Source organism: Camelus dromedarius, chromosome 10 (assembly GCF_036321535.1).
Source record: "Camelus dromedarius isolate mCamDro1 chromosome 10, mCamDro1.pat, whole genome shotgun sequence".
Classification (NCBI taxonomy): Eukaryota; Metazoa; Chordata; class Mammalia; order Artiodactyla; family Camelidae; genus Camelus; species Camelus dromedarius.
The window spans coordinates 54,636,593-54,739,888 of NC_087445.1; the positions used below are offsets into that span (position 1 = coordinate 54,636,593).

Here is a 103,296-nt window from a genome sequence, read left to right on the forward strand (position 1 = left end):
TGATTCTCTATAGCCTATGTTAAATCTAGAGTTTTGATTAAATGCAGCTTCAATTTTTAGGTATGAGTCCTTCACAGGTGGTGCTGTGTGCTTTCTGTTGCATCACATCTGGAAGGGCATAATGTCTGTTTGCCTCAACTTAATGGTAAGGTTGACCAGTGGGTACAGGGGGTGATAGCTTAATCTGTCTGTTAAACAAGTTCCTCATCAACATTTCATCTTAATTTTAGCCTCTATTGATGAGTTTTGTCCTTTGTATTATTTCATTAGGAGTAGCAATGATTGTTCTATCACTCATTCTTCGTTTATTAGCTGGAATTCTCATTAGCATTTTGGTTACACTAAAATCCTGTTCAAATCAGAAAGGCAGGATAAATGATTTTTTATCAAGTTTCAGGATAGTGAGTTGATGCCCTGGAAACCTTCAATCATGACTAATAAGTTTCATTTTTAAGGAATCATTATGAAGTCAAGAATTTTTAATGTATTTGATGTTTCAATCAATAGCAGTTACTCATTTTGATGCCAATTTACCATCTTCAGTCCCTCAGATTAGCACCTATGTCCAGTGATCCCATTAATCTTTGGTACTTCTTCCTCTGGGTGCTGCCAATTTCTAAATTAATCTACTAATTACCAATTCTAAGTAATAAAACTGAGTCTCTTAAAACTGAGTTCCTCTGTGGAGTTTGTGATTAACCTCTCTATTCAAAACCTTATTCCCTTTCTTGTTCTGCACCTGTTCCTCCTCAGGATTGAGAAGTATCAAAGAGGGGACTGTAACCAAGCAGGACCCTATGGGACCTTTCTGGGACAAACTTCCACCCACCCCGTGTTCTCCACGTGCCTCTTGTTTGTAGAAAAGCTTTAGTCTCCCAGGCCTCCCCTGAGTCTCAAAAGGCTAGCTCGAGTTAATGATTAGGAAATGTGAAAAGGTAGAAGCAAAGAACAGCTGTTCGACTGGGGAAATTGATAACAATCTAGACTATAAACCAGCCACATAGAGTCACTGAACTCTCAGTTCCCTGAAAGATAGAAAGATCTGACTCGCATTCCTAAGTTACCTTAACAGGAAGCAGACCCCCACCAGATGAAAACTGACCACATTACATAGACCGCACACTGGTTGAAACCAGAAGACTAGTGATGCTGGAAATTTCACCTTGATGCCAACCAATCTGAGAACTCTGTATGAGCTGATCATGCACCCAGCAGCCCCCTCCCTCAGACCTTTGTCTCCTAACCGGCAACGTGGAGATGGTCTTAGGACATTAGTCCACCATCTTCCCAGGTTGCTGGCTTCCTGAATAAATTAACTTTTCTTTTTCCATCAACACTTGTCTTTTCCAGTGGCAAGTAGCAAAACTTGGGTTCAAAACCAGCCTTGTCCAGTTACATTCAGAATAAGCTTGTATGTACACAGAAAACTTCCGGAAGAGAAAAACAAGAAACTGATAAGGATCCTAAGCCCTGGGAAATGAGAAAGAAAAAACTTCATTTTATACTTTTCCAGAAAATAAAGTTTAGAAAATAACTCAAGTATATGAGGGGAGGATTTTCAGTTTTCACTATGGGCTGGTAATAGTAATTTTTGTAGAAAAAAATTTAAAATTACAGTAATTTGTTTAGTGTTTTATACTTTTCAAAATCATGTCAAAATTGATTCATATCTGATCCTTAACAATAAACACTTGGATTATACAGGTAAACGTTAAAAGACCCAGGTACAGAATTGAATGTGTGTATATTTCTAGACCTAAACAGGAGTATGACAGTCCACTAGAGCTTGAATGTCCCTCAGGCATCTCAACCTCAAAAGCAACACTGGACGCAGCTAAATATTTTCCACCCTATCCCCTGCCTTACCTGCTGGTACCCAAACCAGGATTCAGGGATTTATTCTGCATCCCTCTGCAGAGCACACACACACTAAAAAATTATTCGTTGTTTCTCTGAAATTCATATTTAACTGGCATCCTACATTTATCTAGAAACTCACACGCTCTGGGAAATAGCTCAGAGGCTGCCTCTCCAATCTTTGAACCACTTCCCCAAATTTCAGGCCTTCTCAGTGCGCTGCTGTAGTTGTGACCCAGTCAAGAGATAAAAGGGATTTAGCTAAATTGCTAGATCCCAAAAGTTAGGAAATCGCCAGGGCTCAGTAAACTTCGGCCCGTGAGGAGACAGCAGGAGTCGTAAATCACCCGAAGCCACTAACCCGACCGTGGGAACGTTTCCGACACCAGCCAGACCAGGACGCTCGGCTCTGTGCTTGACGGCCCCTTTTGCAGCGCTTGCCGTGCGTGCCGTAAAGCACAGATGCCGGCGCTGTTGGGTGAGGTAAGTTGTGGGAAGCTTTGCTTGGCCGCCGGGGGGACAGGCGGGCATTTCCAGGCAGGTGTCGCCGGTGGCTCGGGTGCCCTCACTGGGCATCCCCCAGCCTTCTGGGCACGTGCCGTGCCCCCGGCGGCCCAGCCGGGCCACAGGTCGAGCGCGCTCCGGGCGGAGGGTACTCAGTGGGGCGGCCCACGAGCACCTCGTGCCAGACGTGCACTCGCGCGTCCGTTCCACGCTCCTGGGCCTGTCAGCTAGAAAAGTCCTCATCCCGGGACAGGTCTGGTTTTGGAGGACGGCTGAGACCGCTGTAGGACCCGGTTGGGGTAGTGACGTTTGAGCAGGATTGTGAGAACCACTGCAGGACTTGTGAGAGGATAGAGGGGCCTTTGCAGGTATGGGACCAAAATGTGCAAAGGTATAGAAGCATGAAAGGGACTACCAGGTTTTGGCAGCACTGCGTATCAGTGTCACGTCTGGAGGGGTGGGTGCGGAGAAGGGAAGGCCAGGACTGTAGCAGAAGCTAACACTCGGTGTCAGCTGGGAAGGGCCTGATGCCCCATGAAGGAGTGTGGAGTTTTTCCATGGGCGGCGGGGCAGCTACGGCAGCTTTCTAGAGAGGAGGTAATTAGTTTACCATCTCTTTCTCTTCTTATGCTTTCCCCCTGGGTTCAACTTTTAGTTTAATTGGAGGATTATTTACTAAAGAGTCCCTTCTGTGTGCTTAGTAACGGGGTGGACACTGCTAGCCATGCTAAGTAAAGTTTCGTATGGCTTTGACATCTGCCTTTTGTTTGCATTATCAACTGGGGGATGTCGGGAAAGACTGAAGCTTTGGATAGGAATCTGGGCAACTGAGTTCAGATTTCATCACCATTACCAGTTTCTCAAGCAATGTGAGGCTAGTCACTTCTCTCTGGGCCTCAGTTTTCACAGATGTAAAAAGAGGACCTAGATGATATCAGGTTCTTTCTACTTTTGAAGATAGCAGGCCTCCAAAAAAATAAACTGCAGCCCATGAACAAATATCAAAGTGAGCGATGGATCAGTGCATTAGGAATTAGGAAAAACAGAAAAGGCTGGGGCTGAGCTATACTTTGAGAAGGGATAGGTTTTGGTTCAGGAACCATTTCTTTTGAGCACCATAGATAAAGGTAGAGAAGGAAGGAATAGGCATTTAAAGTCTATTTGTGGAGGTAGATTTTGAGAGGATAGAGGATTTGGGAAGGATGCCACTAGATGCTGAAGGAGTGGAAAGAAAGTGCATTATGTTCTGAAAAGGAAGGAAAAAGGAATGAGAGAAATGTCCACAGTATATAGGACTTGATTTCTTGGATCTATGAGTTGGATGTTTTGAACCTGTGTTTCTAAAAAGTGAGTTTAAGTGCTGTTGTCAAAAATGAGAATTCTGTCAGAATCCAGCAAATAATGTGTTGGGAGTAAGATGATTCAGATTGTATCTCTGGTGTTGCCAAATAACTAGCCCCTGGGGCTGTCATTTAATTCTTCTATATCCTATTCTCTGTTAAACGATTTGTTAGACTCTGTGGTCTCTTTTCTCTAAAACCTGTAAAACATGAGTCTGTGAGGATGGAGAACTACTTCTGAAGGTGAGAGGGAGAGAGTTGATAGAAAATAAAATTGTTAAATTTGAGGTGTAGAAAATAGAGTTGAATATATAACCACGTGGAGTTTATAGACTGGAACTTAAGTATTAAGTTTTCCCTCAGAGGTTACAGTTAAAATCTTGGAAATGATTTTGTTGTGAGAGAGAGATTGTAAAGAGAGTAACTAAAGGGTGTGCCCATGGATAGGAGACTATAGAGAAATGACTGAAGGAGAAATGGAGATCTCAGAGCGATAAGCAAGGACTCCTTTTCAAAAAGGGTTACATATAGTCATAGTAGATTCTTGGGGTGACATTTTTATTACAATAATTTAACAGTATTTACAATAAACGTTAAGCAACCATTTCTGGGAACTCTGACAGAAAATAAATATTTCAAATAGATATAACCTCCGCTGTCATTCTGATTGTCTATTCAGAAGTAATGTTGTTTACTTATTTATTTATTCAACAGATACATGTTTCAGGCACTGCTGGGTGCTAGGGATGTACAGTGAAGAAGGCAGATGTCCCTGTCGTCCCTGCACGTAAAGGCCTTAGCGTCTGCATCAGTGCTTTTCACATATTAATATGCACGTGTGAATCGCCTGAGGATCTTGTTAAAATGTGGATTCTGAATCACTAGATCTGCAGTAGGGCCTGAAAATCTGCATTTTGACAAGCTTCAACATGATGCTAACATTGCTGGTCTGAGGACTGTATTTTAAGTAGCAAAGTTATAGATTTGTCTAGCAGGCATTAAGCCACTACTACTTATCATCTGTTTTTATGAGTAATTTTATTGTCTATGAAAATAATGTATGCTCATTATAAAAATATTGGGACAATATAGAAAGGCATAAAGAACAATATAAAAATGACCCCAATTTCCCCTACCTGGAAATGGCCATTATCAATATTTTGGTGAACATCCATCCAGATTTTATGTTTGTCCATATATTCACACTTTATATGTTGTACTAAGTACTTAATACACGTTGAACCCTGTGTTTCATTCTATTAGCTTTATAGTTTTACTAAGATCAATATCCAAATATCCTCACACAGGCTGTTAAGTACTTGTATTCTTGAGGGGAAGACTTTATACAGTTAATGAAAACTTGGTTTAACACTATTCTGTTACTCCAAAAATTAAAAGATACTAAGATAATTAAGGCTTGTACTGTGTGTGGGCTGTAGTACCTGTTAATTAAGCCATAGAGTGAGATTTTTTTTTAAGTTTTTTTGAAAACTTAGTCTTTTTTTCCCTTATTACAAAATCAATTGGTATTCACATGGGATTAAAAAAAAAAGACAAAAGCACCTACAGTCCTCCCAACCCAAGACAACCACTGTTCTTACTCTCGTATGTACGCTCACTAAGGTATCTCTTAAATGACCCATGAAATAATGTATGTAAAGAATGTTTGGGTCAAAAGAAATCCTTGACTCCTCAAATTTCTGCTGCCTTTGAAATAACCATAATCTATTGTTTATACTGCAGTGTCTTGTGATAGGGAGCAGCTAGCAGCTTGCCTGGCGTCTGTAGGATGTACTTAGGGCTCAGTAATATTTGGGAACTTAATGGAAAAATGAATGAATGGAGTGACAGACCAAACTGACCTGTGTGACATGAACTCTGGCTGTCACTTGTCACCTGCAGCTGCTCACATTTACCACTGACCTTGAATACTCTACTAGGGCAACAGAAGTCCATCATAAATCTTAAAAATCAATGTCTATGCTTAGTCTCTACTGTGGAAGAAGACAGACTATGGAATACTGGGGAATATGGAAGCATATGATGACCTCCTGTCTCAGAGAACTGAAATTAATAAAGACTGAGTGCAAAAAGAGTACGGATATACAGTGCTGTTGGGAATAGGAAACAGGGGAACTTTTCTTGTCTGAGAGCAGAGGGATTTGCTAGTAGGCCTTTAAGGTGACAGTTATTAATTATTGTTAGTATTTATTGTGTACTTACCATGTTTAGCTACTATTCGGTGCTTTACATGTATTAATCTGTTCAGCCCTGTGAGTCAAGTAAAATTTCTAGATCCATTTTAAAGATGGGGGCATAGAGAGATTAAGTAACCTGTATAATAGGGACATACATATAGGCTGCAAGTGGCAGAGCAGGATTTGAACACGACAGTCTGTCTTCGGAGCTATGCTCTTAATACTCAAAAGACAGTGAGAGGGGCCAGGTGTGGCGGGAGAAAGCATTATAGATAGAAGAAAGAGCATAGGCAAATGCACCGAGTTGAGAGAGCACTGTATCAGTGGGGTCATTTAGGGGAATGGTGCTAAATAAACACCTTAAAGCAAGGGAAATTCTTAAAGTGGTACTGTATAAATGACTGGACTTTAGTCCCTAAGATGGGTATTTTGAGGAAAGCCTGGTAGTAGAGTACAGATTTTTCCTCAATTTGATAAACCCCTCATAAGTGGAAAATATCGTAAGTTGAAAATGCATTCAGTACACCTGACCTACCGCACATTATAGCTTAGCTTAGCCTACCTTGAACATCCTCTGAACGCTTACATTAGCCTACAGTTGGGCAGAGTCATCTAACCCAAAGTCTGTCATAAGAAAGCATTGGCTATCTCATAATTTATTGAATGCTGAAAGCGAAAAGCAGAATGGTTGTATGTGTTGGTTATTTATTGTGATCATGTGCTTGGCTGGGAGCCGTGACTTGTCGCTGTGCCCAGCATCTTGAGGGACTACGTAGTACTTACTGCTCACCTGGGAAAAGATCACAATTCAGGTGTGGTTTCTACTGAATCACTCTTGCAGCATTGTAAAGTCAAAAAACCATAAATCGAACCATTGTAAGTCAGGGACTATCTGTATTCAGGTAGGAGGCTTCCTATCTAGGCAGAGGTAATAAGGTCTTTAAATTAGGCTCACTGTACTGGAAATGGGAAAGAAATGACAGCTTTTAGAGGCACTGAGAAGAATGTACAGTTTGTTGACTCATTAGATGTGGAGTTAGAACCACAGAAGCTATTTTGTTTTGAACATAAATAATTAAGAAAATAGGGATGCCATTAACAGAACAGAAGAGCAAGTCATGAAAGAAATCTGGTTTGACAGTGGACAGTGATTAATTTTAGGTCCCAGTGGAACGTTCAAGAGGACATACCCAGCAGTCTGGTGAAATATTTATAAGTGGTAAATTAGTCAATAGATACGAAAGTATATCTAATAAATTGATTAGGAGCCAGAGAATGTAAAGAGAGCATCCATCCAGATTTTATATCAAACACAGAGTAGTAGACATATTAGGCAATAGCACTTCCTTCACCCTTGTACTTTGACCCTGTGATACCCTCCTCCTGCCTTCACTTCCTTTCTTATCTAGCCTTTCTTATCTCGGTGTATCATTTCAGACACTCTCTTTCCAAAACTTCACTACTCCATAGTCATTTCTAGAAGGGTCATTATGTATTTATGATTTTTCTAGAGCACCAAATGGAGAGACTAATTTGTTAATCTTCAAGCATCAGCATGTTTAGAGAAGTTATATTGCAAAGGGTTAAGAAGCGAATGAGTGGTAAGCAGATAAAGAGACTTCTTAAACTCTTACAGTCTAGCCTTTACTTCCAGGCTACTGAAACTTTTGCAAAGTTAGCAATGAAAGGAAAGAAAATGAACAGCATGGAGGGCCAGCAGTATTTAGGGACGATGGATAGCATCTGTCACTATTGGGCTTTTTTTGGCCTGGAGCAGCTGAAAATGTTGATTTTTTTTCATCTTAACTCTGAATCTCTGAAAACATCTTCAGAAGCATTTTCTCTGTTTTCCAATCTTCTATGTCATCTTTAAACATGCCTTTGCCTATTTGCACCGCCCTCTTTCTTCTCTGTAGTTTAGCCTCCTGTTTTATTTTGTAGTGCAGGACATATTTGAATCTCAGTTCTGTCTGATTCATACCACCTGTGCCTCCCTCTCACTCCCTAGTGTCCCTGAATAAATTGAATCTATTAGCACTGAAGGGACCAGGCTAGCACACATCATCTTATGAACCCAAGTTCAGCATCAGGGCTGGTTATTTCTTGTTTGAGGGCCTCTGATGTCAAGAGAGCTGATGTAGAAGGCAGTAGTGGGGAGAAGTGGGATTGAAAAGTCAGGCAGTTAGACATATCTTTCAAACAGACCCCCACGCAGAGATTCTCAGTAGAGTAGTAGTGGTAGTGGGGGGATGTCAGGTTAAGCCAGGTGCCAAACTCTTTCATACTGTTACCACCGGATAACACATGATAATGCAAAAGGGAAATGGGAAGCTGGAAGAAGCTGTAGCAAGAGCCTGAGAACTATCTTGAACTTCCCATCCTGTACATTTTTCCTTCAAATTTGTGTGTGACTTTCATCTACCACCAGTTTTTTTTCCAGCCCTTCTCATACCTTGACACAAAGTGGAACTGATAATAAAGGATGAAAGAAAGGATAAAAGAATTTGTCTGTCCTTGGCTGGAGGTGACAGTCTTCGGCTGTAGCTCCCCCAGGCTCCAAGACTGAGAGGACTGAGAACTGTGACATCTGTAACCCGTTAAAGTTTCAGTTGGGAAGCATATCTGCCCACTCCTTTCTTCTTCATTGCCAGATCCCAGTTCATGCACTAGTTAGAGCCTGCCTCCAGGTCATCTGAGGTTAATTCTGTGCTGTAATATGCCATACTTATATTAACCTTCTCATAGTTGCATTAGAACTTGGTACTTGGTTATTTAAACCTCATAACTCCCCTAAAGTGTCCCCATTACATCTTTTTTCCCTGAAAACATTTGCTATATTTTTTTCTTTTTTTCTCCCCTCATTTAAATTCATGATCTCTGCAGTATTCTTTCTTCTTTTCCGTTAGACTTGATATACTGTTTTCTTTAGGAAGCTTTCCCTAAGTATAAGTAAGAAAATACATTACATCCTCAGCATTTTTATTGTGATAGCTAAAAAGTCACACATGAAAAGAAACGGAAACAAATATTTTTATCTTGGTTCTATGTCGTATTTCTCCATATGTTACTTGAGCTGGAACCAAGCATAGGCTTTAAACTCTAAAAAAATTTGCTTTTTCATATTTCATATTCTGTTTTATTATAAAAGTTCCTGTAGGACAGAGAACTTTAAAAAAAAAACTTTAAAAATAGCTTTTTGTGTTCTCTTGAGCATTGTGCAGTGTACTTGAGCATACTTAGTATACTCATTATTTCTTGGTATTAATTCAACCTGTTTTAGGCTGGTAGGGGAGATGACTCATGCATTCTAATGACTATAATCCAAAATAGAAAGTAGTAAAAGCCTTAGGGCTAGTTGCCTCGCTTGTGCTGCATAGTAACCTGTACTTATTCCTGCATGACCATTACACTCTTGTTATTGCTCCTGTATTTATCTCTGATAGAGTGTCACACGCCAGAGTAGTGGTTCTTAACAGATGTGAAGGTGGTAAGGATGGCACTTGTGCGTTTTGGAAAATAACTTCGCATGCTGTTCTTTAGGACATCACACCCTCTATCGCCATCACCGTTCTTCTTTTGAAAACTCTTATATACTCATCTCTAAACTCTTAGAAAATAGGGAACTGTATTTTATCATTTTCTCTCCAGTGCTTAGCATTTTATTGGCATCTGTGCCTCTTAAGGTAGACAGTAAATGTTTACTCCCTGCAAGAAGGTAAAACTAGGAGTTTGGAGCTAGGAGAGAGCACTTCTGACTTGGAAGAGCATGAGAGACTTCATAAAAGAAAGGTCACTTGAGAGAAGCTATGAAAAAGAGGCCTAGAACTGGTTCTGTGGAAATGGATGAGAACATTTCGGACAAGAGGGAATGATCAAAGCAAAGAGGCAGGAAAGTGTGGTATGTATTCCAGGACCACCTGAGCAAAAACCATAAAACGTGTAAAGTGGGAGAAAGCCTGGAAATTTTGCTTGTGTTCAGTCAGATTGTGAACCCTTGAATGTTCTGTTGACACTTGGGCAACACGGAGGTTAGAGGGGCCAGCCTTCTGAAATAAAGACACACAACGTGAGAGCTGTGAGTTTTGCTTTTATTTGGGACTTACTGAGAACTGTAGCCTGAGAGACAGCCTCTCAGATAGCTCTGAGGATCTGCTCTGAAGAGGTGGGGGGTGGTCAGTAGGTATGTGATTTTGGCAGAGAAGTTCATTCACTCGGGACACCTCTCAGTAGAGGTTGCTGCTAGTCATGAGGAACAGATCTCAGTGAATGATTTTAGTGCTTTTGTCAGGATGGAAAGATGCAAGAGGCCAGGTTCATAAAACATTTCTCCTGGAATATTTCTAACCACCTAAAGACCTGTTTTGCCAGGGCACAGAGTGCCTCATCCTGGTCTTCACCCTGAATTCCCTTCAGGTTTATTGCAGGTCAGTGACTGCAGTGGCTAATGACTTGATTCCTGTACAAGGCTGGTAGGCACCATTCTTTATTTTACACCTCCCTGCAGTTGAAAATGCACATGTAACTTACAGTCAGCCCTCCGTATCTGCAGCTCTATACCCAGTTCAGTCAAAAACAGATTGTGTAGTACTGTATTATTTATTATTGAAAAAAAAAATCCATGTGTAAGTGGATTCCACAGTCTTGCAAGTAATTGACCTACGTGGAGTTTTGTTATTTAAAGACAAATAATAAGAAGAAAAGAGAGAAGAAGCAGGGAAGGACAAGTAACAAAGAAGCCACGAGAACCACGAGAAAACTGTATTGGCCTAACAAATTTAATGAAACAATCACTTCTTTAAAATAATAGAGAAGGTTAATTAGCTAAAAAGAAATAGTAAGACAACAGTAAATAGTAAATCATAATCTGGCAGGGCACAAGAAAGAAGAAAGAAAAATAAAATCAGAAATAATATGGCACATTGGAAGCAAAAGAGAGAATTCACATTGCTGAAAACTCAGGGACATGACAAGCTTTTGAAAGTTGAGCAAAGTGAAAGGGGAATGAAAGGAGATAGAACAAATGTTTAATTGTAGTTCTGGAAATAGAGAATTCAACATTAGATCAGAAAAGTATTCAAGCATATAACTTAAAAGACTTGCCACAAAGAAAAGAAATCTTGATTCTACAGATTGAAAGGGTACATAATGAAGAAAAACTAATATACAGCCATCAACATCATTACATAACCTAGCTTTTTTTTTTTTTTAATGGATTTGAAAGATAAAGAGTGCGTTCTTTGCTCATCCAATTAAAAAGATCAACTTACCTATAGGGGAGTGTCAGGGGAAGGATCACATGTTGTCAAGGAAGTGTTTGTGGCAAATCCTGTAAGTCATCGGGGGAAAAAAGTGTGTCCTCAAAGCCAAACTGTTAGTTGACGACTGTTTTTAAATAATGCAAGAACTGAAGGTAAATTGTGCCCATAAGTTCTAAGGAGAAGATGAGAATCAGCCATCCAGTAGATGAACAGAGATGATACAGCAAAGAGATTGGCAGGGAACACAGCAGGAATAAGACTTTTAGTTACAGAATACAATAGAACTGTAACAAGGTAGAAATAGCTAATAAAAGTCAGGATTGAAAGAGGAGAGGCAGAAGGTAATATAAATTTGCTGATTCCTCTTATTTTTTAGCTAGAAAACTATAGATACACAAAGTTTAGGCATCAAGTAATAGAGGTGTTAGTATATTTAAAGGAATAAGGATAAACATTTGAAGCACTAAATATATTTGACCAAAATCAAACAGTGGAGAGGAGGTAAGAAGTAGAACTATATTAAATTTCTTGTTCTAAAGAAATAATCAGATGAGACCAAAGATGAAAGAACAAAAATTTTTATCATGGCTTTCTTTATACTTGCAAAAAAACTGAACACCTACATGGGATTTTATAAAAACTGACCACATCCTACATCAGAAAAAACAACCGAGAGCATATACAGTTGATGTTCCTTGACCAAAAACTTTCTCTGTTTTTTGTCTGCGGAAATATGTTCAGTGGCATCAGCATCGCCTGGGAACTCGTCAGAAATGCAACTTCCGGGGCCTCACCCTAGATCTACTGAATCAGAAATTCTGGGGGAGAAGCCCCCCAATCTCTGTTGTCAGTTTTTATGGATATCCCATTTATGGTTTTCTGTTATTTGCAATTATAAATAATGCCATGATAAACATTTTTGTTCTTTGGTCGGGTTTGGTCTCATACCTGATTATTTCTTTAGGATAGGAAATTACCAAGTCAAAGAATTTTTTGTTGACCTTTAGATCGCTTTTTCTTGGTTAATAAAGATAAAAAATCAAAAAGAAGTTTTTGTCTCTTTAGAAATAAATGTCTTTCTGTTCACAGAAAACAAGATTATCTTCTTATCCAAAAAGATGAAACCAACGGGGTTACTATCAAAAGGCAACCAAGTGAGCACCACAGACTAATGTGTAGAATCAATAAGAACGTGATTTTGGCGCTTTTAACTTTGACAAGTTCTGCATTTCTGCTGTTTCAGTTGTACTACTACAAGCACTATTTATCAGCAAAGGTAATTTTTTTTCCTTCCTCATCCTTTGACTTCATTTTAGCTGTGTATTTTCTTAACATACTTCCCTCTTACAGTATATAAAATAAATCACAGTTTTTCAAATCCTTGCAGAAATACTACTTTGAGATTTTCATCTTTGTGGGTGTGGCAAGCGATTCAAAATTGCGGTTAAAAGTCAAAGGTACCAAAGTTTCAGTAATGTTGACATTTTCTGATATAGTTATGTGAAAATTGTTCTTCTTCCAACAAATCATTCCTCATTTAAGAGAATTCAATGATAAATTATTTTGATAAAATATTAGAATTAGTTTATTTTTGTACAAAGTATATTTTAATTTAGTACCCAACAGGGAATTGTAGTTCTATAACTTTACTATAAACCTATAGGCATAAAGATGTAGAGGCAATGATTTGGAAACTGGTAACCTCTGCAGATCATACAGAATATATGTTTGCAGTCCAGATAAGAAATTCCAGAGTTGAGAAGGTAGTGCTGATTGTGAAAAGTTGCCAAACACTCTGCCTGGTGTTAATTATAGTAATAACTACCATTATTGAGAGCTGTGCTAGATACCTCCCATGCTTGATTTAACCCTGAAAACAACCCTGAGGGGAAAATACGTTTTTGGTTTTGATTTTTTTATCCTCATTTGATAGTTAGAACTATTCTTCAGAACTTCTCTCTCCCTCCCAATGGGGAGGATACTTCCCTGCCCCAGTTAAGCCTGACCATGAGATGTACTTTGGCTGGTGGAATGTTAGACACACTAAGTACCAAGCACTATGCTAGGGACTGGTGATATAAAGATGGATAGGAGGTGGTCCCTGCACTCAAGTTTGCAGTTCAGTGGGGAAGGGAGTCTCCTGTTTAGGAACTTGGAGCACATTTGATTCTTAGGGTGAGGGTATTTTTATTGTTCTTCAAAATCCTCCCATCTGTCTTACAAAGAACACATTCAAGGCATAAGAAATGTCTTTGGGCCTTCTTTGAGCTTGAAATACTCTTCCTCTTATCTCTAAACCATCAGACATTCTTTTTCCTCTGGCTTTCAAAGTGTCTTAGGGCTTAACAGATGAAAACTGATAATGCTTTTTCCCTTCTGATTCTCTATACCTGAATTTTTTTTTAAATACTCTTTAAAAACTAACTCAAATTTGAAAGTATGATGTATGTTAGGGAAAGTGTGGGCATTGAAGCTCTTGGGAAAACAGAAATAATAATGCCTACTTTGCAGGATAGATGAGAATACATAATTCATATATGTATCAAACAGTACACTTAGGAGCTGCTCAATAATTATTACTATACTTTCTTACACTTTGCCAAGATGTACAAACACTAACTCAGTGTGTAGAGGTAAGTTAAAGTTAGGGATGTGGAGCTAAATGGATAAACACTAATTCCAAAGAGATGGCAAAGAGTTTACTGTTAATTGATGGAAATTAATTGATTCAGAGCTCTTGATCATATATGCCTGTTTAATAACTTTATTAATTTAACAGCAGTCCATCAATGTTTTCTGTCTTGGTTAGTTGTATTACATAATTGTAGAGTTCTTAGCTCATGACTGTATTAAAATAGGTATTTGGATAATGCTTTTTTTTATACATTTTTTATTGAGTTATAGTCATTTTACAATGTTGTGTCAAATTCCAGTGTAGAGCACAATTTTTCAGTTATACATGAACATACATATATTCATTGTCACATTTTTTTTCACTGTGAGCTACCACAAGATCTTGTTTATATTTCCCTGTGATACAGTATAATCTTGTTTGTCTATTCTACATATGCCTGTCAGTATCTACAAATTTTGAACTCTGAGTCTATCCCTTCCCATCCCCCTCCCCGTTGGCAACCACAAGTTTGTATTCTATGTCTGAGTCTGTTTCTGTTTTGTATTTATGTTCTTTTTTTTTTTTTTTTTTTTAGATTTTACCACATATGAGTGATCTCATATGGTATTTTGCTTTCTCTTTCTGGATTACTTCGCTTAGAATGACATTCTCCAGGCACATCCATGTTGCTGCAAATGGTGTTATGTTGTCATTTTTATGGCTGAATAGTATTCCATTGTATAAATATACCACATCTTCTTTATCCAGTCATCTGTTGATGGACATTTAGGTTGTTTCCATGTCTTGGCTATTGTAAATAGTGCTGCTATGAACATTGGGGTGCAGGTGTCTTTTTGAAGTAGGGTTCCTTCTGGATATATGCCCAGGAGCAGGGTGTCTCGGTCATATGGTAAATCTATTCCTAGTCATTTTATTTTTTTAACATTTTTTATTGATTTATAATCATTTTACAATGTTGTGTCAAATTCCAGTGTTCAGCACAATTTTTCAGTTATTCATGGACATATACACACTCATTGTCACATTTTTTTCTCTGTGAGTTATCATAACATTTTGTGTATATTTCCCTGTGCTATACAGTGTAGTCTATTCTACAATTTTGAAATCCCAGTCTATCCCTTCCCACCCTCCACCCCCTGGGGTAACCACAAGTCTGTATTCTCTGTCTGTGAGTCTATTTCTTTCCTTTATTTACGCTTTGTTTTTGTTTGTTTGTTTTTGTTTTTGTTTTTTAGATTCCACATATGAGCGATCTCATATGGTATTTTTCTTTCTCTTTCTGGCTTACTTCACTTAGAATGACATTCTCCAGGAGCATCCATGTTGCTGCAAATGGCATTATGTTGTCGGTTTTTATGGCTGAGTAGTATTCCATTGTATAAATACCTCTTCTTTATCCAGTCACCTGTTGATGGACATTTAGGCTGTTTCCATGTTTTGGCTGTTGTAAATAGTGCTGCTATGAACATTGGGGTGCAGGTGTCATCCTGAAGTAGATTTCCTTCTGGATACAAGCCCAGGAGTGGGATTCCTGGGTCATATGGTAAGTCTATTCCTAGTCTTTTGAGGAATCTCCACACTGTTTTCCATAGTGGCTGCACCAAACTGCATTCCCACCAGCAGTGTAGGAGGGTTCCCCTTTCTCCACAGCCTCTCCAGCATTTGTCATTTGTGGATTTTTGAATGACAGCCATTCTGACTGGTGTGAGGTGATACCTCATTGTAGTTTTGATTTGCATTTCTCTGATAATTAGTGATATTGAGCATTTTTTCATGTGCTTTTTGATCATTTGTATGTCTTCCTTGGAGAATTGCTTGTTTAGGTCTTCTGCCCATTTTTGGATTGGGTTGTTTATTTTTTTCTTATTGAGTCATATGAGCTGCTTATATATTCTGGAGATCAAGCCTTTGTCGGTTTCACTTGCAAAAATTTTCTCCCATTCCGTAGGTTTTCTTCTTGTTTTATTTCTGGTTTCCTTTGCTGTGCAGAAGCTTGTAACTTTCATTAGGTCCCATTTGTTTATTCTTGCTTTTATTTCTTCTAGGAGAAAATTTTTGAGATGTATGTCAGATAATGTTTTGCCTATGTTTTCCTCTAGGAGGTTTATTGTATCTTGTCTTATGTTTAAGTCTTTAATCCATTTTGAGTTGATTTTTATATATGGTGTAAGTGAGTGTTCTAGCTTCATTGTTTTCCATGCTGCTGTCCAGTTTTCCCAACACCATTTGCTGAAGAGACTGTCTTTATTCCAATGTATATTCTTGCCTCCTTTGTCGAAGATGAGTTGACCAAAAGTTTGTGGGTTCATTTCTGGGCTCTCTATTCTGTTCCATTGGTCTATATGTCTGTTTTGGTACCAATACCATGCTGTCTTGATGACTGTAGCTCTATAGTATTGTCTGAAGTCTGGGAGAGTTATTCCTCCAGCCTCTTTCTTTCTCTTCAGTAATGCTTTGGCAATTCTAGGTCTTTGATGGTTCCATATGAATTTTATTATGATTTTTTCTAGTTCTGTGAAATATGTCCTGGGTAATTGGATAGGGATTGCATTAAATCTGTAGATTGCCTTGGGCAGTGTGACCATTTTGACAATATTGATTCTTCCAATCCAAGAGCATGGAATATCTTTCCATTTTTTAAAGTGTTCTTTAATTTCCTTCCTCAATGGTTTATAGTTTTCTGTGTATAATTCTTTCACCTCCTTGGTTAGATTTATTCCCAGATATTTTATTACTTTGGGTGCTATTTTAAAGGGGATTGTTTCTTTACTTTCTTCTTCTGTTGACTTATCGTTAGTGTAAAGAAATGCAACTGATTTTTGAACATTAATTTTGTAACCTGCTACCTTGCTGAATTCTTCAATCAGCTCTAGTAGCTTTTGTGTGGACCTTTTAGGGTTTTCTATATATAGTAACATGTCATCAGCATATAATGACACTTTTACCTCTTCTTTTCCAATTTGGATCCCTTTTATTTCTTTCTCTTGCCTGACTGCTGTGGCTAGGACTTCCAGGACTATGTTGAATAGGAGTGGTGATAGTGGGCATCCTTGTCTTGTCCCAGATTTTAGTGGGAAGCTTTTGAGTTTTTCACCGTTGAGTACTATGCTGGCTGTAGGTTTGTCATATATAGCTTTTATTATGTTGAGATATGTTCCCTCTATACCCACTTTGGCGAGAGTTTTTATCATAAATGGGTGTTGAATTTTATCAAATGCTTTTTCTGCATCGATTGAGATGATCATGTGGTTTTTGTCCTTTCTCTTGTTGATGTGATGTATTACACTGATTGATTTGCATATGTTGAACCAGCCTTGTGTCCCTGGGATGAACCCCACTTGGTCATGATGTATAATCTTTTTTATGTGTTGTTGGATTCTATTTGCTAAAATTTTGGTGAGGATTTTGGCATCTATGTTCATCAGTGATATTGGCCTATAATTCTCTGTTTTTGTAGTGTCTTTGCCTGGTTTTGGTATCAGGGTGATGGTGGCTTCATAGAATGAGTTTGGGAGTATTCCCTCCTTTTCAATCATCTGGAAGAGTTTGAGAAGGACTGGTATGAGTTCTTCTCTGTATGTTTGGTAGAATTCCCCGGTGAAGCCGTCCGGTCCTGGACTTTTATTTGTAGGGAGGTTTTTAATTGCTATTTCTACTTCCTTTCTAGTGATCGGATTGTTCAAGTGTTCAGATTCTTCTTGATTCAGTTTTGGTGGACAGTATGTTTCCAGAAACTTGTCCATCTCCTCTAGGTTATCCAGTTTGGTTCCATATAGTTTTTCATAATATTCTCGTATGATATTCTGTATTTCTATTTTGTTTGTTGTAATTTCTCCATTTTCCTTTCTTATTTTGCTAATTTGTGCTCTCTCTTTTTTCTTCTTTGTGAGTTTGGCCAGAGGTTTGTCGATTTTATTTACTTTTTCAAAAAACCAGCTTTTGGTTTGGTTGATTTTTTCTATGGTCTTGTTAATCTCTATTGTATTTAATTCCTCTCTGATCTTTATTATTTCCTTCCTTCTGCTGCTTTTTGGGGCTTTTTGTTCTTCTTTTTCTAATTCATTCAGGTGGTGGGTTAAATTGTTTATTTGAGATTGTTCTTCTTTTTTGAGGAAGGCCTGTATCGCTTTAAACTTCCCTCTTAGCACTGCCTTTGCTGTGTCCCATAGGTTTTGAGTGGTTGTGCTTTCATTATCATTTGTCTCAAGGTATTTTTTAATTTCAGCTTTGATTTCCTTATTGACCCATTGTTTTTTCAATAACATATTGTTTAATCTCCATGCTTTCCTTTTTTTCTCCTTTGTTTCTCTGTTGTTGATTTCCAGTTTCATGGCATTGTGGTCAGTAAAGATGCTTGAGATAATTTCTATCTTCTTAAAATTGTTGAGGTTTCTTTTGTGCCCAAGTACATGATCGATCCTGGAAAATGTTCCATGTGCACTTGAAAAGAATGTATATCCTATTTTTTGGGGGTGTAATGTTCTGAAAATATCCACCAAATCTAGTTTTTCTATTGTAGTATTTAATTTCTCTGTTGCCTTGTTTATTTTCTGTCTGGAAGATCTGTCTAGTGATGTTAATGCAGTGTTAAAATCTCCAACTATGATTGTATTCCCATCAATATCCCCCTTTATTTCTGTTAGTAATTCTTGTATGTACTTAGGTGCTCCTATATTGGGTGCATATATATTAACGAGTGTAATATCCTCATCTTGTATCACTCCTTTAATCATTATAAAATGTCCTTTATCTTTCTTTATGGCCTTTGTTTTAAAGTCTATTTTGTCTGAAATCAGTACTGCAACACCTGCTTTTTTGGCTTTTCCATTTGCATGGAATATCCTTTTCCATCCTTTCACTCTCAATCTATATGTGTCCTTCTCCCTAAAGTGGGTCTCTTGTATGCAGCATATTGAAGGTTCTTGCTTTATTATCCAGTCTGCCACTCTATGTCTTTTGACTGGAGCATTTAGTCCATTAACATTTACAGTAATTAATGATAGATGTGTGTTTATTGCCATTTTGAACTTATCTTTGCAGTTGAATTGGTATATCCTCTTTGTTCCTTTCTTCTTCCTTTTGTGGTTTGGTAATTTTCCTTTGTATTATCATGGATTTTATTTAATTTTTGTGACTCCTTTGTAAATTTTTGGCTTGTGGTTACCCTTTTTTGTAAATCTGTCAACCCATTACTATAACTGTTTTTATTAAACTGATAGTAACATGCTCTCAAACCCATCCTACTGTTAAAAAAATTTTAAGAAGAAAGAAAAAAATATTCTATATTTCCCTGCCTCCCTCTCCCACTCTCAGTGATTTGTATGTCTTCTTTTATAATTTCATTTTTACTTTATTTGTAATTCATGAGTTATCACCTTTCCAGTTGTGTGTTTCTCATTTCTGTAGCATCCTGCTGTGTTTCTATTTAGAATAGCCCTTTCAATATTTCTTTTAGCATGGGTTTAGTGTTGCTAAACTCCTGCAGCTTTTTTTTTGTCTGTGAAACTCTTTATTTCTCCTTCTATCCTCAAGGATAGCCTTGCTGGATAAAGGATCCTAGGCTGCATCTTTTTTTCATTCAGGGCTTTCAATATATCTTGCCACTCCCTTCTGGCCTGTAGTGTTTGTGTAGAGAAATCAGCTGAGAGCCTTATGGGGGTTCCCTTGTAACTTACTCTTTGCTTTTCTCTTGCTGCCTTTAGAATCATTTCTTTATCCTTGACTCTGGCCATCTTGATTATGATATGTCTTGGTGTGGGTCTATTTGGGTTCTTCCTGTTTGGGACCCTCTGAGCTTCCTGTACTTGGATATCTGATTCCTTCTTTAAGTTTGGGAAGTTTTCAGTCATGATTTCTTCAAAAACCTTTTCAATCCCCTTTGATCTTTCTTCTCCTTCTGGGACCCCTATTATGCAAAGATTGGGACGCTTTATATTATCCCATAGGTCCCTTATGCTATTTTCATTATTTTTTATTTGCTTATCTTGTAGTTCTTCTGAATGGGTGCTTTCTATTGCCCTGTCTTCTAGATCACTAATTCGTTCCTCTGCATTATCTAGTGGGCTTTGCACAGCTATTAGATCATTCCTCATCTCTGTCAATGAGTTTACCCATTCTACTTGGCTCTTCTTTATAGCTTCAATTTCATTTTTGATATATTTTATATCTCTAAACACTATCTCTTTTAATTCCTTCAGCAATTCGATCACTCCTTTTTTGAAATCTTGATCTAGTAGGCTATTGATGTCTATTTCGTTGATCTTTCTTTCAGAGGATTTCTCTTGTTCTTTTAATTGGGAAAGGTTTTTCTGCTTCTTCATCTTGCTCATACCTCTTTGGCACTGTGGTTTATGGAGTATCAGTTGTTTATTTTGGTCCTTAAGGATTTTATCTATCTGATGCCTATTTAGGAATAGAACTTAGGAAAAAAAGAAAAAAAAATAAGAGAGAGAGAGAAAGAATTTTAAAAGAAGGGAGAAAGAGGGTTTGAAAACAGTGTATAATGAATAATAGAAGAGTGAGTTGAAGCAGAGTATTAATCGGGTTGAGACGTCCTTTTGAAACCTTTACAAAAAAGGGGGGGGGGAGATGAATAGATGTATTTGAAACCTGTGTCTAATCAATAGCAGGACATCAAAACCCAAGAGAAATAGAAATGAATTAAGAAGTAAAGATTAAGAGAGTAATAGAAAATAGAACAGGTAAAAACAGATTTTTAAAAAAAGGGGGGGGGGTTGTCGGTGTTCTCCTGGAGTCTGTGTGCTTTTAATGTGAAGTCTTTCTGTCTTCGTCCTGTTTTGGAAGCTCAGCTTGCTGTTTTCAGAGGCCCTCCGTTGGCGCCCTCTTCTGTGCTGCTCCCAGCACCTGTCGGCAAGCCGATCGCGCCTCCTCCTAACACTGGGTCAGGTGCAGCTCTCCTCTGCTGTGGGCGGGCGGGTCACTGCCCCTCCGGATGCCGCAGTCAGATGTTGCAGACTGGCCGGGTAGGAGGGCGGGTCGTGCCCCCTCCCAGCACCTCCGTCGGGGGCTGTGTTCCTGCCCGAAAGGCGGGGGTCCGCTCTCGCTCTACCTGCGCCGCCGGCGATAGCTCCGCTGCTCTGTGCGGCTGTGCGCTCCGCCCTGGTCGGCGCTCCGCCCTTCGGCGCTCCGCGGGTGGGCTCGGGGAAGACCGAGGGACAGTCCTGTCCCTGCTCCGAGCCAAAACCCAGCTCCTTGTTCGTCTTTGTGGAGCAAGTTCTCTGAGGGACCAGGATGGAAGGATCCTATCTGCCCCGGGCTGCAGGCCAGTCTCAGTCTGGCCTTTGAGGCTGCTAAGCCCTTCGGTGCGGATGCAGGTTTCGCCCCCGCTCCGCCTGAGTGCTCAGCGCAGAGGATATGGCGGCTGTGCCTGAGCCCCGCCTCTCTTCCCCCGAAAACTTTCCGCGGGTTTTCAGAGATGGGGGTGTGCACCCTTCCCCCGAGAGCACATCAACCTTGCTGTTTTATGGAGGGCCCAGGTTGTTCTGCCCTGTGCACCCACAGCCAGGGCGCGCAGCCCCTTGCGTTCCCCCGGGGCTGCCTCCGTGCAGCCACTTCCGTCCTCCGCCAGGCTTGTGCAGCCTGGCCCTGCCCTCGGCTGCCGGCCCGCGTCTCAGGCTGGGTGTCGGGGGGATGCTCTGTGCCCGTTTAACTTAGTTCTGTTAGTCAAGGGCTGCTCTGTACAGATCCGAGCCTCGGAGGCTCCCTCTCCGTCCCGCTGGCCTCTCAGTTGGAGAGGGGAGACCCAGCGAGCGAGCGCCAGTCCTCCTTTGCCGCTCCCTCCCTGCGGGACCCGTCCCGCGCTGCTTTGCCTTTTGTTCTTTCTTTTTTCCTTTTCTCCTACCAGATTTTTGGCGTCTTTATCTTTTGAAGAGGGTGATGTTCTGTCAGAGTTCCACAGGTGCTCTGGTTGGCTGAGTGGGTCTGTAGATGTGAGTCTTGGTGTATTTGTGGGAGAGGGTGACCTGCGAGCGTCCTTCTACTCCACCATCTTCTCCGTCTCTCCTATTCCTAGTCTTTTGAGGAAGATACTGTTTTCCACAGTGGCTGCACCAAACTGCATTCCCACCAGCAGTATAGGAGGGTTCCGTTTTCTCCACAGCCTCTTCAGCAGGATAATGCTCTGTAATGATTATGAGCCAATTATATAGGTTGGATCTCATACATAACCTAAATGTAATGTTGAATGCTGGGCTTTGAATTTACCAAAAAAAATTTTTTTTATCTTCCTAGAATGGAGCTGGTTTGTCAAAATCCAAAGGAAGCCGAATTGGATTTGATGGCACACAATGGGTATGTGTAATAATCAAGAAATTCCTCAATTGCCATGTTCATTTAGTTCGTTCATTTGTGTACTTAGTAAGTATTTGTTGAATGATGACAATGATAGTAGCTAGCTCAGTGGGAGGTGGGAGTAGGTGATAGAGGTGAAGGAGCAGACCCTGTGCCAAGAGCTTTACCTGCAGTATGTCATTTAGTCCTTATGGAAACTTTAAAGAGTCAGTACACATGTTTATCCTCAATTAACTTAGAAGGATTAAGGTTAGTTGGCTAATAAGTGACTGAGTCCAGGTTCTAACTGCTTGCTTCCAAAATCCTTATTCACTAAGCTATAGTGCTTCCCCAAATGAATCAGAATTGACCCAAGAATAAGGGTAAATAATGATTAGGAATAAAAATCTCTTCAACATATTCCTTTTTAAGATAAGGAAGACTAGCAAGATGTACAATAAATCTGTTTTGGAGCCTGTACATTTATAAAACATATTTCTTACTTTTTTTCTAATCAAATTTAGGTTGAAAAACAATACTAAAAAATTACATTTATCCTCTTAGCCTGTGCTTTGGATATGAATAGATATTTCTTGTGGATGCATTTCAATCTTTGGCTTCTCTTTAACCAGAGTCATGGAAGGCTTTATGTTAGGTGTGGGTTTTCAAATCACCAAGCACCTGTAAAGTAGTGATAATTTTAGGTCATTGCTGATACCAGTTGGATTTGAGCTACTTTTTAAAAGATAAAGCCTGGGTAAAAAGGTAAAATCCTGTATCAGGCTCCTCAACTATCAAGTCTAGAAGTATCAATGTGAACTTTTAATTTATTGAAAGTAGGAGGTGTTTTGCTCTGTGTAGTCTGAGGGGAAAGGGTAGCTTACTGTTCTGTACTTTATAATATGTTACATACATTTCTACTTTAACATTTTACCTTATAAATATTTGTTTATCTTCCTCAGTAGACTGTGTACTTCTTGAGAAGAGGGATAGTGTATTATTCATTTGTGTGTGTTTTTTAGCCAAATAATATACATGGTTTCTGTGAAGCACTCTGTATATTTTTATAAAATTAATGAATAAAAAAAAGTAAGATAGATTGTTGTATTAGTTTAGAAGAATTAAGGGGATTCTTTTCCTCTCAAACAGCGTGCAGTTAAAAAATTTGTTATGCTAACATCGAGTCAAAATATTCCTGTGTTCCTTATTGATCCTTTGATTCTGGAATTGATTAATAAAAACTTAGAACAAGTCAAGAATACTTCTCATGGCTCCACTTCAGAATGCAGGTTTTTCTGTGTTCCAAGAGACTTTACTGCATTTGCACTACAGTACCATCTATGGAAGAATGAGGTGAGATGATTTGCTTTCAGGTAATGGAATGTGTTTTTTACGAAATGGTATGGCATTAAACTAGTTTAAACTGTAAAATACTTAAAATTTTTCAAAAAGATTTTTATAAGTGGTATCAGGAATATTTTCAGCTATAAGTAGCAAAACAATTAATAATGGTAATTAATAATAATTAATAAATAGAGGATTTATTTTTCTTGTATAACAAAAGGTTAAAAGGTTGGTGGACATTGGTATTAGCTCAGCTGATGTTAGCATTTGCATCACTGAGATTCTTTCTTCATTTCTCTCCTCGTCACATAGCTGTAGAGCTCTGAGGCCCCATAGCTATGTTCCAGGCAGGGAGATGACTGGAAGGGATGGTGAGTCTGTCCATCCTTTGAAGGAAAAAAATGTTCTCCGAAACTTCTTGGAAACTGCTTATAGCTCACTGTCCAGAAGTATGTTCACATATCTGCTTGTTGTGAAGGAGGCTAAAAAACCAGGTATTTAGCATTTCCATCAGTGTATGCAGGTAGGTGGGAAGGGATCTGGTGGTGAATTTTCACCATCTGCTACATAAGATATACAAGAGGTAGTATCCTTTGTCTGTAGCACTATTCTTTCCATGTTGTAAGTGCACAGGGCTTGTTTGATACTTGAGTTAGTGCTTCTTAGGAGTATCCAAAAATTCACATTTATACTTCCATCCTGCTTTAAGATTACAAGGCAAAAGTCAGACAGTAGTCAAAAAAAAAAAAAGTTCAACCAAACATGCCAAAAATTTGCTTATTTCTTTATTCGGATTACCTCTAACTTTCTAGTTTCACTGTTTTTCATTAAGGAGTTACTCAAGAAAGAGTAAGGAAATTAGCACGAGACTAAATGAACTCATCTGTTTAGTCCACCATCCGTGGTAGATGTGCACTGGCGCTGCAGGGGATCTGTTTCAGTTGTGTTGGCCCCGATAGGAGGGGCTCATGCTCCAGGGTGACAGTGTGGTCTGGCAAAGCACTGTAAGCTGCACGCTTCCACGTGATTTTTGTTTGCTTATCTTTCTTTACTCCCAAATTTATATTTTGAAAATATTTAAACTTATGGAAAAGTTAAGACATGGCATTTTTTAATTTTTACTTTTAATCAAAATATTATTAGTGCTAAGTCTAAAAAGTCAAGAACTAGTGCAGAGCTCAAAGTGAAAAAAATCAGTACCTGACTTTCTCTCCCTCTTCCCCTTATTCCCACTTAGAGCCAGCCACTTTCAGCTCTCTCTAGCTTGTTTATCTTCTTATTTGTAAATGAAATGTTTATGCTTCTGTTTTTAAATATTTCATATTTAGATTATGAATTATGAGAATTTGTCTTTGTATCTATTTTGTCTCAGGCAGACACACCCCCACACAAACACTTTTTTCCCATTGTCATCAAAAATGAGTGAATTCAGGGGAGGGTATAGGTCAGTGGTAGAGTGCATGCTTAGCATGCACGAAGACCTGGGTTCAATCCCCAGTACCTCCATTTAAAAAAAAAAAAAAAGACTGAATCACATTTTGTAGTTAAAGCACTAGTCACTGTTTATCTTATTAATCATATGATTATTTTCCTTTTCTCATATGACTTTTTTTCTCCCTTTTCGTTTGCTTGTTTTCTATATATTTATCAATAATCCATGTATGAACACAGCAATAGAAATGTAAAGCTCACAGTAGGATCTAACACATCAGGTAATCTCTCAGTTCATTATTTTCCCCTTGGGGATGTCCCTCCTAGAGCTATGGTCTTTCTGCCCTAGTACAGTCTGGTCTACTCCGCAGGTGGTGGTCTTAACTCCTCTTCACAACATTTTGGGAATTCTCTTCTGAGAAGGGGGAATGGGAGGTTGAAACCTTTCATATCTTAAAATGTTTCTTTTTACCTAAACATTTGATTTCTAATTTGGCTTATGGAGCAGTTAGCTTCTGCCATGTAACAGATGCCCCCAAATTTAGTGGCTTAAATAGCAACCAAGTATGTAGCTAATGATGCTGTAACTTAGCCATTTGGGTGTGATTCAGCAGGGCTATTCTTCTAGCCTCAGCTAAGCTCGCTTATGCAGCTGCCAATCAGCTGGGCAGCTCTGCTTCTCAGGATGGCTGGCTGTCAGGTGGGGCAGTGGAAGTGCCTGAGCCATGTGTCCTTCATTCTCTGGGCTAGTCTAGGCTTAGAGAAAGCAAAAGCATGTGAGGTCTCTTTACATTGTTAAAACACTAAGATTTCTTATCCATGAACATGAAATATATCACCTTTAATTCAAGTGCCCTTTGGTGTTCTGTAATAGAATATCCTAAGTTTTCTTACTTTGTGCATCTTTGTAAGATTTATGTCTTGCTATTTTAGTTTTGTATGTGGACCGAAAAGGGGCCTTGTGGTGGGTGTTAATGTAGATACTTTTCCGCTTCTTTTTCCAATTCATTATTATAGGTGAATTTGAATGCTGTTGTCTTTTGTATTTTTATCTTGTTTCCCAGCAACTGTACTAAATACTGAACTCTATACATAAACTCCAATAGCTTTTCTCTCCTCCTTCATTCCCCCACCTTTTTTTCTCCTTCTCTTTCATTTTCTTTCTTTCTTTAAATGTAGATCATTGTATTCTCTGCACAAAAAGACAGTTTGTTCTCTTTCTTTCCAACTCTTATGTTTAATTTCTTTTTCTTGTCTTATTGGTTTAGGTAGGACCCCCAAGATACAATTGAATAGAAGTGTTCTTTCTTTCTGAACTTTTTACTGCTTGAATGTAAGGCTTCCAAAATCGATCCTTTCGTTTTCTTATCTTTGCTCTGTGATTTTTCATCTTTTTCTAACTGTTCTACTTTTAAACAAAATCTTTAACAATGTCATTGATTTTTTTTTTAATTTTCATACTTTTGTTTTCTAAAAGCTCTGTGTATGCTGATTGTTTCTTATAATAGCATACTTGTTTTTCATGGGTGCAGTTTTGTTATTTTTGCTCTGCAGATTTGAAAGGTTTGGTGTTTTTAAAAAGTCTTTTGCTCTCTGCTGCATTTTGTTTTATTTTATTTGTCTGTTTTTCATGATACAGGTTTTCTACAATGTTTGTTGACCTTTGTCTGTTCATATTTAAGAATGAGGCACTGAAAACCAGTTGGAAGCTTCTTGTTATGGTCAGGCCTCATGAACTGGTGGACTTCACTATAGGGTAGTAAGAGTATGCCAGCTTTTTCACTGGAGGGACTCTTAAATGTCAGTATTTGTAGGTCATTTCTATGGGACTCTTGAGTTCCTCAGAGAAAAAGCCTACAAGGCTTATAAATCTTTTTTACAATGAGTATTTTATAATGTTCCTTTATTTTCCCAAAATAAAATGTATAGCAATTATAACTTACCTACATACATAATCTCTCAAATCAATGTAATGTCTCACCTACAATATAAAGTGGAAATAAAAGGAAACGTGTATTTCAGTGTGTAAATGCTCAGGCCTGACTACACTGGAAGACATAATGAAGTAATTCAGATGCTTTCACTTATCGGTAGGATCACTGAATGTGATAGCTTCAAATATAGACTCTATTATGAATGACACTGTCGTTAGTAATCAGCTTTCCAAAATAGTAGACAAGTGTCTAACAACAAAACAGTGAAACTGCCTCTCCTTTAACATGGCTGTTGTGTTCCTGGGAAATGGAGGCTCATGTAATTATGAAAAAGTTTTTCATTACATGATTATCTGATAGAACATTTGAAGTTATACAAGACTCAGGATAGATTTTCATATTTTGGATTGTAGCATGTCCAGTGTCCCTGGCCTAACCTCTCGATGCCAATTGTGTCCTCCCTAATCATTATAATAACCAAAAACATCTCCATAAGTTTCTAAATTGTCTCTTGGATACAGTACCACTTGCCTTGAGAACCGGTCCTGTAGAAGAAAGAGCATATGCCACAATTGGCAAACCCAAAAAAACCAGTCAGTGGAAGAAACCAAAGGTCAGCAGTATTCAGATAAGCACAGGGGTTCATGGTTATCATTTTATACGTAGGACATCATACAGACCCTTTGGATAGTCCTCCCTAAACCTTCTCCCAAGGTAGAGCTAATTAATTAGATCACCAGTCTAGTTACTATAGACTTAATTTACGTGTGACTTTTCTTTGTTAATACCATTACCAAACGGCAAAGCATTGCCAAGGCAACTGGGAGTGGATTTGTGCAGTAGTCTTGACCTAGGCCTTTGCTCTGTTTGATCAGAGCAACTGCTTTGTTCTTGACTGTGCTCTGTCACGATTATAAGAAGGCAAGCCACTTTGTGGTTCTGCCTGTTCTGTCTGTCAGTCTTTCCTCCCACAGCCCAAGGGCTGATTTCTCCTCAAATTCTGCCTGGCCTTTTCAATTTTTTCCAAATTTACCAACTTACAATGCTTTTCTTTCATCCTGTACAGTAGATTCCTTCTCTTACTTGGCCATTCTCACCCTCAATCAGTGCATTCCACCTCATAGGTGTACCAGGAAAGAAAAGGAAAAAGAGGAACCTACAGTTGATAATCCTAATAGAAGGAGCATCAGGGTGAAATTGTATTAGCCAGGGTAAGTTATGTTAGTTGCTACTAAAAACAACCCTAAAATCGTATTGGCTTAGTGCAAAAAAAGGAGTAATTGTCTTTAGTTAGAATCTAGTGTGGATATTGTTGGTCAGGGATATTCCTGGATGACTTTGTTATAAGCGGTAACTTAGGGATGCAGGCTGTTTCATTCGTGTGACCTTCCTATCTGGGAGTTCTTTGCTTCTCTGCACACAGATAGAAGAGGGAGAGCAGGGGAGATCTTATGAGATGTTGTAAGGCCAGGCCTGGAATTGGTATCTGATACTTCCATCCACATTCCTCTGACCAAAGCACAATTTAGCTCTATATCCAGAAAACAGAAGACCATTTTTATTGGCACTAGTTAGCATTCTCTACCAGAATGATCACTTTCTCTTGTTTAACAGTGTAAACAACAACAACAACAACAACAAATATCTATTGAGCACCTGCTGGGTACTAGCCACTCTGTTGACTCCCGTGGTTGAGAAACTTGTAGTCTATTAAAGGAGTTTAACCAAATAAAAAAGCACAATCAGTTCTGTGATAAAGGTTTGTGTGTGTTACAAGAGCATAGATGAGCAGACAGCTAATCCAAATGACAGCACTCAGAGGCGGTGAGTGATGTGAATCAACTACTCTTGAAAAATGTTTGTGAATGCTGTGCCTCATAAGACAAGCTTTCAGACACAGTTCCATCCTGTAATAACTTGAATGTCTGGTATTAACCACTTAGAAGTCTATTCTCCTTAAATGTAGACTAGGCATAGTAACATCTTCCTTGCTGACCTCACATGGTTTCCGTGGACATCAGATGAGATAACGAGCATAAATGAGCTTTGTATGCATTACATAAGTGTGGACTAGAGAGGCAGTGTTGTGGAGTGGGGAGGATCTTGTGTTTGGTTAGTAAGGCCTAACTGCTGGTAGTGGCTTTGCCTCTTACTCATTTTGTTTCGTTCGACTTCTGTGAGTCTCTTTCCTTACCTGTAATATCTGTGCTACTTACTCTCTAGGATAGATGTCGTATGTAAACGCAATAATGTCTATAAAAGTTCCTTGGAAACTACATTTCTATTCAAATGTAGTGTTCTTAATAAACAATACTGTTTAATCATCTGTAGAACTGGTTGTTGAGGTTAGGATTAAAAATCTACCATGTAGATTAATCCTTTTACATGAGGTTTATACAATAACTAACGCTGTTGGAAAACGCACTTTGTTTTGTAGTATATCTCAGTCTGTTTTCTAAGGATTTGCATTATGATGGACTTCTGCTTTAGTAGCAGTTCAAGGTGTTGGGATATAACTGTAAGATGAAAACACTGCTTTCTGAAGCACCTTTGAAGATTACTAGAAGTTAGATTGAGAATACAGGTTTAGTTTTAAGTACTATCCTTATATTAACATTTACTTTGTAGATACTAACCAGTGAACACTACAATGAGTGAGCATTCTCATTCCAAGGAAGAAATTTGTATTAATTTTCATAAAGAGAGTGTTTAAACATGTCTCCACGCTGTGTGGTTTCTCTTTTTGGTCCCTTCCTTTGCTGTCCCACCACGACCTTCCCCTCACCCCTTCATTTTTTAATCTTCAGGCAAAGAGCAGATTAGCACAAAAATACGTGTGACTTAATACAGTGTAAGAATCACTTTAGTTTTGCTCCTGGTATTTAGTTTTAAAGAGTCGAGCTTGATGTTTCTTTGGTTTTAGGAAGGCTGGTTTCGGATAGCTGAAAATATGGGATTTCAATGTCTGAAGATCGAGAGCAAAGACCCCCGGCTCGATGGGATAGATTCACTTTCTGGAACTGAAATCCCCCTGCACTACATCTGCAGGTTGGCCAGTCATGCCATCCACGTGGTGGTTTTTCATGAGAGGAGTGGCAACTACCTCTGGCATGGCCATCTGCGGCTCAAAGGACACATTGACAGGAAATTTGTCCCTTTTCGAAAGTTATCATTTGGTCGTTATGCTGGAGCTTTTGACAGGTAAATTCCGGGGTCTCAAGAGGAGATGTGAAACCTATATTGTTCAGTCATGAATTCTCACTCTTTCTTTTACATTTAGATATTAAATCTAAAGTGTAATTCACATAAATCCATTTTGAAATGTAAATATTCAACAGTAGGAAACTCCTGCACATGTGCCCCAGGAAATATGTATCAGATTGTTCATAGCAACACTGTTCTTAATGCCCCAGACAAAATGCCGTTTATTCACACATTGAAGAATCATACGGCAGGGAAACTCTGAACTTGTGCTCTGTGTAACGACAGAGACAAGTACTACAATGTTGAGGGACACAAATGAGGCATAAAATAATAACTAGTCTTATGATTATATTTATAATATAAACACAGGATAAAATATGTTCATGGATTATACTTAAAAGTGGTTAAAAGTTACAAATGTCCAGTAGGTATAAGATAAAAAGTTCTTGGGAGGTAGTGTACAGCATGATGACTACAATTAATACTGCTGTATTGTGTATTTGATAGTTACTGAGAGAGTAGGTCTTAAAAAATAATGTCTAAGGTAGTTGAAGGAAATATGCTTAAAGTTTAGCTATTTGGCTTATGTTGTATGTTTTGAAGAGGCTGCCAGTATTCTGGGTTAAGTCCTGGTAATAAATCTTAACTTTTGTTTTCAGGCCAGAGTTACAACAAATTACTATTGATGGATTAGAAGTTCTCATTCCAAAGGAACCAGTGCACTTTCTAGAAGAAATACCACACTCTAGATTTATTGAGTGTAGGTATAAAGAAGCTCGAGCATTCTTTCAGGTTCGAGATAAGCAAATGTTGTACTTCTTAAATTGAAGTGTGTTTATTTGTAATATTTCTGGGGGGGGAATGAAGGGACTTACGGAAAACAGGTAAGAAAACATCTTTTCAGATTTGCCTGTTCTGGATTTTTTTTACATGGATTAAACATTAACCTTAAGAAACAATTTCTTCCCTAGTTGAATGGTCTGCTATTTATGGAGACGTTGTTTTATTTGAATAGACTTCGGGTAGCCCATAAACTTTTTAAAGGTGATGCATGCTGTTCTTCAAGCAGTCCAACTAGGATGAAGCCACGTAGAAGATGGACCGTGTGGATTTAGAAAAGACTTCATGCAAAATACAGTTTTTCTCAGAAGATTGGCACTGAATATGAATTTTTGTGTGTTTATGAAGGTTTTTTGAAGATAAATGCTACATAAAAACCAAGTGCTTCTGAACTTTACTTTATTCTGCTGCTCTCGCTTTCAATTCAATAAACATTTATTAAAAGCCAGCTTCCCAGGAACTCTCCTGACCCTGGGGATATAAAGATGAATTTAAAGGACATGAAAGTTCAGCTCTGAGAAGTAACATGAAACAGAGATACAGTGAAAACAGTCAGACTTACGTGTTGTTTTGGTGCCCTTAATCCTTCTACTTGCCCTTTATTTTCTGAGGTTCCCTTCCAAGAAAGCTGTGAACACAAAAGGACAGGAGTGAAATGGGAAGATGAAGTACCAGCTGCATCATCACAGGCCCAATGCCCAAGCTGTAAATGCAAGGTTTTGTCTAGTAGGCTGTGTTGGCTCCCAGGACCCAGACCTGATAGGCCAGGTGGGCCTTCCTACTCCTGTTCCCTTAAATCCATAGTTGCACGACTGGGGAACATACCAGTCAGCCTCATGGATGAAATGCTGGAAAACTGTGTGTGTGGCTGGGCCAACTCTAGTCGGCAAGGGCTGCGCTGCCCATGATATCCCCATCACAGAGTAACAGGAAGCAGAGATGCATTCTGGTGCTGAACTTGACCATGCACTGTTCCTGCCTTCAGGGGTTTTGTTCTGGTTGCCACCTCTGTCATAGCAATTACCGCAGTTAATTGTGAACGTCTCTCTTGTCCCTCTGTGAGATTATGTGAACTTACTGGCATTTTATTCACCTCTGTAGCAAGTACCTGGCACAAAGGAAAGATCCTGTAATGATGGGGATGTGCATGGAGAATAAGGTGCTCATCTGAATCAAGTGATTTTTTTCAGGACACTTACCAGGGCTACTCCATTACCTCACAAGCAATTGCCCAGGCTTATTTTGTTGATCTTTGTGAGGAGGCAGTGTAAAATGTACAATGTTCCAGAATATTGAGAAATCATGAGGGTAATTTTTAATCATATTTTCAAATTCCATATTTTCATGTTTGCTTTTGAAGATTTAAGGGCAAGCATTCAGTCAGCGTTTGAGTAAAGAATATGGATGACAGATGCTTGGAGGGCTTATCAGCTCATCATAGCCTCGTTCTTTCGGTGTGTGACGTATCATCACATGGTGAGGTTGTAATGCTATCTGGAGGTTTATATTCATGACAAGGTCAAGTGGAACTTTGTATTCGATCTTCATCGCGTTGTCTCTCTACTCGCAGCAAGATAGACTCGTGATCACTAATTTGTTTTTCTCCTCTGATAATGTATTATTATCACAAATGTAAAGTGTCTAATGGGATTGGTAACTTTTTTTATCCTCATCCTCGTAAATGTTTCATTCTTCATCCTTTCTTATGTTAGACTCACGACTGAAAAATACCGGGAGGGTCCGTTTTCAAATTAAAGCGAACATACATAACTTTGAACACTTGATGGCGCCAAACAGTCTTAAATACAATTCCTGGTGTAAAACAAGCAATGAATTAATCTAATAGATCCCGTAAAGCAGCCTCCTAACTTCCTTTTTTTAAATAACAATTTTTTGGAAGCATTTTTAAACTTTCAGAATAATTACCAAATACTATACAAATAATTTTTTTCCCTGAACCATTTGGAAGTAAGTTGTCGACCATATGCGACAAAACCTCAAATAATTTAGCATTTCTTAAAAACAAGAACATTTTCCTACGTGTCTTGATACAAAAATCAGGAATTTAACACATCGATCATTACCATTTAATATCCATTCAAGTTTTGCTTAACTACTTCAGTAATGACCTTTATTATAAAAGGTTTCAGTTCAGAATCACATGATGTATTTAATTTTTCTGTCTCTTTAGTCTCCTTCACTCTGGAACATTTTTACAATCCTTTTTTAACTTTTATGACTTTGATATTTTTGAAGATTACAGGTGTGATATTTTTAAAATTGTCCCTTGTTTGGGGTTTGTCTGGTTTTTACTCATGTTAGGTTCATCTTTAGTAGAAATAACACAGAAGTGATCCTGGGCTCTTCTCATGACATCCTGTCAGGCGCTACATGATTTCAGTTTGTCCCATTACTGTTGGCGTTCCCTTTGATTGCTTAGTTAAAGTGCTGTCTGCTGGCTTCACCCTGGCGACATTTCTGGTTTTCCCTTTGTAATGAGTAGGTACTTGGCATGAAGGTATTTAAAACTATCATCATCAAACTCTCAGTTAATTTATTTGTTTACATCAGTATGAACTCATGATTTCCCATTTCCTTCAGTGACTTATAGGCCACTATTTTCATTATTTTGACCCTCAAATTGTTCTTCCATATTTGGCCAGTGGGAACCCTTCATGTAGCTTCTGTGTCCTTTTTGACATGTCTCCATCATTTCTGGGCACTTTCTTGCTTTTGGGCACAAGACATCTTAGGTTAATCTTGTAATTTCTCTCCTACAACCCTGGAATCAGCCATTTCTCTGACTCCTGGTTCCTTTTAGAAGCCGAGCCTGGATGTCAGGTGTGCTCATTGCTATTTGGGTTTTGCTGCCCGCAGACCCTCTCAGTGGCAGGAGTGGTATATGTATGTGTGTATTTCTATATCTATCAAGATCTAAGAATTCACACTGATATCTTCAGTCTAATTAACTTACATTTCAGTTAAACAGCATAGGGTTCATTTCCATATTTGTGACTCCCTTCTCAAACAATAAGAAACCCGACTCCTATTATCCTTTATATATTTACTTATTTGTTCAATCTTTCATCTTTTCCGCTGCTGCATTTGGATGCTATTCTCATCCTGCTTGGATATTCCTGTCCCCAACCAGGCTGCCCCCATATATAGACACACTGCTCACCCTGCTCAGGCTCTGGCCACATAGGTTTGGGAAAGGTTGCCTGAACGGGAAAGTGCAAATGGACTTGATATTTAAACTAGGATTTAGTCTTTTTCTGGAGGCATGGTAATCCCAATATATGTGTGTGTGTATATATATAATTTTTAAATGAAAAAGTATGTATAACTGTAATTTTAAAGTCCATAACAAACGTATAAGGTGTACAGATGTATATATACATATATATATATGTATGTATATATACACACACATATACTTTAACACATATGAGGGTTAATCCTAAGAAATGGAATTTATGGGAGTGTTGTGTTAGGAAAGGTATGTCAGAGGCAGGGATATGTCCCTGCAGGGGCAGCCTCAATTGGACATAACTATCAGAGTAATGTTTTTGTGGAGCATAAAGTTTTCATTTATTTATTGTTTACTTTGATCCTTTGAGTCACTCTGAAATAAGGCAAGGATTCACCTTCAACAGATAAGAAAACTGTGGTTTCAAAATGTCAGTTACACAGTCATTACTGATTGATCATGGCCTAGATCCAGGGTCTCCAAACTCCTGGCTTCAGGCTTTTCCCCTACAGCAGGAATAAAACATGCATCTCCCATTCCATTCATACGTTCTAGGAGAAGTTATGGCTCTGAGGGTATTTTCATACTGAAGAGATCCATACACCCTGTATATTTTGTAGAATGTTATTTATCTTCAGGAATTCCTCTTTCTTCCTAGGGATACTTTTTGCTTGAGATATATGGTCCTTCGAGGAGCTATATTTCTTCCTGCTGTTTTATAGAAGAATGCCAGGATGTTTTAGGCTATTGTGGGCATGGGAGGGGCTTCGTCAGTCATTTATTCATTTACCCATTTATCAATATGTGTTGCTAACTTATCATATACCAGACACCGTTCTAAATTTGTACATGTGGTAATGGGGAGATTCAGTACCTGCCCTCAAGGAACCATCTCTACAGCCTAGTACAGGAAGTATTAATAGAATCAACAATTAGGATTAACTATGATAAGAATTATAGTAAAAGTACATATAGGAGTAACTGTTACAAGCTCATTGAACAGATTGTTTCATTTGTCTTTGCCTGTGTCTAGTACCAGACAGAATTTTTTTGCTCTGTAAATGTTGAGCTGAAGAGGAGCACTGGGAGAATAAACATGTATGTGTTCATGGGAATATCAGGGAATGTTTTTCAGAGGGTAGAACTGAGATCTGAAAGATTTTGTTAGTCAAGGGCATTTCAGACAAAGGAAAAATGTAGAAATGCACAGAGGCTTGAAAAGTTGTGGTATATTTGGAAAGTTATAAGTCATTGATGTAATATGAGATATGAGGAGGGTGAAGATAAGGCTGGACCAGTCATCTGTACCTGAACACAAGTGTCCTTGTCTGCTGTGCCAAGAAGTTTAGATTCTGTCCCATAGATAGTGAAGCATCAGTGAAGAATTTATAGTGCTTTCTTGGTTCTAGAACACCCTAAAAATGAAGAAAACCAAGGCAAAAAGACTATAAGTAAATGACAATGATATCTGTATAGAATCTCATAATCTGTATAGAATCTCATAATGAGGTATTTTTCTGTCATCCATTATCTCATTAAATCTTCACAGCAGTCCTACAAGGTGTAATTGTTATTCTTTAATTATTATCCTTTAATTACTGATGAGAAAGTTATATATGAGAGAGGTTTGTTCTTTCATTCTCTCATTTATTTAAGCACTGTTTTAGACATTGGAGATACAGTGATAAATGAAGTCACGTTCCTCATAGAGCTTATATTCTTCTGAGGTGATATGCCCAGGGTCACAGCGAAAATGAAGTGGAGTTAGACTTGAACACAATCTGATGCAAAATCCCAGGTTCTTTCTACTATACCATTCAGTCGTACCAGTGAATGATGAAAACGTCATTTAATGTGTTGGCTTCAGATATGCTTGTAGCTCTCTTAATTAGCCTTCTTTTCCCCTAACTGCCCAATCTGCTAAATTGTGATGTGGAGGAGGGAATTGTTAAAGGTGTAAATCTCATCCCTTGGGAATCCTGGTTGTATTTCTTCGTTAACTTGTCTCTCCTAGAATCTACTCTTATTTTAATGTGTGACTAACAAGGAATTCTGAAACTTTATTTTCTTAATAGAAAAATATATAATAAGGGATTGATTTTCAAGTTTAACTTGTATGTCACAAAAATATTTCTAACCATTTAGAAATAACTAAAATAGCTGACTGTTATATTTGTAGCAGTACCTTGATGATAACACTGTGGAAGCTATGACCTTCCGGAAGAGTGCAAAGGAGTTGTTGCAACTAGCAGCCAAAACGTTGAAGAAATTGGGAGTGCGGTTCTGGCTGAGCAGCGGAACTTGTCTAGGTAAAATTCTGGTTGCTTTACATTTGTCTTTTTGACATTTCATCCTTGTTGGCTTTAGGCGTGACTGCTTGCGATAACAAGATATCAGCGGTATTCAAAGTGTCATATTTATGGACAGAATAAACATAGGACATGGAGCAAGGATTTATTGATTAAGTAACTTCAGAAACATAAAATAGAGAATTGTGTTTCCCCAAATTATAAGTAATATGTATGAAATTTATATCAGAACATGTAGACTGCATGTGATTATCAGGTTATCCTTAGATTAGCATTTTATTATTTCTATCCCAAAGAAATAATAACGCCTTAAAAAACAAAAACAAAACTGTATTCTGTTTCTTCACTTACACACAATACAAACAACTGGCGTTGCACTAGAAGCTTCTAACGAGAGGAAGAATGGAGTGTCATAAGGTCTTCTACGAATCTCATCCAGATCATGAAAGTGTCACTGATTGGACATCAGTGTCTCACCACATTCTATTCATCCTGAAATGGTGAAAGGTAGATTTTTCTAGAGTCTTTAGGCAAGTTGAAAAATCTGAGAAATTTTTGGATCTCTTTCCACTGTGCATTAGGTCACACTTCTTTGGAATTTAGAATTATTTAGAATCTTAATTTTTTTTTATTCCCTCCTGTTTATAACTGTAGTTGATTATAACTGTATTCATACAAAGGCTAATTCTGCTCCTGTTTTTACAGGATTATTAATTTATTGTGCAGTTCAGGAGACTATTTGAGAGTAAAAGGAGTGCCATTAGTAATTATTGGGTACAACAGGTGTAAACTGGGGTACCTGGTCATCCTGTCTGTTAAGCTTTGTGGAAATTTACATGGTTCTTCCTGTCAAGGAGCCTACAGCTAGAGTAAGCAAAAAAAAAAAAAGAAAAAAAAAAGTACATGTCATTTATATGATATATGCTTTTAAGGTTTAACTTTTTGAAGCAAGATTGTTTTAGAGACCATATCCTCAAAAATACTTCTTAATCATTTGTCATGGTTTGTTTTGAGTTCTTAGCCCTGTGGTTTTCTTAATTTCAGGGCGTTTATAAAATGATGGAGTTGGATTAGATGCTATTTAAGGAGCCTTCCATTTCTAATAGTTCATGATTCTTTGATAGATGCAGATTGTAGATTTTTCTTAAAATAAAGGTGAGATCCCATGCTAGGCTTCTAAATATCTATGTTAAAATGAAGTTAAAGTTTAGAATTCCGAACAGTATTTCCCAGAGATAATTGTAGACGTTTATTTATTTTTTGAATACTTTGGATGGAAGGATTAGAAGGATAATACAGGGAACCCAGAGCCCTTAGTAATATTAAGGTATAAATTTTGTCTTTTTAGAACGGTACCATAGCACCTAATTTAGAAGTAGATACATAGTGAATTCCTAGAAGTAGCTTTTGACAGTGTGGTGAAAACTGAGGCTGATACTGCTCTTCTTTTTTATTTGACCCATCAGACACAAGCTGTTCAGAGCTGTTAGGTTCTACAAATTACTGCTCAGGAAAGGGATATTGGTTAAGCAAAAGAATTAAATTACATTTTTTAGCATGTCTTAAAGGCAGCCTTCATTATGAGAGAGTCATGATTAAACGTTTTAAAAATTAACTTAATGTTTTAAACGGATGGCCCAGTTAATATTATCATCGTTAATTGTTTATTCAGAAATTAAAATACATCATGGAAGTTTTTAAGGCTGCTGAGTGCTCAGACCAGTGAAAATGAAGGATGGAATGAAAGAAAGATCCTTTAACAAGTAGCTCCTGTAATCACAGAGTTTAATTAAGGATTTAATTTTTAAAAATTTTAGTAAAGCACAGTAAGTCTCATTCCTCTGATATAAAATACACTGTTACAAAGACTATCCATTATAATATAATGACTAATTTTTGCAAACTTAAGTTTTTTTTTTTTAAGTTTTCTTATTCTTTTTTTTTTTTTAGGATGGTATCGGCAGTGCAACATTATTCCTTATAGTAAAGATGTTGACCTAGGAATTTTTATTCAGGATTACAAATCTGATATTATTTCAGCATTTCAAGATGCAGGACTTCCACTCAAACACAAATTTGGGAAGGTCAGTAACAAAAATCTGCTTTACTTCCATTAGTAACATGTCTCAAAAGTAAAGTTTATATTAAACAACTCAGGGATGTTTAAGAACATTGCATACAGCATTTTATCGCTCAGTATTGGCCAGGATGAGTTCAGCAGAAGCTTATCATCACTTGAGACTTCTGCACTATTTACGGAAAACAAGAAAATCTAGCTTTGTATTGACCATGAGAAGGTGAAAAGGCTCTTGGACTCTTGCAGATGAATATATTGCCATTATGTTAGGCAACAATATAACAAAATAATTAATTAACATAGCATATAGTATATAATTATATAATAAGTAAGAGTCCCACCTCCCCTACCTGAAGTTGTGTTGTTTCTCATGAGTCATTTAATTTTATGTTCCCTTAGGCATCATATTATTATGAACACGAAACAATACATTGATTGCTAAGGATTAGAAATATAGAACCATTTCAAATAGAACTTGGATTTCTTGTTTGTTTTACGTGCCCTAGGTCATAGCAGTTTTCTCAGAGGTCATCTAGGAATAGGTCATCATGGCATAGATGAAATTTCCTTTTGACAATTTGATTCCTATGCCCTAAGCCTATGACTCCTAGCAATCACCTTACTCTTAATTTCCTTGTTCCTAGGAAGTAGAAGTATGTTTTGTCCCTGGCGAATTACTTCCCTCATCATAGTCATTCTAGTGTAATTAAAAATTTGATAAAATATCTTCCTGAGATCAAAGTTAAAGCAATAGAACTCTAGTCAATCAGCAAATGTTTCCTTAACTCTCATTCTGCTGGGCACTGTGCTCTGCACCTGGGACACAAAAATGAATAAAGTACAGTCATTACCATTGAGGAGTCCACTGTCTAACTGGGAGCAAATAAATGCATAAACAATGAGTAAGTGATTAGTGCTGCAACAGACAGATGCACCAAGTACAATGGGAACACAGTTATTTGTAGGGTAAGTTTCTTACAGAAATGCCCTCAGAATTCCTCATATTTTTAGGTTTTATTTCTTTTTTTCATGTATATAATATCATGATACATGGATTTCTGTATTACATTTACGTAAGTACTTATTTATTCATTGTGATGAGAGATTTACTTCCTGATAGTTTTACTTGGTTATTAAAAGGAATAATTTTTCTTTGATTCTTTTTCTTCTTTAGTTAGAAAGGGGGCTCAGGAACAGAATGTTCTGCAGAGTGATAATTTAACTATACTATAAGTCATTTACTCTGAATTGTCATCAGTTGTAAGAAGCAACATTATTTTATATGCATTTAAGAAAGAAATCAAACAATGATGTACTACTGATGCATCCCAATTTCAGAGATGCTCCAATTTGAAAAACAGTATCTTAAAACCTATTCTCTCACTGTATAAAAATAAGAACCTTTTTTTAATTAAAAAAAAGTAGTTCCTTTGTTTCAGTCTGTGAAGGTTTTCATCTTCTCTTAGGTGGAAGACAGCTTGGAACTATCATTCCAGGGAAAAGATGACGTAAAACTTGACATTTTTTTCTTCTATGAAGAGACTGACTATATGTGGAATGGAGGCACTCAGGCCAAAACAGGAAAAAAATTTAAGTATGAATCAGATAAGTACTTACACAAAGGGCTATAGATATAACTTCAGAAGGTAGAAATCAAGAAGTAACCGAAAATAGGGGGAAAAAACAAGACTGTCAAGGCTCTACTGTTGGCTGATTCTTTTTCTTCTTACCCATAGAGCCCAGGTTTGCTTAAGAAGTGAGGACTACTTATAAAGACAGTCCATGAGGATTTGTCAGTCCAAATAGGCATTACAATTAGAAACCCTTGAGTTATCAGAAAGGGAAAGCCAAAATAAGGAACAGAAAAATCAAGCCCTGAGCCTGAGCCAAAACTGATTGGCTGTTAGAGCTGTAGGAGCTTGATAATTTGATGGGAGTGGTAAGGGTCAGTGATAAGGAGATAGTCAAGGTGAAAGGAAGTTTAACTGAAGAAATTGGAATTGGATGGAGCTGAGGTCATGAATGCTGAGCAGGCTCTGGAGTGCCTTTAGCAGAGACCTAGGGCTAATCCTTTAAAAGATACTCACCAGGCTTAACAGCGACCGACCTTATCGTCAAACGTAAGGTGATATCGTAAGATATACCATTATTTTATGTTCAACCAAGAAAGGAAAGACACTGCCAATTATGATCTTAAGGCACTTGGATTCAGATGGAAAATTGCAGTGGGTAGAGTATCTCAATTCTGAATCAATTGATGGAACACAGTATGCTAGACTGGCATTTTGAACATTTTTTTAAATGCTGCCACAGTCAAACTCCTGGATGACAAAAGACAAAAATGACATTAGAGGAACTCTGTACCCTTTGTGATGCAGTTGGCCTATTTTCAGTTCTGAGAGACAGAGAGAATGAATGGGAAGGAGAACCCAAAGAGCATGGGCTCGAGTCAGGCAGACCCGGGAAACCTCAGCTTCACCCTAACCTGTGGCTGTGAGCTTTTCTGAACATTAATCTCCTCATGCATTAAATTTGAGTAGCACTACTGTGTGTCAGACACAACAATGAGCATTTAGCATGTACTGACACATCTAATCCTCATAACAGCCGTACTCTGTGAGGCCCTGTGAATGTAAGTCATTTGTGCAACATCACAGTGAGCAGGTGAAGGAGTCAGACAGCAGCCTGTCTCTAGAGTTCATATTTTTAATCACTACCCCCACTGCCTCCCTAGTATACCTGACAGTATGAGGCCCTTAGCGTCACGCTTAGCACTTATTATCAACAAATGGTGGTTGCCATTGTTATTATTTAATACTGTTAATATGATTGCTAATATGATTACTATCATTATTGCCATTCTTTTGGTGGTTATGTGGCCAGTAGTACAAACTTACCTCAGTAGTACCAAGTAGCTGAGATTGGAGCTTCTGTCATTGAATAAACTTGAGCCACTGGGCACAGTGGGGAATGTTCTTTAGCACAGAAGAGGAATTCCAAATTCAGACTGGTTTCTCTTGGGTACATAGACACACCCTACTGGGATCGCTGAATCTTTATGTGAAGGCAGGGAGTCTCCGTGTGAGGTTAAATTTGTTCTGCAGGTTTGAGAGTAATCCAGACCCTTTTCTTAATGTCATAAAGGGTCCCCAAATTGACAGTGACCCCAGAGAATATTCTTGAAACTTATTTATCATAAGAAATTATTTTGCTTTATGATAACAAACACTGTCATACTGAGTAAGTGCTGATTATGAGACAAATTAGTAACTTAATGAATATATAATTGGCACTCTCACTGTGGCTTAGGTGAATGGATTTCTGACATTTAGCTATAGTTTGCTTATTCAAAATATGATAAAGATGCCAAATTTAATATATAACTTAGAGGCATTTTTTTTTCCAGCTATAAGATAGTATAGCATAGAAATTAAAGGCATGGAGCCAGCTTGCTTTTGAGCCCAGCTCTCCATTTTACCAATAATGTTACCTTGGGCAAGTTATTTAACCTCTGTACTTAAGTTTCCTCCAGTGTAAAATGGGAGTAATAATAGAAATTGCTATATAGAGTGATTTTGAGAACTAAGTGACTTAATACACAAAAAGAATTTGAAGATAATTAAGCATGTCCTGAGTGCTAAGTAATTATTAGCCACTATTATTAATATTCTCAACAGTAGTAGTAATAGTGAAGAAAACTATTCCTCTTTTTAGTCTTATGAGAAATTTATAGATCAGAAACCTGTATAATTATCTCTATATTAAACTGCCACATCTTTTCTTAGAGAACTCATATGAAAATGTCACCTTTGTTCTAAGAAAGGTAATTTCTAGAGCTTGTATTATAATCCTGTTATTCTTAAATTTTCTACCTCGACTTAGTTTTCTTTCTTCTCACGGACACGATCCCATGTCAAACCTCAAAAGAACTGCATTTCTAACCACTACATCTCTGGCTAGGAAAAGCTTCTTTCATTCTGCTTTAACTGCTCTTTACGGTAGCAGTGTTTGGGAAGTGTGAAGTGTTCTGATTATTTAATGAGAGAAATGAGCAGTGATAGAACTGTCTGGACAGATGGTGTGAGTCCCAGATTTTCTATCATGTTACCATGACCTTAAAAGGCAGAGAAAAGAACAGGGGGTGGTTGTGTAGAGTAGTTTCTTTGGAAGATTTCCCCCAGCCATATGCCATTTTCATTCTTTTCAGCGCTATTTACTTTAAGGAACTGTAGAATTTTCACCACTACTATTCCTAGAGGGGGAAAAAATCTTTAAAGCTAGTCTAAGGGTCTTTTTGTCTTTATAATATTCTACTTTTCATTCATGTATAGATCATCCTGAGAAAAAGCACAATGATAATATAGAAATGCTTACTATTTTTAAAAAAGCTGAACTCAGGAAGGAAGGAAAAAAAGTTCCCCCTTCAAAACTGTACTCTTTCTGCCTGCAGAATTATGTTTTTGGTTATAAGATTTAATAATAGTTTCAATATTAATAGCAGTGATTAAGCTATGGCTACCAGGGTATCTGCTGGAACCAGGCACTGTGATAGGTACTTCATGTTTATAATCTCAGATCATCCTCACAGTATCCCTGTGGGTTAGGTATTCTCACTCCCAGTTAGATGTGAGGAAACTAAAGCTCACAGAAGTGAAATAGCTTGCTCAGTATCCTCTGATCATGAATGGTAGGGCCAAAATTTAACTCTAGACCTGTTGAATTCTAAGCCTGAATGCTTTCTTCTAAGAGTTAATAGGTTAAATGAGTTCATACATGGAATGCGTAACAGTAGCTGGCACATAGTAAGTACGGTGTAAGTATTAGCTACAGCTGCAACTGTCATTACTGTATTAGCCTCGTGTTACTGTTAGTACACTGTGTTGCACTGGCACAAAGCATAGCACTTCCAGCACAGGGGTATCTTGGATTAGTTACTCTGGGCAAGCATTTTCTTGCCAGGCCTCATATTCCCTCCATTTTCAGTTCATAGTCTAAATCTGTTCCTTCACCTAAAATCTGAATTGCATTTTAAAATATTGTCTAAATTTTTAAATACTTATTTTTCTCCTCCAAGTTCTAATCACCAGTAATAAAAAGTGATGAATATATTAACCATGCCTCCAGAATGTGAAATTTTCATTCCACAACTTCACAGTTCTTACAGATGCTGCCCAGATTTCTTCGGGTTATTTCTTTCCTTCCCATCTGAATCAGCTGATGTAAGTAGAGGCAATAATAATGGTAATAATAAAAATTAACTTTTATTGAATATTTACCATGTGCTATGCACTATGCCAAGCTTTTACATGCATCACCTCGTTTAACCCTCACCACAAGTTTATAAGGGAGGTTTTATCATCCCCTGCATTTCATGGATGAGGAAATTAAGGCAGAGTTAAGACTCAGACCTTGGGCCATATCACTTCAGAGCCCATATTCTTACCCACACCCAATGTTAGTGTCACCACGATCTCTATCATACTGTTAATTCTCCCTCTGTGAAAATAGCCCTTCTATTTATTGACATTGTCAGAGTAATACAGCTACCTCTGTATCCTCTAACAGGAAATCCACTACGCCTGGGGCTAGTTGTGGGTTCCTTAGACCTTCTGATACATGCAGTTTCTGCTTATTGTATAGATCTTCAAAAAATTCAGGTTTGTCTTCTTTGGTACTGGAATCACCGAAGTGTGGCTCCAGTATAATTTAACATATCATTTCTGCAAAGTTTATTTACTAACTGGTATGTGCTAAGGATTCTGATGTCAATGTAACTTAGTTTCTGCTCTCAAGGATCTCCTAATCTAGACCATAAAACATCCTGAAGTACTCCATCAGCAATTCAGTAATTGAAGTAGGTGTCATGAATAGTGAAGATACCAAATCTACTCTATCTAGAAACAACAGCAAGGGTGTGTGGCATAAAAAGAGAGAAGTTTGTTAGGTAGACTTAGGAGGACTATAGAGAAAGGTCTAATAGTGGGTTTACTGAAGTATTTTTCTATTTAGATTGTTCCCATTTTTTTAGTATTAAAAAATTCTATTAGCGTCTTTGTACATAAAGTGAAAGCTTTATTAGGGATTATTTCTTTGACTAGATTCCTAGAAGTGGAATTATTACTATTGTTTGATTGTGTTGCCTGAGAAATAGAGAAGTAAGTGGGCCGTGTTCTGATCCGAGTAAAAGTACAAGACTATATTGTCCTGCTTTTCCTTTGACTCCTTAACGCTCTTTGCAGCTGTACAGGCCTCCTCAGGCTTCTTTGTCAGCATGCTTTATTCTACTTGCCTTTTTCTCCTCCCTATTTTTTTAAAATAAACTTTTAATTTTGTGATAATTTTAGAGATAATTTTAGATTTACAGAAAAGTTATGAAGATAATGCAGATGAGTTTCTGAATGCAGTAACCCAGTTTCCCTAATGTTAACATATTGTTACCGTGTACACTTGTCACAACCAAGAAACTAGCCTCAGTGCATTACAAATAACTGAAATCTATACATTATCTGTACCTCACTGGTTTCTCTACTAATGTCCTTTCTCTGCTCCAGAATCTAATCCAAGATACCACGTTGCGTTTAGACACCAGGCTTTTTGAAACTTGATTTTAGTCCAAGATTTTAAGTACGTCACTAGTAGTACCAGGTTTTCATACATCACCACATGCCCCAGTTCTTCCCTTCAAGGGCACTGAGTTGCCTCCATTCTGAAGTTGCCCCTCAGGACCTCTAACTGGAAATAATCTCCCTTCCTCTGACTTTCCATAGGTTTTTTACCCTTTATCTCTCTTATGCTGTATTTGGGTAGTTTTGCTGATTTGTCTGTCCTTTCTAAGTTATAGGTAGAATCAGTCCTGGTAAATCTGTCAGGCCGAGTGAGACCTGAGCCCTACTTGAAACTAAGATCAGGTCCTCTTAGGTGCAGTCTACAGTTAGGTGTTTCCTTAAGATGAAAGGGTGACACTGGATTGATGATTTGATCCAACCTAGCACCTTTAGAGACTCAAAGCCATAAAGTTAAGTCACCCCAGTTTTCTGTCACTGCTTCACAGGAAGTTAAAGACTAGAGTTAGTTATTGAATCACCACTCATGGGTTCTCTCAGCTCTATAGATTAGATGCTATGTGTCCATAGTTAGCTCTCAAAAAATACATTTGTAAAACACTTTTTAGTACAGATGTGAAGCCAAAAAGGCTAATTTGAATAATTTCTTTACATGAGTGCATTTAAAACATCGTCTTTTCTAAAAGTGATGTCATGTTTCCTACTCTGTTTATATCTTTATATTTTACAACATGTAGATTATGTCTTAGGTCTCCTTAATTACACCTCCAAACCATGGAGGGAAGAATGTTGAATGCATGTTATATGGTAATTGTATACTTATACAATGTATAGAAGTGGCAGTTCTTTATATAGTGAGCTGTATTTGTTTTTTTAAGAAAAGATTACCTCAGAATGAATAAATAGCAGGCCTTTCACTTATGTGAAGTAAATTATATTTTTTAAGACTGTAATATATTTTCTTGTTTGAATATAATTCTACAAGGGATTCTATAAGTTAGTATCCTGAGAGAAAAAAATCAAATTTTCACTAAAAGACTTCTATACAAATGTTCCTAACAGTCTTATTCATAGTAGCCAAAAAATGGGAACAACCCAAATGCCCATCTTTTGGTGACCAAATAAACAAATCATGGTCTGTTCAAACAATGGAATACTACTCAAAAATAAAGAGGAGTCAGCTACTGATACATGCAGTAATGTGGCTGAATCTCCAAAACATTATGTTAAGTGGAAGAAGTCAGATGGGAAGAGTACATACTGTGTAACTGCATTTATTTGAAATTGTAAAACACGCAAAACCAATTGAGAATGTAATAAGGTCATTGCTCACCAGGGGCCAGGATGGATTGACTGCATGACTGCCAAAGAGCACAGGGAGCTTTGGGAAGCAGGGTGTTGGAAATGTTCTACAGCTTGATTATTGTAGTGGTTGCACAGGTATATGCATCTGTCAAAACTTAAAATGGGTGCATTTCATCATGTGTAAATTACATCTCCAAAAAGTTGATGTAGAAGGTTGAAAAAGAAAAAAAATTCTATGACTTAGGAAATTGATGCAAAGAGAAAAGAGCTCAAGATCATGAGTTGAAACAGGAGGATATCTGGTACCAGAAGGCATGAATTCTATCAAGACAGACCTAATGGCAGGGATAAACGTGGAGCCTTTTGCATCTGATTGGACAAATGGGGTAATCTGAGATCGAAATAAAAGAAGCCTTTTATATTTAGTATGAAATTTGAAATTACAACTTAATCTCCTTTTTTCATTGTCTACTATATCCAAAAGAAATCCAAAAGAAATCCTGCAAAAATTGTCTGAGACAAAGCAAGTACAGCTGGAGTCTAATTACTTGTTGATGAGCTATAGATGTAGTTTTTGAAAATTACGCAGTAGAAATAAAAATGTCCTGAGGCTTTGTCCTCTGGCCTTAAAGAATAGTTTCAGGCGTGCTTTAAGTGAATAGTTTTTGATAAGGCCATTATGTATATGCATTCAGGTGTTGAATGGTAACTATCCATACAAGCTTTAATTTGTCTACTCATTGATGACATAAATTTCTTCTAGTTCACTAGTTCTTCCTATGGAGATTGCATAGCAGAGCTTGTCAATAGGATAGATGGAATTACTCAATTTACAGTGGAAGTCAGTGGAAAAACAAGGTTCAGTGGATAGAATTTTATAAGATGTATATGCTATATATATGTATATATTAGATAGATAGATAGATAGATAGATAGATAGATAGATAGATAGATAGATAGATTATGTTAGGAATTTGGGACAGGAGTGGCGTATGGGATCAATAAAGACAGACCTCAGAGAGACTATATTCTAGCCCAGGCTCTGAGAAGTATGTTAGCCATTCCTTTATTATCCCTTTTGCTTCTGTATAATCTGTGGTGGGATTGTGAGAGGTTTAATGGAAGAGATAGTTAAAAAAAATACTAGTCACATGTTGTAATTTTGGTTTTCAACAGTTGATTCTTAGAAATGCTTAGAAAACGATGGACAAAACTGATGCTGATGACTTATAATTAATGTGGCACAGTAATTCCTCACTTAGCCACATTCCCTTTGATCCAAACACAATGATGAGTATGTCTAAAAGATACAGCTAAGCTAAAAGAGAATGGAGTAAATGAAAGAGAAATAGTATTTAAAGAGAATTTCAAAATTAAGGACAAACAGGATACATAATACATCTACCTTTAGATACTTCTTAAGGAAACTATAATATCAAAACCAATAGTTTTACAGGCTCTCAGAGAAAATAGATTGCTCCTGAAGGGAAAGCAAATATATCTCAGCAACAGTAGAGGACAGAAGACAGTGGAATAACGTCTTCCAAAAGCTGAGGAGAAAAAACTGTCAACTCAGAATGTTATGTACAGTTAAAACTAATACTGAAGAGGAAGGTCAAGATGAAGACATTTACAAATGTATGAAGACTAAAAAAGTTTATGTTTCACATATCCACACTTAAGTATCTATTATAGAACCTAGAAAGGGAGGGAAGAGGGTATAGCTTAAGTGGAAGAGCGCATGCTTAGTATGCATGAGGTCCTGGGTTCAATCCCCAGTACCTCCTCCAAAAAATAAATAAACCCAAATACCTCCCCCCACCAAAATAATTTTAAAAGACCATAATAAATAAATAAAATACTTTAAAAAAATTAATAAAGAACCCAGGAGGAAGACATGATATTTATCAAATAATGGTCGACACAGAAATGGATAAAATATGACAGTAAATTTATTAGCCATTGCCTGTTTTATTTTTTTAAAAAAAAAAAGACAATGTATTAAAAATAAGTTGAGAAAGAGGTGATTTGTTAAGTGTTCAAAGAATAAAGTATACTAAGTCCCATGTTTAGGAAGAAGATAGAGATTCTGCTTACATTTAGTCTTTATTAGAAAATGCTGTAGTGAAGTATGTACGTTAAAAAATGATAAATGTTATAAACAGTAATTACTACTTGATAGAAATTATTTTAAACTTTCAAACAAGCAAACAAAAATTTTTATAAACCTTTATCAATCCAAATGAAAGTAGGAAAAATGAGTCAAAGAAAAAGTATGGTAAACTGAAAACGTAAAAATAATCATAAAAGAGCACTGTTGTAGAACTTACTGTGTATGTGTGAGATACTCATTCTGAGCACTTTATGCATTCTATGCTGACATCTCTCTGAGGTGTACTGCTAATACCCTCATTTTATAAATGAAGAAGTCAAAGTGCAAAGAGATTGACCTAGGTCATATAACTAATAATTGGTGAAGACAGGATTTAAGCCCAGGCAGTCTGGCTCTAGCATTCAAAATATATTCAAATACATAATTTATTAATAAATACTCACAGATTAAACTAACCTATAAAAAGACAAATTATCAAAATGAGATAGGAAACAAAATTTAGCTATAAAATGCTTGGAAGAGACACACCTAGGGCAGAATCACACAAGAAGGTTGAAAATTACAGAGATGGAAAAAATAGACCCCAATATTATTAACCAAAGAAAACTGTGCTGTAATTTTAGTATCAGACAAAATAGAATTTTATGGGGCGGTGGGGGAAGAATATTAAAGGATTAAAAGGCCCACTACATAATTTTTCAAAGAAACAGACCATCAAGAAGAAATAACATTGATGACCTTTATGACTAACAATATGGCCTCGAAATATATAAATTGAAAACTGTTGAAATTCTACTGAATATTTGACATGTCCACAATTATGGTGGGAAATTTTGGTATACTTTTATTTTAAAACCTGCTAGTTCAAGCAAAGAAGAAATTAGTAAAAATATTGAAGATATGGATACAATTAACAGGCTTGGCTTATTTGCTATGTATAAAAGTTTTCATCCAGCAAATGGTGAATATTCTTTCTTATCCACTATAAATGGAGCATTTGTAAAAGTTGATCATATACTACAACATGAAGGCAATCAATACATTTGAAGGCATTAATAAAAATCTTGTGGAGGGTGTGTGTGAGTGTAATTCTCCACATTAACAGATTAGAGGGAAAAACCTACGTGATTATCTCAGAAAATGGCATTGTATGTACACAATGGAACTGAATTAGAAATCAGCATTTAAAAGACATCATTAAAATGTGTGGAAACTTTAAAGTGCCCTCTTTATTAACTAATGAATTAAAAAGGAGATCATAGTGGAAATTACAAAAGTCTTAAGACTCAAAAGATAATGAATGTACTACATATCAAAACTTGTAGCATGAGGTTAAAAGAATAAAGGTAAACTTGTTGCCTTCAAAGCAATAAGTATGAAAAAATAGATTTAAAAAAATTAACCATCCAGCTGAAGAAATTATAAGAACAGTACAGTCAACCTAAGGAAAGTGAAGGAAAGAAGCCAAGAGAAGAAATTAATGAAATAAAAAAAAATAACATTAAAGATCAACAAGTCCAAATGCTGGTTCTTAAAAAAATAAACTACAAAACTAGTGAACACATCTAGCAAGATTGATTCCAAAAAAAAGTAAAATTAAGGGCAATATTCAATACTCAAACCTAGGATGTCTGACTTTAGGGTTTATGCTCTCAACTGTGTTACACTGACTCAAAACAAAATACTAAGACAACAGTCTTTAGTAATTAGATAAAAAATGAAAAGGGTGAAATTTTCTGGAAATAATATAAATATCAAAATCAACTCAGGAAGCTCTAAATAACCTACACTCATTAATGAAATTGACTTACTAATCAGAAATCTTCCTTTCCCCTTCTTGTCCCCACCAAAAGGCCTAGAAAGTTTACAGGAAAGTTTTACCATGCCTTCACAGGATGGATTATTCCCTATACTATAAACTTACTTTGGGAGAAAAAGGAAAAGAGAAAACTACTTTTAAGTATTTCTTTTGATGACTGACAGCAAAACTGGACTTGGACAGTACCAAAAAAAATTTTAAGGGAAATTACTGTCTTAGTGAACACAGATGAAAATATCCTGAGTGAAACACAAATGAATAAAATTTTATAGTATGTATTAGTGTAATTCTCAACACTAAAGGATTAAAGATTAGAGGGAGAAAAAAGTACATGATTTCATAATTCACAACAACAAAAGGCCTTTCAATAAACTTAGAATAAAAGGGATCTGAAATTTCTTTAACCTGATGAAATAAAAGGAATATACCAAAAACCTAGTGAGCGATTGTATTTAATAAAAATTTAGAAGCCTTTCTATTAAAATCAGAAGAAAAAGAAAATGTGTGCTGTCCCTTCTTTTATTAAGCAGTATGCTAGAGGGCTTAGGCACTGGAATGACACAAGGAAAAGAAATTCAGAGTTAAGAGATGAAATTGTTAATGAGAATAAACTACTTGTGTTGTTCTACAGGAAATTCTTGTTTAAAAAAAAATGGCTCTGCTGTTCCAACTCCAGAGTCTAATGCACTGTGTTTAAAAAGGTCAAATTTAGTTCTAATTGATGGTGTCTCTATCTCACCTAGCCTAGCTAACTCCTAGCAATAAAAACAGTGTTTTCATTTAGCAATAATGTTTAAAGGCTGTACAATTAAACCGATGAAATTACTTTATCCAACCACCAATAAGTAGTTTTACAGATTTTAAGGATGTTTGTGAGGGAAAAAATGGTCTACTCTAATTAACTCATAATTCTGACTACTGGCTTTTTTTTGTAAAAAATAAAATGAAGTAAAAGTCGTATGAACTAGAAAATGAGTGGAAGGACTTTTTGTATATGTGATAAGATCCCTTGAATTTATATTCTGATTTGGGGTTGCTTAGATAATTTAAGTCTCTTCACATTTTGGATCCTATCTCAGAGCTTTGAAGTACAAGCTGCTTAGCAGGACTTAATCTTGGCTTTAAAAGCTAAGGTAACGTTGCAGACCCATGGTGTATTTTAGTCTCAGTCGTTATTAACTGGTAACCTGGACAGAGTACATGGCATGTGCTGTTCTGATTCACTTCCCCACTCCCTTCCCCCCGCTTCCTCTCCACAAATCCCATTTTACAATCAGTTTTCACATTTTATGGTTTGTTTATCTTCCCCTTCTCCTAGGAAGCTGGAATTTTCTTTTTGCTGAAAGGACTGAAAATTATTTGGTGAAAAGAAAACCACAAAGAGTTTAGGGATGTTTCTATTTAGGAACAAAAATTAACATTTGAATTGCCTTTGAGTCATTTTAACATTGTTTGTATATTTTAAATGTTTTGTTTTTGTTCATAAATCTTTCATTGTTCAATGAAAGCTTTTAACATTTCATTTTATAAAGACCTTTATAAAATCTGTAGTATTCTCACCCCCACCCTATCTGTCCTGAACCTGTGATTTTTCTTTCTTTCACCTCTTTGATGAGACTGCAGGGGCTAATATTTAAGAGAGAAGTTTCTTGGCCTGTATTATGAGATAGACCATGATTTCTGCCTCATTTCAACTTCAGTGTGTCAACTTGATAGGGTGGGACAGGTGGACATTTTGCTGACCAGCATCTGATTGGGGAGGGTGACGGCTGGTGATGGATGGATATGTCTGATGACAAAATAAGCAATTCCATGAATATGAGTGTGCAGAGTAAAATTGGGACCAGCAGATGGTGGAGCTATGCTGTATCCTATTTCTTCCTCAGCTTTGAGATGTGCTGTGGCCTTCTTTTCACAGAAGCCAGCTGGGATTGTCTATTAACTGCCAGCACCCATTGGTTTGGGTAGAAGGGACTTGTTGCTTTCTTTAGAATTTGTTCAGCCTCTCATTTTCATCTATGGCTTCATGTTCATCTGGCGGTAAAATATGATACTCAAAAGCCAAATATATGAGAGTGACCTTTCCTTGGAGAACATCCCAGTGAGATCCCATTTCTACAGTATGATTACACTTTGGCATCTGGTTTTTCTCTGTTCCTTTTTTCTTTAATCCTCTGATACTTTAAATCTCTGTGATACCTGCTATTGCCACTTCAAATCTCATAACTGAAAGTTCTTCCCGTGTTGTGAAGAGAAAAACCATTTCTCAGAAAACAGCAACACAGAATATAGGGCTATAATACAAACTCAAGTCTAAAAAACCTGCTAGTTTTAGCTTTCCCTTGTAATGCATAGAATTTCATCTGCTGATCCAGAGTACCTTTAAGAGACATGTTTTGGTATGATTTCTGAAACTTATTTACCAATCAGAGTAATTGTGCTGTAAATTGAGTTAAACTCGTTTTAACTAATATTCCTTGGGCTAACTTGGAGATATTCTTCAGCATTTGATATGAAAGAAATAAAGGCAAAAAAAAGGTGGGTTCACACGAGGGATGGAACCAAGGGGAAGGCTGGGAGTACAGCTTAGAGTCGTGCGTGCTCTGATTCCCTGAGCAGTCCACGCTGTGAAGGAAAAGATTTCACCTTGCATGTGTGCTGTTTATTTTAGTGTTCTTCAGTTAGTTTCTTTTATTAGCAGTTTGAATTTCATGAGGATTTAATGATGCGTAACCTATTAAAAATAAGCAAGAAAAAAGTAGGTTTGGGGCTGAGAAGAGACATAAAAATGGGGATAAAATAAAAGGCAGGGCTGGAAGAAGGTGGTTTGTATAGCTGTTTCCTTTAAGAGAAGTATTGTTGAAGTGCAGGACACCCAAGCATTAAATCTCTTTTCCTGCATTTGTGGGTGGTGGGGAGGGAAAGGGCTGGAGGGGTTGTGAACTTTTGCTCAAAATCCAACATAGAGGGTCTTACCCACCAGTAGTGCTCAGCTTCCATCCTACCAGCTTAGAAGCCTCAGAAAAAGAACACTTCTTCCCTCAATCTTCCAAAAGAAATTCCAAGGCTGACTTTCATTTGCCTAATTTGTATAAATTCCCATCCCTGATCCAATCACTATAAATTACTGGTTACGCCTAAGTGTTTTTTTAACCGGTTTCTGGAGCCTAGGAGTGGGGTCGGCCCCTCCTGAAACTTAATGAGCTGGGAATAGGGAAGGGATACCAGGTGCTTTAACATGGGAAGAGGAAAGGGACACTGGATAGTCAAAAACAACAAAAGGTCCCCTCTACCTATCCCCAAAGCTATTTAGTGGAAGAGGACTGTCCTTCGGCCAACAGTACACCAGCAGTGGGGTCCTTAGTTAAAACTGCTGCTGCTGAAGCCTAACTCCTCTCTGCATTGCCTTTTTGCTACAGATACCTGTTTCCCAAGTTTACTCTGTGCTGGACTGAGTTTGTAGACATGAAGGTTCATGTGCCCTGTGAAACCATCGAGTACATCGAAGCCAACTATGGTAAGACTTGGAAGATTCCTGTGAAGACATGGGACTGGAAGCACTCTCCCCCCAATGTGCAGCCCAATGGAATCTGGCCTATTTCTGAGTGGGATGAGGTTATCCAGTTGTACTGAGACAGCAGGTTGCAATGGTAGAACTCCCCTCCTGCAAAAAAGGTAGATGACTGTTTAAAAAGATGGATGTCTATTTGTCAAACGTGAGTAGGAGCCAAAGAAAAATTACAAGTTCGAAGACACAGAGGGAGTCCTAACTCCTGAGCCATCTGATTTAATTCCATCATTTTACATTTATTAAGGAGTCTCCATGTGTCAGGTACAATGCTAGGTTACAGTGGAAAAGCAGAGATGAATGATCCAGATGCCTGCCTCTTTTTTTTCCCTTTGGTAAGCACCCCAGTTTTCCTTTGACAGAGACACCCTCACCCTTTGAAGAGCTTATATAGAATATGATGTGTTCTGTAAGTGCTTTCAGAATGTTAGATGTTTGTATTGGAAGATGGGCTTGCCAGGCACAGCTAAGGAAGGATATGCTAGTAAAAAAAAAAAATAATAACTCGTTTAAGCTTGTATGTTGGTGCTACCTTTAAGGTTGTGGAGGCTGAGTTAACGTTCAAGGGAACAGATGTCAGGTGACGTCAAGAAAAGATGCTAGCAGATTCATTTTACAAGCAGCGGGCAACCTGATGTGGGATTGATTCAGAGCACAGGGCATAGTATAAGAGAATGAGAGCTGGTTTCTAGCCTTGTCAAAGATACGTACAATTCCATAGACCTTCTGTTTTCATATCTGAAGTGAAAAGAAAGCTTATACTTGTGTGATGCTGAAGTTTCCAGCCACTGTGAGAATATTTTCATTGACCTCTGATAGCACTTGTTGACAAATCACTCAAGTGAGACCACGCTACCAGACATGATTTTGAAAGGGTTGTGATTTCATAAAACTTATCTCCCTTATTTCATTCTTGATCAGTAGGTAAAAATATGAGCAACTCATGGACATTTGCTATTTTCTGAGTTTATAATCCTTGTACTCCCAATTTAATGTTAACACTAAAATATTAATAGAAATACCTCTAATTTTTCTAAATGTGCCCTCCAGCTTACTCATTCATCAATTACAGCTCCATATCTTTCACTTACGGTCTGTAAACCAATTTAAATGGTATGTAAACCTACCTGTTCCCTCTCCTTTTCCAACACTACATCAGGACTGCAAAGTGAAGATAAATGGCAAACCTGACAGCTGTCCCCCACCCCAGATCATAGTGTTTGTAAACTTTGTATCCATTCCTAGTTGTTCTGTCTATTGACTGTTGATGGGGCAAGAACTCAGACATCCCTACTTTATCAAGTTCCACCCACTCTGAAACCCTCCAGTTTCCACTCATCCCTGAGTGGGCTGAGATGGCTGTGTCTCCCCATCTCTTCAAGAGTCACTGTAATTATGTATTCTGAGTGACAGGGGGAGGAACATGTAGGTACAGTAAGCACTGCTACCTTTTTCTTTCTCCAGGAAAGGAAGCTAAGTCCTGCATTGTATCTAGGCTGCTTACGACTACTTTGTGGACCAGATTGGCAGATTTCCCTCTAAAACTAGAGGATAATGCAGATGTCAGAAATGGAAACCAGAAGGTCCGAGAGAATGGGCTGATGGTTTTCCCAAGAACAGAGCTGGGAAAACCTACAACCTACAGCTAACCCACTCCAAATTCTAAAAACAACAAAACTTTTTCGATAAATGATAACCAGTGACCTTCCTCTCTTAGGATGAGCTTTCAGTAAATAGTTATTAGGTCTTTTCATAAATAACATAACGTTTTCAGGGACCTTTATAGATTACGAGTAAACTTGTCCCCAGATGACAGGCCATTGTAATGAGCTTTCTCTTTGCTACAAAATCAGCCCATAGGAATCAGACCCAAATTCTAAATAGCTGAACCTAATTTTTTTTCATGGTTGAAAAAAATATAACAAATAAATACTAGTGTTCCTGAGCAAAATCTACCCTGTTTCGTGAGGACCATTTACTCATGCTTAGTGTCCAAAAGTGCATAAACTACATGTTTCTGCCCATTTCAAACTGGGACTCCCACTGTTTTCCAGGGGGTCTTGCTCATACCCTATTTAGATTATTATTATTTTTTTATATGTCCCTGGAGTCCAAGGTCTTGAAGTGTTCAAAAATCTAAGCTTTCTTGGCCGCATTGACAGAGGTTCCAAATCCTTCCCTCCATAGACCACTCTAAGAACACCTTTTTGACTGTCTTCTGGTTTCACAGGCTTCAGATCTTGGGTCCTACCCTCCCTTGGGAGAATGAAACCTTTTCCCAAACTCTGAAGACCAGGCTTGCTCTGATACAGATTCAGTTATACTTCATCCTATGCTCCTTAACCATTACACTCTGCTCAGTGTCCACAGACCTTGGCTCCACCATCAACACCTCATCAGATCACCTTTCTTTCCTCACGTGACTATTCCAACAATAATTCTCCTAATCTGACCATTTCCAGGTACAGTTTGCCTGCCTTGCCAGGAGAAAACTTCTTATATTAACTTGTAGGAAGCTAGGCACCCATGGATGTTCCCAGAGAGGTCCTGAGAGACAAGATAGACAACTTCTCAGTTGACAGCCAGGTGGCCATTCGGACCTTCTCTAAGCAGGGAGCACTGTCCTTCTCTCCTCTGCTGCAGCTGCTGACCTCTGGACCCTCGAGTTAAACCTCAGTTCTCCAAATTGAGTATCCCTGAGAAGCTGGGCAGTGGGACAAACCCTGAAATATGACCACTAGATGGCAGAATGTCTGCCACCATTCCCCCCAAAACAAGTTAGCACTCAGGTGAAAATCATCCAGCTTTTGAATCTTAAAAGCCAGAGGGGGGCCTCACTGCGACATTTATTTTATGGCTCAATGAAAAAGAACAGAAAGGAGTGATTTGAGCAAGAAGCAGTTGAGGCCCTCACTCAAGAGAACCATGAGTTCTAGCACGTGAGTGTTTCATCGATCACACCACAGCATCTTTAACCCTGCTTGACATGCTTGACAGAGGAGCTTCCAGGATGTTTTTGCCTTTCCCCACTTAATATCTTCTGCTCAGATTGAGAGCCTGAGGCAACAAAGGAGGAGTATTTCTTTCTCGTCCAAAATGCTTACACTGTCGTCATACCTTTATCTGAAAAATACCTTATCTCCAAAACGTGAAACTGTTCATGTTTGGAGGCATCAGCCTTTGACCATCATACTCTTAATATTAGGATCAGTCTGCTAAGTGCCCATTTCTGAAGGGTGCATTCTCTTCCTCTTTATCGATACTCTCTTATGGATGCAAGTAATTGAGAATAGATTGTGCTCACTTATTTATTTTTTTCTTTCTGACCATAAACCATTGTTTCTAGCTGTACAGGCTACAAAGCTTCAAATGGCACACAGGAGAGCAAGATGTGAGATAGGAAAGCAGGGGTTTAGAGGCTGGGGACCAGAGCTGCATCTGGGAAACACAGTGGGAATGAATTCCCACAGTCCAGCCTGAACTCTCACCCAGTGTCAAAAGCCTAAGGCTTCAAGTTTTCCTAAGTCTCCCCCTAGTTTCACCTTCTGGAAAATGAACAGTTCTTTCATTTTCAGTGTTACAAATCCCCAGGGGAAATTTCCCCTCAAAACCTACTGTCAGAGAAAGTGCCGTGTTCCCACCTTCTAACATGTAATCATCATTTGTAAACACTTTAAAACGTGGAGGAAACTCTAGTTCCTGACCACTCAAAAAGATTTCTCTGAAGAAAGTTGCGGTGGCTGTTTTTGTTTCCTCCTCCTCTTTCTCTGTCATTAGGACCCAGGCTAGTCACCTCTGACATCTTACTTAGGGAAAGTGGCATGTTAACATAAAAGGGCTGCAAACTTTTGAATTAGGCGTGAGTTGGAATCCCAGCTTCACTGTGTGGAATTTGTGGTGGGGGCCCTCCTGGCCTCAAGTTCCACATGAGTGACTTGGGGAAATGATGGATACTTCTAAGGGTTTTTGGTTAGAATTAAATGAAATATAAAGTGCTTAATGTCAGATCTAGGATCAGGTGAGTACTCAAAAAATGTTCCATTTCTTACTTTCAAGTCCTTTTTAAAATTATTCTTCAAATGGGATTAAAGAAACTATGGTAGGACACAATCTTACTCACAATTAAGTTGCTGAATGAATGAATTCATGACTGAATTTGCTTAGGGAAAAAACTGTTTTATTGTAACAAGGCAAAGGACAAATTGTATAGTTTATGAATTCAGAGATATTACCAAGTTGCCTGCTTCTCTGAATAGAACATGTATTTTCATTTTATTGGTCACGGTGTTATCTTCTAGGGTCTCCTTATGCCATGCCATATGCTACCTAGTTCCTGGGTCCCAAGCAGCTCACTCTCTGTGCTGCCCTAGGTTTGGTGCCCACTCTGCCCTGGACTTCTTTTTCAATTTTCTAGCTTTTCCTGGAGGCAGACCCTCACCTCCTTGTTAGTAAATCTCTGCCTAGCCAAAATCAGACATAAACCATGATTTGGAAGGGGAGAGAACCTGGAATACTTGATTTCATTTAAGTATCCATACTGATGAATGCCTGTGTCAGTATTAATAAAGGAGAACTGAAAACACTCACTTCTACCTTCTTTGCCCAGATTTGTGTTTCTATCTCAACTAGGCAAGAATCGACAGGGTATGTGATGCTATTATGCTATTTTAAGCTGCTCCAATGGGAAGGAGATAGCTCAGTGGTAGAGTGTATGCTTAGCATGCACGAGGTCCTGGGTTCAACCCCTAGTCCCTCCATTAAGTAAACAAACAAACAAATAAGCAAACAAGCTGCTCCAAAGCAGACTGAAATCCTGGTTATAGTTTATAAGTCAACAGACCAATTCAATAGTGATACCTTTTGTACAGGACCTGTGCTAAAGTATACATATTTCTAAAGAGAAATCTCTGTTTCTATATTCTCAGAACTTCTGTCTCAGAATGCCATCCCCCAACCCAACCCAATGCCAATATTATGTAGGAACCTATGAGCCAGCCAAACGGCTATGTGCTTATGAGCAACTTTCACAGTGGGGTTGAAAGGCAGTATGAGAATTAGAAGTACTGTATTTTGTTCTATAAAACAATAAACTACTGTCTCATGTACCATTTTAAAAAATAACGAGATTTTTTTAGCCTTCTGATGACTCATTCAGAGCATGGGGAATAGTTCATGTGTTTGATAAATGAAAGTCATATGTAGCTACCTGTGTGTCCCACATCATAACCAGAAAAACATGTTTGTGAATTTTCTAAACAAAGTGATATTTTAAACATGAGTAAATTTCAGTGTATGCTTACCAGTTTACCCTTGATTTTATCTTCAGGTACAAATAGTTTTGTGGTACTACTGAAAATACCTTTAATATTTTTATTTTGATCAGAATTTGTAATATATAATCCAGTTTGAGATGATGAATAAAATTTTTCTAATCACTTGAGATGTTTTGTGTTTATTTTTGAAGCTGGAAGTGGAAATAACAGCCACTAAATTTCATAAACAACCTAGTAAGATAGTAATCTTGCCACCAGTACAGTACTTCTAAAATTAAGGTAAAATAAATCATGTGGGTGGGCCTAATCCAAGATGAATAGTGTCCCTATAGGAAGAGATTAGGATACAGACAGGCACAGAGAGAAGACCATGGGAAGATTTAGGGAGAAGATGGCCATCCACAAGCCAAGGAAAGAAGCCCTCAGAAGAGACCAATCCTGCCAATACTTGGACTTCTAGCCTCCAGAACTGTGAGAAAATAAATTTCTGTTTTAAGCTACCGGGTCTGTGATACTCAGTTTGTCAGGCAGCCCAAGCAAACTAATGCAGTAATCAAGACAAAATGGTTTGGGTAAAATAATAAACACATAGATCAACGGAGCAGAAAAAAAGAACTCAGAAATTGACATACAAATGTGCAGTTTTGACAAAAGTGCAGAAGCAATTCAATGGAGGAAGGATAACCTTTTGAACAATTGGTGCTAGAGCAATTGGACAGCCATAGGCCAAAGAAAGGGGGGAGAGAGAGAACTTCATGCATTATACAAAAAGGAACTCAAAGTGAGTGTATCATATACTTAAATATAAAATGTAAAGCCAAGAAACTCTAAAGGAAAACGAAAAGGAGAAAGTTTTCATGATCCAGGGCTAGGAAAATAGTTCTTTCTTAGACTTAACACCAAAAGCACAATCAATAAAAGGAGAAATTAGATAAATTGGACTTTATCAGTATTGAAAACTGCTGCTCTGCAAAAGCTTACAAGAAGAGGATGAAAAATCAAGCTACAGACTAGGAGGAAATATTTGCAAACTACGTATCTGATAGAAGACTAGTATCTAGGATGTATTAAAGAAACTGAACACTGAACACTTAAAAAAATCCAATTAGAAAATGAACATTTGGTCAACTAATGTTCGACAAAGGAGGCAAGAATATACAATAAAATAAAGACAGCCTCTTCAGCAAATGGTGTTGGGAAAACTGGACAGCAGCATGGAAAACAATGAAGCTAGAACACTCCCTTACACCATATACAAAAATCAACTCAAAATGGATCAAAGACTTAAACATAAGACAAGATACAATAAACCTCCTAGAAGAAAATATAGGCAAAACATTATCTGACATATATCTCAAAAATGTTCTCCTAGGGCAGTCTACCCAAGCAATAGAAATAAAAGCAAGAATAAACAAATGGGACCTAATGAAGCTTACAAGCTTCTGCACAGCAAAGGAAACCATAAGTAAAATAAAATGAACCTATGGAATGGGAGAAAATTTTTGCAAACGATGAAACAGACAAAGGCTTGATTTCCAGAATATATAAGCAGCTCATACGACACAATAAGAAAAAAACAAACAACCCAATCCAAACATGGGCAGAAGACCTAAACAAGCAATTCTCCAAGGAAGAAATACAAATGATCAATAGGCACGTGAAAAAATGCTCAGTATCACTAATTATCAGAGAAATGCAAATCAAAACTACAATGAGGTAATCACCTTACACCAGCCAGAATGGCCATCATTCAAAAGTCCACAAATGACAAATGCTGGAGAGGCTGTGGAGAAAAGGGAACCCTCCTATACTGCTGGTGGGAATGCAGTTTGGTGCAGCCATTGTGGAAAACAGTATGGAGATTCCTCAAAAGACTAGGAATAGACTTAACCATATGACTCAGTCATCCCACTCCTGGGCATATATCCAGAAGGAACCCTACTTCAAAAAGACACCTACACCCCAGTGTTCATAGCAGCACTATTTACAATAGCCAAGACATGGAAACAGCCTAAATGTCCATCAACGGATGACTGGGTAAAGAAGATGTGATATATTTATACAATGGAGTACTATTCAGCCATAAAAATGACAACATAATGCCATTTGCAGCAACATGGATGTCGCTGGAGAATGTCATTCTAAGTGAAGTAAGCCAGAAAGAAAGAAAAATACTATATGAGATCGCTCATATGTGGAATCTAAAAATAAATAAATAAAGAACATAAATACAAAACAGAAACAGACTCATAGACATAGAATACAAACTTGTGGTTGCCAAGGGGGTGGGGGGTGGGGAAGGGACAGACTGGGATTTCAAAATTTGTAGATACTGACAGGCATATGCAGAATAGATAATTAAGATTATACTGTATAGCACAAGGAAATATATACAAGATCTTGTGGTAGCTCACAGCGAAAAAAAAATGTGACAATGAATATATGTATGTTCATGTATAACTGAAAAATTGTGCTCTACGCTGGAATTTGACACAACATTGTAAAATGACTATAACTCAAAAAATGTTTTAAAAAAAGTGAACAAAAGACATGAACAGACATTTCAGTGGCAAATAAATACATTAAAAAGATGTTCAGTATTGTTAGACAAATGGCCAAAAGCAATAGCCAAAGCAATCCTGAGAAAGAAGAACAAAGCTGGAAGTATTATATTTCCTGATTTCAAACTATATTATAAGGCTATAGTAATCAAAACAGTATGGTATTGGCATAAACAGACATATAGTTCAGTGGAACAGAATTGAGAACCCAGAAATAAACCCACGCATACACAGTCAACTAATATTTGACAAGAGAGCCAAGGATACTCAATAGAGAAAATACAGTCTCTTCAATAAGTGGGGCTGGGAAAGTTTGAAGAGTCACATGCAAAAGAATGAAACCAGATTCCTATATCACACCAGTCACAAAATTAACTCCAAATGGATTGAAAAGTTACACGTGAAACCTGAAATTATAAAACTCCTAGAACACGCGGGGAAAAAGCTCCTTGACATTGGTCTTGTCAGTGATTTTTTTGGATATGACACCAAAAGCACAGTCAACAAAAGCAAAAATAACCAAGTGGGACTACATCAAACAAAAACGTCTGCACAGCAAACAATCAACAAAATGAAAGGCAACCTACAAGTTGGAAATAAATATTTGCAGATCACATGTATAATAAGGGATTAATATCCAAAATATATAAGGAACTCATACAACTCAATAGCAAAAAAAAAAAAAAAAAATCCAATTTTTAAAATGGGCAAAGGAACTGAATAGACATTTTTCCAAGGGTGATATTCAAATGCCCAACAAATATATGCAAAGTTGCTCAACATCACTAATCATCAGGGAAATGCAAATCAAAACCACAATGAGATATCACCTTACACCCGTTAGAATGGCTGTTAGCAAGAAGACGAGAGCTAACAAGTGCAGGTGAGGATGTGGTTGGAGAAAGGAAAAAGTTGTACACTATTGTGGGAATATAAATTGATACAAGCCACTTCATATGAAAACGTATGGAGTTTCCTTAAAAAAATTAAAAGTAGAACTACATGATCCAGCAATCTCACTTCTGGTTGTATAGTCCAAGGACCTGAAATTACTATCCTGAAGAAATAGCTGCAGCCCCTGCTCATTGCAGCTTTATTTACAATAGCCAAGGTATGGAAATAACCCAAGTGTCCATCAACAGATGAATGGATAAGATGTGGCGTATATATGGAGTGGAATATTACTCAGCCACAAGGCAGAAGGAAATCCTGACATTTGTGACAACATAGGTGGACCTTGAGGGCATTATGTTAAGAAAAATAGGACAGAGAAAGACATACTATATGACCGCATATGTAGAATCTAAAAAAAAAAATCAAAAAACCAAACTCAAAAAGCAGAACAGATTAGTGGTCGCCAGAAGTAGGCAGTAGGGGCTGGAGTAATTGTGAAGGTGGTCAAAAGGTACAAAATTTCAGTTGTAAATAAGTTCTGGGGATGTAAATAACAGGATGATGACTGTAGTAAACAGTACTGTATTGTATATTTGGAAGTTGCTAAGAGAAAGATCTTAAAAGTTCTCATCACAAGGAAACCAAAGTTTCTAACTTTGTGAGGTAATGGAATTAACACTAACTTTATTGTGGTAATCATTTCACAATTTATACATGTATCAAAGCATTATGTTGTACATGTTAAACCTATACAATGTTATATGTCCGTTATATCTCAATAAAACTGGGGGGTGGAGTAGTTACATTTTTCTTTGTGTAATTTCTCCCTTGAACACATGATGAGCTCTTCCTGAAGTAAATATTTATAAATCAGATCTTGCTCAGCTGGTAATTAGAAACCACTTTCTGTGTCGTCACTGGTATGAGGGTGACTCTGTAGTCAGACTTTCCAGGTGTTCAGCTGGTGCCTCAGCTCTGCTTCAGCACACTTTGTGGTTTGGGCTCTTATTTTTTCCTTTGGACACAAGAAGTACAAAATCTGCTGAATTTCAGCATATCCCTCTTCCTTAATGTATTATTTTCTGGAGATTTGGGGAAAATTTCCACCTTTAATGAAAATTACTACTGCTTTTATTTCTAACCTAACTTGACACCTTCCTCTTCAGTAAAGAAAGTTTCCCTGAGTAGTCAGGCCCCCATGTAGCAAGTACCAAAACTACATACAAACTGCAAAGTAAAGGTAGCTAATGTAAAAACATATTCTGGAAGGAGTACAAGTCATTAATAATAGGTAAAAATACAGGACTATAATGTTGATAATCAATATAACTTTTTAAAAAGTGTTCAACATCATTAACTATCAGAGAAATGCAAATTATAACCATAATGAGATATCACTGCATAGATGTTAAGATGGCTCAAATTTTAAGTAGTGAAAACACCAAATACTGTAGTTGTCTCTTTTATGGTTTTCTTTTTAAATGACTACTATGCACCATTGTTTGAATATGATTTTACTAGAGTATCCTTAAACATTTTACAAACATTCATAATAAAATCAGAAGGAATGATCTTGTCTCAAATTTTGGAAGACAGATTTTTAGGTTTTTGTTTTGTTTTTCTTCTTTGCTCCCCTCCAATTCTTTATTGATTTGCTCTGTAAACTTAATAAATAAATTTAATAAATCTCTTTAAAGTTTTTCTCATTATTCTTTTGTGTCCTTTATAGTTGACTTTTTCCCCAATAAGATTTATCAGCAAAATCCCTTTGGCAGCTGGTGTCATTGTTCTTAGGTCTCTGTAACTAATTAATTTCATATATATCACCAGTTTTTTTTTTAAACTTTAAAATTCATGAAGCTGCAGGACTACTTTCTTACATCTCACACATTTCTAGCCCAGTCAGTTGAGTGGTACACATAACAAGGCAACTGTGTTTGTTCCCAAACCTGTTCATCTCAGTTATTCTTGCTTATAAAAGTACATGTTTCTACAGTATTATAAACACTATGTAAATCAATAAACATGGGGAAAACTGGAAAAAACAAATATAAAACAAACTTCTAAATTCAATTTTTTTGTTGTTCTAGTTAGTCTCAATACTTTGAAGAATCTTTTCTAGAGAATGTTGCAGGACAGGTGACCAAGGGACTAATTTTCTGAAAATGTATTACCACCAAATGTCTTTCAGGTATCTTAGAAGAATGATAGTCTCATAGTTGGAGTGTGTAAGAGTTTGTTTTGGAGCCTAAACTGTGCAACCTTTTAACCCAGCCAGATCCTGCTTAGCAGAAAAACTAAAAGGTAAGCCCCCAGAGAGAGAGGCTTAGCTTTTAAGAAGCTGTCCTCTCCTCATATTCTGTCATAAGTTGCTAAGAGCCAGGTTTCTCTCATATCATAGTAGGAGACCAGAGAACATCTATAGCAGTGTTGCCCAAGTGTTCTGGGAAGTGGGGTTCATGTGCAGTGTGGCAGGCCTCAGAGAGAAAGCATGCTGGGACCAGGGCAGGGTCTTATCCAGGGGAGTCCAGGAATTAGACAGGTATTTGAGAGCCAAGACTCAATTGGATAAATTGGGGCAGGAGAGTTGATAGTGAGGTCCTAGGTTCTGGGAAAGACATGAAGGCAATTTCTGGAAAGGGGTGGGGGAGTGGGGACACAAGGGGGCACAGTGGTCATATGGGGAAGAGGCTGGAGCCATTTCTTTTTTTCTTTTAAGTTTTTTGGGGTGGGGGAGTGGAGGGTAATTAGATTTATTTATTTATTTTTAGAGGAGGTACTGGGGATTGAACCCAGGACCTCATGCATGCTAAGCATGTGCTCTACCATTTGAGCTATACCCTCCCCCCCTTTTTTTTTTAAATTGAAATATAGTTGATTTACAATGTTGTTTTAGTTTCTGCTGTACAGCATGGTGTGATTCAGTTATTCATATACATACATATATTCTTTTCCATATTCTTTTTCATTAAAGGTTAGCAACATATTAACATATTGTTCCCTAGGCTATACAGTAAGATCTTGTTGTTTATCTATTTTACATATCGTAGTTTGTATCTGCTAATCTTAAACTCCTAATTTATCCTTCCCAGCCTTACCCCTTTGGTAACCATAAGTTTGTTTTCTATGTCTGTGAGTCTCTTTCTGTTTTGTAAGTAAGTTCATATATACTATTTTTTAGATTCCACATATAAGTAGTATCATATATTTGTATTTCTCTGTCTGACTTATTTAGTATGATAATCTCTAGTCCATCCATGTTGCTGCAAATGGCATTATTTTATTCTTTTTTACAGCTAAGTAGTATTCCATTGTATATATATATACCACAACTTCTTTATCCAGTCATCTGTTGATGGACATTTAGGTTGCTTCCATGTCTTGGCTATTGTAAATAGTGCGGCTAGGAATATTAGGGTGCATGTATCTTTTCGAATGAGAGTTTTCTCTGGATATATGCCCAGGAGTGGGATTGCTGGATCATATGGTAACTCTATGTTTAGTTTTTTAAGGAACCTCCTATGGTGTTTCCCATAGGGGCTGCACAAAATTAAATTTCCATCAAGGAACGTAGGAGGTTTCCCTTTGCACTGAAGTCATTTCTACACCTGCTGCTTCGGTTAAAAGCCAGAACAGGATAGGCTCTCCCTGGGGGGACAACACAGGGCTTAGCTCTGGGAGCTGGGGAAAGCAGAAACCAGGAAAGGATATGGGCCCAGTTGAGGTGTTCAATTCTGGGTCTTAATTTCCCTATCATCTGTTCACCTCTGGAGACTCTGGTCCCCAAAGGGTAAAGAGGAGCCTTTCTGGTTATACTAGGAGCAAAGCTTCCAAGGGAAGGCTTGAGACCCCATCTGCTGGGATCATGGGGGCGGTGAGTGGAGCGGAGCCAAGTACATGTTGCATCTTGTTAAACAGTCAGCTTCGGCTACACTGTGAGTCTCAGAATCAGGTCTGAAATCCCAGCTGGTAACCCACTTGTTTCAGATAATTTACAAAGAAACCAAATCTCTACCAGCTAGAAAAGATGGATGTGCTCTTGAGTAGTGCGAAAGTATCTGTGTTATGAAAAGCACAGGTGAGAACTGTGATGAGACGTCAGGGTTTCCTCTGAAGGTTTTTTCATTGGTTAGATTTATAGTAACATCTTTTAATTTTCCTAAGAAGCCCCAGGGGAGCCTCCTGAAAACATCTGCTGGATTTGAGGGGTAAGGGGGGTGCCTCCCTCATCCCCTCCGTGTATGTGTTTGGTTTGGGATTTGTCAGTCTGGGAAGCTGAGGGCTCTGGGAGCTCAGGCCTGGCAGATTGCCCCCACCTGCCTAAAATTCAGCCCAGGCTGCAACCCTTCCCCACCCCGCCCCAGCCCAATCCTGCACCTCCACTCTCCAGCCCCTGGAGCTGTGGCCTTTATGTCCAGTCCTGGTCCCCAGGGGGCTGAGTGAGGAATGAGGACAGCTGATAAGCCTGACATAATTGACTTTATGGGGAGTATTCAATGAATTTACTTTCTGCAAAAAGGCTGCACCCTTATCTGCTGCCCACAGAGCATCTAAATCCTCATCTAGGGGACCCATTGATAAATCATGTCTCTTACAAAAAGACCAGAGAATATAAAGAGGAAAAGGGGAGTCACACCCTAGTCTCTTTCTTTTCTCCAGTACCTGGTTCTGCCCACCCCCACCACCCTGCCTTTCCCACTGCTCTTGGGTTTATTGGCTGGAGACAGAATGACTCACAGCTCCAGGACTACAAAGTTGAGGCTAAGCCAGCCTGGTCTTGAGAGTGTCAGCAGCTGGGCACACCCAGGGCTGTGTCCCGCTAATTGGTAACTATGGGAAGAAAAGCCCACTCACTTGAGGCAGTTATGCGTCCTGCTTTCTGCTGCAATGGTCAACGTTTGCTCTGGACAGAAACACCCATCTGGCCTGAACACCAGGTGTCTTGGTGGGGAAATGTGTGTGTGTTACCAAGGGGTCCTGGGTCGGGGAGCTGGAGTGTGGAAATTAATTGTAAGAGAGAGCCTAATGCTCAAGAGAAGCTTTTCCTTCCCCTCTCTGACATCTCCCTCATCCAGCCCTGGGCTCTGTTTGCTTCAAACAGTGAAAGGAAATAAATGCTGCTTAGCAGCACAGGACCCAAAGCAACTGGAAGGAGAGAGGTGACAGCCAGGGTACTGGGTTGGGCGAATGAAAGAAAAAAATCAAAGTACCCTTTGGAGGAAATTAGAGGCATGTTTTCATCTTCCCCAACTAGTTTTTGGGTAGAGTGTTTCTAAGAATAAAAATAAAGTGATTATTTATTGAGCAACTATGATTTTATTGGATGCCTATTACCACCGTTTTACAGCACCTACTCCAAATCACTGACTTTATATACATTCATGCACTGAACCTTTACAATAGGCCATGAGGTTTATATTATTTCTAGTTTACAGCTGAGAAAATTGAGACTGGGAGGTTAAGTAACTTGCCCAGGATGGCCGCTGGTGTCGGCAGGGATTCAGACACCAGTCAGCTGCCTCCAAAGCCTAATATAAGGCCTTCTCTTAGCTACTGCACTGAACTGCCTTCCACTTGGTATTTCTCGGTTCCTTATCCCACTTAGTCCACAGCATATCAATGAGTATTTTATTTATTATTCCCATTTTATAGAAAACAGGCCCAGAAGAGTACTTTTTTTTTTTTTTTTTTTGCAATTTGACTAGCTTTTTTTTTCCCTTGGGGGGAGGTAATATAGGTCTATTTTTACTTATTTATTATTAGTTAGTTTTTTCAATGGAGGTACTGGGGATTGAACCCATGACCTTGTGCATGCTAAGTACACTGCCACTGAGCTATCCCTCCCCACTTTGGTCAGCTTTTTATTTCTAAAATAAGTAGCCAGAATTTAACTGAGAAAGTTACAAAGCAGCGGTGACCCTCTAAACCAATTAACAGATTCCTCTTCTTACAATCCAAGCCAGTAACCTCATCATTGTACTTATCCTCTGCAGGGCACAGGGTTAGACAGCAGACGAGGAAGAGGGGAGACAGGAGGAAAGGGCATCAGCAGGGCAGTTGAAGCTTTGCAAATCTGATTCCGGATTGGGGATGGATCACTCTCCCCGCCCCCTTCTTAATTCAAACAGGGCTTCTTACATTTGGATCCAGTTGAGGGCCATCCATACCTGAGGTTCCACGTTCGCTGCTTCTTAGATGGAGGGTGTCTGGTCCCTGGACTAAGCGGCAGGCCGTGGCAAGCTTCCAGGTAAGGATAACTTTGTTTACAGGGTAATATCGTTTCTCCTCCTTCATCAGCGAAAGTCACTGTGTGCTGCAGGGGAAGAAACCCAGTGGACAGCAGGTTTGTTTCTTCCTAAACTGGTATAATTTTTTCCTTTGTTGTTCCTAACTATGAGTGCGTCCAGGGCCATGAAACCTGTGTGCCTCGGGGACTCTGGTCTAAAGATTCTAGTGTCTTTCCTTCTCTGTCATGACTAGGGAATGACCTCAGGGAAGTCCTCAAATGATGATGAAACAGCTATATCTCTTCTTTTCTTATGAGAGAAGACCAAAGGTCTCTCCCCTCTGGCCTCCATCCAAATTCTTGGATGGAGATGTGAGCCTTGTCAGTGTACTTCTCTCACATGCCCTGGTTTCCCACATCACTTGCTTTCATCATAATGCAGTTACTTGCTGTGTTCTTTTTTTATTCGGGGGGAGGTTAAATTAGGGGAGGCAGGAAGGGCCTCAGAGGAGGGTGAGCTCATCACTCGGTTGCCCTGTGGGTCCTGTGAATGGAGTGACATTAACATCCGTGAGAATTTACAGCCTCTGCTGGCTCTGGAAAGATGTTGGAGTAAGAATTTCTAGTAAAGCAGAGTCAGCTGCATGTGAAGGCGTGTTTCTTTGGACATACATTATAGTATTTCCCTAAATACTAAGTTTATTTGGGAACTAAATTATTTGGGAGCAATATCTTGCTTTGTCTAGGATAATAACTTCTTGTTATGTAACTTTATAATCAAAATATGTAATTGTTCATATTAAATGAGAAGATGGGGTGAAATGCCTAGCATGACACCTAGTACTTGGGGCCACATAATAGAGGTAGAGAATTCGGTGTCTGACCCCGAGTTGGTGCTCATGCCATCCCCAAGGTCAAGCCATTGTCCCCTCTCACCTGTATTCCTGTGTCCTAGTCTCCTCACATCATCTCTTGGCCCCCTCCATACAACGGTCAGGATGTTCTTAAAAAACAAATATTCACCAAAAACTCCCTCTGTAGCCTTAGAAGCCTTCGCTTCACAGAAACAATCATGTGACTTCTGATGGGAAGCAGGGCAGGCTGGAGGCAGCTGTTTTGAGAAATGAGTCCTGCATTCATTCAGCAACAGCAAGTAAACTAGAATGAGACTTATTTTGACGAATTCAACATGGAAACAGGGGCATCTTAAACAAAAACCCAGAGGATTCAAAGGAATTTAAATTTTCCAAATAAACTTTCAAAGAAAGATAAAACCTATGACCAAGAGACACACCCACACACCCACAAATTTAGTTGTAAAAAATATGCAGTTTTATTTGGAAAATGCGAATTTAAAGACCTGGGTTGTAATAATATAAAACAAAGTAGAATGCATGACAAAAAGCAAGGCAAAGAGGGTCATTTTGTATTGACACAGGGCACAATTCTCTAAGTCAATAAAACTTTTATGAGTCTTTATGTGTCAAACGCATTGTATCTCAAGGTATAACAATTTAAAGCAAACACTGCTGGAGAAAACAAAAAGGAAGAAACAGACATGAAACAGTAGTGGGAGATTTTCACACAACTCTCTCTAACAGATCAAACAGAGCAAAATTCCCAAGAACACAGAGGATTAATTTAATGGATATGTATTAAAAACATTTTATTTTTCAAACAGGGATATACCTTCTTTTCTGTTACCTATGAATCATTTATAGAAGGTGTTCATATGTTTTACCAAAGAGAAATTCTCAATAAATACCCTAAAGCAAAAACTACACAGGGCTTATCTTTGACTACACTGCAATAAAATTAGAAATTAATAGCAAATGGTTACCAAAAAATACAATAAGGAAATTCTTAAAAAACTTTCAAAAATAAAAATAAACAACAGATGTTAAAACGAATGGCAAAGACACTGCAAGTGGAAATGCAGGATGACGCTAAAGATATATCAGAAGAAAATCATAGCCTGAAATGCTTTTCTTACTAAACAAGAAAGAATGAAAATTAATAAAAGTAAACACTCTAAGAATGGGAGGTGGAAAAAGAACAAAATAAACATAAGCAAATGAGAAAGAACAGATTTAATAAGAATATGGTAGAAAATGGAGTAAGTCAGATAGACAAATACAGTATGATTTCACTCATATGTGAAATACTAAAAAAAAACAAAAACCAAACCAAACCAAAACTGACATGTAGATACAAAGAACAAAGTGGGAGTTACCAGAGGAGAAGGGAATGGGGGAGTGAAATGGCTAAAGGGGGTCAACTGTATGGCAACAAACGAGAAACTAAACTTTTGGTGATGAGCACGCCGTAGTGAGTGCAGAATTCAAAATACATTACTGTGCACAAGAAACTTACATAATATTGTAAACCAAAGTTACCTTAATTAAAAAAAAAAGATGAAACCTGGAAAGTCTTAAAAAATTAAAAATTAAAAAAATTAAAAGATACGGTAGAAATTAATACAGTAGGAAGTTGGGAAAATGATGACCCACAGAGGTAGTTTTTTTAAAAAGAAAAATAAAATGGACAAGCTCTGCGAAGCTAATGAGGAAGAGAGAAGTCATAACATGAGGAATGAGGAAGGTGATAACATAAATGTAGAGATACTTTTCAAAGCTTTGAATAAATGTATATAACGCTTTATTAATGAATGTGAAAGTGTCAAAGTTTATATGTCAAAATGCCAAAATTGACTTGAAATGTCAAACACTTGAAGGAACAAAACCTCCCTAGGATTTACTAGTAAATTCTATTAACTATCAAGAACCAGGTAATTTGTGTGATGAGTAAGTGGATGGAAGCTTAAGAACAGATGTGTGGAAGGAGGGATGGTGTATGACTGGATAAATGAAGAAATAGCTGGATGCTCTGGGGGCTGGATATGCAGAATGGGAGAGGGAAAGCGGCTAAGAATGAGGGGAGAAGAAGGGAGTTTTGAGACTGGATAGAGCTATTGCTTGACCTCTAGCCAGAATGGCCTTGGCCCCCAACCACCTAGGCTCACAGAAATCCCTTCTGAAAACCTAGGTTGGTCTTTCCCGATGCTGACAACCTGCACGCAGGACTAGAGATCCAGTATTCACAGGCTAGTCCAGACAGATCAATTAAGCCAGTAGAACCAGAGAGCCTGACAATGCTGAGCCCTGAGCCCTTGTAGTGACCTTCCCTTCCCTCCCCAGCCCCCTCGTCCCTCCCCAGGAGCCCGCAGGTGCAGTCTCTCCAGGGGGCGGTGAGAGCCATGAATAGTAAGGGTTTTAGCTCAAGCACACAGAGGCGTTTAGCTGCCCAAACCTAATCCCCCAGTAATCGGATTATGTAAATTCCTACTCCAGCCCCTTCCCCTGCAAGACCTCACCCCTAAAATGCTCCACACTGGGAGACCAGGATGGGAGAGGGCCCGTCACTCTGAAAAATCGCTGCTAGTGGGTTGCTGCACCAAAATGGTTCCCCCACCCCATGCAAACATTATAAAACCAACAATAGCGTGGAAGAGACGAATGCTGACCCTGGTTCCACTGTGCCAACACACCTGTGCTCCTTTCTCTGTAGAACTCATCTTTCCCCTCGTCCTGTCTCTCTGTCCTTGTCCAGTTATACACAGATCCTATTTTACACTTATTGTTGTTTCACTTAGCCTCACACATTTCCAATCTTGCTACCCAGTTACTCCAGTTCTTTTTTACAACTGTAGAACATGCCATTAAGAATACATTACCTCACAGGTTTTTGGCTGAGATAAAGGGCAATATAGGTTCTGGGTTTAAAATCTTAACCCGCACTCTATCAGAACTGAGATGCAGTAGGCAGGCCGGAAAAGCATGAGCACCACGAGGCACCGGGAGGCAGCAGTTCCCCCCCACAGCACACAAAGAAGACTGCCCGGCAGAAAGGACAAATCAGGACAAAGTTAACTGCAAATATTAGATTATGTTCTTCAAGGCATCTTTTGTGCCTATGCGTAATTGACTTGCTAATTCTCTCCTACGCATCCTCCAATCTATCCTCTGACTGCCTCCCTATAACCTGTAAATCTAAACATATCACTCCCATGTTCCAGGCTCACAGTTGCCTTCACATGGGCTGCCCTCTCCTCCACTCCTATATGTGTAATTGCTACCCAGCATTTCCCACTCCTCCACCCAGGCCCCTGTCTTGGGTTCTGTGCTTTGATGGCCCTGCTCTGGCCCTCCTCCAGTGCCCACCAGGTACCACACTTTGGGTTTCTAGGACCCCTGAATCCAGACCATACTCTGTGTATCCAGAACCCCTGCATTTCTGCTCAAATGGCCCCAAGCCTGTTTTCAGAGTCTGCACAAGGCTCTCCCTTAAGTCTATGTGGGCTAGGCATCCGTATCATATACACAAGGTCCTTCACAGAGCAGGACAGAGCTGTGTTGGGGATGGGGATGAGTCAGGAGTCTCCATTTGTACCCTCGTCCTGGGCCCCACAAATGTCAGAGGCAGCCCTGCCTAAAGACATCCCTTCCACGAACAATCGCTGATCCTCCAGCTAGAATCTTTGCCTCCCTAACTCCAGTTTCATACTCTCTGGCACTCAAGACTGTTTATCTTGTATTTCGCTATTTTTGTCCTATCCTCTTCCTCCTAAAGACTGTGAACTCCTTGAAGGTACATACAGATTTTCTTCACTTTCCTGCCCTCTGAGAACCTAATAATTTGTGCAACAGCTTTTTTTATTTATAATAAGATCTGTATTTATTTTGGGGTGAGGGGGGAAGGGGACAACAGCAAAGATTTATTCCTCACTCATGTTACCTGAGGGCTATGGTTGGCTATGGGTTTGCTCCATGACTTCCAGGCTGAGAGAGCAACCCCAAACATTACCTCCTCATGACTGAGCCCAATCAAGAATCACTCATAAAGGTTCTGCTCCAGCACCACCATGTCAAGCCTGCTCACGTTCCATTGGTTGATGCAAGTCACATGGCCAAGCCTGCAGTGGGGCGTGGTGGGGAGCAGGGAAGTGCTCTCCCTTCATCTACAGGGAAAGCACTGCCAGTCAGGGAGAGTGGGCGGGGCTATATAATCCTAGCTATATAATCCTCTCACAAGGAAGGGAGCCAGTAGATGTAACAATAATACAATTTACCACAGTAAAATGTACAGTAGTCTGTATGCTAGGCACAGTGCTAAATTCTTTACCTGTTTTGTTTTTCTCATTTAATCCTAATGATCCTATTATTGTCCCCATTTTACAGATAAGAAAATTGAGGCAGGGAGGAATGATAGTATTTGCCTAAGATCACATAAGTGGGTAGATCAGAGATTTCAACCTGGGTAATGCAACTCCAAAGTCCTTTGCTTTTATCCACTAAGCTTTCATGCATTTGTGAATTTATTGTGCCAAATCCTATGCTGGATCCTTCAGAGAGCGCGATGCCTAAAAATGTATTTCTTATCCATTCGTTTTATCAACCAACATTTGAAGAATGCCTATTCACTGGGGTTGGGGAGGAGACAGACAAGGTAAACAAGTGAAATATTACTAAATGGGGGTGTGTGCTAAGGAGAAGAATAAAGCAGGGCAGGAGGATGAAGAGTCTTATATGTGTGAAGGTGCAAATTTAGATATTGTGGTCAGAGTATCCTCATTGAGAAGGTGACATATGGACAAAGACCTGAAGAAAGTCAGCTCCTTGAGGGCAGAAATTTATGTCTGTTTTGTTTGAAGTTGTATCGCCAGTGCCTACAACAGGCACTGGCCCATAATAGGCACTTAGTAATAATTGCTGAATGAATGAAAGGAGGTGAGGGAGGGAACTGTGTGGATAATTTGGGGCAAGAGTATTTCAGGTGATGGAAACAGACAATGCAAAGGCCCTGAGGCAGGAGGGTGCCTGATGTATTCCTGAAACAGGAGAAGTCAGAATGGCAGGAGATGAGTACCCTCCAGGGAAAGAAGGAATAGACAGATCAGGTAAAGGATATCTGGGAGCCATTGTATTTCTGGTGGGCAGGGAGGAAATTAGGTTTGTTTATTTGTTTTTAATGGAGGTACTGGGGATTGAACCAGAATCTTGCGCATGCTAGGCGTGCACTCTACCACTGAGCTAGACCCACCCCCGGGAGCCACTGTAAAGACTTCAGCTTAACTCTAAGTGAAATGGGGAGTCACAAGTTTTGAGTGAGAAGTAACAGGATCCCGACTTGGGTTTTCATAGGGTCATTCTGGGAGATGTTGGACAGAAAGAGGCAAGTGCAGAAGCAGGAAGACCATTGAGGAGGCCCTGAAATACCGAGTCCTATGCTGGGCACTCTGGAAGCTGGAATGAATAAATCCAGGAATCCGTCCAGCGCAGTGATTGTTAAACTCCTCTGTGCATCTTAATCTCCTGGGATACTTAGTAAAAACACAGATTTTCAATCCCATTCCCAGCAAACATGACCTGGTGGGTCTGGTTGTGGATGTTGAGATCTGCCTCCCCTCGCCCATGATTCTTGAGCAAGTGATTCTTGAATTACAGTTGGAGATCCACTGGGGCTTAAATGATTGACATCTGATGAATTAACTGCGCGGCACGGACTTTCCGAGGTCTGTAGACGTTGAAGAGGGTTGATTCGGACCTGCTGTAGCCAGGGCAGAGGCAGGCGGGACTCCCTCCCGTCCTCAAACCTTACACAAAGCGGGGTTCTCATTCCGCCTCTGCTCAGTTTCTAGGACACAGGGAGGCTGGTCCCAGGAAGCGGGGTCGCGGGGGATGGGGAGGGACCGGCGGGAGTCCCAGGCAGGAAGGGGCCCCCGTGGGCCCCCGGAGACAAAGAGCGGTGTCCTATAAAGGCAGCGGCAGAGGCGCGGCGCCCAGGCGAGGGCGCACACGGCCAGTGACTGTGACAACTACGGCGGGGGCTCCGAGTTCCTGGCGAAGAGGTGAGTGGACTCCGGGAGGGATGTGGGCGCCGTCGGGTCTTGATCGCCGGCGGGTCTTCCGCACAGCTCCCCGAGTCCTGGCGGCACTCGCCCGGGAGGGCAGAGGTAGAGGCGACTTGGTGGCAGCCACCAAGGTGAATGGGTGTGAAGACCTGGGGACTTTCTGCGGGTCAGGGGCGGTAGCATGGCTCTGGAGGGGCCTGGCTGGTCCCGTAGAGCTTGTTGTCTGGGCCACTGCGCCTTGATATGCAATGCCTGGGACATCCCAGGGCATCTCCGAGGGCGGTTTAGGTAGCTTCTGCGTTCGAGTGAGCGACTCCAGGATACCCGGAAGGTGCAAACTTTAGCAGAGATGTTTTCCCAGACTTCAGAATTTGGGCATAAGTTAGGCACTGCCTGCCAAGGGGAGCAAAAATTATAAAAAGGAAAAGGGAAAAGCCAGGAAGTGAAGCGGTCGAGGGCAGCAGGTTGGGCGGGGAGGGCAGCAAGGTGCAGGTGTTGAGTGCATTTTGGAACAAGTGGCACTCCCAGTGCGCCAGGTGCCCACCCAAAAGGCCGGCATTCATGGTAAATGCACATATTTAGAACATCATAATGCAGAATTGTCTAATGAGAAAAGTGATTGCATAATTGTACATACTCTGATTTTTAAAGGATACATATATTTTGTAAAAACGATATGTGTGTTATAAATACACACACACCAAACTGGCTACTGCAGGGGAATGAGACTGAATAGGTAGATAGACGAGGGGGGCTTTTTGTTGTTGTTGTTGTTTTATCACGTACTGCTTGATTTTTTTTTTTTCTTAAATGAGCATGTGTTACTTCTACAATAATTTCAAAAGGCAAAGCTGTGCCTAGTGTTAGAGGTTAGGTACCTTCCTCTAACGCAGCTATATAAACCACCTTTCTCACGCGCCCTCTTTCTTGACAGTGTTTTCACTTACTTTTAAAAGAAAGCTGAAAGAAGAGATAAATACACAGGACCAGGAAGAGAAATGTAAAGTCTTACGAGAAGAGAGCCTTGTGAGTCCGAATGCCTGGGACAGGCACCGTAGGAATGTGCGCCTGTGCTGCAGCCTTTCTAGCTGACCTGGGCTTTGTGTCCAAGAAACACCCATGGGAAAAAGTAGCACCTCCTAAGCAGGGGCGTTGGTCACCTTCTCCTGGGGGCATTATTGTTTTTCTTTTCTCCAGTAACCTGTTACCTTCCTGGTGACAGTATAAATAGAAGTTTGTACACACCTATAATCCTATTCAATTTACCGTGACATTCCTCCTGCCCAGGCATTCTTAACCTGAGGCCCACGACACCCCTCCCCCCAGGGGTGTGTAGACAGAATTCAGGGTTCTATATATTTGGATAGGAAAAGAATTGCATCTTTATGTCCACTAACCTTTAATCTGAATTTAGCATTTCCTTTATTTATGAATGTGAGTAATAAACTACAATGGCACGAGGAGTGCTGATGACTTGGCCATTAACAGAAATCATAGAAAGAAATTATTCTTTCAACTCACGTTACAGATGTTGCAGATCTTCTGAAAAAAATCATTTACGTATCACTCCTTAGAAATTATAGTAACAGATCTAACTTTTTAATGTTTTCAAAAAGTCAGAAGTAATACACAGGTATTACTGTATTGCATTTTAGAACTATTTTAATCCTTATTAAGTATAATTGGTTATTTTATATGTCTGTGTATTTTAATTCATGTGTTTAAAAATCTTACTCAGAGAAGGGAACCAAAGGCTTTTTGCTTTATGTATTTGAAATCATTGTTCTGAGATGAAATCCATTGCTAGGCTTCCCCAGACTGCCAGAATAGTCTGTGGCACAAAAAGGGTTATGGTCCTTGACTCAGCAGGCGTCGGTGGTGACATAGCTGCGTGAATACCCAGGCCTGGGACACAGGCTCTGCCACACAGGCCTGTGTGGCCCAGGACAAAAAGCTCACCCCTGTCTCAGCATCTGTTGGATGTTCTCTGATTCTGTGGCATCTGGAGTATTTTTTTAAGCTGTTAAATTACACTGAATCAAGATTAGCAGCTGTCAGTCCTTGCAACTGGAAAAAAAACACGAAATGACATTTTCCTTAGATTTAATAAGTACTTTAGTAATTTTCCTGTGACCTCTACTTTGAGTTTTTTCCATTTGTTTAATCACTGGTTTCTGTTTCTCCCTGTGGAGAAGGAGAGTAACACACTTGAGGATAAGTCAACAAGCAATTATTAAGCACCCCCTAGGATGGCAAGCTAGGATTCAGAAGCCTGCCTTCTCTTTTCCCCGCTTCCTCCGTCTGCTGCTGGCACAATAGGATGGAGCGCTCTTAGAAGAGAACACCAGTTAGTTTATCCTGCCTAATCTTTTTCTTCCCAGCTTGAAAAAGACCCCCCATGGGACGAGTGAATGAGCCAAAGCCTCTTTTGACAAGAGAAGCTTAAAGGTAACTTTGCTCCCACAGCCCTGGCTGCAAAACAGCCAGCCTCAGTGTGAACAAAACTCGACAGTTTTTAAATCTCCTTGATAATTTAGGTTCAAACGTTCATATTTTAGGTATAGTCGGGTATAGGTCTGACAACGCTCATATTTTCATTGTGGATCAAAAGGCCACAGGTTATTTAGAAATGACTTAGGTTAGATAAAAGGCAAAGGCAGGGCATCGTGGCATTTCAGCACAGAAAGAGGTCTTGGGGGTTGCCCCTTCGGTTTGGAAGCCCCCTGGAATGCTTGCGTTAGTGCTGCTTCTCTGCTCCTACCGCCCCTGGGCTTCCCTCTCTGTGTCACAAGGCAGTGGGCTCCTCAGTGTCCAGCAGCCCGTAGCGTCGGTAAGTGTTGACAGGAGAGCTTGGAGCGCATGTGACTGTAGTGGATCATGGGTCCAACTAGGAGTGTCTCCGCAGAGAAAGGAAATAGACCTAAGGGGCTGGCAGAGGGAACCTGCAGCCAGCCAGTGCACCTGGGCTGCCGGGACTCTGCTCACCGCAGGTTCTTAGCGCAGCACTGGGCTCTCCAGCCCAGAGAGAAACAGGAAAGTCCACGAGAATCTGCATGGGGAGATGTCCTGGGGGCATGTAAATGATTTTAAAATGCTTTTCTCTGGAGTAATAAGAATTTTTATCTGTATAGGGAAGGGAACCCTTATATTTGTTAAGCACTTTTGTGCCAAGCACATAGTGTCTCATCTGTATATTTATACACTTTATATAGTGCCTCATTTAATCCTCACGAGAACCCTTATGATGGCTTTGTTTCCATTTTCCAAAGAAAACTGAGGCTTAAAGAAATGACTTTTTTCAGAATCATATAACTAGGAAATTGGGAGCTGAGATTAAAGTCAGATCTTTCTACATTAAAGCCCATGAACTTTCTTAATTTTTTTCTATTATGAAGCAAATAATATATGAATACTTTCTTATTATAAAAATGTAGAATAATACCAAAGTATATGGAATAAAAATCACAAGTCTCCTTTGTCTGCCTTCCACCAACCCACTGTCCTCCCCTAAGGAAGCACTGTTCACAGTTTGGTCAGTCCTTCCACACACACACACATCCATAAACTCCTATAGAGTGAGACAAATACATAAATAAAGCTCAGACCTTTTCTCCTGCACTGTGGCTTCTTATTAGGAAAAAAATAAATTACAATGAACATTTACTTTTCCCTGTTTTATTTGTAGATACAATAATTGTAATTGGGGGGTTGGGTATAGCTCCATGGTAGAGCACATGCTTAGCATGCACAGTGTTCTGGGTTCAATCCCCAGTACCTTCATTAAAAAATTATAAACATTTAACATTTATTGAGCACTTACTATGTGCCAGACATTGTGCTAAGGTGCTTTACGCATGTAATTTTATGTGTCCTCACAGTAATACCCTGAGATGCCCTTTGCTTATGAGGCATTTGAAGCACCGAGAGGTTAGGAGATTGCTCAAGGTCACACAGCTAGAAGGAGTAGAGCCAAAAACCAAACTAGGGTTTTGGCTCCCAAGCCTGTATTCTTAACTACAACAGGGACTCGCCCGCTCCCACCTCCTCCCCACCACCGTGGCCGACTCCTATAGAGTCAGGGATTGGTGGTAACAGAGAGGGACTTGTTCCAGTTACCTGGGATCATCATTTGGTTCCTATGGAAGGTCAAAGATGCCAGTACACTGTATAGTGAAATAACTTCTGGATCATGTCTGCATCTCTGGGCCAACCGCAGCAATGTCCACAACACCATCACTGCAACCAACGCTGCTCACGTGTGTATACAGCCTGAGTTAATACAAGGAAGCTGTGCGGGGCACAAAGCAAATGCTCTCTTTGCTCTTATTTTCCTTACTCTGTAGTTCACAGGATGCTTTCACATGCAGTATTTCATTCAATCCTTGCAACACCCCTGTGAGGAGCGAATGGTATCATTAAGCCATTTGACAAGTGAGGCTCAGGAGAAGTGACTTACGCAGCACCTCACAGCTGGTTAGTGTTTCGTGCTGTGACAAGAACACACACCTTCTGAGGGAGAGGGTGCCCCCCCCCATTTTGTACCCCTTCTGTTCTTTCCCCCAGGATGGCAGGTATCTTGTATCTGAATGTACTGCTTCCTTCTTTTTTTTTATTTTTGAATTTAATTTATTTTTTAATTGAAGTATAGTTGATGTACAATATTATGTAAGTTACAGATTTTATACAGTATAGTGATTCACAGTTTTTAAAGGTGATACTCCACTTATTGTTATTATAAGATGTGGGCTATGTTCCCTGTGTTGTACAGTATATCCTTGTAGCTTATTTTGTACATAATAGTTTGTATCCCTTAATCTCCTCAATACTGCTTCCTTCTAATACATAGTTCTGCCAGGTCTTGGAGCTCCTGTTTGGAGAGTAGAGCAGTGTTCTCCACGCTGGCCGCACGCTGAGATCACACAGAGTTGTGCCGCTTGGATCTCACTTCGAGAAAAAACTTGCAGTTCAGCTGCAAGGAGTGCGGGTAGCTGACAGCCTTCAGTGTTCAGGGTTCTGCCTCCATTCTTCCCGCAGCCCCCAGCCCATGACTGAGTCCGGCAGTGCTGCCGAGCCTGCGATTTCCGCCCAGTGGGGTCTCCTCTTCAGGCAGTCTCTGTCCCAGGACTCCCTGTTGGGCTGACTGCCACTTTCCTGGGTCTGCATCACCGACTGAGGCTCTTCTGACCAGTCCTGCCGCCTCCCTGCTTTCATTTTGCAGGTGTCAGATGTGCATTGCAGTCTGAAGACATCCTTTGCCCAATTCTGCTCGCTTCTCGTTTTATCTTTCACAGGCCTTAACCTCCAATAAACTGCGTGTACATCCAACTCCAGGTTGGCATTTACTTCCTGGAGGACCCAGCTGATCTACCTGGGAGTTATAAAAAAAATACCGATGCCCCCAGAGATTTTTATTTAATTGGTCTGAGGTGCAACCTGGGTGACTCCAATGAGCAGCCCAAGTTTGAGGGCCACTGAGATAGAAGAAAAGTTGAGGGGCACAAGTTCCAAGTGTTTTAAATGAGAAAAGGACCTGCTTTCTCACAAGTCACTGGGGCCTCAACAAATCATTTCTTTGGTTTCTTTTCATATAGGATGGGCCCATCCTTCCCTACCACATGTACCAATTTTTAACCCTCCAACTCCTTCCTGAAATGCGGGCTGTTGTACAAACAGCAGGTGTGGAGGGGAACTGGCATCTCGAGAGGCACCTAGCGAGTTCCTGACATTCTACCTGATGTACTGTAAATGTTCCCATGAATGCATGTTAACCCAAGCCTCCTGAACAAAGGGGCCCAGACCTCTCAGAGCTAAAAATGACACAGTTAAGATTTGGCAATACATGATAATAATCTCCTCTCCTTGGATTGGAAAGGTCATCCACATTCAACCTTGGGGAGCCTGGATATCTTCGACCATCCATGCCAAATCGCCACCCCACCTGCACTTTTTCTTGTCTTCTATTGCCACACTAAACCCACTTCTGTTCTTCATACACCCAGGTTTCAAGACTCTTCCTCACCCTGTTCATTTTCCACTAAATGTGGTCCAGTGTAGATATTTTAGCTCTTATGTGGTGGGTCCAATCCTCCAGATGAGGTCGACCAGCTAAGGGGAGAGTTGTGCTGTCACCGTCTTCATTCCAAATATTATCTTGTAAATGAAACCTAGCACCACAGCTTTTTGTTGTTGTTGTTAAGGAACCCACCTTCAACTCCCTATTGGCTAAATATAGATTTTATTCAGAAATGTACTCAGTCTTACACTGTGCTTGATTCTGAACAATTAGGAAGAGCTGGTTATAAAAGAAGGAATGGGGATATTAGGATAAAACAACCTTGTAACTGGAGGCTTCAAAACAGCCAGGGGGAAAAAGGCTGAAGTGTGGTGTTCTTACCCTTCTGCTTCCTCTGCCACATTTTCTTCCCTTCTCAAAAGGAAGATTCAAAATCCCTGAAAATATGGAAATGCATTTCCTAAAATCTGGGTGAAGATGATCATCTCAAGTTCCTCGCAGGCTGTGTGCTACCCACCAGGCCTCTGACGAGGTATTGGCCCCCAGGGCCCTTTCTCTTTCCCACCCCAGGAACTCCAACATGACCAGGAAGATCTTCACAAACACCCGGGAACGGTGGAGGCAGCAGAACGTCAACAGTGCCTTTGCCAAACTGAGGAAGCTCATCCCCACTCACCCTCCTGACAAGAAGCTGAGCAAAAACGAAACGCTCCGCCTGGCCATGAGGTACATCAACTTCCTGGTGAAGGTCTTAGGGGAGCAGAGCCTGCAGCAGGCAGGAGCGGCCGCTCCAGGAGACATTCTGGGCCTCTTCCCCCACGGACCCCACCTGCCAGACAGGACTCTCCGTGCTGACTACCAGGTTCCTTCCCCTGGTCCAAGCCGCCGCATTCCCTAGTGGGGCTCTGCTGTCATCACCCTGGGCAGCACTGGTTCAGAAGTCACTGGCTGTCCACAGCCTCCTGCACGTTCGAGAGTCAACTTGGTGAATAATTTGTGAGGCACAAATTTCAGTTTCAGAGGAGGTGGCTCCGGGTCAGCTTCAGGGAGCTGAAAGGAGGCCATGAGAAATGTGGCTTGGGGGACCACTCCCTGGGGCTGCAGGCAGAGCAGCCTATCTCTGCCTGTTTTATAAATCCAGGTTCTGCATAAGGTGTTGTTTGGAAGAAAAAAACAGGTTACAAACTGGTTTGAAAATCACCATTGAAAATCACAGTATGTTCTCAGTTGTATGAAAGCAGTTTTCTCAACAGATCTCAGATGGATCAGCAGAAAATGCTTCCCTCCAAACGTAAAGTTTGTTTTGAAAAATGAGGCATATTTGATCAAGGGTGAACAGCATAAGACAAATGAAAAGATAGCCTTACAGAAACCAACCTGGAGACCTGCAGGAAAATCTGTGGAGAAAAGACCCTCCTGACACATGAGGATCACAGGAAAGCAGCGGACTCCTGTGGAAGAGCTCAGCATCCTTTATCTCTATGGAAATGGGAGGGTCACTCGCCCCGAGCTGTGTGTATATATATATATATATATATACATATATATATATATATATATACACACACACATACATACATACATATATACATATATATATGTTGTCTCTAAAGCCAAATGGTGGATTATATCTGTGAGAGGAAAGGACTCAATATATGAGAGTTCCCATTTTTTTTTAATGAAAAACCGTTAGCTAAAATAGCTTCCTAACCCCTTAGTTTCACATTAGTCAGGTATTAAAACTTAATTCAACCCGAATTCCTGCTGATTTAAGACCTGTAAAATCCAAATATAATTATGAAGATCTAAATATTACCATTGAACAGCTCATTTAACAGAGAGCTTAACAAAAGATTTAGAGTAGACAGTAGGAATACAGTACTGGACTCTAATGGATTAATGAATTTGTGATTTGTCTTCTCTGCTATGGAACGTTAAGTCAGTCTTATGCTGGGAGGGTGGTACCCACAAAGGAATCAAACAGTGTGGACCCGGCAGAACTCACCACCATGTGCTTGAATTCAACGATGAATTCCATAGTCTAGCCCAGAATACAAATAATGTCATTTGGTTGTCTCTGGGACATTTTATTTCCACAAAGTTCTTGACAGTACATTGGTTTTAAAACCTTTTGAGCCACAGATAGGTAATTGATGGATGTGAGATTATGCGTTTCCAGTGTATACACAATAGGGGAATGTAAATTTTCTGCCACTCTAGAAAGAAGATATTTGATTTATGAAAGGCTGAAATAAGCCTTTTTGGTTTGGTGATCAGAAGAACTCTGAAGCACCTTATAATTAGACTCACACCTTTTCAACAGTGTTCAATAATCTTCTTTATATGCCTTTTGATTTTTGATTGAATTATTGTGCTTTGTAGAATGTGACTAGAAGTACCAGCCAAAGATTTTATTTATTGATGTGTTTTGTGAGTTTTTTTAATCACTGATTATAATTTGCTATTTAACTATTAATTTATTGAAAATAAAGTATTCAAAAAATAAATTGGCTTTTTTTTCTCTTTAAGAAGAATTTCACAAATTTACTGAGCACATCCACTGATTCTCTCCATCCTCACAGCCACTGTTCTGGCTTTGAACCTCACTCTCCCCCTTGTCTTTAGTCTAGAAAAAAAATCTAGCACTCCCTAATTAGTCCCCTCCCTTCACTTCACCTTTCACATCGCTCCCTGATTGTTCTTCTCAAACCACAGCTTTGGTCAGGTCACTCCCTTGCTATCAAGCCTTCAGTGTCTTGTCCACCAGACTGAGACAAATGCCCAGCAAACTAGGCTTTCTGCAGCCTGGCCCAAGGTACCCTTCCCTTTACCTTCCACAATTGCCTAAATATATTATACATGCTCATGAAATCACTTCACTTGGTGGTCCCCAAACATGTCCCACTCTTTAATACCTCTGAATTTACATCTGCCTGCACTAAATTCCACTTGCTAAAACCCTTCATGACTGATCTTAAATACCACTCCTTCAGGAAGCTTGACTCATCTTAAACACCATCTCTTACATGAAGTCCTCCTAGATTTCTACCACTCAATCTCTCCTTTCTTAGAATCCCCTTATGTGCTTCAAGACCCTTACTTCTCTCACCTGTTCTATAGACACCTTGTGTATGTTCTGTCCCCAGCCACAAGTTAAGATCTTCTTGAGGGCAGTGACATTTTCAAGCATTTAATCCTTATAACAGCCCTGACAGGGACCTCCCTTTCAAAATGAGAAACTATGTCAAGACTGGCTCCATTAAGAATACTCCTCTAGCTTCCTCTAAAAGAAAACATTGAAATGCAACTTGAACCAGGTGAATTCTCCTGAGAAACCCAAAGTCTAAAGCTCTTCTTAAAAGTTTGTTTCTTAAAATATCCATTCAACAGGGACCTTGCAGCACCTGCCTGACGAGGTTTCACCACACAAGAATGGCTTGAGATGACCCAAATATGTGTAAGTTACACACAACAGGCTTTGTCCTTAAAAAGGCAAAGGATGAAAGAGGTTGGGAGAATGGACAGCTTAACTGCTGACCTGCAGGCCAAAGGTTAGCTAAAAGTCACATCCTTAAATGAAAAGGTCAAAGATAAGGAGGGAGTCTAAAAGCTCAAAGGCAATGCAAAGTGGGGGATTTATAGTGGCAGGTGTTAAGTTAGGAAGGACTGTCAGGGGGAGAATGTGGTTCAAGGCTTACAGGAAGCCAGGCATGGGCTCCCAAATGCATTCTCCCCTCTGTGACTGTTGGAGTTTACAGCAGACAGGGAAACTTTCCGTCCTATTTTCTCTTTATTGTTAATGACCTATAATTAGCATTAAAATCACTAGGTTTAAAACATTTTTAATCTAGATTTTATTTATTTATCAATTTAGTATTATTGACGTATAGTCGGTTTACAATGTGTTAATTTCTGGTGTACAGCATAGTAATTCAGTTTTTTAAAATATATATGTATTTCTTTTCATATTCTTTTTCATTATAGGCTATTACAAGATATTGAATATAGTTCCCTGTACTGTACAGTAGGACCTTGTTGTTTTTCTATTTTATATACAGTAGTTAGCATCTGCTAATCCTGAACTCCCAATTTATCTCTCTACCACCCCCTTTCTCCCACCACGGTAACCATAAATTTTTCTATGTCTGTGAGTCTGTTTCTGTTTTGTAAATAAGTTCATTTGTGTCATTTTTTTTAGATTCCACATATAAGTGATATATGGTATTTTTCTTTCTCTTTCTGACTTACTTCACTTAGTATGACGACCTCCAGGTCCGTCCTTGTTGCTGCAAATGGCATTATTTTATTCTTTTTTTTATGGCTGACTTAGATTTTAGAAAGCACTACATTTTTACATAAACCTTAGTTAGGTTTGTAATCTACCAAATAATGTTTAAGATTTAACTTCCAGAGTTCAACAATTCCCTGGTAGTGGAATGAGGCAAGCTATAGACTTGCCTTTTCTGGATCAATTTAGAGAACAGGAGTATCCAGTATGTTCATCCTCCTGGACCTAAGGAACTTTCCTGCTAGGAGCCTATCATAAAGAAATAATCAGAACTATGGTCAAAAAATTAATGTATATGGGTATCTATTTCAGAATTATTTATGATATAAATAAAAATAAAATAAATTTATTGTAATAAGAGTAACAGCCAAGATTTGCTGAGTGTTTACTAATGTCAGGCACTGTGGAAGATCTTCCTGTATATCAGCTCACTTAATCTTCCTAACAGTGTTGTATTGTTACTGTTATATCAATTATCTGTACCATTCTTACTTCACAGATGAAGAAACTGAAATTTAAGAGATTATTTAACTTGCCCTAGTTTCCACTGTGGAGCCAGAATTCAACCCTCAGTCATTTTTGCTCAAAATCACTGCTTTTCACAGACAGAATTTTTTACATCGAAGTTCTTTCAAAAATATTTTTAGAAATTGAAGTACAGTCAAGTTACAATGTGTAAATTTCTGGTGTACAGCCCAATGTCCCAGTCATGTATATACATACATATATTTGTTTTCATATTCTTTTTTATTAAAGGTTATTACAAGATATTAAATATAGTTTCTGGTGCTATACAGAAGAAACTTGTTTTTTTTTTAAATCTATTTTTATATATAGTAGCTAACATTTGCAAATCTCAAACTCCCAAATTTATCCCTTCCCACCCTCTTTCCCCAGTAACTATAAGATTATTTACTATGTCTGCAAGTCTGTTTCTGTTTTGTAGATGAGTTCATAGTGTCCTTTCTTTTTTTTTTTTAGATTCCACATATGAGTGATATCATATGGTATTTTTTCTTTCTCTTTCTGGCTTAGTTCAATTAGAATGATGATCTCTAGGTCCATCCATGTTGCTGCAAATGGCATTATCTTATTCTTTTTTATGGGTGAATAGTATTCCATTGTATAAATATACCACAACTTCTTTATCTAATCACCTGTCACTGGACATTTAGGTTGCTTCCATGTCTTGGCTATTGTATATAGTGCTGCTATGAACACTGGGGTGTGTGTAGCTTTTTGAATTATAGTTCCCTCCAGATATATACCCAGAAGTGGGATTGCTGGACCATATGGTAAGTCTATTTTTAGTTTTTTTAGGAATCTCCATACTGTTTTCCATGATGGCTGCACCAAACTGCATTCCCACCAGCAGTGTAGGAGTGTTCCCTTTTCTCTACAGCCTCTCCAACAATTATCATTCGTAGACTTTTAAATGATGGCCATTCTGACTAGTGTGAGGTGATATCTCATTATAGTTTTGATTTGCATTTCTCTGATGATTAATGATATTGAGCATTTTTTCATGTGCCTATTGACCATTTGTATGTCTTCATTGGAGAATTGCTTGTTTAGGTCTTCTGCCCATTTTTGGATTGAGTTGTTTGTTGTTTTGTTATTAAGTTGTATTAACTGTTCATATATTCCGGAAATTAAGCCTTTAACAGTCACGTCATTTGCAAATATTTTCTCCCACTCCATAGGTTGTTCTTTTGCTTATGGTTTCCTTTGCTGTGCAAAAGCTTATTAGTTTAATTAGGTCCCATTTGTTTATTTTTGCTCTTATTTCTATTGCCTGGGTAGACTGCCCTAGGAGAACATTGCTAAGATTTATGTCAGAGAATGTTTTGCCTTTGTTTTCTTCTAGGAGATTTATTGTGTCTTGCCTTATATTTAAGTCTTTAAGCCATTTTGAGTTTATTTTTGTGTCTGTTGTGAGGGAGTGTTCTAACTTCATTGATTTATATGCTGTTGTCCAGTTTTCCTAACACTACTTGCTGAAGAGACTGTACATCAGAGTTCTTGATTCTTTTTGATCCTAACCACCTTATTGAAACCTTGCCGACAGGCATATTACCCAATAACATTATTGGGAAAACAAACACAACTCAAAAAAGAAAAAAACAAAACCAAAAACACCTCTTTGGAGCAGTCCCTCAGAGCTAAGAGGCTGTGTCCCGGGCTAGAGTCCTTGGTATTGCCCCCAAATAAAACTGAACTCACAGCTCTTACATTGTGGGGTTTTTTTTTCAATCAACACTGCCTTCAGCCATGCTCTGCCTGATCTTCCTTTTCCATGCGTTGGAATGGCATTTGGGCAGGGCCCATTCCTTTCTAGTCTTTCAGGAATAAAAAGACCAGTTCAGGCCAATTCAAAAGCCCATCTCATCACCTTCCCCACAGCATATATTGTAAAATATCTGGGTGTAAACATTAGTTTTTAGGAGATAGTCACATATATATTTGAAAAGAACTTTCTGAGCAAAAGTTTAAAAATATACATTTTCCAAACTGTAAACATCTTTTTTTTTTCCTAAGTAATTTTGTTTAAAGAATAGATGTATGAGTGTTACATGATCAGATAAACTATTTAAGTGGATGGGCCAAATGGGTATAAATTTAAAAAGCTATGCATTTAGTTGTTTGTGGTTATAAGTATACTAAATTAAAATGACCTCAACAGCCATGTTTTTATAAATTGATAAAGTGTTCTATAATCTATAGTTTTTGTATTTCAGAAGGAATATTTTAAAGCTATGATTTATATAATGGGAGGGACATGATAATATACCCAGAAGATGGTGATCAAAAAGTTATTTTCCAAGGCTATTTTTGAAGAAAAAAAAAATGGAGAGTGGGAGCAGGGTTAGTAACAATTTTTTTTTTTCCTTTAAATGTATTTTTGACCTCTGTAAAGGACAATGTCAAGAGAAAGAGAAAGCAAGCCACAGATTGAGAGAAAATATTTGCAAAATACACATCTGTTATCTAAATACACAAAGAAAAAAATTAAAAATACAAAAATACAAAAAAATACATGAAGAATTCAAGAAGAATTCTTAAAGTTCAACACAAAGAAAACAAACAATCTGATTAAAAAATGGCCACCACACACCTATTAGGATGTAAGAAACTGCCAAACTGCCTCCCATAGTGGCTGCAGCATTCTGCATTTCCACCAGCAATGGGTGAGAGTTCTTGCTGCTCCTCATACTCAACCAGAAGCTCCGGGAGCACGGACGCCGGAGTGGTCGAGGCTGAGATGTGTGCCTCCCAGGGCACAGAGCAGGGCAGAGTTCCCACTGCCCCCTCCCCCAAAGAAGGACCAGGCAATAAATTCTAATGAAAGGTTTCTTTGAAATCTATTGGGATCAATATGGTATATATAATAATAAAATGTTGCCTCGCCTTGTTTGGATAGATCTTTTTCTGGTCGTGGCATAATTGTATATTCATATACTGTAAAGTTGTGTGCCCCTTCTGTATCTTGATGATATATATCTATATATCTGATCTATATCTATATCATGATGGAAGATAGCTCTGAAAAGGTCAGGCTTTTTCAAAAGGAACCTTTACTAAAATCTATGTGGGAAGACCCAGCATCTCGTCTGACTATGGACATCCTGCACCATTGCCTTTGATGCCACTCAATCACTCCATGTAAGAGGACATGTGAGATGCAACTGTTTCAACCCACAGCCCAAGGGAGCCAGGGGCTGTCTGAGCTCATGAACCTCCTGGGCCTTCTCCGATCTGCTTCTCACCCCTTTCTCTGGATATCAGGCCTCCAGACCCCCAGACCCCCAGCTCACACTTAAGGTATTCTGCATGTTCACTTTGGCTTCTAGCAGATAGAAATATATTTTTTTTCTTGCCTGCCTCCCTAGACTGAATTCCTTCCCTAGGCTCCAGGGTTTCTGAAAACAGCCTTGCAGCATCTCCTTTGTTCTCTGAGAGGCTGTATGGCTCTAGGCTCCAGGAAGAAAGAGGCACTGTCACAGAAGTTGAGAAGGATATATAGATGTACGGGTGAAAAGACAGAGGAGATAAGGCAGAGACGGCTCTTGGGACTAGAAAGCGCTGTGCACTGTACTTGGGTATCATGATACCCCTACTTGTACCTATGACAGAAAGAGCTGAATGGGGCAAGTTGTGGGTGGGGAGGGGAACTAGAAACACCTCAAGAAAGGGTTATTAATATTCACTGAAGGCCTGTTACGTGCCAGGCATTTTATAAATGTCATCTCTGATACTCCTAACAACCATTTAACGGAAGTATTTGCTCTGGTTTGCAGTCCAGGAGACTGTGGCTTGGAAAAGTCTCTGAGACCAACTTGAGATTCATGCAATGAGCAAACAGCAAGGCTAGGCTATGAATCCACATCTGCCTTTCAACACAGGCCACATTTCTCTTTCTGTGTTCTTCTACCTTGAAGAATAGAAACCTCCCATGAAAGAAATGTTCACCGCAGGTAGGCAGTGATTGAAATGAATTTTTTTTTTTAAAGAATGCAGTCATTTGATTGTTGATCTGGGTTTTCTCTCCCGAAGAATTCTTTGATAAAGAATAAATTATACAAAGGAAGTGACCAGGGCTCCCTTCCTCCCAGCATTTAAATTACATTGACCAGCACTGCAGAAGGTGTATCAACAGAAATGAGCCTTCTCTAACTGGCCTTCGATGTTCATCACATCATAAGTCAGGCTTAAATGAGGCTTCTTTTTAGTCCCATAGAGTCAGAGTCATGTAGATGTTGTCTGAGCATCACGTAAACTCGTGCAGACGGTTGGTCCCTAGAAACTACAGGGACATCATCTCAGGACCTCTTCACCTTTAGAGGTTAAAACAAAACAACAACAAAAAACTTTCTTCCAAATGAGAAGGGTAAGAGAAATTGCTTGCTTGAAACTCAACATTTACCAAACACATAAATGTGTCCTTAGTTTTGAAAATAATGAAAATTTCAGTTATACCCATAAACTGTCTATAGCAGAGAAAGGTGCACTTGGTCAAAAAATTCCCTGGCTTCACCTATTTTAACAAATTGATAGGTGAGTTTTTCTTCTGTAATTTCTAAGCACACATTACCCACAGGCCTGAAACAACTAGCACCGCCTAGCTTTTTTTTCCCCCCTGGAAATAAATGAAAGGTACTGAAGTCCCATTCAGAAAGTGCTGAAATCAAACGTCCAGTGAACTTTGTTCCCTATAAGTAAACCCCTTATCAGTCTCTTGCAGAGATTCTAAAACGCTTATCTTGATAGACCAGATTACGGGGCTGACCCACTCTCAGTGCTGAGTAGGAATCAAGCGGCCATTCTTTTCTGTCAGCAAGCCCCGCTTTGCTGATCCAGATAAGTCAATTAATGGGATGCAGAGCCTCTGTCTTGCCTTTCTCTTCCCCATGCTTACCTCCCTGACCCCCCCGGACTTCTCAGTGCCCAGTTTAATACCATCTGAGAGTCCTTGTTTACAAGAGGGCTTGTGCAGGTGCAAGCTTTCAGGCCAGCAGCACAGGAGCAATTGTCGCCCCTCCCCTCCCAAGCTCCAGGCTCCACTCTTTGTGAGAACTTTTCTTTTCTCCGCTTTTCAGACCCCAAACGCCCCTCAACGGCTAATCTAATCGGATTATGCTGATTTGTACTTCAGGAACCTAAACAGCATAACTAGATCTGCAGAGGGCTAGGGCCAGGAAGAGAGGGACGACGACTCTGTCCGTAAACCTACCCCCCAAATGTGCCAAAAGAAAGGATGTCCTGTGTCTAGCCACACAAAGCTGCTAGTCCGGTTAGCCCACCGAGCTCTTGACAACTTAGAGTGCCAGGACCTGGCTTTGTCCAGAACAGAAAAGGCAGCACAGTCAAGGCACAGTGAGGACCACAATGACAAGGCTGCTTTCCCCTGTTGTAAAGCAAGGTTCCCCTTCTTCCTGCCCAGTTTACTCCCATTTACCCTCTGGGCTAATCAATATAGAGAAAGCTGGAAGCTGAAGCCAGGTGGTACAATTCAACAAACTTTTTTTTTTTTTTTGGCACCTACTACCCCTCAAGGATGACACCTGGGAGTATGGGCAGCATGAAGGTGTCTGAAACTGAGTTCTTGTCTCCAGAATTTGCACCCTGGTAGGGAAAGATATTCTGGGCACAGAAGTTAGAAAACACTTTAATGAGGTGATTGCAATTCCTCCATCTGTTCTCTGCCTTGTGTTGGCCGACCCTACTTAGGGTCATCTTCCAAAATCTTCCACACACGATTGTAAAAATAATTTATATTCATAAAGAGCTTTTTGTTCATTCAAAATATGTAAATGCATAACTGAATCTATAGACTGTGAGATCAATAAAACTGGTATTTTCAAGCCCGTTTTCAACTGTTGAAACTGAGACTTAAGAGATGTTGAAAGGGCTCATCCAAGAAGAATCCTCCAGTTAATGACTGAGCTTCTGATTCCAAATCCTGCGTGTTCCCTGCCCCGACCCACTGCACGCTGCTTCACATTGGCTGGAGGGGACCTTAGGAGGCCAACTCCTCCATTCTGTGAGCAAGGCTATACACAAAAATGTCAACATTTTACACTAATAGCTTCAAACAATCCTTCATGCATTGTGAAATTGGAAACGCCATTTTTTTTTAAGTTTTAACAGTCATGTTTATTGAAATAGAATTTAACATTCAGTAAAACTCATCCCAATAATTGACAAATGCAATCACCACCATAATCAAAGTGTAGAACAATTCTTCAAATCTCCACCGAGCCCTTTGCAACAAACTCCTCCCTGACCCTTAGGAATCCATTGATCTGTTTTCTGTCAAAGTGATCAAATTTCATCATTAAAATGATCTATTATAGGCAAAATTGTAAGCACATAAAACCAAGTTTTTAAAAGGATACCATGGGACATACAATCTTTAAAATAGTCAAAAGAATGGGATTTAAAAATAACCTTTGTAAATTAAAGCAGTTGACAAAGTTGTCTTTAGGTAGTTGTAAAATAGCTAGTTTAATTATTGTGTCAAGCTTCAGGCTGGGGCTGGTTGGTAGAAAAATTATTTTAAATAATAGAATTGAATTCTACAGAAATTCTCTACGGGGCAGATAACTATTCTTACAGATATCTGGCATCTTCTTGAAAGTTGCCTCTACTACCACCACGAAGAAAGACAAAGAAAGCAAAAGCTTCTATTCTGTATATATCAATTGTCATGTGTTCAGATAAACTTTATCTACTTGAAAAGCTTCTTCCAAGCACCAGCCCTGAAGTTTGTCAGCATCTTGAACCAGACTGAGCTGAATTGTGCACCGTGATGGAAGGGAAAAGCCAATTTGAATTTTCAAATCGGTAAGTGAAATTGTTCTAGAATAATCCAGACAAGGGTTTTCGATAAAACGTCAGCTCATTTTTAGCCCTTAACTTTCCTATCACTGTTCTTGTGTATTTATACCATTCACTTTCCTCCTTTCTTGGCCAAGATGTAGACAAATGTTCCCTGAACTGGTCCCTCCCACCCATTCTGGAGTATGACTTTGTCGCCTGTCAGGTTCTTGCTGCCTGAGCTGGGTAGCCCTCGGCCCTTGTGCTAGCTGGTTTCTAAACTGGCTGGTTATACCCTGGTGATGAAGCCCCAGCACTTGCAGATTCCTCCCTGAGATCGCCACAACCTTTATCACAACTTGCAGAGGAATGTGTCTTTGTCTTACTCCAAAGCCCTCATTCCCTCTGGGCCCTCACACTGAGTTCCTGTATCTGACCTGAGAGGCTCTTGTAATTCACAGTTCATTTATGGAGCTGAAAAGATCGACTGTCCTGAAATTAATGAATGATTGACACCTTCTCAGTTCTCATGCTCACTTCATCACTTCTCCCTCTCCATCATCCCTAAAATAGCCTAAATATGCAGCAGTAATGTTTCCATCAAGAGAATAAAAGCAAGGCATATTTCATCCAGCTGTCTGTTTGCTCCCCTTTTAGCCCCCGCTACTAGCTGCTTTTTAAAAGCTAAAAAATAATTCTCATAGCCTCAGATCCTGGTTAGGATGGAATGTGGAAGGGCAGAGGGTTAGACGTGGAAGATTTCAGATGTGTTTAAATAAATAATTTCTTACCAAAAAAATGTTATTCTTACGCAACTTAAAATTGATTTAAGATAGTTTTTGTCTGAAAAGTTTCCACCGGTAGTTTTGAATTAATTTCTTTATATAGTTGAATATTATAGGCCAATTTCAGACTTCCTTTTGCTAGTGGTTTAATATTTAGCAATTTAAACAATAAAGTCTTAACCTTGGTGTTAATTTAGCTGGAAATGGCCTTCTTTTGCCACTGTAACGATGCTCTGTTGGATTTTTAGTGCTCCATTCATATTCTTTTGTCAAATTCTTATAATGCACTAAGGGTTAGGGGTTAGGATAGATGTGGGCTGAAATCTTGGGACTTTGCCAAGCTAACCGCCTTGACCTCATTCAAATCAAGTATCACAGACCTAGCTCTGTGAAAAAGGTGACTTCTTTATGAAAATTGTAGTGATGATTGACTTTTTTAAAATCCTGGAAGATTCAAAATTTGGCTAACATTAAAAAAAAACTTGAGAATAGGAAATTCGTATATAAAGTTAGATATTTCACAAGATATACTAGTATACATTTTAATTATGCTTGAAGATTATTACTGAATTCATGCTGGCAGTTTTCCCCTATGTTTTGTGTAGACCGCAGGGTTTCCTAAAGCCAGAACTCAGCAAATCTCTGAGTGTAGAATAGCCTGTGAATGAGCCTCCTCACTCCAGTTACATGGCAGCGTGCAGTCTCTAAGAGATGCTACTGTTGAGGCCAGCATACTAGAGACAAAACAAAAAATGGGAAGCGAGTTATTTATCAGGTTAGAATGCACAGGATACAAAAACAAAATCCAAATATCTTTGGGTGTTTTGCCTAGGATCAATTCCTAAGGTCACGATGGAAATGACCAAATGCAAATACAACATAAGAATCAAAGTCCATCGTCACATCTGGGATTAGAGCCAGAGAAAGTTAACAAATAGAAAAGATCAGAGCAGTAACATCAGCAAGAGGGTAGACAGGAGGCTCCTGCCCTCCTTCCTGCACACAGAGAAACCAATTTAACAACCATCCATGAATGAAAATACCTTCGTTAGAGCTCTGGAATCCAGGGAGAGGTCACAGCATCCCAGTGGAACACAGACAACAGAAATGATGCAATGGAAGGATAAGAAGAACAGTTTTATGTTATGCATGTCACCCCTCCCCTAGGCCAGCACAGCACAATACTGCAAGAGATCCCCTTGTGTTCTCATCCCAACCTCACTGGCTCTCATGATCTAGCAGCCTGGTGGAGAATACTTGCTTAATGAATTTTGAGCCTGCCTTGCCACCCAGCTCTGAATTCAATGTATCTAATAACATTTGCATATCTGGAGCCCAAATTATATGTTTGTTTAAGCAACAACACAAGAATCTTACCTCTACTTAGCTAAAATTACTTCCCTTTCAGGAAGGAGAAGAGATCCCTTATAATATGCAGAGGCATATAATTGAGGGTCCCCACAGCAGACTTGGTGTCTGGTGACCACCCTCACCTCCACCCTGACTTTTTAAGCAGCTCTGTCCACAGTGTAAAAAGAAAAAAAAGTAAATGATTCAAGGAATCGATCGTTCTTAAGGGCCAAAATTACTGGCACCTAATGATGAACTCCAGGATGATTATTATTAATGTCATCTGCTCTGGAGGGAATTCTTAAGAAACAGACTCCAGGAGAGTATGGAACAAAGGGAACTGCATACAGCTTAGCTATTGTGTCTCAGGAGTCCAGAAGAAGCTGGAATTCGGATGGAGCTGATGACATAACAATGCCTTTGACTGGACTACAAAGACAACATGAATTAGGGTAAGTTTTTATACCTTGGCTCACCTGCTACTGCCACAGAGACTGGGCTTCTTCTGGAGAGACAGAAAACCTAGACAGGGCCAGACTGCCTACCAAGTCCCAAGGTGCCCCGTAAGTTTGTTAGAAGACGTCATTCCTCCTCTTTAATTACATTTTTTTGAAGTATAAAGTATGTACCAAAAAGTGCACAAATCGTAAAAGTGCAACTCTATGAATTTTCATAGTGAACAAACCAGCATCATAAAATGGAACTGAAACTCCAGAAGCCCCTCCTCCTGCCTCGAAGAACATCCACCATCTTGACTTCTAACTCCATAGGTTAGTTTTGCCTGTTTTTAAACTCCATGTCAATGGAATCATGCAGAATGTACTGTTTGGTTTTTTTTTCTTCCTTAAATCTCCAGCTTCTTTCTTTCAACATTATATTTGAGACTCATTGATGTTGATACAGGTAGCAGTATTTCTTAATTCTCATTGCAAATATATTGTTATGTATATAATGCAAGTGGATAGCACAATTTATTCACCCATATGACTTTTGATGAACATTTGGGTTCAGTGTGGGACTATATTAAATAGTGCCTCTATGAACATTTGTGTACATGTCTTTTGGTAAACATATGTTCTCTTAGGAATGGAGTTGCTGGGTCTGAGGATATCCATGTTCGCTTTTAGCATATACCACCACCAGTTTTCCAAAGTGCTTGTATCAACTTACACTCTCATCAGTGGGATAACAGAGTTCAAGTTGCTTTACATCCTCAGCAGCACTTGGTATTCTCTCTTTTTCATTTTAGCCATTTTAATGAGCATATAGTAGTATCTTGCTGTAGTTTTAATTTGCATTTCCATGATGACTACTGAAGTTGAGCATGTCTCCCTATGTTTATTGGTTATTTGGGTATCCTCTTTTGTAAATTACCCATTCAAGATTTTGCTCAGTTTTGTATTGAACTTAAAAAAAAAACTAGTTGTCTTTCACTTATCAATTTATGAGGTCTTTATGTTTTCTGGGTAATATTCCTTTGCTGGAGATATAGCAACTATTTTCTTCCACTTTGTGCTTGCCTTTTTATTCTCTTAATGGTGTCTTTTGATAATTGGAAGTTCTTAATTTTAGTGTAATCCTATTTATCAACTTTTTTCCTTTTATGGTTAGAGCTTTTTGTGAGAAGATGTCTTTTGGATAGCAAGTCCTTTTGGTGCAACTCTTCACCTGTCTGGGAGGAATTTTTCTTTGGCTCTTGTTAAGTGTTTTAAACTACTAATTTTTACTGTTTAACAATCAGTAGTTTTACTATGGCTAGTCATCCACACCTTGTCACCAAGGTGTTTCTTGCTTCATTGGCTTAACTATTTTTGATGGGGGAGGTAATTAGGTTTATGTATTTATTTTTCTAGTGGAAGTACTGGGGATTGAACCCAGGACCTTGTGCATGCTAGGCATGTACTCTACCACTGAGCTATACCCTCCCCTCCTAGCTTAACTTTTTTTAACCCAACATTTTTTAAATCTTTTTTTTTTTTTTTTGGTGGCCGGTGGCGGGGTGGGTAGATAATTAGGTTTATTTATTTACCTCTTTATTTTAATGGAGGTGCTGAGGGTTGAACCCAGGACCTGGTGCATGCTAGGCTCTACCACTAGAGCTATACTCTCCCCGCCATACCCAACATTTTTGCTAGTAATGTTTGACTTCGTTGCTACTTAAGCCTGCTAACTAAACCTCATCTGGATTTATTAGTCTCAGCTACACTGTGACTGAACAGATTTGCCAGTTACCCATTCTAACTAGCTAGCCTTAAAATCCCTATATCTAATTTTATCATCAGCCTCTCTCCTGTTTATGGATTTGCAACAACTGTTGGTGTTGTCCTAACCTCTGACTGGTAGTGAATGTTCCCAGCTCTTCTTTAGAATATGCTGCCCTGGCCAACTTTTTTTTTTTTTCTTTCTTACTTTTTTACTTTGGCATGTCAAAGTTAGGTGAATTTAGAGGATTGGAGGTTCTGCCACAGACTTTTCTGAACTGTACAAGTAGATTTCAGTGTTGATGACTTGGATGACTTCTGGCTGAGAGAATGAGAGAACTCCTGGAAAGCCACAAGAACACGACAACACCACTTTAGTCAAAGCAATAGCATTACCTTCATGTATTCAGGGAAGCATTATCGTTATTTCTATTTGGGCACATGTTATTATTTCTAGGTATTGTGCTAAAGAGAAGGAAATAAGAAAAAACAAAACACAAACAAAGGGAGAAAAATAAAGGAGAAATGCCTGTACATTTTCTTAGAATGCTAAAGACAGTTTTACTGAACTTTAGTAAGTCTGCATCCTTTTTTTTTATTGCACACTGATCATTCTCTTCATTACTTAGGTCAATACACTAGGACACAAATTTGAGTGCTCTTATGTGGTAGGTATTTTCTGTGAAATGAGGCCCAAATTGAATTCCATTCATGGGAAGAGAGATAAGAGAGAAAGTCATTATAATGTTGGATAAGTACATTCTGAATAATAACTGACATTTATGGAGGGATTTCTATGTGCTAGGCACTGTTTTTACATGTCTTAATATCTTTAATCCTCACAAAATCCTGTGAGATCGCATGTATTATTTTCACCATTTTAGAAATGAGAAAACTGAGGCCTAGAGAAACTTGCCCAAGGTAATTTAGCGAGGAAGAGCCAGAGCTGGGATTTGACCCAGCATGTCTGGCTTTAGCACCTGCACCCTTAACCTCTGTGCCTCTAAAATTAGTATACTCTTTATAACTTTAGTAGTTAAGGAAGCAGTAGGAAACGAACTTCTTTGTCCCTTTTAAGAGATCTGTATATTATAAAAGAAGAGTAGAAACTGAGATTTATCAAACAGGGACCATGTGTCAGGTGCTGTGCTAAGCAATTCGTATGTATGCTCTTAATTTTTTTTCCCCTCAGTTCCTGCTTATCTGTCAGGTCAGTTATTTTTGTTTGTTTGTTTCCTTTTTAAAAATTTTTAATGATTTTTAAAGGTTATATTCCATATATAGTTTTTATAAAATATTGGCAATATTCCCCATGTTGTACAATACATCCTTGAGCCTATCTTATACCCAAGAGTTGGTACCTCCCATTCCCCCACCCCTATTCTATCTTGCCCCCCCCACCCCCCGACTGGTAACCACTAGTTTATTCTATCTGTGGTATGCTCTCTTAATGTTGAAAACAACACTGTGAAATAGGTTAAAGATGAATACGTGGGCCTGTAGAGATTTAGCAACCACTTTCTATAAGGTTGCACAGTAAGTAGAATGTCTGACTGAGTGTTCTATGCTACCACTGTTGTACACCATCTCCCAAGATGAGAAACTTTCCCAAATGAACTCCTTGGTTTAAAGTCAAGAATGTAATTTGATATGTTGATACTGGCTAGTGGAGCCTAACAGAGAGAGAAGCTGAAGAGGGGGAGGGAGAGACTTTGCTGTTAATGATCTGATGGGTGAGACACGTAGTTACTGAGTGAATAAATGGTACAGATAACCTGAGAGTGCAGCTGACGACAGTGGAGATAGGAAAAGCTTTATACAGGGTTGTCCTAGCTGAATTTTCAGCTTCATAAACTGCTTGGAGGGGGAAAAGTACATTTCCGTGGTTGAACATTCTGAGAAATCATCCCCTTCTAAGTACCCATAATGCCTATTAGAAGTTGTGCTAATATTACAAACATTCTCTTTAGCTTTTTTTTTTTAACATTACAATTTTTACATGAAAACTTGTTAAGAATACTTGACTTCATGGATAATAGATAGATTACATTTTACATTTTACAGATTTTAATCTTCCACAACTGACACAGATTTACAGACATCGAAGGAACATGCAGTGATTGAAGCAGTCCTTGGAATATACGTTTTATCTATACACACATATATACAATTCCACAAATTAAACATTGGCTTTTTAAAAAAATTGGCACAAGAGATAGGTAATGTAGATACATTGTGTATGAAAGCTAGACAACTTTGGGCTCAAGCAATGGAGTATGTATTTATTGTCAGTTGTCATATATGGATAGCTTTACATTGAAATGATTTCCCTCCGTGATTGTTACAGGCCAGAACCCGCCTGCAACTTCATTTGCCCTCTCTATTTTACTTATGGACCTTGCTGTCGTTTGCACACATTTATGGATCGCTAGGTGGGTAGGATTCCTAATTCCAAAGATTAGGTGCACTTTGTGTTCTCATTGTTAATGTTTTGTTTTAATCAACCCATCTACACAGATCCCTGGCATTTTGTGAGTTCCTAGTCTTAGCTACGTGCGTTTTCTTTTAACATTCACTCATCGACCTTTTTTTTTACATTTCTTTCCTTTGGCTGTCTTTTGGTGTAACAAAATGTTATTTGGGATTTATTATCTTGGAATTCCAGCAAAAGCTCCTAAGACAAAAGATGTCACCTCCACATTCTAAAGAGAGGGGCGTGACTGTCTAAGAGGGACTTAATTAACTGAGAACTTCACTCCCAACAGCCCAAGAGGTCAAAAACTTGAAAGGAAATTCGTAGAATGGAATTTAAAGGGTTAGAGTGCTTTGCTTTCCTCTCTCTATGAGGAAGGAGGTGCTTCCCTTCCCCAAGCCAATTCAGACTCTATTTAAACAGATAAAGGGTTTTTTTCCCTCTCACACAGATGTATGTCTGAGAGAGAGAGCTGATACCTTCAGTTATCTGCTGTTTTCTTGACCTTTCTCCCATGGCCACAGGGCATGCCTCTGCTCAAGGCAGAAGGGTCTGTCTCAAGGGCATAGGTCATTTCAATATGAGAAGCCGCATAGTTTTCATTGATCGATTTCTCTATTCTTTTATCAATACACACTCTCTTGGTTACTGTAGATGTATAGTAAGTCTTAAGGTCCAGTAGTGTCCCTCCTTCAACTTTGTTCTTCTTCACTTTGTTTTCCCAAGCATGTCAAACAGACTTCCTCTTCATTTTCATTTGCCAGTATTCTAACACATGGCCACCCCTTGCTGAGAGGCTGGAAAAACCATACTTAATGTTTTAATATGCAGAGCTAGATATACCTGTTGGGTTAGCCATCTGATGGTATCTGCCATAACTGCAGATGTCAGGAAACCTTGCTATGTAGAGGTCCATGGCATCATTGTGGAAACCACATGTACTCTGTGAATGAGTCAGCCCTGGGAGACTGCCGTAAAGAAGAATATCAACAGCCAAAAGAAAACAAGATCTATAACCAACACTTGTGAACTAGAAGGCCTTTTGTTCCTTTTCTATAATTCCCCTACTTACTACCTTGACCCTGGAGGACACAGATGATGGAAAGGCCAGAAGACCACCCCACACCCCTTGCCCCACTGCAGGCTCTGGGCCAGGCAGACCTGAGCTGTTGGAGGGGGAGAAGCTCTGAATTAGATGCAAGATTGACACTTTAACTGGACTGGACTGGACTTTAAAAATTAAAAAAATTTTTTTTAGTATTTTAAATGATGAAGAAGTAATAGGATCATCTGCTGAGATAATGTTAAAGGATGGGAAAGGGAATTCTAACATAGGATCGGAGTTGGGGGCTTTGTCTGGAGGGAGGTAAATCCACTTCCTGGCTGTGCTCCACTGAGTTCAGCCCCTTCAACAAACTGGTTATGCTGGAAACCATAGACAACTTCAATCTTGCCTATTGATCCAGGGCTCTGACTCCTACTAGGCCTTTCTGGCTCTCATCTTGTGGCCTTTTCATTGCTGTGGGGATGCTGGATCTGTCAGTTAAAGGCAACTTTAGGAGAAGTATTCGGGCTGTGTGGGACAAGAGAAAGCCCAGTGGGAGAACTTAGGGGAGGTTGACTGAAACAGGATAATAACAAATCCTGGTCTGTCACTGCCTGCCTTTGAGATCTCTCTCTAGCCCTGAGTTTCCTACTCTGAAATAAATGGTCTAAAGAAAATGATTGTAATAGACACCTCTTGTGATGGCTGCCTGGCTTCCTCCATTCTCAGGGCACTGCCTCTAACACCTAGGGCTGCCGTGGGTCCATGTGACCCAGCATCCCTCCAGAGCTGATTAACCAGCAGAGGGAGTCTGTCCTAGGCCAGGGCAGGCTGTCTTTCCTGGCAGGATTGAATAGGGGGACACTGAGACTGAACAATGTTGACATTGACTGTCATTAGTAACTGAGAGCAGCTCACACCCATCGGTTGTTGTTGGCCTCAGAAATACCCAACTTCTTGCTCTTCTTGGGGTTTAATAGCTCATTCCTTGATAGCCTCACAGTAAATCCCTCACTTTGCTTAACCTGCCCAGAACCACTTTCTATGACTTTCGACCCAAGGTACTTTTTTAAAAAAGGGTCCATTTAACTTCCATAATTCTATTATTCTTTGATTTAATGGTACCTGTTACTCTTGAACAGAGATGAATTGTAACTCTGAGTGCTGTTAACCATGGACACCTGGCAGGTGTGGCACCAGTGGGTGACTGCAGTTTCGGCAGTCCATACACTGATGAACACTAGAGACATTCCTTTTAATAACATCAGATCTTTAAGTAGGTAAATTTGCACTTGTTACACATGGAGAATATTTTTAGTTTAACAGTTTGTCTTGGAGGTATAAGTGACGTTTACAGAAAAAGACTTTAGTTTCCATTGCAAGAAATAAGTGAGCCAAGTCATATGATCTAAGTCACCGTATTAACGTGTATTATGAGATACACACCAAGTCTAAAGAGTTGAGTGTATACTTAAATTGGCTAATCACTTAAATCCCACTGTGCCAACATCTTATTGTCCTGGTTGAGTTCAGTGGGTATTCTCAGGGCAATTGGTGCTGTTTAGGTTAATTCTCCTTGATAATGCTGATCATTAAAAAAATAGAATTTAAACATGTTTTGTCTTAAATGTCAAGTATTACTACACCATAATTTGAAAAGGCACAGTTATCAAATCCCTATAAAGTAATTTTAGAGTGAAAATGCCTAACAAGAACACTAAAGTTTAGGAGTGTAATTGACCCTTTTAATATGAAACTTCTTCAACAAGGACTCTTTGTGCTTCTTTTAAAAGTTATTGTTACTGGTTTCCCAAAGTGAAAGGCATGCCACTCAGTGGATAGAAAGCAGTATTGCAGAGAAGAAATAGCTAGGATTACCTTTGCGGTATTGGGTTGTGGGATGTTGCTAACTTAATCCTGAGGGATGGAGGATCAAGCTGAGACTAAGAAGTGTTATGTGAGTTTTTGCAGAATTAACTTGATGATTAATATTAGTGGCCAGACCATAATGTTTGTACAAATAGAAGAACGTGCTGCCGAAAAATAATTTATTCATTTATAAAGTAGTTCCAAACTAGGGGCATTTTTGCCCCCCTGCCCCAGGGACACTTGGCCATGTCTG

General features: G+C 39.0%; 2 protein-coding genes across 6 annotated transcripts; both read left to right on the forward strand.

The window, feature by feature from the left end:
* The first annotated feature begins 2,302 nt into the window (after positions 1–2,302).
* FKTN (fukutin) lies at positions 2,303–82,319 on the forward strand. Of its 4 annotated transcripts, XR_010382766.1 has the most exons (12): positions 2,359–2,729; positions 12,247–12,433; positions 22,043–22,102; positions 23,231–23,434; positions 29,714–29,991; positions 30,654–30,786; positions 36,264–36,393; positions 38,344–38,477; positions 39,937–40,064; positions 53,690–53,787; positions 68,695–68,813; positions 82,262–82,319. XR_010382766.1 is itself a non-coding variant. In XM_031450140.2 (11 exons), exons 2-11 carry the CDS (start codon positions 12,329–12,331, stop codon positions 55,485–55,487), a joined length of 1,455 nt encoding a protein of 484 aa, XP_031306000.1. In that variant the 5' UTR covers positions 2,303–2,340; positions 12,247–12,328; the 3' UTR covers positions 55,488–58,426. The 4 variants fall into 4 exon arrangements, 3 of the variants coding, with proteins under 3 accessions (XP_031306000.1, XP_010976999.1, XP_010977001.1); XM_031450140.2 differs by lacking the exons at positions 2,359–2,729; positions 68,695–68,813; positions 82,262–82,319 and adding exons at positions 2,303–2,340; positions 55,303–58,426; XM_010978697.3 differs by lacking the exons at positions 68,695–68,813; positions 82,262–82,319 and adding an exon at positions 55,303–58,426.
* TAL2 (TAL bHLH transcription factor 2) lies at positions 75,629–84,135 on the forward strand. 2 transcript variants are annotated; one of them, XM_031450146.2, is made up of 2 exons: positions 75,629–75,699; positions 82,262–84,135. In XM_031450146.2, exon 2 carries the CDS (start codon positions 82,296–82,298, stop codon positions 82,611–82,613), a length of 318 nt encoding a protein of 105 aa, XP_031306006.1. In that variant the 5' UTR covers positions 75,629–75,699; positions 82,262–82,295; the 3' UTR covers positions 82,614–84,135. The 2 variants fall into 2 exon arrangements, with proteins under 2 accessions (XP_031306006.1, XP_064346442.1); XM_064490372.1 differs by lacking the exon at positions 75,629–75,699 and adding an exon at positions 77,854–78,150.
* Positions 84,136–103,296: the final 19,161 nt, after the last annotated feature.

Excerpts from the sequence above, each read along its gene's own strand:
- FKTN (XM_031450140.2), top strand. The coding sequence starts at position 12,329 with ATGTGTAGAATCAATAAGAACGTGATTTTGGCGCTTTTAACTTTGACA. Across the intron at positions 29,992-30,653 it reads TATGCTGGAGCTTTTGACAG|GCCAGAGTTACAACAAATTA; the intron begins GTAAATTCCGGG and ends TTTTGTTTTCAG. Across the intron at positions 53,788-55,302 it reads GTACATCGAAGCCAACTATG|GAAAGGAAGCTAAGTCCTGC; the intron begins GTAAGACTTGGA and ends TTCTTTCTCCAG.
- TAL2 (XM_031450146.2), top strand. The coding sequence starts at position 82,296 with ATGACCAGGAAGATCTTCACAAACACCCGGGAACGGTGGAGGCAGCAG.